General features: G+C 48.4%; 3 protein-coding genes across 4 annotated transcripts; 1 reads left to right on the forward strand and 2 right to left on the reverse strand.

Moving 5' to 3' along the window:
* Positions 1 to 11,250: 11,250 nt before the first annotated feature.
* CCDC8 (coiled-coil domain containing 8) lies at positions 11,251 to 14,265 on the forward strand. Its single transcript, XM_063111448.1, has one exon. The coding sequence runs from the start codon at positions 11,992 to 11,994 to the stop codon at positions 13,807 to 13,809; it is 1,818 nt and encodes a 605-aa protein (XP_062967518.1). The 5' UTR covers positions 11,251 to 11,991; the 3' UTR covers positions 13,810 to 14,265.
* An 18,217-nt stretch (positions 14,266 to 32,482) lies between these two features.
* On the reverse strand, positions 32,483 to 63,529 carry PPP5C (protein phosphatase 5 catalytic subunit). The gene is made up of 13 exons (XM_063110735.1): positions 63,326 to 63,529; positions 56,920 to 57,161; positions 46,938 to 47,085; positions 46,088 to 46,209; positions 38,838 to 38,903; positions 38,441 to 38,539; positions 37,508 to 37,613; positions 35,794 to 35,936; positions 35,589 to 35,676; positions 34,578 to 34,618; positions 34,276 to 34,454; positions 33,214 to 33,295; positions 32,483 to 33,043 (listed from the first exon to the last, which is right to left on the reverse strand). Exons 1-13 carry the CDS (start codon positions 63,444 to 63,446, stop codon positions 32,981 to 32,983), a joined length of 1,500 nt encoding a protein of 499 aa, XP_062966805.1. The 5' UTR covers positions 63,447 to 63,529; the 3' UTR covers positions 32,483 to 32,980.
* A 4,164-nt stretch (positions 63,530 to 67,693) lies between these two features.
* Positions 67,694 to 99,369, reverse strand: HIF3A (hypoxia inducible factor 3 subunit alpha). 2 transcript variants are annotated; one of them, XM_063112164.1, is made up of 15 exons: positions 99,344 to 99,369; positions 93,199 to 93,389; positions 91,927 to 92,072; positions 90,194 to 90,278; positions 89,751 to 89,863; positions 89,156 to 89,364; positions 87,630 to 87,736; positions 87,245 to 87,392; positions 81,012 to 81,121; positions 79,921 to 80,111; positions 78,230 to 78,334; positions 73,235 to 73,506; positions 72,154 to 72,271; positions 70,540 to 70,621; positions 67,694 to 68,009 (listed from the first exon to the last, which is right to left on the reverse strand). In XM_063112164.1, the coding sequence occupies exons 1-15, from the start codon at positions 99,367 to 99,369 to the stop codon at positions 67,912 to 67,914; spliced, it is 2,001 nt and encodes a 666-aa protein (XP_062968234.1). In that variant the 3' UTR covers positions 67,694 to 67,911. The 2 variants fall into 2 exon arrangements, with proteins under 2 accessions (XP_062968234.1, XP_062968235.1); XM_063112165.1 differs by lacking the exon at positions 99,344 to 99,369 and adding an exon at positions 93,601 to 93,620.
* Positions 99,370 to 143,139: the final 43,770 nt, after the last annotated feature.

A 143,139-nucleotide genomic window follows, 5' to 3' on the forward strand; every position in this document is an offset into this window, starting at 1 on the left:
ACTTATCTCAGTCAAGACATCACTGGCACTACAAATCCCAAGTGAAAATTCTCAAGTAAATTGCATGTGTTGGCTGATGGAAGGCTGCAACTGGCCTCTGTAAACCCCTGGTTTCAAAGGTGGGTTCAGCTAAAACTATTCACTAGTCTTCGTGGTTGGTGCTGTATTGTACAAATATGAACTGATAAAAATAAATAAATGTATGCTGATGAAACCATAGTCTGCTCTTTGATATGTTGGGGAGGGATCCATGTAAGATTCAATTTGGAAAAATGGTCTGGCTGCTAAAAAAAAAAAAAAGCTTTGAAAACCATTTCCATGGGTTTCCTGAAGTTTTCAGGGGCTGCATTATTTTTAAAAGGGGTGTTGACACAGAACACACAGCTTTCTTCTATCTGCGGGCCTCTCAGGATCTCAGGCAATTTTCCAGTGGCTGATGTGAAAGGTGAAACAATTGATCTGGAATAAAAACAGTAACAGCCGTCCTGTGTTCCAGACACTATGCAAAGCCCTTCATATCATTAGCTCATCATGTCCTTCCAACCCTATGAGGTACAAGTCCTGCCCCATCAGTCCCCTTATACATAACTTTCAGGTCAGATGTAGTTCAGAATTCAGACAGTTTGGAATTTTAGAAAAATGATTGAGTGGCTATACCTTATATTGTGGAATTCACTCCCCGCAGGGGGAGGGGAGGTTCTGAGCAGCCCCCATGAAGTGGATTGAATTATGTCCCCCCAGAACTCCCTGGAGCTTGAATTGTGTCCCCCAAGTTCTATGTATTAGAAACTTAGCCCCCACTGTGAATGTTAAGAGGATGGGAAATCCTAATATGGTAATTGAAAGGTGGAGCCTTGAAGAGGTGATTAGATTGTAGGACTGTTCAGTAGTTAATGGATTAAAAATGGTGGTCAGGGGCGTAGTTCTGAGGGCTTTAAAAGAGGAGGAGAGGCTGTCTTTCTCTCTCTGCTCTCTCTGCTTCCACCATCTTGCAATGTGAGACCCCTGGGTCACTGTTGCCACCACCAGACTGACCTCGGACTTCCCAGCCTCAGAAACTGTAAGCAATAAATGTTGTTTTTCTTTATAAATCACCCAGTTCCAGGTATTTTGTTATAAGCAACAAATACAGACTAATATACCCCATAATCATATTAATATTTCTGTAGTGAAATGTAGGCTATCAACACTAAGGGAAATAAATTTATACTAGAAATGTTCTCATATTCACCTAAGTCTTGCCTCCAGATGTTTTTTGTTGGTTAAGCTTTCAGTTTTCAGAGCGTTTTGGATTTCAGAAGAGCAGATAAGGGATTGCATTATAAACCTGTACCGTCATCATAATCATCATCTCAGAGAGGTTAAGTGACTTGTCTACACCTACACAGCAAAGCTCAGGAGAGATTGAAACCAGTTCTTTCTGACCATACTCTGTGCTCCTGACACAGATCTGGGTCTCTCTGGGGCTGGGGAAGCCCCAGCTGACACCAGAGTCACAGAGCATGGTTTTCTGGTAAGTGGCTGGCAGAAATTCTTCAGGATTCCCTGAGAAACAAGCCAGAGGTGGGCAACACTCTGAGGGTCTGTTTGAGACTGCAATGCCTGCTCTGGTTCTGAGTGGAGGCTTAGAGCAGAGGATAATAAGATATAATCCTCATGCTTATTGAATACTTCATATGTTCCAGGAACTATTCTAAACATTTTACACAATTAATTTAATCATGATGACACTCAACACCATGAGGTAGATACAGATAATCCCATTCTCCAGATTGGGAAACTGAGGCACAGAGCCACACAGTTTGTAAACAGATCCAGGATGTGAACCAGGCTTGAGTCTACATGCATAACCATTAAGCAACACTGCGCTTCTACTAATCATGGCTCACATTTATTGAGCATTTACCATTCCCAGGTCCTGTGCCAATACTTAATGTACATGGTCTCATTAACTGCTCACCACCTCTCCATGTGTTTAAGTCTCATGATGACTGCCATTTTGCAGAGGAGGAAACCAAGGCTCAGAGAGGTGAAGGGACTTGCCCAAGGTCACAGAGCCACAGAGTGACGGAGTGATGAACCCAGTCAGCCTGGCTCCAGAGCCCACATGCTCCCCCACAGGAGGGGCTGGCACAGCCCAAGGGGGAATGGTGTTGTGGTAAATCCAGGAAGACAGCCCCATGGGGCCTCCTCCCAGCAGTCCTTGGTGAAGGGCAGGGATGCTAAAGGTCGTCTCTGAACCTCTGAGTGACCAACACATAGTACGTGACTTCCATGGGGCCAGAGCTGGTGATTCTCCCTGTGTCCCCCAGATTCACTCTCTGCACTTCTCCATGCTGCTCTGTGCCCTGGGTGGCTGACATTTAGGGACTGCATTACCTAAGCATCTCTGTCCTTTGATTCCCAGCTGGTGTCAGTCATGGAGATAGCAGCAGGAGATCAGGGGGTGGGAGGAGAGAGAGGTCAGGGTACTTTTTTCCTGCTCCCTCCCCGCAAGGCTCCTTCTGTTTTCGGGCAATGGCCTGTCCCTTTGTAATGACAGCTCCTTCCAGAAGGCCCTTCGCCCACAGCTCTAGCTCTTCAGGGTCTGTCCATATCATGGCTCCCTCTCCTGGCCCCTCCTGCCTAGAGGTGCTCACAGCTCCCCACATTTCTGTCAACATGTCCCTTCATTCCGTTCTTTTGAAAATCCCAGCTGGCTGTGCCCTCTGGTGCCAGTGGGAGCCTGATGGATATGGGATGTATGTGCCTAGGTGGACACAGGCCACAACCGTCCCTGCTGCCTCAGCCTCCTCACAGGTCTCCCTGTCTCCTCTCTGGCCCCTCCACTAATCTGTTCTCTATGCAGCAGCCAAGGGGTGTGGATCTAGAACATAAACCACCCATGTGGTTGCTCCTTTGCTTACAACCTCCTTGGATTCAATTCTCCTTTGGAAGAAAGTCCAACATGTTAATGTAGCCCTCTGACCCCTGCCTGCCCCAATATTCCCGTCTCATAGCACTCCAGCCACCCGCAGACTCCTGCCTGCCTCAGGACCTTTGCCTGAGCCATTCCCTCTGCCTAGGACGCCCTTATATGATGCCTGCTGATTCTTATTCAGCCCCCAAGCCTTTCTGTCCGTGAAACCTTCCTGGGCCCCCCAAGCTAGGTTAGATGTCCCTATTTTATCCTCTCATAGCTCCCCTGTCTTTTTCTGGCTTGAGACATCGCTCAGTGGTGATTAATTTATTTGTATAAATCTTTGTTTAATGTCATTCTTCCCTACGAGACTGTGAGCTCCCAGAGGGCAGAGCTGGGTCTGTCTCACTGCTGTATCCTCAAGGACCAGCATGATGCTTGGCACATAGTAACTGCTCAAGAAATATGTGTGATTGCTTTAATATGTTTTATTATGATTTAGGTGTGGTAAGGCCAAGCAATCAGGAGATGACTGCCATTGAAAAGATGGTTTGTTATTCACAGATCCAAGAGTGGGAGGCATGCCAGCTGTGGGGGCACATGGGAAGCACTGAGGTGGGTCAGGGGCAGAGGGAGGGGGGAAAGTGTGGGCAAGAGCCTTTATTGTGGTTTTCATGGGAAGGAACAAGCAAGGCAGGGTAAGCAGGCTTAGGACTGGCCAGTTTGAGTAATGCCAGTAGGCTCTGGGGCATCGGGGTTTTCCCCAGTTGCCCAGAACCTACAGTGGGGTGATCGGGGCAGGTGGCTAGGCAGATGAGAGCCCTGATAAAGCAGGTGGTTGGTTTGCATTTGAAGAGTGTCCTCAAGGGCACGTTGTTTACTATCTCTAGGAATTTGCTAGCCCTGGGAGGAGCAGTCCCTCCCAGGGTCAGAAAGACCCCAGATGTCAAAGTATCAGAATACAGAAAATAAAATACATGGTAACACAGTGATAAATTTATAATGTGGATAAATATCTGGTAAATAGTGGGCTTGAGTATGGAATTCCTTTCAAGGGCTTGCTCACTAAGCAGCCTGCTAATCAAGGCAGCAGGTGCCTCTGTCTTGTATACCGAGGCTTGGAGGTGAAGAGCAGCGCAGGACACCTGGTCTGGATTCGAGTTCCGGCTCCTCCACTTGCCAGGGCGTGAGCCTGGACAAGCCACTTAACCTTCCTGTGCCTCAGGTATCTCATCTGTAAAATGGAGATAGTAGTAACTTATTTCGCCAGGTTTGGGGGAGAAGTAAATACGTTCAGATGTGTAAACGACGCTACAGTGGCTGAAAGGGAGGAAGCTGTTAAGTGCTGGCCCCTGGGATCCCGGGTCCAGTGACAATTGTGTTTTATACTGACAAAGAACACATTAGCCTGGTTTTCTATCTCAGATTCCTGAACTTGATAAACATGTGCCCAGCTCCCTCAGAAGATGGGTCTGTTCTCTGTGTATTGACAAAAGGCTGTTTTGAAGCCTTGGATGCCAAAAGGCAAGCTGGCGAATCCACCGAGGTAATGCCCTTCAGGAGATAGTACCCAACCTGTGCCCTGGCATCAACAGGGGACATGACAGAGAGAGCATCCAAGGCTTTGGAGTTGCAGAGACAGACCTGGGTTCAAGTCTTGGATCTGCCATCAGACAGCTGTGTGACTTCAGAGAGGTGACTTCACCTCTCTGAGCCTCAGTTTCTTCACCCATAAAAGTGGAGGAGCCGGGACTCGAACCCAGACCACGTGTCCCGTGCTGCTCTTCACCTCCAAGCCTCCGTATACAAGACAGAGGCACCTGCTTCCTTGATTAGCAGGCTGCTTAGTGAGCAAGCCCTTGAAAGGAATTCCATACTGAAGCCCACTATTCACTAGATATTTATCCACATTATAAATTTATCACTGTGTTACCATGTATTTTATTTTCTGTATTCTGATCCTTTGACTAATACTAATAATACTAATACTACACACACCACAGGGTTCTTTGCAGCAGAGAGTGGGTACCCCTTGCATTAAAAACATACGCTCTGGAATATTTATAGCAGCTCTATTCCTGAGAACCAAAAACTGGAAACAACCCAGTTCGCGACTGACAGGTGAATGGATAAACAAATGGTGGCATGCTCATGCACTGGAATATGGCACACCCACAAAAGGAATGGACCTCAGATATACACAGCAACATAGACGAACCTCAGAACCATCATGCTGAGTGAAAGACGCCAGACAGAAAAGGACACGTGCTTTATGATTCCTTTTATACAAAAGTCTAGAAAAAACTCTATGGGGACAGAAATCAGATCCGTGGTTGCTGGGGATTGGGGGAGCACAGGAGGGGATTATCACAAGGGGCACAAAGGAATATTCTGGCATGATGGAAGTGTTCTATATCTCAATTGTGGTGGTAATGACTCTAAAACTGTAGCACTGACATTAGAAAGGCCACATTGTATCAGATGTAAAGTATACTTCCATAAAGCTGACTTTTTAAAAAGGAAAACAAGGGTGGGGCAGCCTGGAACTAAACTGCCTGGGTAAATTAATTTCCATGCCTCAGTTTCCTCATCTGTGAAATGGGTTGATAATAATAGTACCTACTGCCAAGGGTGGTCATGAAGATGCAAAAGACAGTGTCTATAAAATGCTGAGAATAGCACCTGGCAGATCAGGTGCTCAATAAAGGGTAGGCATCTTCCTGAGAAAGTTAGGTATAAGATGTATAAATGCCAAGGCTTCATAGAACCTCGAACGAAGGGAAGTTTAACGATTGCCCTGGTGTCAGCACGGTGATCAGGGGCAGGCCAGGGGTGGGTGGGCATTTTAAAACATTTCCAAGGTTCCCATCATCCATAACTGATTCCCGGTACTCAGGACATTGTACAAGAATTCTTTCACTTCAGAAATAATTATTCTTGAGAGACAAGGTCACAGAATAAAATTTGGATGCTTTAATTTGAAATTTTCCTCATTGGAATCTGGAAAATTGGTGCCTACACAGAGGGCTCTATATCGATTTCCTTTGACTGCTATAACAAATTACTGCAAACGGATGGCTTAAAACAACAGAAATTTATTCTCTTATGGTCCTGGAGGCCAGAAGTCCAAAATCAAGGTGTAGGCAAAGCTGAGCTCCCTCCAGAGGGTCAAGGGGAGGACCCTGCCCTGCCTCTTCTGGCTTCTGGTGGCTCTCGGTGTTCCTTGGCTTGTGGCCACCTCACTCCAGTCTCTGCCTCTGTAGTCACATGGTCTCCTCTAATTCTGTATAGCTTCTCCTCTGTGGCATTTCCCCTTGCCTTCTTCTTATAAAGACACTCGTGATGGCAGTTAGGGCCCACCTGGATAATCCAGGGTAATCTCCACATCTCAAAATCTGTAATTTAATTACTCCTGCCGAGTCATTTTTTTCCAAATAGTAATGTTTTCAAATTCCAGGTATTACCCATATCTTTGGGTAGCCATTACTCAACCTATTACAGGGTCTCTGAGAGTCCCCCCCTTTTAAAGGGGTCCTCTATGTTGCTGAGATTGGAAACCCTAATTTCCATCTGGATCCCTTGCAGGCTCAATGATATTTACAGCTGGCCAAGTTCCTCTGGGCATGCTCAGTTCCTCCCCTACGGCTGCCCAGCCCGCCAATCATCAGCTCTGTCAGAATTCCTTAGGGGGATTTTTAAAAATGACACTATCCCACCCCCCACCCTAAGACATTCTGATCCAGTAGGTTGGACTCAGGGAACTGTGATTTCTAAAGCTCTTCTGAGTGACTCTAATGTGCAACCAGATTTGAGAACCACTACTTTAGAGAAATGTGTCGCCACCTGAATGAATGACTGAATGAATAACTGGATGAATGTTGTCCTCAAACATACTAACTGCTGGCTTTGCTTCCACACTCACCAAACAGCTTTCAGATTTTGGATAGATTAGAGGGTGTTTTAGTCCGTTTTGTGTTGCTATAACAGAATACCTGAGACTGGGTAATTTATAAAGAAAAGAGGTTTATTTGGCTTACGATTCTGGGACAGCTGCATCTGGCATGGGCCTCAGGCTGCTTCTACTCATGGCGGAAAGTGGCAGACAGCCAGAGGATACAAGCAGATCACATGGTGAGAGGAAGCAAGAGAGAGAGAGAGAAGGTGCCAGGGTCTTTTTAAGCAACGAGCTCTGGTGGGAACTAATCTAGCCAGAACTCACTCATTAATTCCCCCTCCCCCAGGGAGAGCATTCATCCATTCATGAGGGATCTGGCCCCATGACTCAATCAGTTTCCAACACTGCCACATTGGAGATCAAATTTCGACATGAGCTTTGGAGGGGACAACACATCCAAACTACATCAGAGGGTGAGGTGAGAGGGAGGCAACCAAATTAAGTGACCAAAGTGTTGACCATGTGCTGCTGCCAGGCGGTATTTGGTATTTGTTGGGGACTTACTCACTTAACCCATTGGTATCTGGTTCGGAAGTGTGAATAATTTATATCCTGTTCATTCCAGACGGGATCTGATTTCTGGGCATTTAAGACTGAGGACAAGTTTGGTGACTGTGCCGAGATTACAAATGTCACCTGGGAGTGAAATTTTGGGGGACTGCCCACTAACCTTGCTCCCCACTCTCAAACCACCAGAGGAAACATGGCAGAGGAGTTAAAACAGTGGAGGCTGGGATCTAACAAACCTGAGTGATTCAAAATTTGGTTCTGCCACTTCCTAGCTGTGTGACCTTCTTTGGCTTGTTTTTCTCATCTGGAAAATGTGACTACCACTTGCTTAGGAGGGATTGTAAATGAGAAAATGCACAGGGCCAGGGACAAAGAAAGTGCTCAATAAAAGTGAATTATTATTGTCACATGCTACACTTGCAGGTATACACAACAGTGGAAGCTGTCACGGAAAAAGAAAACTGAGAATGATCTGCTCAAACTGTTACAGAAAGACTTCAAGACATGCTATTAAGTGAAAAAAGCGTATTTTATAGTAGTAGATCTAGTGCAATCCCCTAATTCATTCATTCATTCAATGAATATTTTGAACACCTACCCAAACTGTTCTAGATGCTAAGTCTTCAGCAGTGAACAAACCAGACAAATACCTCTATCCTCATGGGGTTAGTATTCTAATAGGGTGAGACAATAAATAAAAATAATAATAATATCAGGAAGTGGTAAGTGCTGTGATGAAAATAATTCAGGAAGATGTGAAAAAATCCCTGTGGGGTAAATTTTAAAATTAACAAATATACCAATGTAAGCATTTTTTCCTGGAAAAGTACAGAGATATTTAACTGTGTTTACTTTGTGGGGAAGAGGCTGGAGGCTGGGGACTGGGGAGAGTGAGACTTGTTTTTCATTTTACACCTTTCTGTAACTTTGACATTGTCTTACTATATATGTTCGTCATTGGATGAAAGAATTTCGCCATGTTTTGGTTTTTTCCCCCTTCTGTTCTGATTTTTCTTTTCTTTTAAGCAAACATAAAAATGGAAGCTATAATGATCTTGTTTTTTGTTTTTTTGTTTTCCTGTAGCGACTGGAGAAGGGTCTTGTCTGCCAGAGATCTAGGCAATTTAAAACACAGCAAAATTGCTTAGGGGTTGGCAATTCTTGTAAGAATGTTTGAACATTCGGACTTTCGTTTCTAGGACAAACTCCCAAAAAACTCAAGAACGAAACAAAACAAAAACCTTTTACTCATTACAAAACCCAAACATTTCATCTGCAGGTCACCGCCTGAAAGGCATCATCACGACTTCTCAGATTCGTTATCCTTAAACCAGCATTCCCGAAACTGGGGTGTCCCTGGGATTTTTCGTGTTTCGGCCTCTACGAAGCAGCTATCGAGGGAAGCTGGCTCTGGGGATGCCTGAGTTAAGGCGTTAGGGGCCGAGAGCTCAGCAGCTGCCCCCGCCCGCGTCTCCCTGCGTCCTCGCCGCGGTCCCACCCACTTAGCGCAGAGCCGCGCGGCGGAGCGTGTCCGGTGGTTGCCATGGAGACCGCCCGCCGGCGCCCGCGAGAGACTGAGCAGGTGGGAGGGGGGGCGGCTGGAGGCCCGGGGCGAGCGCGGCGGCGGGGATGCAGCGTGCGAGGAGGAGGAAAACCCAGCCAGGCCTAACGACCCGGCTGTGCAAGAGCAAAAACAACCCAAATGATTGTGCAGAGGCCTCGCTGCGACCTTAATCGCCGTCCACTCCCATCCATCTTTCTTCTTTTCTTCTCTCCCTTCCTTTCCCTTCCTTCCTTTCCTTCCTTCTTTCTCTAAACGTCTGCTTGGTTCTTTCACGGGTTAAATAAAATCACACGTCATGAGCTGAATAAAATTACACGTGTTCATTTTTATGCCGATATTAGAGTAATTGTTTACCTGGGTTTTGTGAGTTAAAAAAAAATTATCTTTTCCAGCTGTATTTCATTGTAATTGGTTTCCTTTGTAATCCAACAGACGCAATTCTATGCGTTGAAAAACTTGTTCTGAAAAGGGTCCGTGGTTAAGGATTCCTGGGCTAGAAAGCCCTAGAGAGGGTAGTTGGGGGGAAGGAGGTCAGTGGAGCCAAAGGGCCTCTCTGAGAAGGTGACATTTGAGCAAAAGCCAGAGTAAGGTGGGGGGCAGAACATTCCAGGTGGAGGGCAAGTGCAAAGGCCCTGAGGTGGACGCAAGCTGGTGTGTTGGAGGAACAGCAAAGAAAAGGCCAATGTGGCTAGAGTGGACTGAGGAGGAGAGGACAGGAGACAGGGAAGGGGGCGGATTTTGTAGGGCTTTGTGGGCCACAGTGAGGACACTGATTTTACTGCGTGAGAAGGAGAATTTTCAAGAGTAGAGACAGATCTGCTTCAGTTTTTAAAAGATTTCTCCTGGCTGCTGAGTGAGGGATGGACTGCAGGCAGCAGGGAGCCCAGTGAGGAGGGGTTGTTCCTGCCCAGGCCCGAGATGACAGTGGCTCCGTATGCTGTGGCTCTTAGGAGATTAAACAGCCCAACACTTTAAGGGAGGAAGATGGGATTAGCTGCTTGGTGTTTACTCTAGTGTCTGAGTTATAGTTCAGATATCAGGCCCTCCACTTAGAGCTGTGCAACTTCAGACTGGCCTCAGTTTCCTTATCTGTAAACAGATGCTAGTGATGGCACCCACCCTGCCATGTCGCTCTGAGGATTCATAGCAGCAGGCTTAGTCAGCACATCTCATGATGCCTGGTTCCAAGGATACGCTCAGTGCAAGTTAACTGTTACTATTACCCATGCCACTGGTGTGCATATTGTTGCTGAGCTGGCTGCCTCAAAATTACCTGGGAGACTTTGCAAATTGACCCCCACACTCCAGGCATCCTGACCCAGTGTGTCTGTGGTAGGGCCTAAAGACCTCTGACTTTATTTAACTTACTTTAGTTAACATCTTTGACAATTAAAAATCCAAGCCATCCAAAAGGGTGTAGAGTGAAAAATGAATGCCTCTCCCACTTCTGGGGGTCCCCAGTAGCCCTCCCCAGAAACAGCCTCCACTGGCAGCACTTGTACACGTGACAAGTATATGTAGACATCTAGAATCTTTAGTCTACGCACACAAGTCAGACTGTTCCAGATTCAAATCCACGCTCAACCACTTCCTGGCTATGTGACAAGTGATTTTATTTCCTTAGGCCTCAGTTTCCTCAGCTACATAATGGGAATGATAGTTATATTAGCCATCTCATGTTAGAGTGAGGATTTCACTGGGTAATTCATAGAAAGCACTTAGAATAGAATGGTCCCTGGTACATAGGAAGTGCTCCATATAACTCGCCTATCCTTTTACCTCATCTTTTTTTTTTTTGGTAGCTGCATAGTATTTCGCTGTAAGAACAGAGCATAAAATGAAGTCAGTACCTACTGATGAACATTTAGGTTCATTCATTCACCCACGAATATGTATTGAGCTCGGATTGTGCACCAAGCACCACGCAAGAAACCGACAGTAAGACCCTGTTATCCATTTCTCTACCCACACGGTTGGGTATACGGACAGGAATTGCTGGGACCAGCGGTCTCGTGAATTTAAAACGGCAATATGTAGCGCCAATGGCTCTCAGAAGGTCTGATCCATTAGCACATCCACCTCCATGGCTTGGCTGAAACCTCCACGTTGAGGGTGGCAGGTTTCGGAACCGCTGCCTTTCGGGAAAGGTGCTGACGTGGGCCTCAGCCGTTGCGCTGGGGAGCAATGGCCCCAGCTAGGCCCGGGCGCGGCCACACCCCTGTGGGGAGGGGAGTGAGGCCGCCCCGAAGGGAGTGGACAGCCCCCTTGTCAGTCTTGCCGAGTCGGAGAGTGTAAGATGAGAAGGGGGAAGGTGGGCCCCGGCCCGGGGAGCGCGAGGAGGAGCTTCCGGCCCCTGCGCCCCACGGCCCCACGGCCCCACGGCCCTGAGCGCGCGGGCTGGGGAGCGCGAGGCGCGTCCAGGTCAGCCCGGAGCTCGGTGGCAGCCTGCCTGGGGGCGGGAGACCCTGCCGGGGGGTTGGGCTGAGGCCTCCGAACGCCTCGGCCATATTGAGTAGCCACGGCTGAGCTGTCTTTGTCCGCCAAGTCCTCTGCCAAGTTCCAGCCGCGTCCCTGGCGCCGGGGGCAGCCCGTGCGGCCCACTTTGGACTGGACTTTGAGCCTCATCCCGGTTCACGTAAGCATCCCGGGCGCTGATTGCCACAGGTCCTTCGGGGGGAGCCGGACTTGGCCAATACTGGACTTGCTGCGGGCGGAGAAATCGGGAGGAGCTGGCTCAGCCCCCGCTGGGGAGGCGAGACTCCTGGGGCAGCGTCGCCGCGACCTCCTGTTCCCCAGGAGTGCGGTCTGCGAGCCGTGTGTTCGGGCTCATCGTCCCCCACCCCAGAGATCACCCTGGAGATCTTAAAGACTCTCGAGAAAAGCCACGTGGGGGGCTGGTTCCCCTGGGGCTTCCTCCCGTCCCCCGACTGCCTGATCCTTTGGAGCGTCCCTGACGTCTGCAAAGATGTGGATTTGGACGTCCTCGTGGAAGCCTTGAAGCCCGTGGGGACCTTTAAGAAGATCGGCAAGGTGTTCCGCAAGGAGGAGGACTCCACGGTGGGGATGCTGCAGATTGGAGAGGACGTCGACTATTTGCTAATCCCGCGGGAGGTCCGACTGGCAGGGGGCGTCTGGAGGGTCATCTCCAAGCCCGCCACCAAGGAGGCGGAATTCCGGGAGCGGCTGACCCAGTTTCTGGAAGAAGAGGGCCGCACCCTGGAGGACGTGGCCCGCATCATCGAAAAGAGCACCCCGCACCCGCCCCAGCCTCCCCGAAAGCCCAAGGAGCCCCGACCGAGGAGGAGAGTCCAGCAGATGGTGACCCCTCCGCCCCGGTTAGTCGTCGGTACGTACGACAGCAGCAACGCTAGTGACAGCGAGCTCAGTGACTTCGACACCTCCAGAGTCAAGGGCAAGAAAGGCTCGGGGCGCGGCAAGAAAGTGCGCAAAATGCCTGTCAGTTACTTGGGCAGCAAATTCCTCGGAAGCGACCTGGAGAGCGAAGATGATGCGGAACTGGTCGAGGCCTTCCTCCGGCGAGGGGAGAAGAAGCCCAGCGCGCCGCCTGCGCGCCGCCGCGTCAACCTGCCGGTGCCCATGTTTGAGGACAGCGCGGGACCCCAGCTCTCCAAGGCGGACAGGTGGCGAGAGTATGTCAGCCAGGTGTCCTGGGGGAGGCTGAAGCGGAGAGTGAAGGGCTGGACACCAAGGTCTGGCCCCGGGGCGGGCGAGGCCCGGCAGGCCTCCACCGCAGTGGAGAGAGATGGGGCCTCCTCGGTGCCAGGCAGCACCAGCCGGAGGGAAGAAGGGAGAAACGCAGGAGACGAGCCCGTGCCCGAGACCTCCCTCAGACGGTGGAGGCCCAAGATCAACTGGGCCTCCTTCCGGCGACACAGGAAGGAGGAGGCAGCATCCACAGTTCAGGGGGCAGACATCCCCGCTGACCAGGGGGCAGAGGCTGCAGATAATCAGGGGGCAGAGGCTGCAGATAATCAGGGGGCAGAGGCTGCAGATAATCAGGGGGCAGAGGCCATAGCTGACCAGGGGGCAGAGGCTGCAGATAATCAGGGGGCAGAGGCTGCAGATAATCAGGGAGCAGAGGCCATAGCTGACCAGGGGGCAGAGGCTGCAGATAATCAGAGGGCAGAGGCCATAGCTGACCAGAGGGCAGAGGCCATAGCTGACCAGAGGGCAGAGGCTGCAGATAATCAGGGGGCAGAGGCCATAGCTGACCAGAGGGCAGAGGCTGCAGATAATCAGAAGGCAGAGGCCATAGCTGACCAGAGGGCAGAGGCTGCAGATAATCAGGGGGCAGACATCCCCGCTGACCAGGGGACAGAGGCTGCAGATAATCAGAAGGCAGAGGCCATAGCTGACCAGAGGGCAGAGGCTACAGATAATCAAAGGGCAGGGGCCCCAGAGGACCAGGGGTCAGAGGCTGCAGATAGTCAGAGGGCAGAAGCTATAGCTGACCAGAGAGAAGGAGCCCCAGCTGTCCAGGAGGCAGAGGCCATAGCTGACCAGGGAGCAGAAGCTGCAGAGAATCAGAGGGCAGAGGCCCCGGCTGAGCAAAGGGCAGAGGCTGCACATAGTCAGAGGGCAGTGATCCCCGCTATCCAGGAAGCTGAAGCTTCAGCTGCCCAGGGGGCCACAGGGGCAGCCGCAGGAACTAGGGCCCGGAAATCGGTCAAGACAGTGAGGTTCCAGACCCCTGGACGCTTTGCATGGTTCCGCAAGCGCCGAAGAGCCTTCTGGCACACTCCCCGGTTGCCCACCCTGCCCAAGAGAGTCCCCAGGGCAGGCGAGGGTAGGAGCCTCAGCGTGCTGAGGACTGAAGCCAGAGCAGAAGTGGAGCAGGGAGAGCAAGAAAACCAGCTGTGAGGTGAAGGCCAGAGGCCTTGGAGCGCCCTCTGTCTCCTGCTGTTCAGGCCGCCCCCCTCCCGCTCCACACGTGGAGGGAGGTGCTCTTTCTGCCTCCACACTTGAAAGTAGAGGCAGAGAGACGGACAGGTGGCACCTCCCACATCTCCATCTCACAACGCTCTCTCTCTTCTTGTCAAAGTGTTACCCCTCATGCATTGATTTTTTAAAATACTGACTCCTTATGGCAACCCAAAGAATGTAAGGAAAGAAATTGATACGGTGGTGTTGCATCACCCAGGGTTTTAACTTCCTCAAATGCAACTCTAGGTGCTCAGCTTGAAAACAGGAGAGAGGCAGGGTTGGGGAGAAACTCCTTTCTTTTCCTGCTCCCTTTCGCCTGCACACTTAACATTGCCTCCTTGAATGTAAAAAGAGGGCTCAACCAACATGCAAATAAACATGCTCACAAACTCATTTCTTGGCTTTGGACTCAGTTGGACTTGACAACTGATGAATGCTCCAGGGCCATTTGACCCTTGCTGTCCATTCCACTCCCATTCTTAAAGATGGGGACCCCTGTGTTTACGTTGTCACTTTGTATGTCATCTCCTAGACCCTGGGCTTTGCTGGTTTGGAGGGTGCAAAGCCCATGGTTTGCACACTTAACCCCGATCTTGGTTACGAGGTACAGAAAAATCATCTGGGAAACACATCCAGAATGCAGATTCCGGGGCCCTTGGTGCTTAAGATATGGATTTGTTAGAGCTGGCTATGCGGCCCTGGAATCTGTTTTGATCAAGCCCCACAACTATCTGAGGCAGCTTGGCCACTGGACACGTTGAAAAATCATTGCAATAGGAACAGCCAAAAAGGGGAGTTTGGTGTAGTGTGCCATGACCGGTTCTTATAATCGGGGTTCTCCCTGATTGGGTTGCTAAGGCCCTGTGGGAGCTGGGAGGAGGCTGGGGGAGCATCTCTCTGCTGCTCTCCCCCAGCCGCCAGCAGTGAAAAACAGTGGCCGACCACACCCTAGCCTTGCTGAAGGCAAGAGAAGAGGGGATTCCTGGAGGAGACAGGGCCAAAGGCCAGTTCTGTCTTCCTGGTTGGCTGCAGTACTGGCCTGAGTTCCTCAGTTTTTATTCTTGGAACTAAAGAATTCTGTTCCATTGGCCTTCTTTTTCTTCTTCCCTGCTGTTTTCTGAGTGGAGTGGTTACTAGTGGTGCTGCAGGCTGCATGGCCCGCCTGGTGGCCTTGCTTGAACCCTTTGCTCTTTGCAGGACACTCACCTGTTTAGTTCATGGCTGACAGGCTGACTAGATAGTCCCCAGTGGGGTTTGGAAGAAAGACAAGGCATGGGCCCCACATGGAGGGATGGGAAGGAATGGCCCGAGCTGGGTGGAGAAGTTTCTGGAAGGACGGGGGGCAGCAGTCTCATGACTACAGGGGCCTGGACTATTTGGGGAGCTGGAAGGTGAAAGGGAACAGGAGAGACAGTGAGCAACACCTGGAGAGACCCAGAGATGGGGAGAAAGGCAGGGACTGGGGAGGAGCAGATGCTCTGACATGCGTGCAGTAAACCCTACCTGAAGCCCGCAAGTGTGTCTCTCTGCTCTTCCTCCCTGCAGGGCCCAGAGCTTCTGAGGGTCCAGACGATAGGGGCATTGGGGTCCTTGGGAGGGAAAAGGGTATGGACTCCAAACAACAGAGGCAACATGGAGTTAATGTGGAACTGAGTGGACTTCACAGACATTAGCTGTACTTGATAATACTGGGTCACAACCCCCTCACTGCCACATGTGTGTGCAGACACACACATACAGACCCAGACATGCAGGCGTAGCACACACACCACGCATGCACACAGACACACGCAAGTACACTATGTCTAACATCCACATGGACACAGGCATGCCCCAGACATGGGCACAACTGGCAGACCCCCACTCACAAGCACACTATGTTTAACCTACATGCACACACACACAGACGCATGTAGTGCACACACACACACACACAGAGGCTTAAAGATCCATTGTGTTCCTATATATACACTGGAACTCCCCTTGCCCTGCACACACACGCACACACACGCACACACAGAGACTCATCCACACGTACTCTGCCATACTTACAAATTTCTACATTTATACTCATTCACAGGACATGCACACAGTCGCACACTTGCATACACTCACCAGCCTACGCACGCTCATGTGCATTCACCGAGAAGCTCAAAAGCCAGTCAACAATGCACAAATACTTTCAAACACATTTTTTCACACCCTCTGCCTTAGTCTTATTTTTATAGCCTCTCTGGGTAGCCCTGATGCTTTGGACAAATCTGTCCCCTACTGAGTCTCAGTTTGTCCCTCCCTCAAGTGGACTCAGCCTTCTCTGCCCTCCTGCCCCAGTATCCTCAGCGTGAGCATCCACTGAGGTCCCAGAGGTAGGAGAATCTCTTGGGTAACTCCAGACGGTGACAAGGTGCTTAATATTATTTTTAATTCAAGGGGGTTTCAAATGGTGCCTGCAGAACCCAGTCCCCAAAAGTAGCCTGTGGATGCCTCTGGGGCCGTGGTTTCAAATTGTGCCAGGATTTTCGGGGAGAAAGCCCCAGAAAACCAGAGTTTTGACTCCAGCTTTACATGAACCAGGCCAACAGCCCCATGCTGTCACCAAAGAGAAAAACAACAGAACACACATAATTACCAAAAGCAGACATGGAGGGGAGAGATGCCACCCCACAACAGGCAGGGACTGTCTGGGTCCCCCTCCCAGGCCCACAGCGGGTGACAGGAGAAGAGGAAATGGTTGGGGGCTGAGTGAAGAGAGGTTTGGAGTCCTGCAGCCCAGCTCCCCCCAGCATGGCCCCTTGCAAGCTGTGTGACCTTGGACTGGTTACTTAACCTCTCCTGCCTGCACTTACACATCTGAAAGGCGGATCCTCATACAGCTTTCCTCCCAGCGTTGCTGAGTGGACTGAAGAAGATGTGAAGTGCTCGTGCACATCAGTCCCAGCATGTCATCTGGTCTTAGTCCTGTTACGTATCAGTGGTGGCCAGTTCTTCACAACACCTCTCAGCCCTGCATGGAGTGACCTGCGGCCCGGCCCAGCCTGCACACTCGGGGCCTCTTGAACAGTGGTACAGGATTCACCTGGGGCGTCCATAGTTCCTAAAGCTTCCAGGGTGATTCCAGGGTGCAGGAGGGGCTGAGAACAGCAACCCTAGGGGCACTAGAGATAATCAGGCCTCACAGCAGGGGTTCCGAAACTCGCATATCAGAATCACACAGAAGACCTTTGAAAACAGCCTGCTGGGGGGCCCACCCCCAAAGTGGTTACGTAGTTCTGGGGGAGCCCAGAGAATATGCATTTCTAGCAAGTTCCCAGGAGATGTTGATGCAGCCGGTCTCAGGACCCCACCTGGAGAACAGCTGCCCTACAGGAAAGTCCACTTTCCGCAGCCTGGTGTTCAAAGATCAGGTGGAACTGTGGAGCTTTCAGGCCCTGGGCCCGCGCCCAGCATTCCCTGAGCGCTCCAGAGCGCCACTCCCCGCTCGATTGTAACCAGCGGTCCTGGAGCGCCACCAGGTGGTAAATTGGGGTGCTGCAGTTCTCGTGGGTGGACACCCCTTCCCCATACCTGCAAGTGGGAGCCGGGCATCCTACGTAAGGGGCGGGGCCTGCCCTGGGGAAGGCGGGGCCTCGGTGGGCACCAGGCCTTGGGGAAGTTGATGGGGTGAAGCGGCTGCTGGTTTTTGTCTCTAGAACTTTGATTTCTCCCTCTGGGCTGTTCTAGCACCTGGTCACATCCCAGGGAGTCGTGTGGCGCCCCTGTCGCCATCTGAGCCAGCTGAGGGGCCAAGGCAGGTTCAGCCCTAAGGTCCCGGCGTGGAGCAGGCTTCCCGAAAGTCCTCATGCCCCGACCCCCACCCTGCCCCAGCAACCTCTGCACACTCATTGCAAGGCTGCCTCACTTTCTGAACTCCAGTCCAAGTAGACAGCGACCCCCTGGAGGCAGGTGGCCTGCTTTTTGCGATATTATCTGCCCTATGCCCAGCACTGAGCCTGGCACGGGAGGGACCAGTGATTACACCTTAATAAGCCCCTCTTCATAAACACCCCTGGCGTGGGCCTTTTGCACTGGCTGTTCCCGCCTCCTGTCATGTGCTTCCCTCGGGCATCTTCCTGCCGCAGCCCCTCGTCTCCTTCGGGTCTTTGCTCGCGTGTCACCCGCTCATGAGCGCTTCCCAGACACCCCTACTGACGGTGAGTGCGAACCTCTCCTGCGCGGCCCTCCTCGGGGCCCTGCCCTGCCACACTTTTCTCCCAGCGGCCCTCACTATCTCATGCAGCATCCTGTCCCCATCTAGGGAGTTTATCACCTGCGTCCCCAACGCATGGACGCTCCAGCAGGGCCCTGTTGTCCGCGCCTAGAACAGGGCCCGGAACTCGGCCGACCCGCGACAAACCTCCTTGGTCACTGGCCTCTTCCCGGACGTGGCCTTCTTCCCCGCTAGGGGGCGGCCGAGCTCCACGCCACCTCCCGGCGTCCCCGGCCGCTCCGAGGATCCAAGCGCAGGAAGAAACGTGGTGTCACCTTCGCGGGTGCTGGTGCCCTCTGCGCAACAGGCGCTGCGCGGTGCCCTTCCCTGCGGGACCTCAGGGCCTTTCCGCGGCTGCTCCTTCCATCTCAAACGTTCCTCCCACACTCCCCTGGGCTCACTCCCTCCTGGGGCCTTATCGTTCTAGCACATTCCTCACCAGGCGCATCTGGAGTCTGGCTCGCCCAGCCTGCGTCGTTCACTCGGTCCATCAGTCATTCAACAAATGTCAGCTGCGCAGTTACCTTGTGCCGGGCACACTGCTGAGACTGGGGACACGGCGGGGATAGGACAGACCACACTTCCTCCCAGGGGAGCTGAACCTGAGGCGGCTCTGCCGCGTCTCCTCTCTACGCCCTCCCGCTCCCATATCCGGGCGGACGCCGCAGCCACCGCCCCAGAGTCCTTTGCCGGGGGCTGCTGGTACTGCTGGGGCCGATGAAGCATTGGTGGGAGCTGGAAAGCGAGAGGAAGGGGACGCCATCAGGAGGCTGCTCGGGCCCTGGTGGCATCAGCAGCGATGGCCACAGCAGTGAACCCTAGGCTCCTGTGTCCCTCCTTTCGGTTCCATCCGTGGGACGTCCGCAGCGCAGCGCCCCGGGCTCTGGGCAGCAGCATTTTCCACATGTCCCCTCCAGCCCTGCGGCGAGGAGGTGGGGGTGGGGCGGACAGGGTGCTTCATCGTCAGTCTTCAGGCAACTTGACCTTCCGCCTGGCACGTTCTGACTGCAACACACTTGTCACCCATTTCCTCTATTAACCCCCCTGTCAAATACGAGCGTACTTCAGAAAGTTCATGAAAAGATTGGTATTGTCTTTTGATTCTACATTTCCACGAATGTTTGAAGTGCCCTAGTACAGTCGGAGAACTGTTAAGAAACAAATGCCTGTGCCAGGGGGTAATCAGGGCTCTGAAAAGCACAGCGAGGATGTGCAGAAAGGGTCACGTGTTTCACAGGTGGTCAGGGAAGCACTCCATGCAAAATGATATTTGAAGAAAGATCTACATGAAGTGAAGGGTAGAGCCATGCAAATATCCTGGGAAGGCACTACGAGCAGCCGAAAGTTCCAGTGCGAAGGCCACGAGGCCTGGTGGCTGACGCCACGGAGACACGAAGAGGGTGGTGGGCAGAGAGAAGGCGGTGCAGAGTGTGTAGACCCGAACCGTCCGAGAACTTTCTGCGATGACAGAAATACCCTGTACCTGCTCTGTCCGATATGGTAACCACTGGCTACGTGTGGCTCTTGAGCACTTGTAATGCGGCCAGTACACATGAGGACACGGGTGTTTAATTTCATTTCAGTACGTTGACATTGAAATCGCCCCATGTGGGGAGTGGCTACTGAATTGAAAACTGCAGGTCCAGAGCATTATAGTCATTTTGCTTGTGACATTTAGTGACATCGGAAGCCATCATAGGGTTCGGGGAGGGGAACCGTTCTATGGCACTTGACTTCTTGGTCAAACCAAGCTATAAGGCTAGCTCAGATTCAAGCGGAGGGGACACAGACTCCATCTCCGAGGGAGAAGTACCAGGAGCTACGGGGGTAGCCGCTCTCCCTGCAGACACGAAGTTCGCCACGGTGCGCCCTCTGGCGGCGGCAAGAGAAGACACCGGGAGTCTGGGTTTGTCTCTCCTGAAGGGTCACAGCCATCTCTGCGCCGCAGCCCCTGCCTGAGCATCGCCCAGGGCTCAGATATGGAATGCACAGTTTGGTAACCCGGAAATGGCCGCAAAGAGGATTTAAGAGTGCCTGCAGGGTCCGGTCCCCAAATTCAGCTCGCTGATGCCTTTGGGATTGCGGTTTCAAACTTAACAGGCTTTTCAGAGCGGTCGCCCCAAAAGACTGAGGCCTTGACTCCAAATCTGCCTTTATTTGGGCTGACTCAGCCGTCCCTCACCGTCACCAAAGCGAAACACGACAGAACGAACACTTGGGGGGAGAGAATCTGCCTGGTCTATCCCAAGAGGGGGACAATTGGGATCCTTCAAGGTCCTCAGTCCCATACAATGACCCCTCTCCCCGAACCCTATGATGGCTTCCTATGTCACTAAAGAAGTCCCATGCTGGTGCTGGGTGGGGTAGGGGGAGAAGGGTTGACAAGAGACGCTGACACGGTGCGGTGGGGTGCGGGTACTTGGAGTGGGGCTACCTGGGCTCACTCCCACCCCCCATTCCACCCTGCCCGTTATGACCTTGGGCTGGTTCCTGACCTGTCGGTGCCTCCATTTACCTCCGTTTACGCACCTGAAAATGGGGATCATGTTCTCTTGGTGTTAAGAAGACGGAAGAGGCTGTGACATGCTCGTGCTTAGAGCAGGACGCGCAGCGAGCCGCCCACGGGCCTCGGCAAGTCTGATAAAGGTTATTAATCAGCAGCCGGTCCCTTCCTGCCCGCCTCGAGCCTGGCTGTGACTGCGGTGGGGAAGGTTGTAAAGGTCACCGCGAGCCCCAGCACGGCGCACGCTCCGCAGCCGGCGACGCGGGTCCCTCACGACCTCCCCGGGCTCATCCCAGCAGCTCTCCTGGCCCTCGCTCCCTCACGCCCCACTTTCCCCTGCCTGGGGCTTGGCGGGCTTGAGGTGGGGTGGCCGAGTCATAGACTCTGAAGTCACACGGATGAGATTTGAGTCAAGCCAGACCGCCGGTTCATATTTTAGCGCTGCGCGACCCTGGACAAGTCATGTACCCTCTCTGAGCCTCAGTTTCCTCACCTGGGAAATGGGATGAAAACTTGGCTCCATCTCGTTCCCCAGTGTCAGCCCCGGAAAAGCGGCCTGCGCCTCCCTCCAGGGAGAGTTACGTTAGGGCCGGAGTCCGTGTCAGCCTTCATGTGCTCCGTCCCAAAGACCAGTGTCAGTCTGAGGTCATCTCCCGCCCACCCTCTGGCTTTGTGCTTTCCTTTCTTCACGCTGGTTTTACTTCGGGGTTTGCTTTTATTTGCTTTGCATTTATTTATGTTTGGCCACACGAGAAGTTGGTGACCCTGTATTTGGGAGTCCCCAATATGTGGGGATTTGGGTGAGGGTGACATCCAAAATTTGGGAGCCTGCTGAGGACAAACTTCCCTGTGGCCGCTCCTCTCAGAGACGGGGGAGATTTGCTAGCTTCAAGGTGGGGCATGTGGCTCCTGTCAGCCAGTGTCACACTCACACTAACACGCCCTCACACACACACACACACACACCCCTGCACATGCGCCAGTATAGCCAGATGCACACAGACTCACGCGCCTTCTCACGCTCACACCCACCACACCTGCAGAAAACCTCTCGTACGTCTACACACCCCATCGCCTTCTGACCCTGACACATACACACGAACACCCCATCCTGGCCACACACAGACCCATTCTCCCTCCCCAGGTTGGGGCCAAATGGCCTTTTCTGGTCACCATTGGCAGACCGGGGCCTGTCCCAAGGGCAGGACTTGCTGTGGGCATCGGGGAGCCTGGACTCTCTGGGCTGGGGGGTGTGCAGATAGGAACTCTAGGTGGGGACCCCCAGAGGAGGCCTGGGCCAGGCCCTCAGTGAGGAGTGGGGACAGGGACAGGGTTTCAGGCTGGAGACCATCCCATCCTCCCTTAGACTGGGAGGGGGGGTGAGCCTTCCCTGTCCCTGGAGCCCTGGGCTTCACCCTGATACTTCCCCACCCATGGCCCCATCACTATCCCGGCGCCTCCTTACTCCCCATCTCAGCCCCAGCCTCCCCCCTGGTCTCGCCTCCCCAGTCTCGCCTCTTCACGTCCACCTTCCACATGGCAGCATAAATCTACCCCATCCCCTCCCCTGCTCAGAACCTACCATGGCGCCCCAGCGCCCTCAGGGTGAAGCCCAGCTCCTAACTGCCATGGCCCAGGATGTCCAGAAAGGTCTGGCCAGCCCTGCTCCCTGGTCTCACTCCACCGTAAAGCACCTGGTCTGGGTCAGGTGCCCCCCCCCCCAGGCCATCACTTCTGTCTCCCCCACTGGACCATGAACCTTGAGAAGGAGGTCCAGGACTGTCATGGTCATTGCTGGGTCTCCAGCACCACTCAGCATGGAGAAAGGGCTCAAGGAGGTTTGCTGAATGAATAGATGAATTAATTTAACTCCATTTATACTGTGGCTCCATATTCCTTTTCCCTGAGCTGTGGCTCTTATGCCCTCTAGAGGGCAGAACAAATCTCTAATTCAGGGCATCTGCCCTCCCTCCTGTCCGCCCCCGCCCGGGCTCAACAACAGTGGAGAAAGGAATAACAATAATAGTGTCAACAACTGCTAATTTTAGCCTTACTGCAGACCAGGCCTGCCAGGTGCTCCACACAACTCATCTCTCAGTCAACAGCTAGATGAGACCTAGCTAAGGTGGGTGAGAGAAATGAGGCTCGGAGAGGTTGTTTAATTTTCCCATGTCACACAGCATCTAAAGCTGCAGATAAACTTCCAGTCCCAGCCTCTGTGACTTTACAGCTGTTTGCTCTGCTTTTTGCTAAGGTCCCCAAAAGAGATGGTGGTGACTGGGTGCTGGGTCCCTCGAGGGTGGGGGAAGTAATTAGAAAGGGGGCCACTAGCCAGACAGCAACCCCCATCCCAGGGGCTGCACACGGTAGGGCAGATTCTTCATAGACTTAAGTGCTGACCTCTGTAATTCTCACAGCGGCCCAGCGATGCCGGTTCTGTTATTATCCCCATTACACAGATTAACTGAGGCTCAGGGAAGTTGAAGGACGTGTTAGTGTCACAGGGCATGGAGGTGGTAGAGCCATGATTTACCCTGCAGAAGGCCGTGGCCATGGCAGGACACAGAGGCCTCCAATGCCAGGATGAGGAAATGGAACTTCCTGAGAGGAGGAAGAAGTAACTAAAGGGTGAGAGAAGGACAGCCTGTTTTCCCATGAGGAGAGGGCAGTCTTCTGCCTTCAAGATCAGAGAAACTTGAGGTATTAGGAGTTCTTTTTATTTTTTAATTATTTTGTCAGCTGGCCGGTACAGGGATCCAAGAAGTTCTTATTTTTAAAAGACCCTGAAGGATGCAGACTGAAGAAAAGGGAAGTAACAGGCAAATTGTGCGGGTATTATAAAGAGCAATTTAGGTGCCTGCTGGCCATAAGAAATGTCCAGGTAATATTAAGTGAAGAAAAAAGCCATTGGTAGGAATATCTACGTAGAATGAATCCATTTTCATTAAAGAAATAAGTTTATAAAGCTAACATTTATTGCCTGCTAAGACATGCCAAGAATTACATGGGCTTTTGTCATTAATCCCATCACACTTACTATTCTCCCTTTAGATGTGAAGAAGCTGCACAAAGACCAACAGTCGGAGCTCTCATCCCTATGCCCAGGTGCAGGTGGCCCCAAACTTGCTCTGTGCACCGGCCTTTAATAGCTCATTTTCCTGCTGCACCCCAAAAGAAATATCTAACAGTTCCTTATCATCTAGTTGAGTCTAAAAAACCTAAGTATTTGTCCCACTAACTTAGTAGCCATTTGAAAAAAATACATACTCATAAATTGAAAGAAAAATTATTTTTATTTAATTCTTAAATAACCACAGTTCTTTACTAATGGGAACGTGCGTGCCTGTGGGCGCAGCACATCTTCTCAAACTCTGGGATCAGATTGAACACCTTCATTTACTGTTCGGCATTGATTTTCGGGTGGGATTTGCTTTTCATCCCTGCAACCAACGAAAACACAGCTTCACAAAGATACGATATCAAGAGCCCTGCCTCTCGGGCTAAGGCGGAAGCTGGGAACTACCTGAGTTTGTAGTTCACGCAGTGTCCGAAAGATGTCGCTGTGTTTCCCTCAAAAAAAAATTTTTTTTTTTTTTTGTGACTGCGCTCAGCCTTATACAGGATCCGAACCTGTGGCGGGAGCGCCGCTGCACTCCCAGCGCCGCACTCTCCCGAGTGCGCCACGGGGCAGGCCCCCTCCCTCAAATTTTTAATAAATCTCTGCCCGCAGTTTGGGAATCACAGTGCGGATAACCTCAAACATGTAAACGGATGACCGACAAAAGAGGTTTATGACTGAAAAGCGCAGACGGGTCGCGAAGAGCTGAGTCAATATACGGAGGAAACGAAAACTGATCCCTAATTCACATGGCATACAGAGTTGTACTCTAGAAAAACTCTACGGGAAAGAAAAACTATAAAGGTCAGAAAACCAGGACGTGGGGAAGTGTCCTGGTGAGCTTGGGGGTGTGGAGTAAGAAAGAAGTACATTGTAACCAAACTTCAGAAATACAAACCATTGGGCATAAAACGGGTGAATTTGATTGTATCATAATTTAAGTGTTTTTGTGGAATATGTCACCACTGACAAAGTAAAGAGAGGAGAATGGAAGAAGATAGCTGCAAATTTCTAAATGCTGGGGTTACCATCATGAGAAATTGATCCAGTTCACACGCAAATCAAGGAGAATAAGAAGGCAAGCACAATACAAAAACGGGCAACAATATGAATGGGCAATTTAGAAGAGGGGACACAACAAAAGCTCAGATGCACTGATTAGGTGCTCAAAATCGTCAAAATTAGAGAATGACAAAATTAAGTAACAAGGAGCCATCGCTTTATATCTGTGTGGCTGGAGAAATGCAAAAGCTGGATAATGCTATTAATATCCTCATTGTCCAGATAAGCAAGCTGAGAGTTGGTCTGGGGAACCGCAGTGGGGTCTTTGCCAAGCCCATACATCTGGGAAGGGCGGGACATGAAGTGGGCACAGATTCACTTAGACTTCAAACCCCAGACTTAGCTACTCCAGGCAGCCTTTGCAGCAATATTTCTGCCATCCACCCACCCATCCATCCATCCATCCAACAGAGCACCCGTGGTTGATGGATACAGTCGTGATCAAGATAAACCCAGTTCCAGCTGGTAATATTAATCACCCAAACAGCTGTTTAACCACAACTGTTTAATTACTGCCTATCAACCCTATGAACTGGTGTGTGACTGACTTCTAAAAAATGTGAGCCGGGCCCCACAGCACTGGCAAATGGGAAAAAATAAGTTACAGGGGAATGTGTCTGGTACAGTCATTCATACCCATCAACAATAATCAAACCATCTTAGTCAGTAAATTGAGTAAGTAAAGTCATCATAGAAAATGTTGTATGCATTTTCTCCCTCCTATTTAAAAGAAATATTTTTTTTCAACTTAACAAAAATATTTAGATATGGTGGGAGAGATCATTTTTAAAAACACTTTTAGGGGGCAGGAAAACAAAATAAAATTTTAAGTCCATTGTCCTAGGGGACTTGCATTTTCTGTAAATATTCGTGTTTCATTTAAAGTGGGAGGGAGTATAGGACACAGACCTGAGAGGAAAGAAGATCTCAGATGGAACAGGTAGGAAAAGCTTATTCTGAGAAAAGACCTGTAGTGATTAAACCAAGGTCAAGGACAGGGAAGTGTGGGTGGACAGGGGCAAGCTCAACCTTCCGATATTTATTCGGGAATGGGTGTTGCCATGAGAACACATGTGCCATAGTAAACTGCATATTCAGGGAGGTAAAAGAAGACAAGGATTTTAAAGGAAAAATGAGGAGGATGACATAATTGTTCTGAGATAATCGTGCTTGGCTACGAGGATCAGTAACAAGGGTGGCACCAGGCCAGTTCTGGACAGGCACTTACTAGGCAAATGTCTTCACGGTATTTTTTTCCGTGTGTGTAGGATTGTGTCGGCCTTTGTGCAAGATTATGGTTTTGCAGAGTCTTTTGTGATAGTTCTTGAATCAAGCTTCTGTGCATGAGAACCCTCACCTCATGGCCTTCTCTGGCTCCATTTGTCAGGGTTTTTAACATAAGTGATTCTGACAGCCGTCACTACCACACGAATAGCATCCTACACACCAAAGGCTGGCGTTACAAAGTACTACAGACTGGGTGGCTTAAACAGAAATTTATTTTCTCACAATTCTGGAGGCCAGAGTCCAAAATCAGTGTGTGAGTAGAGTTGGTGTCTTCTGAGGTCTCTCTCTCCTCGGCCTGTAGATGGCCATCTTCTCCCTTTGTCTTCATGTGGTCCCTCTGTGTCTGTGTCCTAATTTTCTCTACTTATAAGGTCACCAGTCAGATTGGATTAGGGCCCACCCAGGTGACCTCATTTTATCTTAAGTACCTCTTGAAAGACCAATTCTCCAGTCACATTCTGAAGTACTGGGAGGTAAGACTTCACGTAAGAATTTGTGGGATGGGGTAGGGGTGGGGGTGGTGGTAACAATTCAGCCCATAAGAGATGGAAAGTCTATGTTGAACTTCCAGAGGGACTGCCAGACTATTTCCCACAGTGACTATGGCCACAGGTAACTCTTTAATTTAAACTTGGCTATGACCAATATTCAGGGTTTGATCCCTGTTAAAAACGAAACAAAACTTGGCTGTGTTTTCTCTGCCCTCATCCTGTCTGCTGGAGGATTCTTGCTTATCAAGACTAAGCTACCCTCCAAATTGTTTTCAAATGTAGACATGGTAGGAACATTTAAAGCTTTCTCAGCTTGATTTACAGAGTCTTAAGTAAGTCTTAAGTCTTTTTTTTTTTTTTTTTCTTTTTTGGTACCTGGTCAGTATGGGCATCTGAAACCTTGACCTTGGTATTACAAGGAGGCACTTTAACCAACTGAACAAAGAGCCAGCCCTTAAATAAGTCTTAAGATGTGAGAATGGTGTCCCCTGGCACTGCTGGTCTGCCTGACTTCCTTCCACCTACGTCTGCATCCTACCCAAGGATATTCAAGTCCTGCAATTGGCCCTGCAGGACCTGTGGATATGAAAAGTAGGCACTCAGTTTATGCAGGTTTCACATCCTGAGAATTTTACATCCAGTGTTGGTTAAATCCGTGAATGTGAAACTCGGGTGTACAGAGGGCTGTGCAGTTCAAACCTGTGTTGTTCAAGAGTCAAATGTAAATGGAATCATATAATGTGACCTCATATCTAGCTTCTTTGCTTTAGGGTAATGTTTTCAACTTTCATGTTATAGCCTGTACCAAACTTCATTCCTTTTTCTGGCTGAATAGTATTCCATTGTATGGACAGAGCACACTTCTAAAATGCATTTATTTGTTGATGGACGTTCGGGTTGTTTCTGCCTTTTAGCTATGCGTAGTGCTGATATGAATATCTGTGTAGAAGTTTTTGTTTGAACACCTGTTCTTCTTCCTTTGGGGTCTACACCTACCAGTGGAATTGCTGTATGTTGGGAATAGACTGAGGAGTCATAGTTCTGTTTAATTTCTTGAGGAATTAACAGGCAGTTTCCCACAGTGGCTGCACCATTCTGCTTCCCCCCAGGAATGTATGAGGGCTCTAATTGCTCCATGGCCTCCAGTTTCTAAAGCACCGGCCGCAAAGCATGAGGCCCTAGGGCATTTGACACTGCCCCTTCACTCATCCCAAGATGGGTCCTTGCCCCACACCTCCTGGTACCCTTGGGCTTGAACTCTCCTGCCCACGTCCAGGTGTCCAAATTCCTCAACCTGGCTCCCCTCATCCTTTGGGCTATTGAGACAGGAGCCACAGGAGGGTTTTGAACAGAGGAGAGAACCACAGGCTCAGTTTTCTCATCTGTCAGGCACAGAGCTGGGAGGGGGGGTGGTGGGCATGTCCCTTTGGCTGCCAGCACCTGATATCCCCTCTCTGCCTGCCCCTGCTAGCCAGAGTATGGACCTGTGACCCAAGCATGGCCTATGACAGGTGGAGTGCGGGGGAAGAGAAGACAGCTTGAAAGGTACCAAGAGAAAGACAGAGAGAACTCTAGGTCCTGGCTGCCTGCTGGTCTCAGCTCCCTTCAGTTGGTCAGCTGCCTTGGTCCGCCTGGTTGGCAGGGTGAGGACTTGTGAGACTACCCTCCTGGCTATCTGGCTTTCCTTCATAGCCTTTGTGGATAAGGGGGGTCATGGAATTTGGATGTGTCGTCCCCTCCAAAGCTCATGTGGAAATTTGATCCCCAATGTGGCAGTGTTGGAAACTGATTGAATCATGGAGGCGGGTCCCTCATGAATGGATTAATGCTCTGCCTGGGGGAGGGGGCATTAATGAGTGAGTTTTCGCTCTATTAGTTCCCACAAGAGCTCGTTGCTTAAAAAAACCCTGGCACCTTCTCTCTCTCTCTTGCTTCCTCTCGCCATGTGATCTGCTTGTACCCGCCAGCTGCCTGCCACTTTCTGCCATGAGTAGAAACAGCCTGAGGCCTGTGCCAGATGCAGCTGTCCCAGAATCGTAAGCCAAATAAACCGCTTTCCTTTATAAATTACCCAGTCTCAGGTGTTTCTGTTAAAGCAACACAAAATGGACTAAAACAGGGGGCTCTTGGGGTCCCCTTGTTCACACCCATGACTCTAGGGACCTTCACATCTGCTGCTGCACAGATCACAAGACCCTCCAGCAGCCTCTGACACCATTACTCAGTGTCTACACCTGACCTCGGCATCTCTCCCACCTCCCCGTGTGCCTTCCATGTCCCCAGCTTGATGTTCTTGACCCAAATTCTAACAGAGGGTGTCCCCCGATTATTACAGCCCTGAGTATTAATTACCTGCTTTCATGGACATCTCTCAGCCAAACTCCCTTTTAGAAGTTAGGGTGCTTTCTTTTGTTGAACTAACTGCCTCTAACCTCAGACGCCTATGCATTATATTTATCCCTATTGATTCCTTAAAAGTTATCGACTTACTGAGACATTCCCCCAACAAATACTTTTCCTCCATCTCATGTCCTTTCTGTCTTCCCCCAACCCTCCTCCATTGTGCTAGTTCATTTATGGTTTTACTTCTTGTTGTGGGTGTACCTTCTGATTTCCTTTGTTCTTGACTTTTTTTGTTAAGACAATAAACTTTTTCAAGATATTGATCACTGTAACTTCCCACATCCCTTAGAGCATCTCCTTTCTCTTCTCATTTAAAAACTTCCTCCAATAGCAACTTGGAAAAAGGTAAAATTAGATCTGTTTCTCACACCATGTACCAGAATAAACTCCAAATAGACTGGAGATCTAGCTGTAAGGAAGGAAACCATACAAACACCAGAAGAAAACCTAAGGGAATTTCCTTGAAACCTGGTGTAGGGAAAGGCATTCTGACTCAGAAGCCAGCCGCAATGAAAGAAAAATTGATACATTTGACTTCATAAAAATAAATTTTTGCATGGCGAAACCACAATTAAAGTCTAAAGGTAAAAGACAGTCTGGGATATTTACTTTAAAATGGTTTAGATGGCAGACTTTATGGTATGTGCTTTTTACCACAAAAAAAGAAAGACTGGGAGGAAAGTGTGTGGAACATGTATCACAAGCACAAGGCCTTTTAGTAGGTTGCACATGTGTTGTTCCAGCTGGAGATCCAACCAGACACAAATCATGAAGAAACAACCCCAAATGAACATTCTTTAAACAAAGGGGATGGGGGAGGGATGGCATTCTTCACAAATGTCATGTCATAAAAGACAGAGAGGCTGAGGAAATGTCCCAGATGAAAGGAAACTAAAGAGACAAGACAACTAAATGCAAGAAAGGACATTATTGGGTCACCTGATACAACTGGACTGCAATCAGTTGACATAAATGCAAATATCATATCAAGGTTAGATTTACGAGTGGATACCTGTGATGTGGTGATGTGAGAGTGCCTTTAGTCTTAGGAAAACACACTGACGTAGTTAGGGGTTAAGGGCCATGACATCTGCCACCCAAGTCACTCTCAAACGGTTCAGGAAAAAAGTGTGTACGTACAGATGTACACACACACGTGCACACACAGTGCATACCAGCAATCAATTGGGACAAAATATTTCAAACTAGGTGAATTTAGGTAAAGAGTATACAGTTGTTCTTTGTACCTTTCTTGCAACTTTTTGTTTAAAAAGTTAAAGAAACATGAAACACAGGGTTTTATGAGGAATGCCAGCAGCATGCAATCTGAAATTGACTTGGCCTTCACAGATAAAGCCAAGCAGCTGGTAGATGAAATGCTGTGTGCCTCTTTTTACAGGAGAAATTGCATCTAGGTGTTCAATGTTAATTCCAGGCATTTGGGGAGCAAACAGTACATTTAATCATAAATTAGAATAAATAAATGACTTCCTCCGTAAGGGTGTCACAGTGGATCTCAGTGAGGTCTGGCGTGGCAAACTGCATCCTCCAAGGATGGAGGGTCCTGCCACTCCCAGCAACAGGAGGTGGATCTATGTCTCCACCCCTTGAATTGAAGTTGGCCTCAGTGACTTGCTGGACAGAACCTGGTGGAAGTGATGTGTTGTGATGTCCAAGACTATGTCATAGTCCAGTGGCTTCCCCTAGGGCAATTAGGATGCTCCCTGGTGAGACCAGCTACGATGTTGTGAGAAGCACAAGCAACACGGAGGGTATGCGTCAGGAGCCCCAAGGACAGCCCAGCTCAGAGGCAGCACCAACTGCCGATCATGAGAGTGAGCCATTGTGGATGTCCGACTGGGACAGGTTTCAAGTGACTCCAGCCCCAGATGCCACATGACCACAAATGCCTAAGACCTGATGTGAGAACTGCATAGCCAAGCCCAGTTGATCATGAGACTGAAGACAGCAGTACATTTTTTTAAACCTGGGAGTCTTAGGTAAAGGATTAATTTTGCCCAAACAAGTTTGGCTCCTGGGAGGTCACCTGTAAGCTCTTGGCATATCTTCCCTCATAAGAGCGTCTTTGTTTATTTGGGACCTTGGGCCACATCACACAGTCTATGCCAGTGATGTGACTTCCGGTGGGGGCCTTGGAGTCTCTCTGGAGACAACAGTCAGCCGTGTGGGCTAGGAAGATGTGATAAAAACCCTGGACGCCAAGGCTCGGGAGAGCTTCCCTACTGGGCAACATTCCAATCCGTGTTGTGCACATCACTGTTGGAAAAAATAAGTGCTACCCACACCACAGCACTGGGAGAAGACGCTGAAAGATTGCACCTGTTCTCTCCTGGACTCCATCCTGTGCCTTCCCTTTTCTGATTTCAGTCTCCATCCTTTCACTGTAATAAACCCAAACCATGAGGATAAAGATCTTTCCAAGTTCTGTAAGTCCTTCCAGCACACTGAACATAAGAGTGGTCTGGGGTACTTCCTGAACTGCAGTAGCGAAAGAGAACCACAATGCCTAGTCAGCCTGAGAATACTGCATCTTCTCATTGAGCTCAATTCCATCTGAGGCCTGATGCCCCCTGTAGGACCTCCATCATTGCTCCTGTCTGTCTTTCTCACAGGAAATGAATGGCATCAGCAAACTGGGACTCGTGCCTGTTTTTCTCAAGATACTCTAAACCCCCGTGTGCACCCCCCAGGAAGTAGACCACTTACTGCCATGCTGCCTGGCCTTAGAGAAGTGCCTCCCAGATATCCAAACAGACCAGGACTGCAATAGCTCCCGGGAGGCCACCAACAGGGTCCCACTGCTCACTGGACTCCACCCTCCAAGTATCAATTGCCCACAGGCAATCCCCTAGCTCCAGGTCTACCTGGAAAAAGGTGGATCTAGAACTCTGACTTGAAAAGAGAAATCTCTCCAAGGGAGCAAGGTCAGGTGGTACAGCCTGAATGGTATTCAACATTACCTTTGATAGAGAATAAATGGGGGAGTAGTAGAAAATTTCTCTGGTCTCCTTTGGTGACTGGAAAGATCGGCCTCATCGTGTGATGTCAGGAACCAATGTTGTGCCTACCGTGAAAGGAATCTGCCTGGTGGACCACAAGCCACAGAGGGTGGGGTCGGCACAGAGCAGCGCTGGCTGAATACATGCTTGAGGGTCAGGCAGAAGGAAGGATGAGGAGCTTCCTACAGCTTTTGCTCCAGCTGGCCTCACTGGCCCAATCTGGGCTTTGTCTCCCTGTGTGTGAGATGCACTGTGGATGGGACACTTTCCATCCCAGGCGGCAGGACTCTCCCTCAGGAGCCCACTATGTCAGGTACACACAGGGACAACTTGGGGGTCACCCTGAGTGTGGCCAGTCCAGCTCCAAGACATCCAGTAAGACAAGGCAAGAGGGACTGAGTGGTTCCCCGATCCCTTACATCTCCTGAGATGTTTGCCCCAACCCTGGCAGCTACAGCAGCTCCACCGCCCAAGACAAGCTGACATACAATAATGACTTTATTTTAACATATTTAATTACAGACATAAAATAGCTGGGGAAGGGGGTGGGCCCCAGCCTAGCCCCACCCTGGGGCTACCAGGAGGGGGATGCAGGCGAGGCCTCCCTGATGACCCTCTTTCCGGGGGTCTTCCTATGGCAGGGCCCTATTGCTTTAGCGGGGGAGGAGCCACGCATTGAGGGGAGCAGGGTGCCGCTTGGCCCCATCTTGCCCCGAGGCTGGCCTCCCTCCAGAATGCCCGGGCTGTGCCCCCAACCCCAGCTTCGCCAGCTCCTTCCTCTTTATCCAGGAAGCAGACCCTCTGGCCGGCCCCTGACTCTGCCCCCACCCCCTCTGCGAACCTAAAGGGGAATAAATACAAACTTTACAAAGTAAAAGGGGGTCCAACGTTGCCCTGGGGCGGGGCCTGCTCTGCCCCCAGCCTGGGCCTGGGGTCGGGTGGGGGTGGAGGGGCCCCAAGACACAGGCCGCCGTTGCCTCACATCATTCCCAGCTGCAGCAGCGTGTTGGCATATGCCATGGGCTTGACGTTGGGGTGAGGCTGCGGAGCCAGAGGCAGATAAGATGGACACAGAGTCAGACAAGAACCGGCTTCAGGGGGACCCTCTGAGCACCTGGATGTAGAATCCACCCCACCGCTTTGGCCAGGCCGCTCAGCCTCTCCCTCCCCAGGCCCAGCCAGGAAGGACAGGGGATTTGAGGGGGACTCACCACTGCTGTGAACTGGTGGAACTGGGGCCGCAGGTCGGAGCCCTGAAGGTGGATGTAGGCGGCTTTGTTCCCCATCTGATCGCTGCAGGGATAAGAGCAGAGTGGCTGTGTGATCAGGGGCTGGGTGGGGCTGGGGGTTAAGAGAACAAAGGGCCAGGCAGAAGGGAAAGAGGGACGGAGAGAGACAGAGCCATGACAGACATGGACAGAGATATGGAGAAAGCCGAGGGACATGGAGAGAACCAAGGACACAGATGGACAGAGACAGGGATGGGAAAAAGAGAGGAATCCAGACCAAAGAGGGGCCCAGAGAACACAGGCAGGAGGAGGGGCGATGAGGGAAACAGAGGGTGGAGGTAAGGGAGTAGTGGGAGCAGGGAGGGACAGACAGGCAAGCAGAGGCCACCATGCAAAAAGCGGTGGGGGGCGGGGGCACACAGCCATGTGCAGGGGAACTTTCACCAACACTAGACTCAAGACCTGATCACCTCACCAGGAGGTACAGGGCACTAAGGGGTGCATCAAATGGCACCATGGGGATACAGTTAGACTAGTCCAGGGTTCAGGCAACTTTACAGGCCATGTGGCCTGGTTTCTTCAACGAATAAATGGGGCAGGGGGTTGAGGAAGAAGTCAACTGAAAAAACACATTTAAGAGAGACGGGTGGGAGTGGAAATGGAACTCTGGCTGGATTTAGGTGATAGCAAGGAATTGCTACTCCTCTTTTAAAGGTGTGACAATAGTATTATGGTTATGTTAAGAAAAGGAAAAAAGTTCTTCGTTTTAGAAACATCCTGGGGTTTTGGTGGAAGAAGATTAATGCTTGGGGTTTGCTTTTAAATAGCCCACAGTGGGGCAAGCTGCTTAGCGCCTAGCTGGTGACAGAGTGACCTAGCTGGTGACTGTGGGAGCTGCGTGATGGGTACATGGGCGTTCATCACACTGTATTACTTACTCTTTCGTACCTCTGAAATTTTCCACCACAGAAAGTTAAAAACAAAAACAGAGCAAATCTTGTGGACTGGAGAGAGAAACCAGGGGTGGGGAAGGCAGGGACGCACCAGTAGTTGGGGGCGGAAAAGACGGTGACGCAGCGGCCACTGTGTGCCACCTCATAGCCCTCAGCCTTGACCTCGTGGCTGCGGATGATGTAGTCCAGGTGGTTCTCCTCCAGGAAGGCCTTGGTGACATCGGGCCCAAACTGGCAGCTCACTCCCCGTTTGCTGACTGAGCGTCCGTTCTGGGGGTGGGCAGGTAGAGATGGGGGTTCAGGGTGACTGTCAGTCCTCCCAACCCATTCAGCACCAGCCCCTACCTGCTGGCATTGGACCCCCATCTCCACACCCTTTTCCCATAGACTCACCTGAGGCTGCGGATCTGACCAGAGCAGGTCACACATGGGACCTGGTGGGGAGTGGAGGGAATGTCAGGGACTGTCCACCTCCCTGGGGACGGGCATTCACAGGCCACCACCTGGCTCCCACCACACATAACAACCTGAGTGGGGATCGGGCAGGGGACATCACTGTGGACAGGGCTGGGGACCTCACGGCATGTGAGCCGTGATTCTGAGCCAGCCCATCTCCCCACTGATCTCCCCTCCAGACCCCATTTGATCCATTATGGCCCTGAAGCCAGATGGAGCTTTGAACACCCCACTTCAGATCAGGTCCTTCTCCTGCTCAAAGCCCTCTGTGGCTCCCCAATGCCCTAGGAACAAAGACCAGGTTCCTCACTGAGGCCTGCAGGGCTCTGCAGGATCTGGCCCCGGTTAACCTCTAGCCCAACATCAGCCCTCACAGCACAACTCTGCCCACCCACGATTGTCTGCTGTTCCTCCCACCCACCACGTTCTCCCTGTGCAAGCCTGGAATGCACTTCCCAGGTTGTGTGCCCAGAAGGCCCCTCTTTCTCCTGTAGTGTCAGCTCAAATGTCACCTCCCTGACCACCCATCACCACCCCACCCTATCCATGTCCTCCTCCCCTAACACGTACACTGTGTGTGTGTGCATGTGTGAACATGCTGCAGGCTGTCCCCATCACTAGAATGGGTTGAACACCTCACTCACTGGGTCAGCAGTTGAACTGATGGGTAAATCTATGACGGGTGTGTGCTCAGTGCTCACCATGGCCCCAGCCCGCACTGTGGACGCTAATGCTCTCCTGCCAGCAAGGCCTCACAAGGGAGTACACTGGCCAAAGTTACAGGTGGGGAAACTGAGGCTCAGACTGGCCGCTCCTAGCCAAGGATGCAAAGCTCATCATGGCAGGATAGTAGTGGCAGTTCAAATCTGGCCCAGGTGATTTCTCTCTGCTGGAGACACTGAGGCCCCAGGAGGTAAGGAGCTGCCCACCTGGCCCTGCCCCACTCACCTGAATCAGGGGGTTGCCGGTTCCGTTCAATCTTCCGGATATCATCCAGGGTGACGCCGTCTTCACTAAACAAGCCTCCATGCATGATCTGGGGAGTTGGGGAGAGGATGGCCACCGTGAGGGTAGGAGCCAGCCATCCCCAGCCCCTGGCCCACTTCCACAGCACGTCTGCCCACGTGTGGTGAGGTCCATGCTCCATCCTCACCAGCACTTTGCCATTGATGCACTGGGCCAACGGGAGCCACTCAAACACCTCGCTGAAGAGCTCGTACATCTGGGCTGTGTACTTGGCCTTCACCTCGCCCTCGAATCCATAGATCTGGTTCATGTTGTCTGTCTCGTGGTTGCCTGGCCAACAATGGGACAGAAGAGAATCCTCAGCATCCATGTCCACCAGCATTCCCCTGCCCGGATGCCCGCAGGTACAGGCCCAGGGACGCAGGGAGGATTGTCCACTGGCGGCTGGCAGTCCCCAAGCCCACAATGTTCACGCATCAACTCACTGGCCCTTCACAGAAACCCAATGAAGTGTGGACAGTTTTCAGCCCATTTTCTGGAGGAGCAAACTGAGGCTGAGAAGCGTCCACAGGCTCACAGCCACAAGGGCTTCAAGGTCCAGACCTGTACTAACAGCTCCATTGCCAAGGAAGTGGCCAAGGCCTGGGCTCTGTCCTGACCCTGAGCCATGTGTGTGTCCCCTGCCTCTCTGGGCCTTGGCTTCCCACATGGTGCCTTCCAGGCTGGAGGTACCTGTGGGAGGATCTCAACAAAACATGAGCTCATTTGCAGAGCATCTGCTGTGGCCAGGCCCCACACTGTGCCCCCGCTTCGCTGGCACCACCTCACTCTTCCCTCCCTGGGCCTGGGGTAGTGGGGACAAGTAAGCAGCCTCCCACCTCGTCCCCAGTTCTCCCTCCCTGCTTCCTCCCATGCTAGAGCACCTCCCACCTTCTAACACAAAATTCACCTGTAGCACTTGCAAAATGCCTGCCCCTGTACTACTCCGGGGACCCCGTGGGGAGCAAGCACCCAGTGGTGCTCAGGAGACTTCAGTCGAACTGAAGGATAGAAGGAATCTGTACAACAGCCCTGGAAGGCTAATACTACCACAACTCCCACTGTGCAGACAAGACCGAGGTACACAGAAGTGGAGCCTGCAGCCTTCCGGTGACCTCTCTACCTCCTCTCCTCTCAAAGATGACCCAACCCTGTCCCATCATTTTTGGGGTTTTCATTAAAAAAAAATTTTTTTTTTACATTTCTCTTGGTGGGAAATAAGTAATATAATTCTCCTGCCCTCCCACCCCACAACTCAGGCCCCTTTCCTTTCCATGGAGGCGCCTCTGCCTCTTCTAGGGGGAGTGTGCATAGAGAAGCAAGTGTCAGGGCAGGGCCACTTTCTTTTTCTGGTTTGTAGGAATCTTCCCTTCCTCCTCTGGGAAGACGCTTAAAGCCCTAGTCTTTAGGCTGAGGTGAGGGTATAAAGGAAGGAAACTCCCTTCCTAAGAATGATCACATTTCATGTTAACAAAACCCTCATTCAGTTATTCAGCTTGACATTATTGCCTGATTAGGACCACCCAAGAGCTTGTTTCATGCCCTTGTGCAAATTAAAAAAAAGGTCCCCCTTCCTCAAGACCCTTGACTGCCATCTGCTGGAAAATGGTCATGATAACATACACACCTACACTGTCTGTGATGTGAATGCTGCCCCTCAGTGTGATGCTACTGTGCAGTGCACAGCCTGCTCAATCTTATAAGGCAGCCCTGTGTGTGATCTTGGTGAATCCACAAAATAAACATGGCTGCAACTATTATCCTTGCTTTATAAAGAAGGAAATAGAGGCTCATAGCAGGGAAAGTAAGTGCCCCGCCAACGGCCCCATAATCACCCCAGACCCTGCAGCCTCCTGACTCACCTCGAAGTAGGTGAAAGTGATCCGGGTACAGGAGCTTAAAGCCGAAAAGGGTGAGGATCACTTCTACGGAGAAGGAGCCACGGTCCACAAAGTCACCATTAAATATCTGCCCTGCTAAGGAAAACGCAGCAGGGGTGGGGGATGGGGGATGGACTGTTCCCTCCCCATTTCTCCACACCCCTGAGGTGCCTGTTGGCACTTCCCAAGGAGTGAGGACTCAGAGGGGCTCAGGGGGTCTGGGCATCTGTCCCTTTCCTCTCTGTGTGGCTCTGGCCAGCTGCTTGGTTTCTGAACCTCAGTAGGATGGTACCGAGGACCCAACCTCACCTGTTCCTCAGGGAAGCCATTGGTGGTAGGGGAGGGTATGGGTATGGGCAGTCAGCCTGCTTCAGCTTTGTACCCCAAACAGGCTCAAGCCACAGCGGAAGTGAGACTCAGGCCCTCCTACCCTGCAATACATGGGCCTAGTGACTGTTTATCAAGCAGATGTCACAATAACAGCGACAAATACATAGCATCGAGTGCCAGCGAAGCCCTGTTCTTAGCCTATCACATGCATTAACTCACCTACTCCTCTTGACCCTTTTGAGGTGGGCTCTATTATTATCCCATTTTACAAATGAGAAAACTGAGGCACCAAGAGCTGGGAAGTGGCAAAGCCAGGGTGGAAGCCAGGTATGGGCAGTGCCAGGTGCTATTTGTATGCAATCTGGATGCTGATGAAGAAACACTGGGGCCCAGAGAGATTGAGCCATCAGCCCAGGTAACATGGCACGGGGGGACTGGCCTTGGCCTGTCTTATCCTGGAACCTGGCTCAGACCTCTCACTTCCACAGTCATGCCTTTTCCTTGGCAGGGGTTCCTCTTCCTCCACACAAATCCAGAGGTGGGAGATGAGAGTGGGGAAAGGTTTGGCTCTGATGAAAAGGATACATAGGGGTTGGTCTCTGAGGGTAAACCGTTGAGCTCAAATATGTTGAGGAGGTCATAGAACTGGCCATGGGTGTCCCCGCACACTGTAATCTTCTCTGTCTGGAAGAAAAGAGGCCACCGGAGAGGGAGGGGCCCAGAGAGACACGTGGGGAGAGGGTAGAGGTGAGGTAGCAGAACCATGTGGAAGATGTCGGCAGGAGACACAGATTAAGAGAGTAGGACAGAGACCAGGAGGCCAGGAGAGAGGGACATCAGGAGGAAGACACAGGGGTAGGGGATGTCAGGGAGAAAGGGAAGGTGGGTTTGTGAGTTCCTGAGCTCCACGGCCCCTCCCCCAGCCAGGGAACCCCTGCCCCCACCCCCTCCAGCCCACCCACCGCTGCCCCACAGTGCGCACCTCCTTAAGTGTGGTCTCCACGAGTGTGCTAAGCTTGGAGAGGACCTCTTTGACCTGTACCAGAATCTGGAAAACAGGACAGACTGTGAGTGGGATCAGCTGGAGGGCCTGCCACCACCCTGGGCCCTGGGAACCTGGACCGCCCAGAAGACACTGCTGCGCTGAGGCAGAGTGGGCAGAGGAGGAAGGAGGAGGGAAGGCCCGGATGAGTGGGTGCTGGCCGGGGCTGGAGGTGGCCTGTGTGGTGTATAAACATCAGGATTATTTCACATAAAAACCTTGGTTCTTACTTTCTCTTATAATAATCAGCTTCATGAGGAAACATACAGATGAATCCAGATTGTAAACCAGCTTATAACACAAGTGGCCTGGACACATCTAATGTCACTGTCATCAAAGAGTGTCCTCAAAAAGGTGTGAGACTTTCTAGATGAGAAAAGGTAAAAAGGCAGATCATATATAATATTTGAGCCTTTAATGGATTCTGGATTTTTTTAAAAAAGCCAAAAAAGATGTTTTGGGGAAAACTGGGAGAAATTAAAATATACGTCTGGGAAATGCAGATTAAAGATGACCTTGACAGTGTCATGTATATTTGCCAGTGTTTCCAGATTTTATGGACGGCCTATGGACTGTTTGCTTTAGTCAACATTATCATATTAGTGGCAAGTTGCCAAGGTGAGACAACTGAATGGTAGTCACACAGGAAAATGTCCTTGATTTTAGGAGATACAGGTTATAATGGCTGCAACTTATTCTCAAATGTTTCAGGAAAAGAAAAGAAAAGAAGTATATATACGCACGCGCACGCACACGCGCGCGCGCGCGCACACACACGTAGACAAAGTAGACAAAACAAATGTATCAAAATGTTAACAGTTGGTGACTCTGGTGAAGGATACGTGGATGTTAATTGTACTATTCTTTCAAACTTTCTGTAGGTTTGGGTCGACAATTTCCAAAATAAAAAGTTGGGAAGAAAATAAAAGTGTTAAAAAAAAAAAAATGGCAGACTGGTCAGACTGTAGAAAGTTGCAAAAGACTGTCACTCTCACCCTAATGATGAGAACAAGTCAAATAACCAACAAAATCAAATTTAAAAAAAAAAATCATATGAAAGCCAAGAACTCACAGAAACTGAAATTAATCAAACTGCAGACAGCGACAAGCCCCTCCTTGGGGCAAAGAAGCCATGTTTACCCTCCTCCTGGCAGTGCGGTGCGAGGGCAAGATCTGCCAAAGCTGAGTGCAAGGAGAAGCCAGTGGAACAAACTGGCTGTGTGTGGGCTGGCATGACGGAGGAGACCCCAGGGAGCCCAGCCTCAGTCTGCCTCTCCCACACGGCCTTCACAGAAGGCTGGGCCCAAGGAAGCAGGGTGGAGAGAGACCTCCTGAGGCACAGAAGTGGGGGGGCGAGACTGCAGAGCAGAGAACTCCACAGCAACCTCAAAAATCAGGTGGCAGCGCTGAAAAATAGATCTCCCACAGTTCCAAAAGCTGGTGACTTTAAAATATCCCTCGAATTTTGCCAGGGCTAAGATTCTAAACCCTGCTGAAGGGAAAGTCCTCACTTCTACTCTCAAAACATTAAAGCCGGTGGAGGACTAATACAAAGAAAAACTACCCCTAAACTGCAGATTAGGTTGACACAGCCCCTCACTCTTGCAGCCTAACAGAAGACAGGGGAGCCATTTCCTGAAGAAAATATTTATTTACCTCAGTCTCTACTGTTCTTTTACATGAAATATCTAGCATACAATAAAAAATTGACAACAGGACCTGGCCAGTTAGCTCAGTTTGTTAGAGCACAGGGGTCAAGGGTACAGATCCCTTACTGGCCAGCCACCCAAAAAAAAAAAAAGAAAGGAACTGACAACAAAGGCAGACTCTAAGATGAACCAGATGATGGAATGACAAGAGACTTTAAAATAACTACAACAAATGTGTTAAAGGACCTTGTGGGAAAGGTGGACAACATGCATGAACATATGGGGCAGAGAGACAGAAACTATTAAAGAACCCAACTAAATGGAAATGCTACAAATAAAAAATACAGTATCAGAAATAAAGAATTCATTTGCTGGGCTTAACAGCAGTTAGAAAGAATCAGTGAACATGAAGACAACAGAAATTATCCAAACTGAGAAAAACAGAGGGGGGCCGGCCCGTGGCTCACTCGGGAGAGTGCGGTGCTGATAACACCAAGGCCACGGGTTCAGATCCCATATAGGGATGGCCGGTTAGCTCACTGGCTGAGCGTGGTGCTGACAACACCAAGTCAAGGGGTTAAGATCCCCTTACTGGTCATCTTTAAAAAAAAAGAAAAAGAAAAAGAAAAACAGAGAAAAAAAGTGGGAAAAAAACTCCAGTTAAGATTATGTGGAACAGTACCAAATTAACTAAAAAGCATGTAATTAGATTTCTAAAAAGAGAGGAGAGAAGAAATGGGAAGAAGAAATATGAGGTATTTCAAGAAGTTCATGGAAAGATTCGTATTACCTTTTAATTTCATTTTTCCACAAACTTTTTGAAGTACCCTTGTATATGAAGAAATAATGGCCATAGTCTTCCCAAAACAGATGAAAGATACTGACCCCCAGATTTGAAAAGCTCAGTGAATAAATACAGGATAAATACAAAAAAACACTTCAAGGCAAATGAAAGCCAAACTACTGAAAACCAAAGACAAAAACTTAAAACCAGTGAGGAAAAAGGACAGGCTGTATTAAAAGAACAAAGATATGAATGACACCTGAGTTCTCATCAGAAACAATGGAGGCCAGAAAACATTGGGAAAAGCATATTTAAAGCACTGAAAGAAAAAATATCAACCGAGAATTTTACATCCAGCAAAGATATCTCTAAAAAATGAAGGCAAAATAAAAAAATTTTCAGGCAGAGGGAAGCTGAGAGAATTAAGTCTCCAGCACATGTGCACTTCAAGAAATGCTAAAAGTGGTTAGGCAGAGGGGCATGACAGCAGATTAAGCTTACATTTGCAAAAAGAAACAAGGAGTAACAGAAAGGGTAAATATGTGGGTAAATATACCACATTAAAAAAAAAAGTTAGCTATATACGAATGAGAGTACTTCAAAAACTTCATGAAAAGATTCAAAATTTTCTTCTTCTTTTTTTTTTAAAGATGACCAGTAAGGGGATCTCAACCCTTGCCTTGGTGTTGTCAGCACCACGCTCAGCCAGTGAGCCAACCGGTCATCCCTCTATAGGATCCGAACCTGTGGCCTTGTTGTTATCAGCACCGCACTCTCCTGAGTGAACCATGGGCTGGCCCTCAAAACTATCTTTCAATTCTATTTTTCCATGAACTTTCTGAAGTACTCTCATGTATATAAGTGTGTCTAAGCATGCCTATGTATACATACATACATATGGTTCTTTAAAATATTGATTAAAGAAAAAATAAAGATGTATTTATCATGGAACTTATAGCACATGCTATACGACATAGCACAAAGGTCCAGAGAAAGTAAAAAGAATCACATGTTGTAAGATTTTTTACATTGTTTACTAAGTAGCATAATATTATTTGAAGATAGACTGGGATAAGGTAAAGTTGCATATTGTAATCTCTGGAACAGTCTTTCTCATTCAAGGTTCTGGGAAATCATTAAGCCCCACAGAAAATATTTTCAGAGGCTGCTTTCTCAGTTCTCCACAGGAGGGTACCAGATTCACAAGACAGAAGTTAATTAACAGCACACAATTAATGCCTAAGGGCATGAGGGCTCATATTCTCTAGAAAACCTTAGTTGAGAAGGGCTGATCTAGAGCATCCACTAAACAAACACTCCCTTCCTCCCCACACCCATTCTAAAAATCCAATTGAGGGCTGGCCCGTGGCTCACTCAGGAGAGCGTGGTGCTGACAACACCAAGTCAAGGGTTAAGATCCCCTTACCGGTCATTTAAAAAAAAAAAAAAAAAAAAAAATCCAATTCAACAGATAAAATAAAATGCAAAGATTCTAGATTAACACAAAAGAAAGTCAGAAAAGGAGGAATTTGGGGGAAAATAAATGGGACATTTAGAAAAGAGGTATCAATCGGGCTAACTGGCTGGCTCAATTGGTTAGAGCGCAGTATTATAACACCAAGGTCAAGGGTTCAGATTCCCAGACCAGCCAGCAACTCCCCTCCCCACCTGCCAAAAAAAAAAAAAAAAGAGAGAGATATAAAAACTAGATTTAAATTCAACCATATCATAGTTTCATTAAATATATATGAGGCTGGCCGATTAGATCACTTGATTAGAGCACAATGCTGGTAACACCAAGGTCAAGGGTTTGGATCCCCTTTCTGGCCAGTTGCCAATCAATCAATCAATCAATCAATCAATAAACTAAACACTCCAATTAAAAGGTAGACACTGTCAGACTGGATAGAAAAGCAAGACCCAATTATATGCTGTTTACAAAAAAACCCACTTTAAAGACACTGACAGGCTGAAAATAAAAGGGTAGAAAATTTATACCATGCGAATACTAAGTATAAAAAAAATTGGTCTACAGGTGTCCTGAGAGACAGGCGCGGGGGGTGGCCCATGAGCCTTAGCCCCACCCCTGCCACACATCCAGGCCAGCATCGAAACCAGCCCATGCCCGGGATCCTGCGCAGCCTGCAACCACCTACACCTGCAACCAGATCCTAGCATGTACGTATTAACCACATGTGTTTCTCTGTGCTGTGTGACTTCTCTGCTCATGTCCCTCATCAAATTTCTGCTTAGATTTTTCTAATTCATTTTTAAGAGTTATTTTTGTAATAAGTATGTTAATCTTTATATGTTTAAAAAAAAAAAAAGTAGAGTAGAACAATGGTTACCAGAGGCTGGGACGGGTGGGGGTGGGGGGATGTTTAGGGGTGAACTAATGGGGACAATACTACACTACCTACCCTAAGTGAATCACTGTGCAGCATATGCATGTATTGAAACACACTGGACCGCACAAAAATAAATATAAATAAAGCTGAATAAATAAATAGTGCTTGCAACTCTAAAAAAAAAAAAAAATTGGTCTAACTGTATTAATAAGAGAAGATGTGGACTTTAAGCCAAAAAGTACTGCCAGAGTAATTTTGGAATGATAAAAGGGCCCATTCATCAAGAAGCATAACAATCCTAAATGTGCACCTAATAAAAGTTTCAAAATACAGGATGTAAAAACTGACCAAACTATAGGGAAAAATAGACAAATTTATAAGTACAGTTAGAGGTTTTAACAGCCCTCTCTCTCAATAAATGATAGAATTAGAAAAAAAAAAAAAGACTATAAAAGATGTTAACAGCAGTCTCAACAATCTTGACCTAATTGACATTTATAGAGTCCTATGCCTATCAACTGTAACATACATATTATTTTCCAAAGCACACTGCATGTTTGCCAAGATAGACCTAAAAATAGCCCCATACTGAATCATACAGAGTATGTTCTCTGACCAAAAGAGTACTAAATTACAAATAGATAGCAATCATATATCTAGAAAATCCCCAAAGATTTGAAAGTTAAAAACATCCTTCTCAATAACCTATGGATAAAATAAGAAATCAGAAAAAAATTCTAACTGAATGAGACTGAAAACAAAACATCAAAATTCATGGGATGCTGCTAAAGCACTGCTTAGATGGAAATTTAGTTTTAAATGCTTTGAGTAGAAGAAAAGGTATAAAATCAACAACATAAACATCTACCTTCAGAAGCTGGAAGAAAGTAAATTAAGCCCCAAGCATGCAGAAGAAAGAAAAAAGTTAAAAATCAATGAAAATCAATGAAATAGAAAAAAGACAATACAGAAATTTAACATGAGCAATGAAAACATATTTACAAAAATACTTGTCCAAGAAAGTTCACAGAAAGTTCACAGCAGCTTTATTTATAAAAGCTAAAAAGTGGAGATGACCCAAATGTCTTTTGGCAGAAGACTGCCAAACAAACCACAGACTATTCATACAATGGAATACTTGAACTACCCACACACAGTGTATGTGTATGAATCTCACACACACTATGATAAGCAAAAGAAGACACAATGCTGAAGAGTATAACCCTGTACAACATTTACGTGAAGTTCAAGAACAGGAAGAATTAACTTATAGTGGTAAAAATCAGATCAGTGGCTGCCTCCTCTGGGCCAAAGAGAACTTTCTGGGTGATGGAAATGTTCTATAAGTTGTTTGGGCAGCAGCATTTAAAACCATTAAAACTCATCTAACCAGACACTTTTAAGATTTCTGCATTTTATTTTGTGCACATTATATGTCCATTAAAAACAACCGGAAATGTGGACACCCCTCTTCTCTCATTTTCATCCACGTGGTCATCTTAATAGCGAACCCATCCCGAGCACTAACTGGGTACCTGGCAGTGTTTTAAGCACTGTTGTGGACTAAACTCAATTAATCCTCACAACCACCCAAGGTGGGGGCAATAGGGTTATCCCCATTTACAGAGGAAGAAATCAAGGGTCAGAGAGGGGAAGCCGCCTGCCTATGGTCACACAGCTAGCAAGTGGGGAAGTAGGGATTTGAACCTAGGCCGTTTGGGTCTAGGGTGCATCAACTGGCAGCTTCACCCACTGCTTTCAGGTGGGGCAGGTGAATCCCTGCTAGCCCCAGTCCCCACCGCTCCCTAAATCTTCCCAATCACCTGCCACACTCCTTTCCGTCACCTGCCTGTCAACCCCACTCCCAGGAAGTCCTGCATCCTCACAACCACCCTAGGAGGTGGTGGACACCAGCAGTTCCCCAACTTCCCTGCAGTCCTGAGAGGTCAGAGCAGGGGTCCTGGGAAGATGGGGTACTGGAGCCCAAGTCTCACTCAACCAGCTCAACACCCTGTGGCTGGGTGCCCTCCTGGGGGCCTCAAGGGCAAGATCAGCCATCAAGTCCCAAACAACCTGCAGCAACCAACAACCACAAAGGCCCAAGAGCCGGGGATCAAAACTCTCAGCCAAGGGTGTTGCTGCTTCCTCACCTTTGACCTTGGGCCAGTCACCTAACCTCTCTGGCCCTGTGTCTCTGCACCTGTGTAAAGGTACGACCTGCTGCCTCCCCAAATCCCTGTGGCACTAGATGAGACCACGCAGCAACCCCTTGGTGCCCAGCACACAACTCCCCTAAGTTTCAGTCATCATGACCACCTTCTCTCACATTTTGCTCAGCGCCCACACCTGCCAGTGCGGTGACACTATCCTGTGTTCCCATACATGTACTGTACCTGACAGGTATGTTACCTGGTAGGCGCACTTTCGGTGCAGTTTCTTCTGGTCCTTGTACCACTGCATGAGCTCCTTCATGAAAGTGACTGTCACTTTGCCATCCTCAAGCTTGGGCCCGCTGTATTCATCCTCGATGGCTGGTGTGTGAATGGGGAACAAAAGTCACACAGCCACTGTAAGGGTGGCTGGGGGGGGGGTCCTGGCTCCAAGCATGAGGCAGACCCACTGGACACACAGGTCGACAGAGGGATGAAGCGAGCAAAGATTCCTCTCCCCAGCCAGGGCCTCTCAAGGCCACTTCTCTTCCTTCACCCCCTCTCCTCTCACCCCACTCGATCTTAGAGCACTTAGCACATTCACTCATTCCTTGACTTGGTCATCCCCTCTCCCCACTGGTGTATCAGCTCCTGTTTTGTTCACAGCTGTTTCCCAAGGTCTTAGAATAGTGCCTGGCACAGAGTAGGTGCTCAATAATTATATGTGAAATGAATGGCTGAATCTTCTCAGTACCTAGGGGTGAATCAGATATGGGAGGCCCATGAGGGGGCTGGTGCTATTGGGAGGGAAGCAGGGGTGGAAGGTTGAGAAGCCAGCAGGGTGCAAGGGCCTGGGTGGAGGATGAGGGTGAGTGAGGTGGCGGGAGTCATGGCTCACCTACTTTGCCCACTGGGGAATTAGAGCCCCAGCTTCGTATTGTGGAGTTCCCAGACATGTAGGCAGAGAACACCAGAAAGCAGCCCGGGGACAGGGACTGGAGAACACCCCCGAGCCCACTGCAGTCCCCAGTTTTACAGGAGGAATGGTGGGCTTGTGCAAGGATGTGGAGTGTTTTGGGCTAGGGGCGGGTCACTGAGGCCTGACTCACTCATGCTCTCGATGTCCAGTGAGTCCACGACAGAGCGCTTGTGCTCATCGCCTGCAATTGCCCGCTCAAAGGCTTTTTGCTTCACGATCTTGTTGCACTCCTGGTATTTCATTTTGGCATCCTTGTCATGGGGCTTCACCTTCACCACCTGCGGGGGGGGGGAGGAACAATCAGGGGTGGGGATGCCACGGCTGCCCTCAGTCAGACCCCCCAGGCCACCGAGCACTGTGGTACAACTCAGGACATGGTTAACCTCCAAACCTTGGTTTCTGCATCTCCAAACTGGTCGTAACAAGAGTTGCCCAAATAGAGCTGCCGTGAGCGGTAAACAGTTTAGCCCACGCAGGTGGTCTTCATAAATATTAGCTATGACCACTATTAGAATAAAACAGTTGCCGCATCTGAGGACCAAATGCTCAGCCTCAGGTTCCTCGCAGGACCAGTGCAGGCGTCTGCTAAGGCAGACACACTGTTATCGCTGCTGTGATTACCAAGGTGATAGGAGTCGAGAGGAAAAGTTGGGCTGGATCTACAGTCACAATGAATAGCCCAGACTCATCTGAAGGGCCAACAACTTGTCGGATGACCCAAACTCCCTGAGCCTCAGTTTCCTCATCTATAAAATGGGTTGACAAGGGATTCCAGCACCCTGGGCTGTAGGATGGCTAAGTAACAAGCACAGGGACTGGCAGGGAGCTGGGTTGGCAGGAAGCAGCCAGCACTGAGCGGCCTCCCGTCCCTTGCTTGACGTTGGGCTCCTGGGAGACCCAGGACACACCATTTCCCTCAGGTTCCTCCACTGCAGAGAGGTGAGACTACGGGCCACAGATCCGGGCCACCTGGGTTCACATCCCACCTGTGCCAATGATGCACTGAGTGACCTTGGGCAGGTGAGTTTGCCCCTATGTGGGTTGGTTTTCCCCTCTGTAAGATGGGTCTGAGAACAGGGTCTACCTCAGAGGGCCACTGAGAGAATTAAATGATAACATTTGTCAAATGTCTGCAGGAGTGCCAGGCAAGAACAAACTCCACATAAGGGTCAGTTGCTCTTGGTGGGTCTCTTTCAGGGCTGCTGTGCTAATTAAAGGAGATCATACACAACTAGTGCTAGGTATACCGCTTTGGGACACAGTAAGTTCCCAGTTAGAGAAACCTATCCCCATCCCTCTCTCCACTTCCTACCCTGCTTCCTGCACACGCTGATCCTCTGAGCTCAAAAGCAGACAGGGCTGGATTCAGAGACTGGCTCTGCCACTTACTTGCTGTGTGACTTTGGGCAAGTGACCTCACCTTTATCTGTAACTATTACTGTAACTGTGTAGATCCTGCCTGATATGCCCCCACAGCTCCCCTGACAAGGGATAGAGAGTGAGGTGCCAGGGCTGGCCCTCAAGGGGCAGGGGCGACCCCTAGTGGAAACCCTGGCGGGGTGAGTCAGAAGCCTGTGCAAAGACACCCGATAACCCTTGTGGGTTGGTGGCTAGGGCAGGGGGGTGAGGCTCCTTCACCCTGGGAATAGGGGTGTGGACCAAGCTGGGTGGGAAGAAGCCAAGGTGAGCCAGGAGATGGTCTCCTCCCTGTCTGGGCAGGCCCAGGCCAGGGCACCCTGCCAGGCAGCTCTACCTGGGGTACGGGTGTGGTGCAGGCAGGGGAGGGAGGCAGCACTAGACAGCCCCTGGAGGCCCTTCTAATGGGGAGAGGTTATTATGACTCCACATCCTGGATAAAGTCCAAACCACCACGTGGCCTCACCCATGAGGCCCCACCCACCTCTCCATTTTTTCTTTTTGCCCAGCACTACCCAGCCAGACCACTCACAAATCCCCAAATGTGCCAGCTCCCTCGTAGCTCCAGACCCCTGTACAGGCTGCCCCCTGCCCAGAATACCTCCGTTCCACCTCCCACTCTTTTCTAGCTCCTCCTTTTCCTCCAGGTCTCAGTTCCACTGTCCCCTCCCCCAGAAAGTCCCTTGTGACCCTCCCAGGCTGGGTGAGCCACCCCCTCTGGGCTCCCACAGGCTCCTGGGCTCCCTTGCCCCAGCCCTGAGCACTGCTGGGAACAGGTCTGTCCACCCCACTGGAAGGTGGCTCCACGAAGGCAGGGTTGAAAACTCAGCCATGACTGTGTCCTTAGCAGTGAATGAATGAATGCCTCCCTGAACAGAAGAATAAGACGAATGCTGACAATGCAGGAGAAAGAGAACAGGGAGCAGTAATAACAACAGTGGCAACAGCAACAGGAATAATCACACACGGCTAATTTTTTTAGCACTTACTATGACACCGTTGTGAGCAATTAACTTGCTCATTTTATCCTCCATGCAGCCATAGGTGGTAGCATTATCACAATCCCCGTTTGGCAGATGAGGAAACTGAGGTCCAGAAAGGTGAAGTCACCAACCCATGAAGCCAGGATTCCATTCTCTCCCAGATCAACTTGCACCCAACCCTAGGCTCCCAATTTCCACTACGCCTGCGCGGAAGTGCTCCTCTTCTGCCATCTCCCTTTCCTGCCCAGGCCAAATTAAACAGCTCCTGCTGCCTCCTGTCTCTAGAGCACCCTTGTACACCTCCAGGGAGGCAGCATTGGCTACTGGTCATGAGCTCACACTCTGGGGCCAGGCCTCCTGGGTCTGAATCCATGCTTTCCAAGGCAAGTGGCCCCACCTCTCCAGCCTCCCTCGGTTTCTATAAAGTTGGGGTGGTGTCAGCACCCCTATGGAGGGATGGTGTGAGAATTGAGCCCAACAACAAGCAAGTGCTCATTCCAAGGCAGCTGCTGCTGCTGCAATGACTCACAAAGTCTGACTGGGACAATGAAAGTGGCCCTACCAAACTCTTGCTCCTGGGAAAAGGCATTTGCTGCAGACTGGAGGAGCCTGGCAGGGCCTTAAGGAACTGAGGCTTGCTGGATCAAAACCTACACTAGACTTTTCTTTAAAAAGTGGTATCTATATTGTATCGGTGTCAGTATACTGATTGTGATATTTAACAATCAGATATAACATTGGGGGAAACTGGGATCTCTATTACCTCTTACAACTGCACGTGAATCTACAATGCTCTCAAAATAAAAAGTTTTTCTCAAAAAATGGTATCCTCAGCTGGGAGTGCTCATAGGCCATACCTCTGACACTTGAGCTGATGAACATAGGTTCATAATCTCTACATGTAGCCCTAGGGGCTGCATGTGTTTGGGAACTGGGGATTTTTCAGATTTTAGAAAGACAACTCAGTACACACATAACATGGTAAATAACACCCCCAGCAGGTCCAGGGCAGCACCTGATAATCACATGCACAGCCATTACTGCAGCAAAACCTCCAGTCACACCATGTGGGAGCAATCAAGACTGTCACCAGCTTTTTAGTAGTTCAGGCCAGGTTTTGCCACCAAATAAGTTGCCCAAACTTACTAAAACAACTATATTTTTCAGAACTGCTTGGGTTTTGGAACTGAGGGGTAAGGCAGTATAGACCAACAGCAAGATCCAGGTCCCACGACGAGTGGACCCACATAGGAAGGTGTGACAGGGCATTATGATTACCTACAATGTACAGCCAATGAGATGCGGTCCATTTGAGGCACACAGATTGGGGGGATGAGAGGGCAGATTTGTAGAGCAGGCAGCCCCACTGCCCAGCAGTAGCCTTAAGCGTAACACCAGGGTTTTCATCCCAGAGATCAAGAGCCTCTGGTGAATTAATTTAGCAAGTCATTCCTAGCATTCCTTGTATAATAAAACAGAAAAGAAGAGAGACAACTGGAGTGTACTGCCTGAGGTAGGGGCAAGTATTGTGCCAAGAAACTCGTACACACCCATGGTTAGGAGCCTGACTCTGGGAGTGAGCTTCCACTTCCTGGCTGTAGGACCTCAGGGGAGTGACCTACCCTCAGGGTTTTGGTTTCCTCATCTGTAAATCAGGGAGGGATAACAAGAGTCCCCACCACACAGAGTTTTTGGAAAGATTAAATGAGTTATTACGGCATGAAGGGTACAACTGGCCTGGCCTTCAGTGAGTGCTGTAGTATCAGCTATGACTATTCCTGTTACCTTTATATCTTTTTTTTTTTTTTTTTAAAGATGACCGGTAAGGTGATCTTAACCCTTGACTTGGTGTTATCAGCACCACACTCTCCCGAGTGAGCCACGGGCTGGCCTGCTGTTACCTTTATATATCCATACCATCACTGTGTACAGGCTTTCGAAACGAAATACATTTCTAACTGACTGTACTAGACTATGCTATAAGAAACCCAAGGCCAGACCATATCACAAACCAAGGCAAAAAACAGAAGATCCCAGGAAGGGGTGAGGAGGGCAGGAGTCCTACAGATCTGACCTGGGCTTGCATGACCACCTGAGTTTAGAGCACAGACAGGAAAGAACAATACAAGTAGTGTTTTCTGAAAAGAGGACTCAATGAGGGGGTGGGTCCATATGTATTAGTCAGGGTTCTCCAGAGAGGCAGAACTAATAGGACATATACATGTAGACAGACAGATATAGTCACGCAGTGTAATGATGTTTTGGTCAAAGACAAACCGCAAATATGACAGCAGTTTGATAAGATCATAATATCGTATTTTTATGTCTAGATATGTTTAGATACAAATACCACTGTGTTACAACTGCCTACAGTATTCATACAGTAATAGGCTGTACAAGTTTGCAGTGTAGGAGCAATAGGCTATACAATATAGCCTAGGTGTACCATCTAGGTACACCATCTAGGTTTGTAAGGTATACCATCTAGGTTTGTGTAAATACACTGTGATGTTCACACAATCAGACTGCCTAACAATGCATTTCTGAGAACATACCCCCATTGTTAAACAACACATGACTGTATATGAGGCGGGATTTGTTAGGAGAATTGGCTCACATGACACCATCTTACCAATAAGTCCAGAGTAGTTGCTACTTCACACACGCTAGATCTAATCAGCATTTCATCAATGTAATGAACCACTGTGATATCCCACGGAAGGGAAAGGTGATCAAAATCCCTACAACCTAAATTGTGACATTGGGCTGGAGAGCTAATGTAGGACTGTGAAGGTGTATTGTTGGTCTTGCCAGGTGAAAGCAAACTGCTTCTGGTGGATCTTAGTGACAGACATAGGGAAAAAAAGATTTTTGCCTGATCAATAGCTGCATACTAGGTACCAGAAAATGTGTTAATTTTGCTCAACCAATGAAACCACATCTGGAAAAGAAGCTGCAACTGGAGTCACTACTTGGTTAAACTTAAGATAATCCACTGTCATTCTCCAGGATCCATATGTCTTCTACACAAGCCAAACAAGAGACCTGAAGGGGATGTGGTGGGAATCACCACCCCTGTATCTTTCAAGTCCTTAATGATGGCACTAATCTCTGCAATCCTTCCAGGGATGTGGTATTGTTTCTGATTTACGATTTTCCTGGCTAGAGGCAGCTCTAATAGCCTTTCCCACCATAATAGCCCTCAATTCACAGGTTAGGGACCAAAGAGAAGACTCTGCCAGCTCTTAAGTATGTCTCTTCCAATTACACATTCTGGAACTGGGGAAATGACCATGGGATGGGTTCAGGGACCCACTGTGAGTTGGACCTGAGCTAAAACTCCACTGATCACCTGACCTCCACAAACCTGTACTCTGACTGGAGTAATGACCTGGGCCATTGTGACGTTTCAGGTCTCCTGTAATTCTCAATCTGAGGCTGAAGGCCTGAGAACCAGGGGGCAAGGGTAGGGGAGAGTGGGGAGCACTGGGATAAGTCCTGGAGTCCCAAACTCAGAGACAGCCTAGAGTCCTGATGTCCAAGAACAGGAGGGAAAGAGTGTGCCCTAGTCCCAGGAGAAAAAGAAGTCTTTCTCAGCATTGGATGATGCCTGCCTACATTGAGGGCAGCTCTTTCCCACTCACAGCCAATCTCCTCTGGAAACACCCTCACAGACACACCCAGAATTAATGCTTTACCAGTTCTATAGGTATTCCTTAATCCAGTCAAGCTGACATCTAAAATTAACCATCACACCATCTGAAAGGATTAATGGGGAGATGAAGGGTATATGTTGGGAGGAATTCAACATACTGAATTCCACTGGAAACGGAGATCAATGACCTAGGGTCTGTAGCTAGGCCCTAGAGGGAGAGCAGAATGGAGATACACCCAGCTCCCCCAGTCTCCTAAGAACATCCTGGGGTCTGCACACAGCCCTTTCTGTGGGGCAGAGGCTCTTTCCCCATCATAGTGTGGAATCCCCAGACACCTCCAGGAGACACCTAAGCATGGGGCAGGCCCTATTGTTCTACTGATCTCATTTAATCCTCACAACACACAATGAGGCAGGCCCTATTGTTATCCCCTGTAATACTGTAAAATAATATATAATATCTCTTTGTCCTGTTTTGTGGCATACAACTCCTAAAATCTCGGAATCTCCAAAGTAATACGTGTCTTTTTTTTTTTTTTTTTTTTTTTTTTTTTTAAAGATGACCGGTAAGGGGATCTTAACCCTTGACTTGGTGTTGTCAGCACCACACTCAGCCAGTGAGTGAACCGGCCATCCGTATGGGATCCGAACCCGGGGCCTTGGTGTTATCAGCACCTCACTCTCCCGGCCTGCCGGTAATACATGTCTTTTTGTATGCTAATGAGTCAACTGATGGCTGGCAGCCCCTAGGTTCGTAAATGGTCAGGAAAGACCAAGACAGGATTAGAGGGTTAGGACTTTCAGCCCCACCCCCCAATCTCCACAGAGTGAAGAGGGGCTGAAGGTTAAATTGATTACCAGTGGCCAATTATTTAGTCAATCATGCCTATGTAATGAAGCTTCTATAAAACCCCAAAAGACTGTATTCTGGGAGTTTCTAGATAGCTGAACACAAGGGCAGAGGGTAGCGTGCCCAAGACATGCTCCCTTCCCTATACCTCACCCTGTGCATCTCTTCATCTGTATCCTTTGCAATACCCTTTATAATAAACAAGTAAACATAAGTGTTCCCCTGAATTCTGTGATCCTATCTAGCAAACTAATAGAATCCAAGGAAGGGGTCATGGGGACCCTGATTTATAGCCAATTAGATAGAAGCACAGGTAAAACAATCTGGGGCTGGCGAGTGGCATTGGAAGAGAGGGAGGCAGTCTTGTGGGCCTGAGTCCTCAATCTGTGGGATCTGATACTATCTGCAGGTAGACAGCGTCAGAAATGAATTGAATTAGAGGACACCCAGCTGCTGTGTGATGCAGAACTGACTGGTTGCTGGTGAACAGAAATCTCTACACATTTGGTGACCAGAAGTCACGAGAGTCTTCTGTGTTGATTGTTGAGTGAGAGTATAGAAAAATCACTTTGGTTTTTATTCCCATATTCTCACCCCTTTTACAGATGAGGACATTGAGGCCTGAGAGCCAAAGCACTGGGAGCCACACAGCTTGTATCCAATCTGAGCTGGCCGTGAACCTGGGTGTTCTGAGCACAGAGCCTGTGCCTCCAACCCCTGCACTGGTGACCTTCAGACCTTCAGACCTTCAGACCATGACCCACAGTAAGAAACCTGTATTTTACATCACACCTGACACCTGTCTATATTCATGTAAGTGAAATACTTTTCACAAGACAGTACATACACACTTTCTCCAACAGTGAACTGTTTTTTCTTCTCTATTTGACGAAGACAAAAGTGCTGATCTCAAACCATACAACTGACTTTGCACCTGACTAACAGGTACAACCACAGACTCTGGGTTCAAGTCCCAGCTCTGCTGCTTCCCTGCTAGGTGATCTTGGAGGAGGGGCTTCCCCACTTTAGACCTCAGTTTCCATCCTGTAAAAAGGGTTGAATTCATGCCTGTAAAGACCTCAGAGCAGTGAGTTGGGCCCACAGCAAGCACGTAGAGAAGGAAACCGAGGCTGAGACCCAGAGGGCCTAACCAAGGGCCAGGAAGCTGAGAGGCAGCCTTGAGCTTGTCAGCTTCAACCAAGGTCATATACTGCCTCTCTTTCCACAACTGATCTCCTGGTCTAAGAGGACAAGGCCTGGGCATGCTCTCCATGAAACCCCAGCATTTGTCACAAGACAGCCTCTGGTGGTAACCTCTTGGGATGGGGAGCTGCCCCAGGGCACACACAGCCTGAAGAATCAAGTGAGAATATTGGGCTGAAGGCCTGCAGGCATGTGGATGGCCTGCTGATGGCAGGATCTCAGGATCATGAGGGGTCCCAGCACTGCCAGGAGAGCCCCCACAGGGAAATAGGCCAGGACAACTTAGGTGCTGGATGTGGTCCCACCTCAGGTTGGTTCTGGTAAGGGCTCTGATTCACCATTCCCTCCATGGCATCCACAAGGCCAGGGAGACAGACCAGATGTGCTACATCCATAAGATGCCTGGAACCCACCACCCACCTTGTGGACTGTGTGGCGTTAGGCAGCAGACAGGGCCAGAGTCATGAAAAGAAGCCCTGTTCCTTGCCCTGGGCTCCTCTGTCTTCTGCCTCCAGTCTGCTCCACCTGAAGCCTACCCCTTCTATCAGTGGTTACTCATTACTGAGGCCTCCAGCCCCAGTGACCTTTACTCACTCGCTTCATCAGAGCCCCACTCCTCTTGTCACCACTTTCCAGATGAGGACACCAAGGGACAACACCAGAGGGGCTTGGCCAGGGAATGTCTGGGAGCTCAAGCTTGTAACGACTCAGCTCTGCTGCTCTGTTACCCCAGCCCTCCTCCAGACCTCTGCCCCCTCTGTAACACAGGTGTCCCTGGTCCCGGGCTTGACACAAGCCTTCACCTGGTCCAAAATCCACTCCCCTCCCCAGGCCAGGGGCCAGCAGTCCAGGCCGTCTGACTTGACTCCCTCCAACTGCAGATTGTGGCTTCTCAGCCCAGTGGCTGCTCCTCCCTACCCAACAGAAGCTGCTCAGAGTGTGTAATGGACGCAGTGGAAGGAGGGAGGGAAGGCATGTCTACATATGGGGGGGTGGCAGAATAATAACCCATTTAACACATACTGAGCCCCAGGGTGCACCAAGCACTGTCCCAATGAACAGAACACACACCCCTTCTCTCAGAGAGCTCTCTGAGGGGGGAGAGACAAGGCCCTGAAGCCCAGGCTTCCAGCCACTTAGCAGCTGGGGGTTACTGGGCAGGTGACTTAACTGCTCTGGGCCTCAGTTTCCTCATCTGTACAATGGAGGCGATCACAGTTCTTACCTCTCAGGGCTGCTACAATGATTCAGCCAGCTGATCTCCACGAAGGACGCAGAACCCAGGGATGTGAAGATGACCACTCTGCAAGTCCTTACCACTACTGGTACGGTCATCAGAGCATGTCATCAGTGGGGGCAGTAGCAGAGGAGTGACTGGCTCTAGGTCCTCCCTCATCACCACACCACGCCACCTCCCCTTTGCAGTCTCTCCCCAGTGCATTGCCCTGTGTATCTCCTTCAGAGCTCAGCTCCACATGTGCAGTTACTGTGCTCACCTGTTCAGTGACATGGGGTTGCTTTTTTGTGCATCCCGAGTTATGAGCTCCATCAGAAGAGGGCTGTGTGGCTCTTGCTCAACTCCAATGGCAATAGCAACAACCATGATGATGGCTAATTATCAAAGAACACTGACTACATGCCAGGTGCTACTCTAAGCACTGGAAAAGCACAGCCTCATGTATTCCTTCCAGCAACCCTTAAGGGCAGGTCCTATGCTTTCCTCAGCTCACAGATATGCAGAGGAAGGTGCGAGAGGTGGGGACCTTGGCCAGGGTCATAAAGTGTGGGACAGCAGGGCATGCAGGTGAACTTGGGCTGTCTGCTCCAGGCCGAGGGGCATCACGGGCATTTGCTGCACAAGTGAGTGGTGGGTAAATACCACTTGTTCCTCACATCTACCCCTCTAGCCATGCTCCCTGAGCCCGCCCTGCCCAGTCCCAGGCGGGCCCTCAGCATCCACCTAGCTCAGGCAAGGGAGATAGCCCCTCCCCTTAGCCCGGCTCACCGTCTCATAGTCACGTAGGGCAGCCCGGAACTTGCCCAGTGCCATGTTGCTGGCAGCCCGGCGGTAATAGCCCTTGATGTACTTCTTGTCAATCTCGATGGCCCGCGTGGCATCACCCAGGGCATAGCCATAGCACTCGGTGCGCAGGTAGGCCAGGCTGCGGTTGCCATAGTAGATGGCATTGCTGGGGTTCAGCTCGATGGCCTGACTATAGAACTTGATTGCGTTCTCGTAGTCCTTCGCTGTGGAGATGGAGGAAGAGGAGGAAGAAGCGTGAGGTGGTGCTGCAAGAACAGGTGTACCTTGGCTGGATATTGGTCCAGCCTCCCCGTTTACAGATAGGGAAACTGAGACTCGCAGCTGTGCTCAGAAAGGTCTCCTCAGCCTGCTCCCTTTTCCATGTCCTAACCGTTCCACCCTAGCTCAGGCCTTGTCCCTTCAGACCACATTCTCCAGGACCAGATCTGATTCTACCCACTAGTCCACCCAATCACACACCCCTCAAGGCCCCAGCTGGGCACTACTTCTTTCAGGACCTCAGGAGAGTCTCCTTGAACCCTCCCCATGGTCCAGAGGGGATATGTGAGTGAGCACCAGAGTGGAGATTTGAACCAGGCAAATGAGAGTCTCCCCTGGCTGTCCAGCTCCCCAAAGCAGTAAACAAGCCAAATAGGGCATCAAGTGGGAGAACAGGAAGTGAGAAGGAGAAGGAATCCACTTAGGCCTCAAGAAGGGGACTTATCAGCAGAGACCCAAAGAGCGACACACCAGATGGGAGGAAGAGCATTCTTGAAGAGCATTCTTGACAAAAGGAACAGCAGGTGCAAAGGCCCTGAGGTGGGGGTGAGGCTTCTGTGCAAGGACCAGTGAGAGGTTGGTAGGGGTGGGGCTGAGGCTGGGGCTGAGTGAGTTGCAGGGAAGGTAGAAGACAAGGACAGAAAGGCTGGCGGGGTAGATTCCCATGCCCTGGTGGCCACAGTGGGGTCTGGACACTGATGTTCTAAGTGGAGAGACAGGATGTGACATTTGACCAAGGGGAAAAGAGTGGATTTTATTTGAAATGAGCTATGGCTGTGACCTATGGGATCCTTATGTTACCCTGGTGTAAGTGCTGCCTGGTGCTCACTTTACAGACAAGCCACTGAGGTTTTGTTCAATGTCAAAAGTGCAGTCTGCACATGCAGCCAGGCTTGACCCCTCCCACATCTCCATTTGACAGGAGATGAAGTCTCCAGCAGCTTCAGAGCCTTGCCCAAATTGGGGACCATGAGATGACAGGTGCCACACAGGGCTTTGGTACACAAGTCCCTTCACTGAAGCCCACAAGAAGCCTGGGGACAACTGTGTTAGCCTCATTCTCCAGATGAGGGGACTGAAGCTCACAGGGAAGGTCAATGCTCAAGGTCACATAGCAAGTGTCGGGCAGGGATTCTAAGCCAAGGCCAAGAGCAAAATGCTGCTACTCTCACCCACCCCATGCCAGGGTGATCTCTGGGTGGGAGCCTGGCATAGGGGCCAGCACAGATCCAGGAGTAGGTGGCCTGCTGGGCCCAATCCCTGGCTCTGCTCCTCACTAGTTGGGTGTCCCTGGGCAACTTACATACCCCCTCTGGACTTGAGTTTCAGAGGGTTCTTCTCCTACTACCTGGCCTGAAACAGGTGTCCCTGCCCTGAACCCCACTTTACTTTTCTCCAGAGCACAGACCTGATGAATAATGACTTGCTTTTGTTTTGTTTTTCGCTTGTTAACCATCTCCCCCATTTGAACTAAGCCCTGGGAGGGCACAGGCCCTGTATGCGGTCACATCAGCCCCCACCCTGCCTTCCCAGTGCACACAGTCCAGTGTGGAGACAGATTCGTCCCCAGACAGTGATGACCCAGAGTGTTTAGGGCTGCGCAGCCCAGAGGGGATGCTGGAGCTGGGACCTAGAGGATGAGAGTCAGGTGAAGAGAATGGAAGGAGAGGGTTCCAGGCTCCATGAAAGATAGGGAAGGAAGGAAAACAGGAAGGGAAGGAGAGAGGGAGAAAGGAAGGAAGGGAAAGAGGGAAGGATGGAGGGAGGGAGGAGGAGTAGGAGGGAGGGAGGGAGAGGGGGAGAAGAAAAAAGAGAGGGGGAGACTGCAAGAGGGAGAGGGAGAAAGAGACTGACACTAGAGAAGGGAGAAGGAACTGAGGATATGGCCAGGAACAATACAAGCAGCACCCTTTTTGCCAGATTGACTCCTGACAATCTTTCAAATGGCTCAGATGTCCCCTCCTTCAGGAAGTCCTCCTTTACCCCTACACTGGGTCAGGTGCCCCCCTCTGGACTGCCCCAGCCCCTGGGCTCCCCCATCCTAGGCCTGTCTACTCTGGGTTTTCACTGTTAGGTGATGAGTGTGTCCCCCCAGGACTGGGAGCCTCAGGAGGGCAGGGCCTAGGACTGCCCAGAAACCAACAAGGACAGAACCAGGCTGCCCAGCTCTGACTGACCCTCCCTTGAATGCTCGAGCCTTTGAGGACTCCTTCTGGTCTCCTGGCAAGGTTTCAGAGGCCGGCTGGCCAGTGTTCTCGACAGCTGAGGTGTTACTTACTTGAATGGCCCAGGCTGGGGAGCCTGGTTTCTGGAGCCTGACCTCAGGCCGATGGCCTCCCCTCTCTGCCCTTCAGTTTGCTCATCTGAAATTCCAGATTCACAATTGGCTCTGCCTCATTAGGTGGCTGTGAGAAAACTTATGTAGGAAAAGTGGCTGCGGCAGAGGAAGCAGCAGCACGTACTTGTAAAAGTGAATGACACTAATGAAGGGAAGGAGAGAAGGGAGTCACAGGAAATGGGAGGACCTGAGCTACCTGTGTCCATCCACACCCCAGACCTATTCTACATGCTTTACAGATACAAGTGCATTCCATCCTCCAGACAGTCCCCATTTAGAGATGAGGAAACTGATGCACAGAGAGGTTAAGTCATTTGCCTACAAACACAGAGCCAGTAAAAGGAAGAAACAGGATTTGAATCCAAGCACCCTAGGCTCTTAACCATGATGTTGTGCTTCCTCTCCACAATCTCTTAGACTTAGAGGCTTCCTTAAGGGTTAAGCACAACCCCCTCACCCATTTTACAGAAGGGGGGGCAATGAGGCCCAGAGAGGGGAAGAAGACTGAGCCAATTCCCTTGAACTGGGACCTGAGTTGGGGACCAGGCTCTGCCTCCTATGACCTCTGGAATGAGTCTGAGCTCACAGAGCAATGGTCGTGGTGGACAGAGGGTCCTCTGAGCCCTGGGGCTCCTCTTCTCTCCGTGGAGGCCAGGATGGTTTGGGTAAGAACTCTAAACATGGGAGCCAAGCACGTGGCAAGGAAGAGGATATCCGGGCTCTGCTGCTCACACACTCTGACCTTGGGCAAGTGGTTTCACTTCTCTGAGCCTCTCTGAGCTTCTCTGAGCCTGGCTTCCTCTATAAAACAAACAAGGCTGCTCCTACCTACCTCCCAGCACCCCAAGCAGGATGAAACCCAGTGGTATACCTGGCCACTGCAGGGGCTCAATTAAAGCAAGCTGTAATTATTCTTTTTATTGTTACTCTCACAGCCCGAGCCCGGGGCTCTATGCCTGCCACTTCCTGCCAGAAGTGAGGAACCTGAACCAGGAGAGGCTTTCTCTTCTGTGCAGCCTCCATCCTGGGCATCTCTGGCTGCCTGCCCAGTCCCAGGGCTCCTGAGAACTTGGATCCTGGGACTTGGGGAGCAACGGGCCCCTCCCAATGGCTACTGCTTCCCAGAATTCTCACCTAGCCTCAGCAGCCACCCCCAGACTTGTTGCTCCTTCCAAGCCCCATTTTAGGGGCGGCCCTGCCTTCCACCCCATCCCCCAGCTGGAGAAATGGCCTTATCCTGAACACTTCCCAACCCCTTGACCCCTAAAGCCCTGTAGTCACTTCGTTCTGTCATGTCAGACTTCAAAACATCTCTCAAATCCATTTGCTCTCTTCCAACCCCACAGCCCCGCCTGCCCTGGTCTGGCCTCTGTCCTCTCCTATCCAGGTTCCGCCCCAGCCTCCACCCTGGTCTCTCAGTCTTCAGGCCTGCTGCTCCAGAGAAGTTTTTCTAAACCCCAAACATGTCCCTGTCCTTTCCCAACTCAGAAGCACCCATGGCTCCCCAGGGTCCTGAGAGATCTGCTCCCTGCAACCTCACCATAAACTCCTCCTGCCACATGTACCTCAGCCACACTTGCCTCCTTTCCTCAGTGCCAGGCTCTGCTCACCTTTGGGCCTCTGCCACCCTGTTCTCTCTGCCTGGAGCACCCTCCCCCCCTTCAGGTGGCCACTCTCACTTCCTCTCGGAAATACTTCTTGAGTCAGTTTCCATCGTGGGTCGGCGGTGCCACCACCTCTCACCTGTCCACCATCCTAATCTCCTTCCTGATCTCCAGTCTTGCCCTGGTGTTCAGTCTCCACACGGCAGCCAGGAAATCTTTTGCAAACAGTAATCAGACTATGTTGTTCCTCTCTTAAAAACTTCCATGGCCTCTCCACCACCCTCAGAATGACATCCACTTCCCCAACCTGGCCTCATCTCTTACCAGTCCTACCTCCCTCTCATGGTTCCTGCTTAATTAAACTTCCCTACACTTTGAATATTTCTGCTCCCACTGGAGATCAACTCTCCACGAAGACTCTAGATACCCCCAACCCCACCTTCTCCAGGGCTTTGCTGCTGCAAGTCTCCCATCTCTCCTGTAGAATCCATTTTCCATCTCTATTAGACCATAGTGTACTGTTCCATCCTTTAGGAAAAAAGCAACCTCCCCTGGCCCCACAAATTCCCCTTTTACCACCCTCCCCCGTTTCTCCACTCCCCTTTAGAACCAATATACCCAAAACACTTGTCAATATTTGCTGTCTCCACTTCCTCACTTCCCATTCATTCTTCAGTGCCTCAGAGCTGGCTACCACCCTCATCATTCCCTAGCACTGCTATTGTCACCATCACTGACCATCAACACCTATGGAGCTAAATCCAACAGTCAATGCTTCATGCTCACCTTGGCCTCATGTGACCCAGGACAATGGCTCCTACTTCTAGAAGCACTCTCTTCTCTTAGCTTTCCTGACACCTTTCCTGGCTTTCCTTCCACCTCACTAACCATTCCTCCTTGGCCTACCCCTCTTCCACTCTAAATATTAGAGTTCCTCAGGATTCTATCCTCAGCCCCTTCTCTAGATCCTCTTCCTAAGATGACCTCAACCACTCCAGGGCATTCCCAACCACAGGGTGATCATGGCCCAATTCTTCACCAGTTCCAACTGGCCCATCTACTTACTCAGTGTGTCCTTGTGGATATCTGAGTAAAGTCCAAAGTAGTCTCTGCAATGACTTGAGACCCTGCATCATCTGGCCTCTGTCCCAGTCTCATCTTGTATCAGGCTTCCCACTAACTCGTTAAAGCTCCAGCCAAGCCAGCCTCCTTCCGTTACCCACCCCAGGGCCTTTACACATGCTGCTCCACCCACCTGGAACACTCCTCCCCAATTCTCTTTTCCCAAGTTTCAGCTTAAATGCCTCCTCCTCAGTAAGGTCTTCCCTGACCACCTTATCTAAAATAGCCTCCAATCCTTATTCTCTACTTCATCACCCTGTTGGTTTTGTTTCAAAGCACTCATCACGATTTAAGTATTTTATATTTGTATGTTTATTCATTGTCTGATTCTCCTACTAAATTCAAGCTGTCTAACGGTAGGGCCACATCTCTCTCATACACTGCTATCACACAATAGATGCTCAATAAATATTTGTTGAATTAATGAATGGGTGCCCCCAACCTCACCCCTTCCCAAGATCCTAAGTCACGGTACTGTTGGGTATACCCCACCTCTATTACTAAGGTCCCCGCACACGTCCCTTTTCCTTGGGTCACCCTAAATCTCCTACTTCCTTGCCCTCCCCCCCATCTAATAACCAATTCCCCACCCCTACCATTGCCTTCTCCATTGGGACCGTCCCCACCCTACCTTCCACTTGGTGGCACCTACCCCAGGTCTCCCCCACTTGGTAGCGCTATCACTCCCCCACCACATGTCACTACTTGGAAGCGCCCCCGTCAGGTCCTCACCACCAGGTAGCACCTCTCCGAGTCTCACATTTGGAAGCGCCCTCATTCTGGTCCCTTTCCACCCCACACTTAGTAGCCCCCTCCTCAGTCTCCACTTAGTAGCATCCACTCCCTACGCCACTTCTAGGTATTACCCCTCCTCTCAGAAGCCCCCTATGTCGCCCCTTGGTAGCGCCAAGGGCCTCCCCACGCCTGGTCACTTGGTAGTGCCTGCCCCGCGCCCAGGCTGCAGCTCCGCGTTGCCATGGTTCCGCGCGGGCCCGGCACCCCTCGGCCAGGGCCGCTGTCCACCCTTCCTATGAGGCGGGCGCACCTTTGAAGTAGTCGTTGGCCTGCGTCTTGAGCTCCTCTGCCCGCTTCAGAGAGCCATCAGCCGGGGGCTCGTCCCGGGGGGACTCAGCACATTCAGTCCGCTCGCCCTCAGCCATCGCCATGCCGCAAAGCGACCCCCACCCTGGCAACGGCGGCCAGCGGCACCCGGCCGAACCGTCGCGAAGGAGCGCCGAGTGTCCGCCGCCGCTGCCGCACAAGTGTCGTAAAGCGCGGGCCCCTAAAGACGCCCTTCGCGCGCCTGCGCAGGGCTCGCTCACCGTAGAGCGCGCTGAGGACAAGGTGACCAGAGGGTTGCCAGAAAGCACCCCTCGTGGAGTAAGCCGATAGGGAAGGAGAACAGAGGTGATCGGGGGGAAAGGCCCCACTTGGCCCCTGTCCCCAAAGTTACCACGTTTCGATGGCGCAAAAGTTTCTCGGGTCTTAAAGTGGGATTTTCCTGCCGTCCTGCTGGGTGGGGGGTGGGTTGCTCCTGCCTCTGGCGGGTGTGGCTACTCTGCAAGGCAGCACCATGCCCAATGCGGAGCCGGAGCTGGGCGTCCAGCCCTACTGCCAATTACCTGTGTCATCTTGAACAAATCTTCCCCGCTAGTGCCTCAGTTACTCCTCTCTAAAAATGGGCGGTTTCTCAAACAAACAAAATAAGTTCCAACCTTGAGGGTCAGTGTTTCTGAGTTATTAGCTGAAGGCACCATGGATCTCCAAGTCCTGATCAAGGCTTGGAATGTTTTTGCTCCATTTTATTTCTCCTCTCTGCATTCAGCTTCCCAGATCTCGGTGAATCTTCAAAATGACTCTCCTACTTGTCTGCACAGTGTGCCGGTGCCCACACTGTGGGTTAATAGATCTTTCTCTTTTTTCCTCTCTCTCTTTCCATTTATTTATTTATTTATTTATTTATTGTGGCAGTTGGCCAGTAGGGGGATCTGAACCCTTGACCTTAGTGTTATCAACACCATGCTCTAACCAACTGAGCTCACTGGACAGCCCCATCTGCCTTTCTTTCTTTTGGCAGTGGGGAAGCTGTTGTAATGGATTTGAACTCTGGATTCAAGTCCAGCTCAGCCCTTTCCTCGCTGCATGACCTTGGGCAAGTGATCTCTCTCTCTCAGCCTCAGTTTCATCCTCCGTAAAGGGATAGTGACCATGTTCATCATATAGGATTAGAGGACCGTTCAATAAGACCACATTAGTGTTTGGCAGAGTGTCTGACACAGAGTAAGTACTTTTTATATTCACTCCACTACAAATTTTCAGAGTGGGGTAGAGTGCCTAGTGCTATGATGGGGGAGGGGGGCTTCTAGGGGGTTGTGGAAGGATCTTGTCCAATTGGGGCAGGCAGGGAGGGCTTCCTGGAGGAGGGGGGTGTCTGAACCAAGATCTGAAGTATGAGTAGAAGATAACCAAGTGAGAGGAGAGAGGAAGGGAGAAAGGCATTTAAGGCAGAGGGAACAGCAAGTGCAAAGGCTTGAAAGGTGTATTCTTCCCTTGAAGAGATTCCTATGTGGAACACAGGAGGGGGTTGAAGGTGGTGCACAGAGACGTGACAGAACAGACACATCCACCCACACATGAATCTGTAGACACACAATCTCTCCCTTGCACACGTGCTCACTTAAGTACAGAGAATCCTGTCACATGGACATACATCAGTGCCCAGAATTATAGCGTCAAACATCCACTCATACACGCAGAATCACATGACCCAGACACACACAGGTACAAAAAATCACAATGCCTCCCACACTCAGGAACACAGAAACCCAAAGTAACCAGAAACACACAAGGCAGAATCATTTCACCCAGGAACTAACACATACATGTAGAAGGAATTACAAATCCCCACAACACAGGTTCACAGAATTTTGTCACAAAGACTCACCAGTATACACAGAATGACACCACCACCAGACAAACACATTATACAGGCACACATAGGAACACAGAGTCTCCCCCACACACACACAATCAAAAAGTAATGTGGACACCCAGTGTACCCACACCCGACGCAATCCCACAGATGAGTCAACACAGAGCTCTGGTGCCTACTAAGGCAAGGTCTTTATGGTGGTATAGAGATTAGTGGGTTTCAGAGCCAGCATGGCTGGTCCAGTACCTTCTCCCCTAGCCCAGCACAATTCCTTCCATTGAGAGCCCATATTGCCCCCCTGAGGGAGGGAGGGGTCAGACCCTTTCCCCCCCATAGCACCAATCTGGACAGGCCATCCCCTGACAAAATAGAGTGAGCAGTGCCTTCCAAAAAGGGGGTGAATGGGGCTGAGAGGGAAAGCCCTTTCCCTGTGGCAGACCAAGAGTAGCACCATTGTACAAAGGGAACTGGAGGGTAAGGGGGACACGTAGCTGGTGGCAGAGAGCTGAGGAGTTCTGGCCTGTCTCCCCACCCTGTCATATACAGATAGAGTTGTGCATGTACAGTGCAGCTGGGGCCCCAGGTCCCCCAGACACCTGGGATAAAGTCAAGGTAAGTGTATGCCTGGAGGGTTGGGGTAGGGACTGAAAGGAGTTCTAGGATAGAAAAATTTTAGGGATATGAGATTGAAGAGACTTGAACATGAAGTCCATGAGGGACCTAGAGAATAGGGATCTGGCATGGGAAGACTGAAGGTAAGAAGTGGGGCAAGTTCAGTGGGGTGGGAAGCCCAGAATAGAGTTACGAGGGTGGGATCTGGAATCAGGGAGTCAGGAGTTAAGATTCGAAACCAGAGGAATGTATAGGGTGAAGTCTAGATTCTAGAATCAGAAGCATTTGTAGGCAGAGTTCTAGAACCAGAGGAATTTAGATGTGAAATCAGAGGCAAATGGAAGCTGTGAAGCCTGGAATCAGAGAAATTGAGAGAGTAAGAACTAGAATCAGAAAAATCCCGAAGGCCAAGTTTTAGAACCAGAGGGATTTTAGAGTCCTAAGATCTAGAATGAGAAGGAATTGGGTTGTAAGGTCTAGAACCAGAGATATTTATAAGGCAAGGTCTATAGTCAGAAGATGTTTGAAGGGTGAGTTCTAGATTTGGAGACATAACATCTAGAGTGAGGGGGAGTAGGAAATTGTGAGGTCTAGAACCAAGGGAACTTATAGGGTGAGGTCTAGAATCAGAGGATATTTGCAGCTCAGTTCTAGAGCCAGAGAAACGGCAGATCATCAGATCTGGGATCAGAGGATCCTGGAGATTGCAAGGTCTGGAGATTGTATAGTCTAGAACCAGTGAGCGGCGGAGGGCGCGAGGTCTGCAACCTGAGAGAGCTGGAGTGTGGCTTCTGGTTTTGGAAGAACCGGTTATATAATCAAGAGATACAACTCATTTTACTTCTTGAGAGTAGAGAGTTGAAGAAAAATCAGCTGAGCATTATGAGGTCTGGAACGAAAATGATTTAGAAATTAGGAAGTCTGGATTTGGAACCAAAATGTATTACAGATCGGGAGGACCAGAATTAACAGGAAGCTTGCACTTGTGGGGTCTGGAACCAGAGGAAATCATTAGCCACAAGATCCAGAATCAGAGGGAGTTTAAGGGTATGAGATCTAGAACAAGAGGGGTTTATAGGGAGAGATCTAGAACCAGAGGAATCTGGTGGTCATGGCCCTACAGCCAGAGTGAGTGAGGGGTTGTGAGGCCCAGAACTAAACAGTTTTTAGAGATTGTGAGGTTTGAAAATAGGCAGAATTGGAGGTTGTGAGGTCCAGAACTAGAAGAGCTGAAGATTGTGAGATCTGGAATCAAAGGGGTTTGGAGGATATGAGGTCTAAACCAGACCACATTGGAGGTAGTGTGGTCTAGATCCAGTGAAGGTCAGAGGATTGGCCATCTGGAATGACAGAAGGTTGGAGATTGTATGGTCTGGAAGCAGAGGAAGTTGGAGGCTACCCCTGAAGTAGGAAGACCCGAATGAAGTCAGTGTTCAGGCAAGGCTGGGAGCAGCAAGAAGTCCAGAGTGGAAGCGGTAGGCAGTGGAAGGAGCTGGGTGACAGCTTGGGAGGCTGAAGCCTTAATCAGAAGTCACTGGGGGTGGGGTCTGGCCCGGGGCCTCCCCCCATTGACACCTAAGGAGGGGAGAAGATCAGACTCCCACATTCTTATGGACCCTGGGCAATTCATAGTGATTTAAAAACATATCATTAAAACAACAAAAATAAAAATGAAAGAGGGATAGAAAGAAGTGTGACTAGGGTTATCCATACTCCCCAGAGCCCAGAAACACAGATCTCACCCCCAACCCTCCCCACCCCTAATTCCCCAAAATAAAGCCGAGAGAGTAGAGAGGGATCATGAGGTAACCAAGTACTGAGAACCCCAAGGGAAGTCCTGAGAGGAGGAGGAGGGGGCCAGGGACCACCCCCCAGAGGTCGCTGAGCTGAGGCCACCCTAAAGAGCCCCCGGATTAGGGGGTTCAGAGTGGTAGGTGCTGAGGTAGGCCCAAGGCGGGCAGGAGGCACTCAGAGGAGAAAGGGAACCCCTCTCCCGGTGCCCCCATCCTGTGCGTCGGCTGCCGGCTTGGAGTGTGGATGAGGTCCTTTCTGGGGGGAGGAGAAGGAAGGTGGGAAGAGGGGCTGGCTCAGTTGGCCTGTGCCAAGCCTGTTGCTGGCTCAAAGTGGCTCCCAGGCTGGGTAGTGTCCTCATCCTGGTAGAGAGAGAGCAGCGAGGGGCCCAGGCCTGTGGGGGAAGGTGAAAGGTAAACCAGTGCAGAATTGTAGCCCCAACCCATTTTCCCTTCCCAATTTAAAAGCATGGGTGGTGAGGCAGGACTGCCTGGATTCCAACAGAAGTGAAATCTTGGGCAAGTTCTACCGAGGTTTTTTTTTTTTTTTTTTTTTTTTTTTTTGTCCTTTTCGTGACCGGCACTCAGCCAGTGAGTGCACCGGCCAGTCCTATATAGGATCCGAACCTGCGGCGGGAGCGTCGCAGCGCTCCCAGCGCCGCACTCTACCAAGTGCGCCACGGGCTCGGCCCTGGGCAAGTTCTGCTCTCTGAAACTCTCGGGGATGTTTAAAGCCATGGTTAAGAGTCCGAGTCCGGAGCCAGACGCTCTCCTAGTTTGAATCCAGGTATTGCTGTAGTATTTGTCTGCTGTGTGACCTGGGGCAGGTAACTTCACCTCTCTGTGCCTCAGTCCCCTCATCTCTAAAATGGGCTAATAACAGTACCTCCCTCCCAGGGCTGTTGTGAGGAATAAATGAGTGAATCCATGTAAAGTACATTGAACAATAACTAGTACTGGTGAGCGCTCAGTTAAGTGAGCTGTTGTTACTTGGGAAACAGGGGTACTCATACCTACCTCATTTATGAGAATTTACTCATTCAAAATATATTTGTCGAGTCCCTACTGTGTGCCTGGCACTGTGCTAGGTGCTTGGGACACAGCGATGAACAGGAAGGATGAAACTCCTTGCCTTCGTGGGGCTGACACTGCAGTGAGGGGCACTGATTAGATCACATACTCATACATAAAGGATTTAGCACAGAGCTTGACACAGAGTGAGTGCTTGAAGAATGTTAGCTCTCCATTTAAAATATGTGCCGAGGACCTCCTCTGTACCCAGTCACTGCCCAGCCATGCACACAAAGTACAGTACAGTAGTGACCAAGACAGCCCTGTCCCCTGCCCTCACAGGGCTCATACCCACGGGAAAAGACAGCCAATAATTAAATAACAATACAAATACCCATGTAATTGTGGACTGTGATGAGTGTTATAAGCCACTCATCACAGTCCACAATCACTTGTGGAAGGAGTAATATTTGATCTCAGATCTAAAGGGTGTGGTAATTACGCAAAGAATAGACTGAAAAGCATTCCAAGCAGAGGGATTATGATATGCAAAGGCCCTGAGGCAGCCTCCTCAAGCAAGACAACTTTAAAGTTATCACAATGCCCTACAGAGGCCCTGTGCAATATACCCCTCACCTTTTTCTCCCCTTCTCTTTGATTCAGCAACATTGGCCTTGCTTTCCACCAAATAAGACAGATATACTCCCACCTGGGGGCCTTTGCACTTGCTGTTCCCTCTGCCGGGAACATTTTTCCCCCAGATACCATCAGGGCTTACTCCTTCAGGTCTTTGCTAAACTATCACCTTCTTAATGAGGCCACCCTGATCATGCTGTTTAAAACAATCCCCCCACCCTGGAACTTTCTTCCGTTGTGTACCTTTCCACCCCTCCCCCCATACACATGTTCATCTTTTGCACTCTTTATTGTACTTGTTTCTTTGTTATGTTCTTTCTCCCTCACTAAAGCATCAGCTGCATAAGAGCAGGGATTTCTGTGTTTTGTTCACCGGTGTCTTCAGCACCTAGAACAGTGCCTGTCACTTATTGTATGTTCCATAAATATTTGTTGCATGTATGAAGGAAGGAATAAACTGAAAGACAGTGGCTGTGGCTGAAACAGAGGGTTTGAAGCAGAGTGTGGTCTGAGATGAGGCAGCGGCCAGACCCTGCAGGTACTTGAGTTCACAGTGAAAAGCTGGATCTTTCTCTGAAGGATATTAGGGAGCCATGGAAGGACAGGGTCAGATTTGTGCTTTAGAAAGATCCCTTTGGCTGATGCCTGGAGGTTTCAAGTGGAGCCATGGCTTTTGATAGTTGCACTGGAAGATGATAATAATACACAAACAAGCACAGCAGCTTGTCTTGAGCTCTGTGGAGAGGCTGGGGTTGGAACCAGCATCACCACCATGGCCACAAGGGCGGACATCTTTTGTGCACTTACTACATAGCAGGTCTTGTGCTAAGCTCTTCCGGTGCAGCATCTCCATGAGTCCTCAAAACATCTCCTTAAGGTAAGAATTATAACAATAGGCCCTAATGGACAGAGGGGGGAAACTGAAGTTTCAGGAGAAACGTTCCCAAAGCCACACAGCTGGGAATGCCCAAGACAAGACTCAACCCCAATTTGGTCAGGCTCGAAAGCATAGTCATACTTAGGTTCAGGAGACCTAGACTCGGGCCTGGGCTTGGCTTCCACCCCAAGGGGCAGCCTTAGCAAGCCTCTGCTTCCTTTAGGGTCTCTCCCCCCACTTCCCCCACAGTTCCCATGAGAGGAGGGAGGGGCGTCCTGTTTCCATCAAGGTTACCTTTGGGCACTGACAGTCCCCCACCACCTTCGGGATGGCTCTATCTCTCTCTTAATCTCCCAGGGGAAGGGGACCCAGGGCTTCTCTACACCGAGGTTACTGCTCACCCAGGGGCTCATTCAGGTCCAGGAGGTGGGTGCTGGGATCCTGCTGGCTCCCTAGGGTTGGTCCTCCTGTCAGAAGGAAACTCTGTAGGAGAAAGACAAAGCCATCATCATCATCATCATCATCATCATCATCCAAGGAGGCAGGATGGTGCAGTGGTTAAGGGCACTGTCCAGCAGCTACTTATCAGCTGTGTGATTTTGGGCAAGACACTGTCCCAGACATCCTCCATATGTTCCTCCAAAGCCTCATTCTCCATTCTTCCCCTTCTTCTGTGCCCGGGGAGGCTGACCTGTGTGCACAGACTGCATCACCGTGCAACCTTGCTGTGTGTGTTCCTAACGATATCTGCTAATGAGAGATACCAGCAGGTGGGAGGAGGAAGAGGTGGGGTGTTTATTCTTCTAGCTGCTTCCATGCTGGGTCATGATGGGTAGGCTGTGTTCTGCCATGGAAGGTTTTAGCTCTTATCAGGTGGACCCTACTCTCTCCGGATCTGGATCCAGTGACCACCTTTATCTTGTAACTTTAGGCTAGGGCTGATGCTGGCTCCCCATGTTGCTAGTTCCTGGATTCAGCACCTTGTTAATTTCCCTACACCCAGCCCACACCTTTGTCAACAGTCCTGTTATTTGATTCTCCTTAACACCCAATTTGAGTGTGCCCTTTCCTGCCCAGATTCTGACACTCTGCTTAACCTCTCCTGTGCAAATGTGTATAATAATAACAAATATATTTCAAGAGGGTTTATGGGGATTAAATAAATTGATCATGCAAGGCAGTGCAGCCAGTGTCTGGCACATGGTAGGCACTTAATAAATGTAAGCTATTGATATTATCAACCACATCCCTCATGTTCAAACGGTCCTTTTCAGAGTGAGGATCAAGGGCATGTCTGCGGGCACCAGGGAGCCATGAAAGGTCCTAGAGAGAGCCTTGTGGAAGTGACATGGTCTAGGCTGGCTTTTAGAAAGGTTGTTCTGGTTACTGTTGTGCAGAATGGACAGTAGGGGCAAGAGTAGAGGCAAGGAGACTGGAGGGAGGCAGCTTTGGATTTTTGTACAGCATTTATGGACAGCACACTGAGTGTCAGCTAAGGGCCTGATTTCATTTAATCCTTACGGCAGTCCTGTGGGATGTAACTATTCCCACTTTCCAGATGTGGAAACTGAGGATTAAAATGGTGAAATCACCTGCCCAAGTTTTCACAGTTACTAGGTGGCAGACCTGGGACTTGAACCCAAGTCAGTCTGATTCTAGTGTCTGTACTCTTAGCTCTACATTAGTAATTCAAGGCCAAGACCTGTTCTAGTTTTGGGAGGGGATCCCATGGAAGCAGAGAAGATTCCTACGGATTCCTACCACCACCTGCCATTTCTCCCCTTACCCTAATTTTTATTCTTAGAACTCATCCCCAACTCACACATATTTGCCAAGCCCTTTCATATCTATTAGTGGAACTAGAAACTCAATGTCCTAGGCTCAGCTGGAGCACTGACCTTCTGTATGACCGCCAGCCAGCCCCTGCCCCTCTCTGGTTTTCCCATCATTAAAATAGGAGGTTTAAGCCTGCTAAGTTTTTAGGGCCAGAGAATTCCACTAATCTTCAGACATACCAGGCTGAGGGGAAACAGCAGGAAGCTTTCAGGTTCTGGGCTGGTGGATCGTTTGGGGGGTCTCACTCCCAGCAGTTCTACCCCCTCAGCCTCGTCCTCTGAGCTCTGGGCCAGGGCCCTGGAGAAAAACAGGCAAGAATCTCAGAACACAGCAAACCTGAGCAGGCATGGGCACCAGTGTAAGTATGTGAAGAGCATACTTGATGAGCACTCCCCCAAGCACCTATTTACTCCTTTATTCATACACCCACCAATCCATCCATCCCATTCATCTGTCCAGTGATCCATCATCCACCCACTCCATCCATCTCTCCTTTCATTCATCCACCTGTCTATCTACCCACTTGCCACCCATCCATCTACACATCAATCCACCCAGCCATCCACCCCCCTACTCACTGTATTCATTAATTTCCTCCCTCCCTCATTTAGTACACATTTATTAGGCACCCACTGTATACCAAGCCCCCAACTGGGAGCCTTAGGAGATACCAACATGTATCCATAAAAGCTTCATAAGGATAATAAAGAGACCACTCTGGATACTAAATGGGCACATGCCTGCAACTTGGAGCGAAAAAACTTGAGTATTAGTGATCTAATGTCTTTGGAAGGATGACATAGACCCTCTGAAATTACATGCAAAATTGTGTGAGTGTGTGTGTACCTTTTCCTGGAAAAGAGCCCATAGCTTTCATCCGATTCTCAAAGGTGTTAGGAAACTTAGTTCTACATAGTTTCTCTGACACTGTGGCAAAGTCTTCTTAACTATGACAAAAATTGTCACTAGGATAGGCCAGATGTAAATATGTTCCAAAGGAGAGAGCCCTGATTGACTAGTGGGATTTGGAAAAACAATGAGAGCAGTGGAGGGCACTCCAAAAGGGGGGCACAGTCTAGGCAAAGGCACAGAGGTTGGAGCAAATCTGGCATGTGCGGGGCACACTGCAGGCTTAGCTGCAGTGGAGATCAGCTTAGGAGGAATGGTGAGGGAGGCGGCCAAAGTAGGAGGCAAGGGCAAGATGGAGGAGCAGGGACTTTCCCTATACCCCCTTTACATACCCCCTTCACTGTGGCTCACCTCTTCCGAGACCCAGCCACTGAGGAGGATGCTGAAGGGTCTCCTCTGGAAGGGCTGGAGCAGCTCAGCCTGGGGTCGCTTCCCCAGCGGGGCAGCAGGAAGGGTTCAGGGGGTGGGGGTGATAGGCCATGGAAGCTCCGGGCACGGGGCCGGGGGACAGCCCTTGGAGGTCTGTGGTAGACCCTGGGTAGCTGCTCGCTGGAGTTGAGCTGGAAGTCATCATCCATGGAGATGTAGGGGGCCAGCATCTCCAAATCCAGAGCATCGACATCCTGCGAGGGCAGGAGGGGGGGGTAAGAGCATGAACCTTGGTCTCGGGTGGGCCTGGGCTGGAGTCCCAGGTCCACCACTTCTGGGTTATATGCCTGAGGCCAAGAGTCTGAGCTTCAGTTTCCTCATCCATAAAATGTGCATAAGAAGTCTGTGGTAGTCACCAAGGTGGCCCCCAAGGATCCTCCCTTCCTGGTATTCATACCTCCTGGTATTTACGTCTCCTACCACAGTGACTAGGCTGACCTGGGTAACAGTAGGATATTGTGGAGATGACGCTATGTGACTTCCAACATTAGGTTATAAAAGACACTCTGTTTTTATTGCTCTCTCTCTCTCTCAGATCACTTGCTCTGGAGGAAGCCATGTCTGAGCAGCCCTATGGAGAGGAGCACATGGCAAGAAACTGAGCTGTCTTGCCAACAGCCTAGGAATGCTCTCGGAAGTGGACCCTCCAGTCCCAGCCAAGCCTTCAGATGACTATAACCTTATCAGAGACCCTGAACAAAAGCCACCCAGCTAAATGGTTCCTGGATCCCTGACCCACAGAAATGATTTGAGGTAATAAATGCTTGAGAGGGCTGGCCGGTTAGCTCAGTTGGTTAAGTGTGGTGCTGACAACACCAAGGTCCAGGGTTCAATCCCTGTACCAGCCAGCTGCCCCCCTCCAAATAAATAAATAATGGATGAATGAACGAATGCTTGATGTTTTAATCTGCTAAGTTTGAGGGTAATTGATTATCCAGAAATAGATACTAATGAGATTTGGGGACCAAAAATGGGGTGCTGCTGTAATAAAAATCTAATATATGGGTGTAGCTTTGGAATTGGGCACAGGGCAGGAGCTGGGAGGACTTTAAAGAACATATTAGAGAAAGCCTAAAATACCTTGACAAAACTATTAGTCAAAATCTGAACCTTGAGGAGGCTGCTAGTTAGGGCTTAAAGGGAAGTGAGGAACATGTCATTGCATACCAGAAGAAAGGGATTTTTGTTGTATAGTGGCTGAAAGTTTAGCAACACTATTGACTGCAGTTATGTGAAAAGTAGAAAATGTATCTAATTAACTAGGTGAGTCAGCTAAGGAGATTTCCAACCAGAGTGTTGAAGAGGCTACATGATTTCTTCTTGCTATTTATAGTAAAAGTCAAGAGGAGAGAGACAAGCTAAAGGAAGAAATGTTAAACATGAAAGAGCTAGAACTTTCAGGTTTTGAAAATTCTCAACCTCCCTATGTAGTGAAGAGATAGCTTTACCCAAAAAGAAGTCTGTCCTTTCTCTCAGCTCCTGGGAGGTCATCTCTAAACCTCTGGAATTTCCTAAGTGATAGCAGTGTCTTTGCTATTCATTGTGGGTCTCTTTCAGTTTATGTTAATGAGGTGACTCAAGGTGGGCCCCTAGATAGTTTATGCTAATGAGATAACTCAGGATGGGGGCTAGCCATGCCAGAAAGACCAATCATGTGATTTAAAGGTTGAGGCTTTGGGTCACATAAAATCAGCTCTGACCTTCAGTGAAGGGTGGGGGTGGCACTAGAGATTGAATTCAATTTTGTGGGCAATAACTCAATTAATCATGACTATATAATGAAACATCAATAAAAACTCTGGACACTGAAGCTTGGGTAAGCTTCCTGGGCTAACAACATTCCACGTGCATATTGCCACATGTCAATACTGGGAGGGTAACAAGTCCCTGAGGACAAGAAAGCTTTCCATTTGGGACTCTCCCAGTCCCAGATTTCACCCTATTCATCTTTTCCTTTGGCTGGTTCTGATTTGTGTTTTTTTGTTATAATAGAATACAGTTGCAAGCATAGTACTTTCCTGAGTACAGATGGCTCTCAACTTATAATGGCTTGACTTACCATTTTTCAACTTTATGGTGGTACAAAAGCTATATGCACTCAGTAGAAACTGTACTTCAGTAAGTATAGTATTCAATAAATTACATGAGATATTCAATACTTTATTATAAAACAGGCTTTGTGTAAAATGATTTTGTCCAACTGTAGGCTAATGTAAGTGCTCTGAGCATGTTTAAGGTTGGCTAGGCTAAGCTATGACATTTGGTAGGTTAGGCGTATTCAACACCTTTTTGACTTATGATATTTTCAACTTATGATGGGTTTATTGGAGCATTGTGTGTTGGGGAGCATCTGTACTATGAATACTTCTAGCAAATTATCAAATCTGTGAGCAAGTCTGTGGGAATCTCCGACTGGTCTAAAGTGAGTGGTGCCCTGGAGACCCCCAAACTTACAGATAATGTCAGAACTCTTGGGCAGACTTGGCAGTCTGGAAGACTGTACCTTTAACCTTGAGTTTGGTTGACTGTAAGAACTCCCCAGATAGCAAATGATGCTAAAATTAAGAAATTGTTTCTGAGCAAAGAAGGCAGTCTCAGGAACACATATGCTAAAGAAGAAGTTCAGGGTGTGACTATAAAACTCTTTGTTAAGACTTCAGAAAGACCAAAGATGGTGCCTCAGACTATCTTGCAGTCAGACAAAACATTCTTGCCTTGGGTTGAATGTCCCCCCAAAACTTAATTCTCACTGTAACTGCTTAGGGTAGGAAATCCTATTATGGTAATTGAAAGGTGGGGCCTTGAAGAAATGATTAGATTGTAGGACAATGCTGCAGAAAACAGATTAATAATGGTGGTCAGGGCTGTGGTTTTGAGGGCTTTAAAAGTGGAGCAGGAAGACTAGCCCGTGGCTCACTTGGGAGAGTGCGGCGCTGATAACACCAAGGCCACGGGTTCGGATCCCTATATAGGGATGGCCGGTTAGCTCACTTGGGAGAGCGTGGTGCTGACAACACCAAGTCAAGGGATAAGATCCCTTACTAGTCATCTTTAAAAAAAAAAAAAAGAAAAGTGGAGTAGGAAGAGTTTCTTGCTCTCTCTGCTCCATCATTTTTTGCAATGTGATATCCTGCCATCACTGTCGCCACCACCAAGAACTTCACTAGCTGTGTTCCCTAGACTTTGGACTTCCCAGCCTCAGAAATTTAAGCAATAAATCTCACTTTCTTCATAAAATACCCAGTTCTGTGTATTTTGTTATAAGCAACAGAAATGGACTAATACAGCACTCTAAGGAGTTTAAGGGTATGCCTAATAGATCTTCTCAAACAAAAGGGCTTCTATTAAACTTAAGGGCACTGTCACTCAGCCATCTCAGCAGAAGCTAAGGTAGAGAAGGGCTTATCTTGAAGTGACTTGTGGGTGTGGCTTTGTCTAATGGAGCAAACTCTAAATAGATTCACATGAGACCAACAAAGTTGTCTAAAGAGAATTATATGAACAGAAACATTGCCAGCTTGGCCTGAAATGGACAGAGATGGTACAAAATGAAAAGAGGACCTTGGACCACCAAAATTCTATAAGCAGGAAGCAGGTTGAGAAAACTACTCAGCTGAAAATACATGTTACCTTTTATGAAAAAGGAAGGATAGGGCTGGCCATTTAACTCATTTGGGAGAGCATGATGGTGGTAACACCAAGGTCATGGGTTCATATTACTGTACTGGCCAGGCACCAGGAAAAAAAAAAAAAAAAAAAAAAAGGAAAGAGAAAAGGAAGGATTACTCAGAGTGAGAAGCCAAGGGCCCAGAGGGCAGCACCAAGAGCCATGGTGAAAAACTGGGAAGTAGTAGGAGTCCTAATCGAGGAACTTCCAATATTTTCCCAGATATATTTCAAAACTGCTACAGACCAGTGACTGCTGTGTGCTCCCTCTTTCCCTGTTTGAATAGGAGCGTCTATGGCAATTACTCTATGCCTGTCCCATCACTGTATGTTGGGTATGTGGGTGGCACATGACCTGTCTCTATGGTTCACAGGCAAACAGATCAAGAGGAACTTGATACTTGAGAAGCTTTGTGTGCACCAGACCAGATTCAGATAATGATATTCTGGACATCAAGCTGATGCTGTAATAGGAAAAGATTCTGGGGGTCTTGGGAGAGGGTGAGTGTATTCTGCATGACTTTTGGTGTTCACACTCTTACATAGTTGCCTCCCACATCGTACTAGGGTAGGTCTATATGACCAATACAGTACAGCTTGCTCTCTCTCTCTGTCTCCCTGTCTTCCTTTCTCTTTCCATTGGGTTTCTTGCCTTGGAGGAAGCCAGGTGCTGTGTTGTAAGGACATCTAGGCAGCTTATGTAGAAGTTCATGTGATGAAGAACTGAGGCCTCCAGCCAAAGCCAGTGAGGGACTGAGGGCTACCAACAACCATGTGCATAAGCTTTGAAGCAAATCCTCTAGTCCCAGATGATGACAGCCCTGACAGCTTTACTTCAACCTCATGAGAGATGCTGAGCAAAAACCACCAGCTAAGCTGCTCCCAGATTCCTGATTCTCAGAAACCACATGACATAATAAATGTTATTGTTTCAAGGTGTTACGTTTTTAGGTAATTTGATATACAGCAATAGATAACTAGTAAGTCATGATACTGTCATATTATCTATCCATTTCATAAATTATCCATCCAAATATCATCCATCCATTTTTAATCCAGACAATGAGCCAATGGTCCATCTATCCAACTATCCATCCAAACATCCATCCAAACACCCACCATTGTCCACCTAATGAATACAATGGTCCATCTATCCACTTATCTCTTTAATCATCCCACCAGTCTTCTCTAAAGCCCAGATCTGTCAGTCCCCAGAGCAAAGAGGTGAAGACTATTTCTTCCAGCCCTTACCTGAGCTATATCTAGATCTGTCTCTACTGCCTCGAGGTCTTTCCTGGAAGCAGAGAGTCTGTGTGCATTCTCCATGCCCATAGGCAGTTCATCTGGGAGATCAGCCTGTGGGGAAATGGAGTAGAGGCTTAAGGAAATCTTGAGCCTGCGAAGTAGCAAACAGTAAGACAGTTTGGAGCCCAGGGGTAGAAATGGGGGCCAAATGTCAGAGCTGGGGCATCAAGGGTGTCAAATAGCAAATGCAAATGAGTCCTGTAGCTCAATGTTCAAAAGTCACAGTGCCTGGATTTTGACAAGGCAAACACTGAAGCTTAGAGAGACCAGAGCCTGAGGCCAACATATTCAGGCCCTCTGGGGTCAAAGATCTTGGAGTCAAATAGTCTGAAGGGAAAATAATGCAGAGTCCAGCTGTCCCAGTGGCAAAGGGTGAAATCAAAGGTCACAGTCTATATTTCTCAGGTGAAGATATTTTCTTGGGGTGAAGGGTGGGGATAAGGAGGGCTGACACCAGATAATATGTACCCACTGAGGTCAAAGGTGTGCTGTAAGTAAAAATGGTAGCTGCCAAGGTTTATTGAGCACCTACTAGGTGTTTGGCCACTACTAAGTGCTTCCCATGAATGATCTCATTTAACCCTCACAATAACCAATGACGTTAACTTGAGATTATCCTCACTTCGCAAGTGAAGAAACTAAGGCCTCAGGAACTCACTTGTCCTGGGCAACATAGCTAATAAGTGGCAGATTTAGGATCTGAATCCAGCTCTGTATAAATCAAGACACTACACATTCTTTTTTTTTTTTAAAGATGACCGGTAAGGGGATCTTAACCCTTGACTTGGTGTTGTCAGCACCACACTCTCCCAAGTGAGCCAACCGGCCATCCCTATATAGGGATCCTGCAGTGGATTGAATTATGTCCCCCCAAAACTCATTGAAGCTTGAATTGTGCTCCCCAAGCTTTATGTATTAGAAACTTAGCCCCCACTGTGACTGTTAACAGGGTGGGAAACCCTATTATGGTAAGTGAAAGATGGAGCCTTGAAGAGGTGATTGGATTGCAGGACTGTGCAGTAGTGAATGGATTAAAAATGGTGGTCAGGGCATGGTTCTGAGGGCTTTAAGAGAGTCTGTCTGTCTGTCTCTCTCTCTCTGCTCTCTCTACTTCCACCATCTTGCAATGTGAGACCCCTGGGTCACTGTCACCACCACCAGATGGACTTTGGAATTCCCAGCCTCAGAAAGTGTAAGCAATAAATTTCATTTTCTTTATAAATCACCCAGTCTCGGGTATTTTGTTATGAGCAACATAAACGGACTAATACAGAATCGAACCTGTGGCCTTGGTGTTAACAGCACCACACTCTCCCAAGTGAGCCACTGTCTGGCCCTAGGACACTACATATTCTGACTCTTTGATGTCAAAGTTCAGAGTGCCTGGATGCTTGGTCACCAGCCAGGGGGATGGGAGGGGAAGTGACCCATGTCAATTATAAATATGCCAGGTGGGAAGCCAGATTCAGGAATTCTAACAATTGAAGAATCTGGAATCTAGGTCTTAAAGGAACCCCAACTCATCCCAACCTTTCCACTACACAGATAGAGAAACCGAGGCCCAGAGAACAGCAAGGTTTAAGCCAAAGGCTAAGGCCTCCTGGGTCCTGAGGGCTCAGGCAGGTGGGACTGCTTACCGGAAGGGGACTTTGGGAGCACCGCGCAGCTGGCGGTGTGCTGGGGGTGGTGGCTGCCGGAGCCCCATCCAGGATGGGCGCTAGAAGGTGACGGAGGTCAGGGCTACAGAAACGGCGGGGGTCTGCAGCCAGGGTGGCCTCACTCAGGGCGGGGGGGTGCAGGAAGGCAAGAATCCGGGGCCCAGGGGCATCTGCAGGACACATGGAGAGGGGGAAGAAACAGGGCAGTCACCTAGGGCTGAGGGCCAAGGCCCTCTGCACCAACCCCAGGGAACAGAGTCCATGTCTTCAACAACCAGGCAGGATGGCCCCATCCTTAGTGCTGGAGAGAAGGAGCCTGGAGAACCCTTGCTGGGCCAGGTGTTAAACTTATTTGGTAGATGTGTGAGGCCCTGGAGGGTTCTAGGGAGGGGCATAGTGGCCCAGAACAGCATCTTCCTTTTAGCTCTGGGGGGTTTGCACTTTAGGGGAAAAGACTGACCTACAGCCCTCAAGGAGGTTCTAAAGTCCCCAGAGGTTAAGACATGGCTCAGAGAGGGCTGAAAATGAAAGGACAACAGCAACCCCATCCCACACCTAAGAGCACGGGCCGCCAGCAATAGCTTAGAGAAGATGAGGCCTTGAAGAACAAACAGGGAGAGAAGCTTGTCCAGGATGGGGTGGAGGAGGAAGAAAAGGGGGAGGAGGGGCCAGACTTGGGAGGGTCAAGGTTGCTGGAAACCAAAGAGGAGTGAAGAGAGAACAGGGAAGAAGCTGAAGGGTGGAAGCAATGGGGAGCCATAGAAAGTTCAGAGCAAAGGGCAACAAGAGACTGAAGCAAGCATCCCACAGACACAGGAGAAGAGGGAGGAGGGAAGAGAGAAGAGCATTCTAGGCAGAGGAAAGGGTATGTGCAAAGGCCCTGAGGCATGAAAGAGTCTGGCATGTACCAAGAGCTCTAAGAAAGCAGGTGAGGTTCGGAGAGTGAGTGAGAAACACAGGGAGGCAGGAGGCACTTTCCATAGGGCCTGGTGAGCCATGTTAAGGCACTTGGATTTTCTCCCAAGGGTCCTGAAGACAAGGCTCCTCCCGGCCCCAGCCCTCCCCCATACCAAGGTTGTCCCCAGGATTAGGAGAGTCCTTCTGAGAAGGCTGAATGGGTCTGCGAGAGTGTCGCTCCGTTTGCTCCAGGGACAGCACCACTCCGGTCTCTTCCACCCGGCTGGATACAAGGCAGAAAGGGGAGTAGGAGTCAGGGAGGGTCCTTGGTCCAGACCCAGCAGCCCCCTTAGGTGATGTCCTATTACAAGAGGCAATTGCGTCCAGGGGCGGGAAGATGTTTTGCAGGAAATAATTCTCCACATTTATTTCTTTCTTATAAGGATTTGATTTTTGTTGACTGTTTTTTATCACAACAGCATTTAAAAGAAAGCTCAGTTTGTTACTTCCCAAGCTCCCCCTGTAGAAAGAAGACAGAAAAAAGAGCTGGCATTTAGCACCGCCTGGGCAGAGAGAAGGGAGATTGAGGGGTGGGGGGCAGGGACACTAAGAGGCAGAGGGAGGAGAAGATCTAGGGACAGAGGGGCAGACTGCAGGGCAAAAAGAGGGGGAGACCAAGGGGCCGAGAGAGGGAGGAGTGAAAGCCTTAAGAACTAAATATTCTCTTGAAAGATATTTACTTATAATCCTATTCTTATAAATACATTGATGAGAAATATATTTTTAACATATTCTTCATTACATTACCAAATATGAAGAATTCATAGGGTTATATTTTTATGAATAAGATTTTACTTATGAAGTTTCTATTCATAGACATTTTTCATATTCGAGGGAACAGATTTATAAATACATCCTTCTTATGTCTCCTGCACCCCCCTCCCACAGTCTCTGGCTGTGAAGACAATCCAAATGTTCATCGGTCAAATTGGCTTTGGAGAGTTGGTCTGGAGCTGAGGACCGGGCCCTAATTTGCATCTCATTTGCATAACCCCCTACAGGACAGAATGCAGGTGAGCCTAGTTCTCCAATCAGTTCTTTGAGAGCTATGACCCCTCCCCAGCCTCACAAAACCCTTCCTGGGCTGGAAACATTCCAATTTAGGCTGGTCCAAAACCACCCCTATTCCCTTGAAAAACATAAGCACACACAATCACACATGTACACACACTCGGTACACAGAAGCACAAACAGGAACACTCATCTATGCCCAAGTGCATACAGGAACAGATATGCTCACATGCTCCACATATTTGGGTTCACATATATGCACATACGCCACATGGAGTTTATTCACTTGTTCATTTCACAAACATCTTCTAGTCAAGCAGTACTATGTAGTGGTTAAGAGCAAGGATTCTGCAGCCAACAGCCGGGGTTCAAATCCCAGCTCTGCCACTTACAAACTGTGTGACCCTTGAGCATGTGGCTGAACCTCTCTGGGACTCAATTTCCTCTTCTGTAAAGAGAGAATAATAACAGTATCTCCTGGGACTGGCCCGTGGCTCACTCGGGAGAGTGTGGTGCTAATAACACCAAGGCCACGGGTTCAGATCCCATATAGGGATGGCCAGATAGCTCACTGGATGAGTGTGGTGCTGACAACATCAAGTCAAGGGTTAAGATCCCCTTGCTGGTCATCTTTTAAGAAAAATAAATAAATAAATAAATAATAACAGTATCTCCTCCCCAGGTTATTATGAGGATTAGATGAGTAAAATACTCATGTAAAAATATATGCAAAAAATATACATGTAAAATGCATACAACTGTGTCAGGCACAAGTGTTTGTTATTATTTTTTATTGAACCATCTAGACACCACTGTGTTCAGTAGTGAACAAGACAGACAAAACTCCCTGCCCTCATGGGGATTAAATGCTAGTGGGAAAAAGACAGACCTTAAGTAAAATATATTATTTGTATGTTAAATGTATCTCTAGCCACAAAACATACTATATATCTTTCTATGAAATAAAGCATTTGAAATGTGGCTAGTCAGAACTGAGATGTACAAGTGTAAAATTTACACTAGATTTTAAAAATGGAGTGTAAAAAAAGAATCTAAAATATCTCAATTTTTTTATATTGATTATATGTTGACACGATAATTTTTGGATGTATTGTATTGAATTGTGTATCTATATGTATGCACAATAAAATGTATCATTAAAATTAATTTTGCCTAGTTCTTTTTACCTTTTTAATGTGGCTATTAGAAAATTCAAAATGACATATGTGGCTGGCATCACAGTTTTATAGGACAGTGTTGGGGTAGACAGCGATAAGTACTAGGGGAAAAATAAAGCAGAGAAGGGGGTTTGCAATTTTGAAAAGGGCAATAAATGAAGGCCTGGCTGAACACACAAGTAAACAGAATAATTACAAATGGCATTCAGTGCTCTACAGCAAAAGTACAGGATACCAGGAGAGAAAACAGGGCACCCTGACCTTGTGTGGGGGCTCAGGAAAAGGGTCTCTCAGGAAGTGATATCCAAGATCAGACTGAACGGATGAGTTGGCATAATTCAGAAGAAAGGGGATGAGGGGAGAGAGAAGAGCACTCTGGGCAGGGGAAACTGCATGTGCAAAGGCCCTGAGGTTCGGAGAGTGAGTGAGAAGGGGAAGGAGGCAGGAGTCCCACATGGCCTGGTGAGCCACACTAAGGTGCTTGGGCTTTCCTTCTGGGGAGCCACGGAAGGGCTCTGAGATATGAATTGATTTATATTTTGAAGCACGTCCTAGATCTGGGATAACCGCTAAGGCTTTTGTGCCACCTCCTGTAAAACAGCCTTCGAAGAAAAGCTATAATTCTAACTCTGTCTTATGTGATAATTTCCTGTCCTCACTGTAATGTTGTTATCAACACCCCTGCATTTCTAAATAGTAAAAAACCTCTAAGATGCATCATGAGGGTAAAAAGCCTATAATTTGGCTACTACACACCTATTAGAATGGCTAAAATTGTTGGAGTGAGCAGGACTGAAGCCATGTTGGGATCTAAAACCACATGGGCCGTAGGCAAATTTTAAAAAGCACAGTTTTTTTCTTGGCATGCATTTCTCTGAATTCCCTCTTTTCCCATGATTATTTGATATTTTGAAACTTGGTCATCTCTGGGGAAAGATGACATTATTTACATGAATATTAAGTTGTTTCCTGGCCAGCCTGAAGCTGTAGACTTGCATGTACTATCCAAGGGAAACCAAGGAAGACGTCAAGAAAGCTATGCTGATCCCACCCCTCCAGAAGGACCATGAGATAACAAGGACAGGAGCAGAAACCAGACAGAGTCTTGGCAAGACTGCACCTGGCCCCTTGCATGTGCCCCTCTCTCTTGCTTTTCATTTCCCACATTCCATTAGCTTATCCCCCTCTTTAAAACCCCCCCAGTAAATCTGAGTTTTTGATATAGCTTTAGTTTAGCCATTCTCCTTCAGGTTTAACAAAGAGATGGGTGAGCCTAACATCTCTCCTCAGCTCACTGGTATTCCTGAATAAAAGCTGACTTCCATTTTCACCATCATTTGACTTTTGATTGATTTGCTTTTGTCTGGGAGCAGGCAGCCAGACCTGTGAGTTTGGTATCAATTTGGGGGAGCCTCAGCTAGGAGGTGAGTGTGCCCTATAATAAAATTAAAGCAAAATAAAACAAAACAAAAAAACCCCAGACAATATGACGTGATGGCAAGGATATGGAGCAACCGAAACTCTCAGACATTGCTGATGGGGGTGCAAAATGGTACAGCCATTTTGGAAAACAGTTTGGCAGTTTCTTCTGAAGTTCAATATACACTTACCATATAATCCATCCATTCCACTCCCAAGTGTTTACCAAGAGAAATGAAAATGTGTGATCTCATAAAATTCTGTATGAGAATGTTTAGTAGTCATATTTGTAATTACCCAAAATAGCAGAAACAGCTCAAAGTCCTCCAACTGGGAATAGATAAACAAACTGTAGTCCATTCATACTACTCAGCATTGAAAAGGAACTACTGATACAAACCACAACATGAATAAATTTTAAATACATTATGCTAAGTAAAAGAAGCCAGACCCAAAAGGCTGCATACTGTATGATTCCCTGTATATGACATTCTGGAACAGGCAAACTCTAGAGTCAGAGGACAGATCAGTGGTTGCCAGGGACTAGGGTAGGGAAGGGGTTGACTATAAGATAATTTTGGGGGATGATAAAACTGTTCTATAGCTTGATTGTGGTAGTAGTTATACAGTTGCATGCATTTGTCAAAACTCATAGAACTGTACACCAAAAAGAGAAGCTACTGGGAGTTCCGGTCAAGATGACGAATAGACGGTCCCAAGAATCACTCTCTCACACAAATCAACCAATTTACAACTATAAAAATGTAACATCAGCCAAGCTGGGGCCGCTGGAGCTCAGGGGAAGAGGAGGAAAGACCTAAAGAGTGCATGAAGGCAGGAGAAGCCACAATGAGAGAAACAAAAAACTACTCTGACCATTTCGTGCTGCAGCTGCTTTAATGCTGGAACTGCTGAGCACACGGAGCAGGAGCTGGCAAAAGCCACAGCTGTGCCCTTCGGATGAAGTTGCTTGTGGAGGTGGCAGGGGAGAACAGGGCCTTGGTGGCCCCCAGGACAGCAAGACCACTAATAGGGTTCCCGTGGACCCACATAGGAGCGAGGAGCCACAACAACTGAAAAAATGGAGCCACTCAGAGGCTGGTGAGTCATCATGAGGGACTGGTGCACAGCCCATCCCATAGGAAGTGTTTGTAGCACAGGTGGTGGGGGAGATGGGCCCACTGGGGGAACACAGGGACACAGCAAGGACAGCTGACCTGCACCCCAATCAGCATAGGACCACTCAGAGGAGATTGGTCATGAATATAGAATGGCATGGGATGGAGTTTGATGAAAAGACTCAGGCCCAGATCAGAGTTACTACACAACCCAGATGCACTGTGTATCTGGAGAGCTGGAAGTACCTATAAAGTCAACCATTATAACTTGGTTGCACAAAAAGCATTCCCTAGGGAAGCAGCAGCAAAGCAGCAATTTTGCTAAAAAGAGAGCTCAAGTACTGGTCCCAACAGAAATTTCCCCCACTTTAGAAGTAAGCAAAGGACAAAAATATTTGTTCCAGCTCAGACATACCACCAGCACCTCAGGTCTGCCCAAGGGTGTGAGGCATGGAGCAGGGACCGGAGCCCCCTCCCACAACCAGGCACACTGTGTTGGGGCCTGCTTAGGGACCTGAGGTATGGATCCAGGGACCAGACCCCCCTCACACAACCTGGTACACCACGCCAGCACCTTGGGATCTGCCCGGGGACCCGATAGATGGAGCCGGGGACCGGACCCCACCCAAAACCAGGCACACTGCCAGTGCCAAGGAGCATGCCAAAAACATCACCTCCATGTGGGTGGCCCACCACAGGCACCACAATAACCATGGCTGCAGCAAAAGTGGCTAGATGTCATAACCACCACGCAGATGGTCTGCCAGCCACTGGAGTGCAGTGACACAAGGAGAGTCACCAGCAGAGATAAAGAAAAGAAGAGGATGTTTCTCTCCACAAAGCCCATTCCAGAGTGACAGAAGCAGCATCTGCTCTATGATAATATTGGGGGACCTGATAACAACTCTCAGCATTGGACAGATCATCTAGTCAACAAATCAACAGAGTAACCATTACTCTCTCAGAAGGAGAGAAGAAATCTAGGGTAACTAGAGTGGGGAAGGGGGACCGGCAGGGGGATGGGGTAAGATTGGACAAGGGGCATAAAAATAAGTAGGATTTGTAACATATACATGCTAATAATATTGATTTGATCAACATATCTCAACGCTGAGCCCCCAAAATACGTATAATCAATTTTTTTTTCTTTGTCTTTTTCGTGACCGGTACTCAGCCAGTGAGCACACTGGCCATTCCTATATAGGATCCGAACCCACGGTGGGAGAAGCGCCGCGCTCCCAGCGCCACACTCTCCCGAGTGCGCCACGGGGTCGGCCCTCGTATAATCAATTTTGATTCAATAAAAAGTTTTTAAAAAAGAGAAGTTACTGTATATAAATTATATCCCAATTTTTACAAAGCAAAAAAAGGCCCTATGATTCTGCTGCATTTCTTATTTTAACTTGAATATAGAGTCCTTTTTAATTTAAATGAATGGTACACACACCCACACACATGCCTGTGTACATGCAGATACACATGTGCGTATTCACACGTCCACAGATGTTCCACATACATGTACAGGCGCACACACTTATGCATGATCCCCATGCACGCTCGTGTCCATGCACACGCAGCCCAGACCCACACACGCAGCCACCCCACTCCCCTCTCACTTGCCTGATCAGGAAGTGGACGCAGACGATACTCTCCGACTGGGGGCCCCGGCCTCCTGATACCACCGTAGCCTGGGTCTGGGTCCACAGGTAGCCACCACTCCGGGCTAGGAAGCGATACTGCCCTGTTACTGCCTGGCCCTTGCTCAGCACTGAGGAGGGGGACAAGGAGGGGTCAAGGCCACAGAAGGGGCAACTGGGGAGAGAAGGTTCTGGGGGCTGGGAGTTGGATATGAGGGGGAAAAGAAGGTTCCTTGGGGCTCAGGGAGCAGGCGGCTGGTGTTGGGTGGGCAGGGTAAGCCTCCCTAGGGCATGGGAAACTGGGGGACTGCTGTCAGCTGGGGATCAGGCAGCAGATGGCTCCAGGCCTGGGGAACTGGGGCGCGTACGGGTGTGGATGCTCCTGCTGACTGCATCCGAGTCCAGTGCGTGGATGTACTCATAGGCGGAGCAGCCAATTAGGTCATCAGGGCTGTAGCCGGCAACCTCTGCGATCCTGGGGTGGGTGGAGCAGGGCCTGGTCAGGGTCCAGCTGGCTCAGATGGAGGGTGGGTGGAGGGAAGGGGCAAGGGACACAGGGACAAAGCCAGCAACATGTAGAGAAACAACAGAGAGAAAGAGTAAGAAATAGAAACAGAGGAGTATGCTGGGCCTCCAAAGATGTCCACATCCTAATTCTCAGAAACTGTCAATACGGGATCTCACAAAGGAACCTCACAGATGGGATGAAGTTAAGGATCTTGAGATGGGGAGATGATCCTGGATCATCTGGGTGGGCCCAATAGGATCATGGAGGTCCTTATAAGAAGGAGGCAGGAGGTTTAGTGTAAGAAAAGGAGTTGTAGTGATGAACATAGAGGCTGAAGTGATGTGCTCTGAAGGGGGTGGAAGGGGCCACGAGCCAAGCAATGCTGGCGGCCTCGAGGAGCTGAGGAAGGCAAGGAAACAGATTCTCCCCGGGGCCTCCAGAAAGAACACAGCCCTCGATTTTGGCCCTGTACCACTCATTCAGAACTTCTGACCTCCAGAATGGTGAGACAGTGAATTTGTGTTGTTTTGAGCCCCTGAGTTCGTAGTAATTTTACAGCAGCCATAGGAAACTAACATAAAGGGAGAGAGAGTGGAAAAGGAAAGAGCAAGGAAAAAAGAAGAAAAAAGAGAAAGTGAAAGACATAGGAGAGGCAGAAGAAAGAAAATGACAAAAAGAAAAAGAAGAAAGAATGAAAAGAAATAAAAAGTAATAATGATGATGATTAAAAATAGACACTCCTCTTAAGCTCTTCACCAGGCAACTCATCGAGTGCTTGGAACGACTGTACAATTAAGGTTCTATGTACAAGTTAAGTTTTATGATGCCACAGGACAGATGAGGAAACTGGCACAGAGAGGTAAAGTCATTTGGCCAAGGACACACAGCCCAGACTTAAACCCAAGTGGTCTGAATCCAGAGTCACCATTCCTAAGCACGACTCCAGGGCAAGGGAAAGATGGAAGATAGAGGCAGGAAGGGAAAGATGGACAGAGAGAAGAGAGGGAGAGAGAAAAAGAGAAAAGTAAGGTAGAGGGAGAATTAATAATGACAGTTTATTGAGTGCTTCCTGTGTGCTGTGCACTGCACTGACTGCTTTACACAAATTGCCTCATTTATGAAAAGCAACAGTTGGTCAGGGAGAGAGACACTAAGAGACAGACTAACAGAAAGAGACATAGCATGAGTCAAAGATCAAAAGACCCACAGAAAGTTCAGAGACACACGAAGAGAGAGAGAGAGAGAGAGCAGAGTCAGAGAGAGACGGAAACAGAAGAGAGAGAAAGAGAGGTCATGGGGGTGGGGAGGGTGGGAGGCGAGGCAGAGCGAGTGGATTTGGGCAGAAGGGAAGAGGAAGAGCTGGGTGCGCGGCGGGTCCCTGCCCACCTCTCATCGCAGTAAGTGAACTTCATATCCAGGCTGTGGCGGCTGAGAAAGGCCCCCCGACCCAGCGGGGGCTCCAGGCTGCCTGGGTGGGGGATGGCTTCACAGATGAGCACCAGGCATTGAAAAGGGGGTTCCAAGTTGGGGCTCCCAGCTGGGGAAGTCTTTGCGGGGGGCTTATAGGCCTTCATATGTCCAGAGCAGTGCAGCACCTGGGCCAGGGCGGGGAGGGGGGTGATGAGGCAGTGATGCATCTGGGCCTTGGCTACCCATGGGGCTAGGAGGAAGGTCTCTGTGGGCCCCACAGGGAGCTGAGAAGAAGAAATCCCTGAGGACTACAGAGACTCAGCTCAGAGAGCTCTGAAGACCCCCATGTTCCAACCCCTGGGGCCTGAGGACCCCCAGTCCCAGGCTCACAGAGATCCAGCCTAAAAAAGTTTACAAGGATCCCCAGACCCCAACTCCACAGACACCCAACCTCCTAGATGCCCTAACACCCATGAAGTCCAGCCTGAGAGAGACCCGCAGGATCCCCAGCCCAGGAGACCCCTGGACTCCAACCCCCTACAAGATCTTTAGGAGCTCCGGCCCTGCTCACCTTCCAGGTGGCCGCCTTGAGGTTGAGGGTGCGTCCGCGGCTGGTGAGGGTGCTCTTCATGCGCAAGGAGAAGCACCGTCCAGTGGGGGCCTCTGGTTTCTTCTTGGACAGGCCTGGGGAGGGCCACAGGTGGGAGGCAGGTCAGCAGGCAGTTTCAGGCAGGGCCCAGTTCCCTCCAGCACCCTGGTTGCTAAAGTCTCCCTAGCCTCATCCCCCAAATTGGGACCTGGAACCAGAGAGGGTCCCCTAAGGGTAGGATGTGCCCCTTTGGGACCCCTAGGCCAGGTCCTTGTCTCCTTGCATCCCCAGGGCAGGGCTGTGTCCCCCTTTTCACATTTCTCTCATTCCGGTGTTACAGAGGAGGAGGGAAAATGCTAAAGGAGGGGTAGATCCTCAATTTTCTCCTCTGTAAAGTGGGGACAGACGTCTCCAAGGAAACTCACTCTGTTGGGGGGTCAGGGCATCCTGAAGCTCCTCTTGGTCACAGGGATGAATGAAATCAAAGATACTGTGTCCGATGAGCTCCAGCTGCCAGGAAGGGGAGCGGAGTGGGTGTCTTGCAGGGAAAGTATGTTTACCAGGGCCTCTGGCCCATCTCCTACTTCCCATCCTCAACTCAATCCTGCCCCAACTCGACAGCCTGGACTCCTCACTCATTTGTTCATTCATTCACTGAACAGCCATTTATTCAACACCTACTATTTGCCAAGCCCTCTTCTAAACTGTATGGACACCTCAGAGATCACACAGACAAATCCCTGCCCTGCAAAGCTTACTGGCTAGTAGGGAGAGACAGAAAAAACCAAACAACACAAAAAAACAATATATAATAATAAAATAACAAGTAACATGAAGAAAGCTGAAGCAGGGTAAGGTGATGAGATGATGAGATGCAATTTAGACAGAGTGGTCTTGGACAGTTTTTGTGAGGTGGCATGTTAAAAAATTGCTGAACAAAGCAAGGGAGGTGGCCTTGTGGCTCCCTGGAATAAGAGTGTTCCAGAAAGACGGGCAAGTGCCTTGAGATGAGACCCCATTCAACTCACACCTGTTTACCAAGCTAAAGCCCCAACTCCTGATTTCAATCTAGGAAATGAGCCTGGTGTTGGGAGGAGGAGACACAGATGAAAGGCGACCCACATTGGCTCACAACATGAGCATTGCTGGCAATGCTGAATGGGGGAAAAGTGAGATCTCTCTCCTCTGACAGCACCTCTTGTAGCTGGAATGGAATCCTGGCTCCACCACTTCCTAGCTTTGGGACCTTGGGACATTCACTTCTCTGAGTCCAAGAGCTCACACTAATAAAGAAACTAGGAGTGGGGTAACAAGAAGAGAGGGAAAAGAAACAGATGCCATCTATGGAGCCCATTAATATGTAATAGAAAAAAGAATGGGAACTCTCTCATGGGGCTTGCTGTAGGGTTCATTAAAATTGATCTTTAAAATTAGTTCTGCTTCCTAAATGTCTCTTGTTTCTATCTTCCCCTCCCCATGGCCCTGCCCCTACTCCTTTTCTCCCATCTGAGATTGGCATCCACCCCTTGCTGATCTCCTAAGCTCTAGTCTCCAACTCTATCTCGATGTAGTACTAGAGGGATCTTTCTAAAATGTAAATCTGATTCTACCTCTTTGGCATAACTTGTTCCCTCCTTAAAATCCTTCCATGGCTCCCCAGTGCCCTGGAGATAAACCTTCTAATTTGGCCCTACATCATCTAGCCCCTCCCAACCTCTCTAGTCTTTTCTTCCATTACAGTCTGCACCCAGCCAGGATACACTTCTTTATTTCCCCAAAGCGCTCTGTTTTATCTCACCTCTGGGCCTTTGCATGCTCTGTTCGCCTTGCAATGTACATTCCCAGTCTTCACTGGTCCCATCCATTCCTCATAGACCTCTGACTGGCTAAAACTTTCAGGTTTCAGCTCAGATGTCCTTTCCTCCAGGAAGCCCTCGATTCCCTCCAAGGCTGGGTCAGGTGCACCCCCTCCCTCCCCCCAATTCCAGGCTCCCACAGCCCCCTAAGCTGTCCAATCCCAGCCCTAACTATTTTGAGTTTTCCTGTCTGGTGACATTCCTAGTTCCCCTCTGTACTAGAGTCCTATAAAGGCAGGGCTAAGACTGTCCCCCAGCATCACCAGCACAGGGCCAGGCACAGAGCAAGCAGCTCCTCTCACCTGACTGAGGCCCAGGTGTTTGCTGACATTCTCCGACAGGTAAGCCATGTCTCCCTCGGCGGTGAGCACCATGACGAAGCCCTCCAGGGCCTTCAGGTAGCAGGCATCCAGTGGTTCTCCCCCTGCTCCCACCTGGTTCCACTCCCCTGGTTCCCGGGGCAGGGGGGATGGGGGCATCTCTAGTCAGCCTTGGGCCCACCCTGGCTAGCCTCCCTCTGCCTTTCCTCACTCAGAGGAACTTACACGTACCCCCAGGTGAGTGACGGCACATCCTAATAGCTTGGAGTTCCAAGGAAGAGGGCAGGGCCACCAAGCATTGGAATTGGGAGCAGAGCCTCCCAGGGGAACAGAATTCTAAGGCATTCTAAGGCACTCAGGAATTCTAAGGCAGAAGGGTTCTCCCAAGAGAATACAATTCTAAAGGGGTGAAACTCCCAGGTGTCAAAATTCTAGCGGGCCAGGGTCTATGTGGAGTTAGAATTGTAGGGGGGAGCCAAGCCTCTCAGGGTTCAGAATTCTTGGAGTGTAGGGTCTTCCAGATGGGCAGAATTCTAAAGAAGCAGGGACGCCAAGGGCACAGAATTCTAAGGTGGAAAGGCCTCCCAGAGAAGTAAAATTCTATGGGGCAGGGAAGTCTTAACGGGCAGAACCTGCCACAGGATGACTCTATTTCCCCTACAATAAAATCTTTTCAGGGTCCTGGGATTCCAAAGTGTGTGTGTGTGTGTGTGTGTGTGTGTGTGTGTCCTGGGATTCCATGTGTGTGTGTGTGTGTAACAAAACTTCCTGCAGAGTGGAATTCCAACGGGAAATTCAATGGAATAGATACTAAGGGAACAAGCCATAGAACTAGGGTGGAGGGGAGGGGAACAGGCACTCTCAAGTAATTAAAAACTGGGTGGCGGAGCCGGGTACTTACTATAAGGGAATGGAGCATATCAGGGAGTCTCCTAGGGGACCAGATACTAAGAGTTTGAGGAGCCATAGGGAGTTAGCCGGCCTCACTTGGAGTTCTGAGAAGGCGGAGCTTCCCCAGAGTGACTTCCAAGGGGCGGGGCCTAACAGTGATAGACATGTAAAGGGGGCGGGACTTCCAAAAGAACTGGCCTCGCCAAGGAAATGGATTACGGGAAGGTGAGGATCTGCCGGGAAGACGCGACCCGGGGGCGGGAACCTGTCGGGATAAGGCTTCCCGGAGGCGGGGCCTCCCTGGGATGTGGCTAATCGGGGGCGGGGCCTTGACGCGTCGGGCGTGCCGGGGGCGGGGCTCACCTGCGGCGCAGAGGCGGTGCATGCGCAAGTAGCTGATGGTGAGGCGCATGATGGAGGCCTTGTCCAGGTGGGCGCTGACTCCACGAGCGAAGGGCAGCGTGTGCGCCAGCTGGTACAGCACCTCGGTCTCCTGGCTGCGCCGGCTGCGGGCCGCGTCCCGGGACTTTTCCTTGCGCAGCTCCGTGCTTGACCTGCGAGCATGGGCAGCGTTCACTGGTGGCGTCCCCGGAAGCGAAAGAAGTGGATGGGACGAGCACGTGGGGCCCTGTCACAAGGGGTCTGGGCTCACAGAGGGCAGGGCTCCGGCTGTGCAGCCCTCGCTCTGTGGTCTCAGAGAGTTCCCGGAGCTTTCTGGGCCTGGGAGGGTTTCACTCTGGAGCCCCTCCTAGCCCAGGATTTTACCTGTCCCTGAGCCAGTCCATGCTGCCCTCCCGGCGCCTTACTCTGAGGCGTGCCTAGGGCCGCTCTGTCCCCTCCCTGACTTATCTGCAGTTTATTTCCTCGGCTAGGGACTCCTGGGGGACAGGGAGACCTCCTGCTGGGAGGGGACTGGCCAAGCTGGCCCGGGGCCACAGGAAAGAGGGAGCATGAAGAAGATGCCTGCAGCCTTCCAGGCCCCCTGCCCTTTTCCCTTCTCAGCTGAGCTGAGTCCTCAGAATCTTGGAGCATAGATCTCAAAGACTAACGACCCACCAACAGGGGCCCTAAGAGGGGCGGGGTCCCACCAGGGTGACACAGCAAAGCAAGCCCCTGTTCTGTCCAGCAAACAGCTAACCACTCACCCCTGCACTTTAATCCACTTCAAATGCCTGCATTTTGCCTGTGGGGTTGGAGGTGGAAGAATGAGTATTGTTTTGTCAGGAATATCTGCCACTTAACCAGTTTTTACCATTATGTCAGTCTCTGTGCCATGCATGAAACTTACATTGACCCATTTAACTGTCAGACAACCCTAGAAGGAAGGTAATAACAGTATGCCCTTTGAACAGATGAGGAAACTGAGGCACAGAGAGGTGCAGTGCTCGCCCATAAGTAGTGAAACAAGGGTTTGAACACTGGTCTGCCTCAACTCTTAAATTTTCTGTCTCTATGGCCCTGAGTTTATGTCCAGGTTTTAGCACCTCCCTCTGTTCCTGCCACTGTCTTCAAATCCAAAGTCTCTATACTTTTTTTTTTTTTAAAGATGACCGGTGAGGGGATCTCAGCCCTTGGCTTGGTGTTGTCAGCACCACGCTCAACCAGTGAGCCTACCGGCCATCCCTATATAGCCCTATATAGGATCTGAACCTGCGGCCTTGGTGTTATGAGCACCACACTCTCCCGAGGGAGCCACGGGCCAGCCCCTATACTTCATTTTTGAATAAAAAATTATAGGGTGTATTATATCTAGTATAGTATGATAGTCCCCCCCCCCCCACCTTATGCACGGTTTTGCTTTCTGAGGTTTCAGTTACCCACGGTCAACCGCAGCCCAAAAATATTAAATAGAAAATTCCAGAAATAATTCTTAAGTTTTAAATTGTGCGTCATTCTGAATAGCGTGATGAAATTTTGCACCATCTAGCTCCATCCCTCTAGGGGCGTGAATCATCTCTTTGTCCAGCATGTCTACCTGCCCATTAGTCACTTAGTAGCTGTCTTGGTTTTTAGATCAACTGGCAAGGTATCGCAGTGCTTGTGTTCAAGTAACCTTATTTTACTTAACAATGGCCCCAAAGCCACAAGAATACTGATGCCGGCATACTGCTATAATTGTTCTATTTTATTAGTTATTGTTGTTAATCTCTTACTGTGCCTACTTTATAAATTAAACTTTATCATAGGTATGTATGTACAGGAAAAAATATAGTATATATAGTGTCTAGTACTATTCATCGTTTCAGGCATCCACTAGGGGTCTTGGAATACATCCCCCAAGGATAAGGGGGACTACTCTATATAGTATATATGGTCTTATCTATGTTTATAATATTGATAAAACCATAATAAGCAGCTGTCATTTGCTAAGCATTTATGTGTCTAGCATCGTGCTACGTATTCTGCCTGTGTGTAGTCATTCTATTCTCAGGGGAGTCCTAGGAAGGAGGCATTTTTATTTTTATTTTATTTATTTATTTATCTTTGCAGCTGGCCAGTACAGAGATCCAAACCCTTGATCTTAGTGTTATAACCCCACACTCTAATCAAGTGAGCTAATGGGCCAGTCCGGAGAGGGAGGCATTTTAAACCTCCATTTTACAAAGAGGAAACTGAGGCTCTGAAAGGTGAAGTCTTTTGCCCAAGAAGTCACAAAGCCAGTAACTGGCAGGGTTGAGATTTGAAATCGGGAGGTGAGGTTCCAGAGCCTTCAGTTTTTTCTCTAATCCCCTCTTTGTGACCCAGCCAGAGAAGTAGATCCTCTAGGAAGGGAGGCTGTCTCTTCCTAAATTCAGGGGGGGAGAGGCCACTTTTGAGATGCCATCAAGCCCACCCCCAGGCACAAGACCTGCAGCACCACCCCCCAGGCAAGAGGAGAAGAGAAGAAGAGATTTTCCTGTCTGGCTACAGAGGGGAAAAAAAAAAGCCCTCAGTGCAATAGGGTGGGAGGCACAGAAAGGGGCAGGCTGGGTGGAGGATTGGAGGGGGTAAGATATCATCCATCCTTTCCCTCCTGGCTGGAGGGGGCAAGGGCCTCAGCCCTGCCTACCGGAGAGGACATTCCGTCCTGTTCTGTTCCAGCCCTGTTTGTCTTCCTGCCTATAGAGTGGGGGTGGGCGGGCCTCACTGAGCTGGGGGCCCCTGGACAGAGGGAACAGGGAGTGGGAACAGGAGTGGGGGTGGGGCCAGCGCTCCCCCTCCCAGGCAGCTGGGCTCTATAATCCTCTCTCTGTGGCAGAGCTTCTTCTTCCACAGAAGGAGCCAGCTGGTGGCTGCAGAGGGACCCTCCTCTCAGCTCCCAGCCTCTTCTCCGGATGTTCTGATGGGAAGTGTGGGCCCCCACTGGGTTTTGGCCTTTCTGGTTATACAGAGTAGGGGCTAGTTCCCCCGGTCCAGGGTTCCAATCCCAACTGCATTACTTATTAGCTGTGTGACTTTGGACAAGTTGCACAGCCACCCTGAGCATAGTAACAGCACCTATCTCAAAGGGTTATTTTGAAGATTCAATGAGTTAGGCTTGGGGCTTAGAAAACAGGGCCTGACATTTGGTAGTTGCTATATAAAGGTTAAACTGATTATTCTCCTTTATCCACATCAGGGAGGGAAGGCTCAGCAGCCTCTTGGGCAATGGAGAAACCCGTGGGCTTTGGTGGTAACCCCCTGGTGTGGCATGTGTGTGCAATTACAGACATGGCTTTTACACAGGCACCTTGGGAAGAGAACTAAGTAGCGATACTAATAATGATAGCTCTGGTGTATTGAGCACTTGTGGAGCTAGAGACCCCATTAAATATAACAATCCTGTAGAGCAGGAAAAGTGATCTCCCTTTTGCAGAGGCAGAAACTGAGGCTTGGAGTGATGGCATCCCCAGCCCAACTAACCCAGGTAGGTGGTGACCCCAGCACCCTTCATCAGCGCTCAGCTATGCTTAACCACTTCTCAGTCAATCTGACCACATACCTACTATTTCCTTCCCCATTTTCCAGATGAGAAAGCCAGCCCAGGGAGGTGACGAAATTTGCCTGAGTCCACACAGTCTTTCATAGCAGAGCCAGATTCAAGCCAAATCTGTCTACTTCCACCCAGAACTCTGACTAGATCTCAGTATATTGCACACCTGTTAGGTGACCCTTGTCCCCCAGATCTGATCTGGGGTGGGGTAGGGGAGGTATGACCCCCATTTTCCAGGATATTAAACTGAGGCACAGAGAGGCAACACAAGGCCACACAGCCAAGAAGTGGGTGAGCTGGGATTTGAACCCTGACTTTGGGGCATATGCTCTTAAATGCCATGCCTTGGTGGGTGTGCCCCACCACCCAAAGGGCCCCTGCCCTGCCCCTCTTTTGCTTAGTGGCTTCAGTCCCTTCCCCCTGTCCCACTGCTGCTGCCTCTGGATCGCCCCAGCTGGCCCCATGCCCAGCCCTGGTCCAGCCCCTTGGCACTCTGCCTAGCTTGGGACGTGCAGCTGGAAGCTTGCCACCCGTCCTCTGTGTTCCAGCTGAGAACAGGGGCGGGGCCAGGGCCTGGAGGCCCCAGGGTGAGGCCTGGGAATGGGGGCTGGGGCCTGGCACCCTCCCAACCAGGAGAGAGAGAAGTCAACCTCTTCTCTGCCTTGAAGAACTTGCCACCCTCCAGGAAAGGCATGATGAAAGTAGGGAGAACCTGCCCCATGTTCGGGGCTGCTTCTGGGCTTCTCTCTTCTGACACTCAGCTGGGTATTGGGGGTCTTGCAAAAGATGTAGAGAATTAGGGACCAGGGGCTTAGGTTATATCTGGGCAGGGACCCCTCTTGGCACTGCCTAAAGGTGGCCTAAGAGGCCAGAGGCAGGGTTTGGTTTTGACAAGAGACTTGGGATGGGGGTCGGGGGGATTTCTGACCCTGACTCTGCTCATCCTAAAGACATGATAATCAGGTAGGGTGCTGGTCTGCAAAGTCCTATCTTCTCTGGAAACCCTCAACCTCGGGTGGGCACTCAGGGCAGTGTGCCCATTAGGGACTTCCCAAGAATGTCCCTGTCCAAGGAGGATGGCAGCAAGCCTGAGCTGGAAGAAGGGAAGGGGCAAGGGGGTCTGGGGGGCCCACTCACCATAACCCAGTACCCCTTTGGATGAAGTGTCATCCTGGGGGCACGGGGGGGGGGAACAGAGCATGGCCAGGATCCAGGTGTGAGTTATGAGTGGGTGGCATGCAGTGGCAGATGACACCACAGGAAAGGGCTGGCCTTGGGTGGGGAGGGGAGAGTACCCCAGCTCAGCCAAGGGGCCCCCACCCAGCCAGGAGGGGGTGCTGAGAAAGGCGGAGTCCGGGCTGGCCTAGAAGGGGTGGAAGGAGTTCCCTCACCAGACCAGAGCCAGAGCCTGGAATAGAATGGGAAGAGGGGTGGTGTGAACCTGGGGGGAGGGGTGTAAAAAACATGGGGGTGTGGACGGATCCAATAAGACCTGTGTGCAAAGCCAGGGAGGAGGGAAGGGTGTGAGGCTTGCTGGATGCCTCAGATTGAACACGAAAAACTAAGGACCTGGGACATTTTCCAGGGTCCCATGAGAACATGGCCAAATAGGACCCCTTGGCTGTGGTCCCAGAGCACAGGTTCCCCTCTACCCCAGTAGATCTGCACCTGCTAGAACCTGAACACAGAAACCCACCTCCTGCCCAGGATGACCCCAGCTGAACACTGTGGCAGGCGGCACTACCATCACGGTTCCCAGGGTCTCACACTGAATCATGCACAGAATCTCCCATGGGGTCTCCCTCAAATAAGGCTTGGGTGGGACCCCCCTGTTCCTCAGTAACAGGGACTGGGTGGGGATGGAGGAGTGAGATAAAAGGCCAAACTTTGGAAAGTGGGTCAAGCTTGTTTCCATGTTATTTAAGGGGGTGACCTTAGCTTCTAAAAAGATACAAAGAGGCCCCTGGGAAGGGGCCCAGGCAGCTTCTGAAAGGGGACCTCCTCTGTCCATTTCTAGGAAAACCCAAGGTTTGGGAGAGGGTGTCAGGAAGGGTCCAATCAAAGAGGATCTCTCTTCTCTTGAACTCAGGAGTTGAATCCCATTCCAAGGGACTCCCTATATCTTGAAAGGCTTAATTTGGGGGTACCCCATATCTCCTAGAATCCCAGGGATCTGATGAACAACCTCACTCTGGGGGTTCAGATGCCAGAGGGATCAATATATGGAGGGAGAATACCAGGGGACCGGTCAAATGCAACCACCCCCAGTTCCGTAGGGACCCCGAGTTTCACCCGCAACCAGAAGGGGAAGCGCACCCGGGGTAGCAGGAAATCGGAGATCACGACCCCGAAGCCACTCCTGGCGAGAGGGGCGGGGCAGCCTGGGACGTGGGGATCTGTAATCCTGTAGCCTGGAGGGTGCGGCGGGGACGTGCGGAGGGGACCTCGCACCCTAGGGCGTCCTTGGCTCGTATACGTGTACCCCGCCACCCAGCCCAGGGGTCTCCAGAAGGAGAGCCCCCCAGTTCCCATAATTCCTGTCCCGAACCCCAGTACCTTGCGCGCTGCAGCCCCAGCGCCATGGCTCGCCCGTCGCCGCTCCCGAGCCCTTGGAGGTCCCCTGTCGCCTCCCCTGAACCTACTAGCCCCTTCCCCAGCTCCTCCCACCCCCGCGTCGTTGGCTGCACCGCGCCCGGCTCGCGGCTGTGGTTGGGGGACGGGTCTGTCACTCTCGAGAAGGAGGCAGAACCAGAGGCGAAGACTTGGCAAGCCGAGAGGAGCTGGGTATACGGTGTAACACGCACCCCAGCCGCGCCCCTCGCGCGGACTTCCCCAGCGGTGTCGCCCGCGCGGTCAGTGGGCCGCGCCTTCCCCGTCCCAGCCTCTGAACGCCAAGTCTCTTCGGAACTCACCCAGTGCACTCCGTTCCCTACACCCCAGTCTTCACCCTCTAATCCCACCTGTCTCACCCCTCCATTGCCTACCCCCAGTGGGGCCCCTCCGACCGCCAACCCCACCCCGTCGAGTCCCCCAACCCCTGCTTTCTCAGTTCCCGAGCCCTGCCTCCTCTATCCCCTCTTCTTTATCCACTGAGTTCCCCACTTCCCCTCTTCACCCCCCAACACCCAACCCCACCCCACTTCCACAATATTTAGCCCTCTGGATCCCATAGTTCTCTCTCAGTCCCCAGCAGCTCCCTTCTGACTCCGTCCAGGGACCCCCACCTTGCCCCCATTCCTCCAGTCTGGCGCCCTCTGTACCCCAGGCCTCCCTCCCCCAGCCCCTCTTCTTCACCCTGACCCCTTGGCCTCTCTAACTCCCTGTTCAGGTTCCCATTGATGAATAATTAAGCTTATGTCAAGTAAATATGTTTTAACTCAATCATGCTCACTTTGAAAAAGAACAGAGAATGGGCTGGCCAGTTAGCTCAGTTGGCCAGAGCATGGTGCTGACAACACCAAGGTCTAGGATTCAATCCCTGTACCGGCCAGCTGCCAAGAAAAAGAGAAAGAGAAATGGTATCTTCCCACCAGTCAAGCAAGAAGGGAGAGGTGCAAAGTCACCAAGGAGTGGTGAAAGCATTGCAATTGGATAAGGAAGGATTACACTTGGACGGGGGCGGGGGCACATGCTAACTAACAGACACCGTGGAGGATGAATATTCTGGATGCAGGGAAGAGGATACTATATCAAAAGTCTATAGCAGAAGTGGCCTTGCTAGTCCTTGAACTTAGCAGGCAAGTCCCACCTCAGGGCCTTTGCAGTCGCTGTTCTCTCCTCCCTCAGAAATCCACATCGCTCCCCACCCCACCACTTGGTTTTCTTTTGGGGAACCACTTCTCTCCTTCTCAGTCTACGTAATTTGAATAGGGCTGCCTGTACCCCTGCACTCCACAACTCTGGAGATGAACATAGGATCCAGATCTAGCCAGGGAAAGAGACTATTAGTTTAGTCTCTTAAACAGTGATTGGTTCAGGCCAGGCATGAGACCTAACCTAGCCCAGTGAGAACCAACCCTAAGACATTTGCTACAGCTGTCAGGAAAGAGATTTTCTTTTTCTGCTGGAATTGCCAAGCTGGAATGATGGGACTCACACTGCCATGGAGTGAGAAAAAGCTTTATGAGACGAAGGTCAATACAGAGGAAAGCAGAAATGAAAGACAGTGAAAGGCAGTCTTGCCAGCAGCACTCGGGTGCCTGGGTCCAACAATACCTGAACTCCAATTGAATACCCAGACTTTCACATAAACCACTGTGGTTGTTTTGGTTCTAGCTACTGTTGCTAAATATTGGCTTATTCATTTACTTTACGCTTAGATTAGTTTGAGTGGATTTCAGCTGCTTACACCTAAAAGAATCTTGATAAACAGAGAAATGACCTCTCAATCCTCAGTGTGGAGGCATTGTGGGTGTGAGAAAATGAGAGGCCTGAATTAGAAAGGGCTGCAGGGGAAGCAGTGTTCTTAAGACTGGTCACGGTTTAGGTAAGAACATGAAGCAGAAGAAATGTTCAAGGAAGAAACTGAGGAGGGGACATGGTTGTTAACCAGGTGATGAGAGTTCCAGAGGGCATGTTGGAAGAGTTTGGCGAAGGAGAGTGGAGAGTTGATTCAGTGGAAAGGAAGTACTCATTGATACTGGGATGAGGCAGTCAGAGCAGGTCGCCAATCTGAGGATTTGCAGTGTCCGGGGAAAACTGGCATCTGACCTAGATCAGCACTAAGCTTCACTTGGAGGTTCTCGGCAGCTAGGGCAATGAGGGAAATGTGTTTGTGAAATGGTTTTCAATTTTTGCTAAAAGGAAGTGTTCTTGTTTGCCTGGAGAGACAAGTTTTGTTCCTAGAACTGAAGTTTAGGGGGAATGTAAGGGCTTTTAATTTTAAAATGTAGAGTGGTCTGAGCTGCCAGGGACTGTGGGAGCTCTGCTGAGGCACCTCACCTGCTTGTGGGGTTGGCAAGAAGGTTTCCTGAGGAGACATCTGAATGGTGACTTGAAGGATGAATTAGAGTGAGGCAGGTAAAGAGAGGGCTAGGGAAAAGTATTGTAGGCACAGGGAAGAGAATACAACAGCTTGGAGGCAAAAGAAGACATGGCACATTGAGGGAACTGACAAGTAGACTGTGGTTCAGCCTGGAGTGTAAAGAGAGCAGGTGGGAGGTGATGGGGGAACAGTGGATGGGGTGACATAAAACCAAGACTGAAAGTCGTTAAAGAAGCTCGGGCACTCTCCAGGGAGCACTGGGCAGCCATGGAAGAGTTTTGAGCAGGACAGGAACACAGTACATGCCTTATAAAGATTCCTCTGGATGCCATGTAGAGAGTGAATGAGACGGGGTCAGACCATAGGCCAAAGAACAAGAAGGAGGCTGGGGCGCAGACCTGGATGTAAAGTGGAGATGCCGGGGCCAGGGCAGGGGCCAGAGGGCTGGAGGAAAGAGGATGGATTGAAGAGATATTGAGGCTTATCAAGGTAGAAAGGATAAACAAACTGTAGTATGCCCATACGATAAATATTACTCAGGAAGAAAAAGGAATGAACTGTTGGCACACATACAACATGAATGGATCTCAAAAACATTATGATGAACAAAAGAAGCCAGACACAAAATAGATTATGTGATTTTATTTAAATGAAGTTCCAGAACAAGCAAGTATGGTAAGAAAAAAATCAGGGGAGAGTGGTTCTTTATCTTGATAGGGGTTTGGGTCACAAAGATATATGCATTTGTCAAAACTCAGTGAATGGCACTCTTTCCTTTTTTTTTTTTTTTAAAAGATGACTGGTAAGGGGATCTTAACCCTTGACTTGGTGTTGTCAGCACCACGCTCACCCAGTGAGCTAACTGGCCATCCATGCATGGGATCCGAACCCGTGGCCTTGGTGTTATCAGCACCGCACTCTCCCGAGTGAGCCACCGGCCGGCCCCGAATGGCACTCTTAAGACTTGTGCATCTCACTGTACGTAAATCTTCCCTCAAAATAGAAAATAAAGAGTGGTAAACAAATGTCGATGGACATACTGAAGGACTTAGGGGACAGTGTACTAATGTCTGTAACTTTCATTTAAGTGCATCAAAAAATAAGCTGGAGTGACGGATGGATGGATAGAGGGATGGATAAATGAATTTAAATATGATAAAGCAAATAAAGCAAAATGTTAATGGTAGAATCTAGGTGACTGGTATAAGGATATCTGTTGTAAAATCTTCAACTTTTCTCTATATTTGGAAATGCTCATAATAAAATTTTGGAAGAAACAAGAAATGTTTAGGAGGCAAGAGGGACATGGTTTGGAGAGTGATTGATTATTTGGCTGTGGGGATAAGAAAGAGGTTTTTTTTTTTTTTTAAAAAAGTATGCTCTGAGGGCCGGCCCGTGGCTCACTCGGGAGAGTGCGGTGCTGATAACACCAAGGCCACGGGTTCGGATCCCATATACGGATGGCCGGTTCGCTCACTGGCTGAGCGTGGTGCTGACAACACCAAGTCAAGGGTTAATTACCAGTCATCTTTTAAAAAAAAAAAAAAAAAGTATGCTCTGAGGCCGAGCCCGTGGCACACTCGGGAGAGTGCGGCGCTGGGAGCGCAGCGACGCTCCCGCCGCGGGTTCGGATCCTATATAGGAATGGCCGGTGCACTCACTGGCTGAGTGCCGGTCACGAAAAACACACACACACACACACACAAAATAAATAAATAAATAAATAAGTATGCTCTGGGGGCCGGCCCGTGGCTCACTCGGGAGAGTGCGGTGCTGATAACACGAAGGCCACGGGTTCAGATCCCATATAGGGATGGCCGGTTAGCTCACTGGGTGAGTGTGGTGCTGACAACACCAAGTTGAGGGTTAAGATCCCCTTAAAAGGTTTAAAAAAAAAAAAAAGTATGCTCTGCCTTGGGCAAATGGAAGTCTTCATGTTTTCAAGGTATGTTGGGGTCTTTTCCTGTCTTTCTCCTCTTTCCTCTCCCCTGGACCTATTTATCCAACAATAAGCCCACCCATTAACCCATTCATTCATTTGATTTATCCAACAAATATTCACAGAATGGCAAACATATGCCCAGCACTGTTGTGGGCACTGGGAATACAGTAGTGAACAAGACAGATGTAGATCCCTCACTTGGCCTCCTGAAACTTACACTCTAGTTGGGCAGACAAATCATATACAAGAAACGTAAGTGAAATGTATAGTACATTAGATTGCGGTATCTGGTCAAGATGGCAGAATAGACGGTCCCTAGCATCACTCTCTCCCACAAATCAACCAATTTACAACTATTAAAAAGCAACGAGAGCCAAGCTGGGGCCTCTAGAGGTCAGGGGCAGAGAAGGAGAGACCTACAGAGTACATGAAGGCAGGAGAAGCCATGATGAGAGAAAGAACTGCTCTCACCATTTCAAGCCCCAGCTGCTTCAAGGCCGGAGCTGGTGAGTGCATGGAGCAGGAGCTGGCAAAAGCCACAGCTGTGCCCTTCAGATGAAGTTGCTTGCAGGTGGCAGGGGAGAAGAGGGCCTTGGTGGCTCCCAGGCCAACAAGACTACTAATAGGGTTCACATGGACCCACATGGGAGTGAGGGGCCAGAACAACTGAAAAAAGGGAGCCAGTCAGAGGCCAGTGAGTCATCGCAAGAGACAAGCCCATCCCAAGGGAAGTGTTTGGAGTGAGGGCGGTAGGGGAGACGGGCCCACCAGGAGAACAAAGCGGCACAGCAAAGACAGCTGACCTGCACCCCAATCAGCGCAGGACCACTCAGTGGAGACTGGTCAGGAATATAGAACTGCAGGGGGTGCAGTTTGCTGAAAAGACTCAGGCTCAGACGAGTTTCTACACAACCCGGGTGTACCAGATCTCACCAGAGCCAGAAGTACCTATAAAGTCAACCATTAAAACCCGAGCTGCACAAAAAGCCTTCCCCAGGGAATCAGCAGCAAAACAACTTAGTTCAACCACAGGGTTCAAGTACTGGTCCCCTTAGGAAGTTCCCCCATTTTAGAAGTAAGCAAAAGACAAATTAGTTCCAGTTCAGAGTTTAAGTGGTAGGAACAGTAAATAATCCAACAGAACTGGAAAAAACAAAATACGCACAGACCAGAGACAAAGTTTCATATTAACTTAAAGGTCTCACATCACCAAAGAAGACCTATAAAACCTAGAAGGACCAGAAGTCCCCTGAGCTACTAAGACAGGGAGGGGAGAGGGCTGGGGCCTCAGCCATGCCCCCAATACCTGCAACCAGTCCCAAGGGTGGGGGGCCAAGGGCTTCAGTGATGCCCCACTGACAACCACACACCCACAACCAGCCAGCAACAACCACCTAGCTGCCACAGGAAGCGCCCCAGGCTCTCCCCAGCTGGGGCAATAGGGGGGCCCAAGGGCTTCGGCCACACCCCTCTGACATCTGCACCCAGCTCAGCAATGACTGAGCCACTGCTGGAAGCCCCCTGGTCTCCCATGCAAGAATGAAGGGGGGTGCCACAGGCTTCAACTCCATCCCTCCTCCTTCCTCCTTCTCCCACCCTATTTTCTGCCTCTTTCCCTCCCCCCACCCCAGCTGCTCCACAACATCATAGAATATTTTTTAAAAAAAATTAATAAATAAACTTAAAAAGAAAAAAAATAAAAAAATTTTAAAAAGACTGTGGTAAGTCCTATGGAGAAATGTAACCCAATGGGGGTGGATAGTGATTTGCAGGGAGTGGGAAGGGGGGCTGTAATTTTATTTTATTTTATTTATTTATTATTTTTTTTCTTTTTTCGTGACCGGCACTCAGCCAGTGAGTGCACCGGCCATTCCTATGTAGGATCCGAACCCGCGGCCGCTGGGAGCGTTGCCGCGCTCCCAGCGCAGCACCCTCCCGAGTGCACCACAGGCTTGGCCCAGGGGGGCTGTAATTTTAAATGGTGTGGACATGAAGGGCTGAATGAAAAAGTGACATTTGAGCAAAGACCTGAAGGTGAGGTGGGGAGCCATGTAGATTTCTGGGGGAAGAGCGTTGTAAGCTGAGAGAACAGCAAGTCCAAAGGCCCTGAGCTGGGACTCGCCTAGTATGTTCAAGGATCTGCAAGGAGGCCAGTGTGGCTAGAGCAGAGGGATGCATGGGGAGAGCAGGAGATGAGGTCAGCAAGGCGATGCTGAGGGGGACGGGGGTGTGAGTAAACCCTGTAGAAAGGGTCTTCTAGGTTATGTGTGAATGAAAAGTCAAGTCCCCCTCCTCCTCAGCTTGGGAAGAACTGAAGTTCTCTAGTAAACAAAACAAACCACCCCAATAAGAAGATTTGCTTTGCTCATGAATCTGCAATCTGGGCAGGGCTTAGCAGGAACAGCTCATCTTTGCTACTCTTAGCCTCCACTGGGGCAGCTTCAGGGCTGTGGGATGGAATGATCTGAAGCTTCTGCCCAGCTTCAAGGAGAGGGAAATAGACTATGCCTCTTGATGGGGGTCAGGGGAGAGGGGCGGGGAAAGCTTCCACAAGGAAGAGCACATGAGACCTGAAGTATTACTATGGCCATTTTGGGGAAATATCCTCTGCCACACTCTTCATAGGAGAATATCTTGGAGTTCTGCCTGTGAGCTGCATCAAGGAGCTGGAGTTATAGGCTCTATCGTAGAGTGCTGGGGAAGAAATGCTTGTCTTATCGACAGGGAAAGAGGGTTCAGCAACAAAAACCCAGAGCTGTGCACACACCCAATCCTAATAAGTCAGTGTCTCTGGCCACTGCCTCCTGAACATCTGTCAGACATGCTCACCTCTGTATGATTCACCCTCTGTAACGGATTGAATTGTGTCCCCGCAAAACTCCCTGAAGCTTGAATTGTGTCCCCAGTTTTATGTCTTAGAAACTTGGCCCCCACTGTGACTGTCAAGAGGGTGGGAGATCCTATTATGGTAATTGAAAGGTGGAGCCTTAAAGAGGTGATTGGATTGCAGGACTGTGCATGAATTAAAAATGGTGGCCAGGGGTGTGGCCCCGAGGGCTTTAAAAGAAGAGGAGAGTCTGTCTTTCTCTCTTGCTCTCTCTGCTTCCACCATCTTGCAACATGAGATCCCTGGGTCACTGTCGTCACCTCTAGACGGACTTTGGACTTCCCAGCCTCAGAAACTGTAAGCAATAAATGTCGTTTTCTTTATAAATCACCGAGTTTCAGGTATTTTGTTACAAGAGACATAAACGGACTAACACACCCTCCCTACTGCCCAAAGCTGGGAGACATTGCTCCTAACCACTTCACAGCTACCTCTTGGGATCCGATTTTATCTTCACTCTCCCTTTGCCCAACGCTGACTCTAGTAAGGTGGGTTTAGAAAGACCAGCTGCTATCTCTGGAACACTGCCAGGGGCAGAAAGTCCCTCCAACTCAAGCCAAGGCCAACCTGGAATCAGCTGATGGATATCAACAGCTCAAGCCTTAAGCGTTATGCACAGATTCTGTGCCGAGTGCTGTACCCTTTGCATTCCTGCTCTTATTGGAATGTCACAACAGCCCATTAAGTGGGCTCCATTGTTTTCTTATAGTATCGTGGTTAGGATCCAGAGCTCTGGAGCCAGCCTGCCTGAGTTCAAATACTGGCTTTACCCTTTACCAGATGTGACCTTGGGCAAGTTACTTAACCGCTCTGAGACTCAGAGAGTCATTTCTGAAAAATGCAGTTGATAAAAAAAATATGCCCTGTGGTAGATTGGATTATTGTTTTCAAATCTTCACTCCCTCCTTGTTATAGAATTAGACGCGTTATGATAGTATAGGACCTGTTGAGTGTGTCAAATACATTCCGCGGCCTACTGACATTGGGCTTGGTCATGTGACTTTCTTTGGCCAATAGGACAAGAGTCAACCAAGCTGAAATCTCTCCCGTTGGAAGGAAACAACACCTATGAAGTATTTTTGCCAAAATAGTTAAACCTGACTGTGATTAAGCTTCCAGATATAACTACTGGTTTACAGGAAAGACAGTGGACAGAAGAATATGTTAAGCAACACCATGAGAATGCAATCAACCAAGTACAGATTGCAGTAAACTCTAAAGCAGTGCTGCCCAGTAGAACTTTCTATGATAATGGAAATGTTCTGTAACTGAACTGTCCAATGCGGTAGGCACTGGCCACATGTGGCTATTGAGCACTTGAGATGTGGTGAGTGTGACTGAGGAACTGAATTTTTTATTCTTATTTTTTTGGTGACGCTTTTTTTTTCTATTGAGGTGAAATTCACGCAACATAGAGTGAACCATTTTAAAGTGTACAATTTGGTGACATTTAGTTCATTCACAATGTTGTGAAGCCATCACTTCTATATAGTTCCAAGGCACTTTCATCACCTCCAAAAGAAACCCACACCTATTAAGCAGTCACCCCCCATCTCCATGCCCAATACCTGACAACCACCAATTTGCTTTCTGTCTCTATGGAGTGAGACATTCTAGATATTTTATATAAATGAAATCTTACAATATGTGGCCTTTTGTGTCTAGCTTCTTTCACTTAACATAATGTTTTTAAGGTTCATCCATGTTGTAGCATGTATCAGGACTTAACTCCTTTTTATGGCTGAATAATATTCCATTGTATAGAGCGACCTCATTTTTTTATCTGATCATCAGCTGATGAACATCTGGGTTGTATCGTTCAGATATTGTGAACAATGTGGCTATGAACTTTCTTGTACAAGTATTTGTTTGAGGACCTGTTTTCAATTCTTTTGGGTATATGATTAGAGGCGGAATTGCTGGGTCAGATGGCAATTCTACGTTTAACTTTTTGAGGAACCACCAAACTGTTTTCCCCAGCAGCTGTACATTCCTCGCAGCAATGTATGAGGGTTCTAATTTCTCATGTCCTCATCGCAGACTATAGGACTATACATCTGTATTAGTCCGTTTCTGTTGCTTATAACAAAATACCTGGAACTGGGTAATTTGTAAGAAAATGAAATTTATTGCTTACAGTGTCTGAGGCTGAGAAGTCCAAAGTCCAGGGAACATGTCTAGTAGGGGTTTTCTTGGTGGTGGCTTTACAGAGATGCAGGGGTCTCACATGGCAGGATATGGTGGAGCAGAGAAAGAGTCTTACATGCTCTCCTTTTAAAGCCCTCAGAACCACACCCCTGACCACCATTATTAATCCATTCACTAGGCACAGTCCTACAGTCTAATCACCTCTTCAATCACCATAATAGGATTTCCCATCCTCTTAACAGTCACAGTGGGGATTAAGTTTTGGGGGGACATTCAACTCAATACATGTCCACAAATTCAAAACTATTTTCATGGTAATACTCAGATGTTGTTTGATTTGCTGTTCTTCCCAGTGTACAGTGAAGTTTTCCAGAGGTTATGTGATATGTGATGATGTCATCACTCTAATATTAGCATGTAAAGAATTTATTATTTTTCTTTTTCTTTTCTTTTTTCTTTTCTTTTTTTTTTTTTTTTTTGCGTGGCTGTCAGGTGCGGGGATATAAACCCACAACCTTGTGTTATAAGGCTGCACTCCAACCAACTGAGCTAACCTGACCAGGCCTCTCTTACTGATATTTTTAAAGGAGTAAATAAATCTTCAAAAATTTTCTCACTTTAAATTTCAGTAAGGTGCATATTGACAGATATCCATGCAGTGGTGTGCTGGTGCCAGCTCCTACTGGCTGGGGACAGCCAGTTGTTACTTTCTCAGGATCATGTGAGCCAGTTGTTCAACCTTTGATGGCTTGAAATGAGCCGTGGTGAGAGTATTTACATCACAGGAATCGGCAAGTGCTATGTGAGGGCTTTTTCTTCCTCTCCTGCGAGCCGTTTTATCAGCACAGTGTTGTGTACAACCCACGTATAAACAAAAGCTCTTTGGAGGTCCTCAATTTTTCAGAGTATAAAGGAGTTCCGAGACTAAATTATTTGAAAACCACTGGTCGATGTCAGCTAAAAAGCTGCCAATTCAACCTAATCAGTATTAAAAAAAAAAAAAAAAAAAAATCAGTCAAGCCTTAACTAAGCCCGGTGCGCCCTCTGGTGGTAGAAATTAGGATGACTCTGACGATACACACAAACACACACCTAAAAAGATGCGTGCGCGTGCGTGCACGTGTGTGCATTTGCTTGTGAATAAGTAGCAGCATACATATAAAGGTCACGTTGGTTACATAGTTTTAGTGGCTTGATTTTACGTATTAATATTTCCAATTCATTGAAAGATTATGTGCCAGGAACTGTTATAAACATTTCACCTCATAAAATTTAATCTTCGCATCTATCCTTTGAGGTAAATATCTCACTTTTGTTTCCTGAACCATTTGATAGTAAGCGGCCAACATAATGCCCCATAATCTCACCGTCGAATATTTTTATGTGTAATTCTTACAAACAAGGACACTCTCCTAACATAGCCAAATCCAAGATCAGGAAATGGACAGGATACATTACCAGTATCTAATCCTCAGATCCCATTCAGGGTTCACCAGTTGTCCCCAAATCATTCTTTATAAAGCAAGGCCCCATTCAGAGCCACACATGACATTTAGTTGTCTAAATATACTTTGGCTTTCAGGGTCTTCATGTTCTTAAAGATTACCAGCCAATTATTTTGCAGAACATTCCTTAATTGGGTTTGTCTGATGTGTTCTCATGATTAGCTTCAGGATATGCATCTCAGGGGGGAACTTCACAGAAGTGATTGTGTGTTTTTCTCATCGCATCGTTTCAGATGATACACGATTATGTTTTGTCTTTACTCATGATATTGACTTTAATAACTTAAGATGGTGCCTACCAGGTTTCTCCTGTCAAGTGACTCTTTTTCTCTTTGTATTAATAAGTGTTTGGTGGGGAGATACTTTGACACTTGTAAACATTCCTTTTCTCTTCAAAGTTTATAGTGTCTGCCAATGTTTCTTTTGGCTGAACTAATTATTACTATGAAAGTTGCCAAAAGAAAATTTTCTCATTGTCTCTCCTACATTTATTGACATTCTACTGTAAAGAAAATATTCCTCTTTCATTAATTTTTTCATTCATTTATTTATATCATTATGAACTCCTGGATTTTTATTTCATTCATTGGGTTATAATCCATTAATGTCATTATTTTGATTCTCAAATTATCCAAGATTTTGTGAGTGGGAGCCCCTTCAAGCTGGCTCTAATATCCTTTTTTAAAAAATAGCCTTTTTGGGGGGCCAGCCCGTGGCTCACTCGGGAGAGCATGGTGCTGACAACATCAAGTCAAGGGTTAAGATCCCCTTACCAGTTATCTCAAAAAAAAAAAAAAAAAAAAAACTTTTTTTTTCTTTGAGCAGATTTATGTTCACAGAAAAATCGAGCAGAAACTACAGAGTTCCCATCTAGCTGCTCCCCCTACACATGCACAGCCTCCCCCACAGTGGTGCATTTGTTATATAAAGCTTCATTGATCCATCATTGTCACCTAAAGATTACAGTTTACATTAGGGTTCACTCTTGGAGGTGTATATTTTGCACATTTACAAATGTATAATGATATGCATCTACTATTACAGTATTATACAGAATAGTTTCACTGCCCTAAAAATCCTCTGTGCCCTACCTATTCACCCCTCCCTTTCCCCGACCCCTGGCAGTCACTGACCCTTTCACTATTTTCATAGTTTTGCCTTTTCCAGAATGTCATATGATTGGAATCACAGAGTATGTAGCCTTTTCAGACTGGCTTCTTTCACTTAGTAATATGCGTTTAAGTTTTCTCTGCATCATTCCATGGCTTGATAGCTCATTTCTTTTTAGTGATGAATAATATTCCATTGTCCAGATGTACCATAGTTTATTTATCCATTCATCTACTGAAGGACATCTAGGTTTCTTCAATGTTTTGGCAATTACGAATAAGGCTGCTATAAACATTTGTGTGCAGGTATTTGTGTAGACGTAAGTTTTCAGTCATTTGGATTAAATATCAAGGAGTGTAATTGCTGGATTGTATGATAAGAGTATGTTTAAGAGTATGTTTGTAAGAAACTGCCAAACTCTCTTCCAAAGTGGCTGTGCTGTTTTGCATTCCCACCTGTTATAAATGAGCGTGCCTGTTGCTCCACATCCTTGTCAGCATTTGGTGTTGTCGGTGTTTTGGATTTTGGCCATTCTAATAGGTGAGTAGTGGTATCTCATCATTTTAATTTGAATTTCCCTAATGACATATGATATGAAACATCTTTTCATATGCTTATTTTCCATCCGCGTATCTTCTTTGGTGAGGTGTCTGTTCAGGTCTTTGCCCCTTTTAAAAAGTTGGGTTGTTTGTTTTCTTGTTGGTGAGTTTTAAGAGTTATTTGTGTATTTTGCATAACAGTCCTTTATCAGATGTGTCTTTTGCAAATACTTTCTCTTAGTCTGTGGCTTGTCTTCTCATTCTCTTAATCCTGTGTCCTTCTGACATGTGCCCATCCTTCTTCATTCACTTCCTCACTTTCTGGCACAAGATTTTTCAGTCTCATTCTATACTTTCCCTGTCTCAGCCCCAAGACTAGTCACTTCTCCAGGAAGCCCTGGTTCCTTTTCATAGGGAATGCTACTTGAAATCAAGGTCTGGGCAGTAGGTGTGCTCATTACTACTGAGGTCTGTCTGTCCCAGGCCCTTTCAGTGGACAGACATAGAGAAAATGTACAATACAGCCACATATTCACTTTTATATTTATTTATGTATCTATCTCTATATATTGAAAACCATGAGTTCACACCACCACCTCCAAATTCAACTCAACGCCACTGGGCTCATTTGGGCTTTGTCCATTTTTGTATTTTTAACTCTCTTCTCCAACAGTGAGATGCATTGTTGCCATTACCCTCAATATAATTACTTATTGGGTCAGCTCAGGTCCTGCAAAAAGCAGATGCTGAGAGGGAGTTAAGATTTGTCTCAATTGTTCCCACAAGATTTTGATTTATGGAGGTGACTGAGTGACAACACAGAGAAGTTAATGCGATCAAAAGAAGAAGAATTTGTTAGTTATGCTTCCCAAGAGAAGGGGACATGCCATGTAGAGCCATATGGGTCACCAGGTTTGGTCAGGAGACAGAAGAAGTGAGGAGAAAGCCTAGGCCACAGCCTTTATCGGGGTTTCCATGGTAAAGACAAGACAGGGCCAGGGAAACAGTTTAGGGTTGGGCAGTTTGAGTAACTCAGTGGGCTCTGGACTATAGGGGTGATCTCTAGTTGTCTGGTACCTGGCCTTGAGTGATTTAGAGCAGCTTGGTGTGTGAGAATTAGATAAAGGAGGAGGCTGGGGGTATGGGATTTGGGACTGGTTGGAGGGTTTGTAATATGACTTTTGCACACCTGTGAAAGCTGGATTGCAGTGGGATGTAAATGCCTTTGGCCATTAGTTTAACCCTGTGATGAATGGATGCTAAATAGGCCAATACAGAATCTAAGCAAACGCAGTTAGAACAGAGAACAAGTTGTTTAGTGGAGGGCAAAACTCACGAATGATAAAGGGAGAGTGTAGCAGAAGAGCCCTGGTGACCTTGCACTTGTCTGTGATGGAGATGAGGCTTAACCACGGCTGCTCTGAGTCTCAGCCTAACTCCTTATGATCCTTCCGGAACACGAGAGTATGGGACGCTGAGGAGAAGCTGCTACAAGGCCATTTCTCACTCATCTCCCTATCTTCCAGGGATGCCGCCGCGAGACATGTCTCAGCATTTCCTGGATCCTGGTGATGTATGAAGTTTCTGCCTCCCCTGCCCCCATGAGGGTGCAGCTGCAGGCTATGCAACTGCTTAGCTACAGCACAAAAGCATCTCCTCAGCCACAGGGTACCAACCACTCATGGTTCATTATTATGTCCCAGCCCCCTTTGTTTCAGTGTCATCCTGTGGGACAAGGCATGTGGGGAACTGGTACCTTTGCTACTTTGCTTTTGCTGTCTGTGTCCGTAATAAACTGTTTGAATCCAAAAGGGCTTGCTGTTTCTTTACTTGCCAAATCTGTCAGTCTTGCTCAACAGAGAGCAGCAGCATTGGGCAGGCGAACACTCAGATCTGACATAGAACCTTGGCAAGTGCAACGTAGAGCTTTGCAACAAAGATGTTCCACTCGAGGAGTGCTGCACTGGGAAGAAATATCCAGGCCCTGGTTCCCTGCTGTGCTCAGTTGTTGGCTGGGAAGAGCATGGTCTGGACCTCAAACTGTGGCAGATCCTGAAGGTGTTGCAGCTGCAGACAGAGTAGTGCTAACCACACTTTTTGTAGCTGAACGGCAAGCAGGTTCTTTCTTACAGGGACATCTGAGCAGCACATCTTCATGGCTGCTCCACCCCAGAATGAAACCAATTTCCATTTGCTGTTAATGCCCTTCACAGGGATAAGCTCCTCACGCTGCCGTGCAGCACTTGGCAAGCCACTTTCTCTCGGAGCCATCATCTTAAGGCAATTGTGAGGTTTAATTAAATCATATATGGAAATGAGCACTTGAAGAATATTTATTCAATAAAAGAAGGTGTTCATGTCATTGCTGCTGCTCTATAGATGTTTTCTTCTTGTGGTCTTCATAATCGTTAGCCTTCAGGGCCAACCCCGTGGCTCACTCGGGAGAGTGTGGCGCTGGGAGTGCAGCGGCGCTCCTGGCGCGGGTTCGGATCCTATATAGGGATGGCCGGTGCGCTCACTGGCTGAGTGTGGTGCGGGTGACACCAAGCCAAGGGTTGCAATCCCCTTACCGGTCACAAAAAAAGACAAAACAAACAAAGAAAAAAAAAGAAAAAAGAACCCCATAATCGTTAGCCTTCAGCTTCCCATCTCCTGTCAGAAACTCTGAGCACAAAAGCCACTGCTGTATTTCCAAGTGCCAGAACTATGCATGACGGTGCACAGTTTCTTCCATGGAGGCCTCATTCCCCCTGAGCACCCCCGTTCTCACCTGCAATGCTGTTTGATTCTGAGAAGAGAAAGACAAAGCTGCAGACAGCAGCTATGGCAGCAGAGAGAGCTGAGGATGGGCCGGGACAGCGAGGACAGACAGCGTGTGGGGTGTGTGTGGCATGCGTGTGTGTTACGCATGACTTCACTCTGGCTAAAACTCAGGGACTCAGCTTTGGGACTGACTCTGAGGGGGATCTGAGTTCTACAAAGGGGTGCTGTTATGATCTGACTCGTTTGTGTTCCCCCAAAATTCGTGTATTGAATTCCTAACCCCTGACGTGGTGGTATAAGGAGGTGGGGCCTTTGGGACATCGTTAGGTCGTGAAAGAGAAGCCTTCGTGAATGGGATTAGTGCTCTTTTAAGAAGAATCATGAACATTCTTCCTCCCTCCCTCTCTCTCTCCCTGTCGGCCTCTTCCTCTCGCCATCATCTCTGCCATGTGAGAGTGTAGCGAGAAGATGGCCCTCTGCAAACCAGGAAGTGGGCCCTCACCAGACACCAGATCTGCTAGCACCTTGACCTTGGGCTTCCTAGGCTCCAGAACTGTGAGAAATAAGCGTTGCTTGTCTAAGCCACCCAGTCTGTGGCTGTCGGTTACAGCAGCCCGAGCTAAGACAGGTGGGCTTCTGGGGACTGGGGCCTGACAAATCTGGGGCTCTGCAAGGGGAGAGAATAAAGGGAAGTTTCCAGAAAGAGTTGAGTCTGAGTCCTGGGAAAGGGGTGAAAATGCTGGTTAGAAGACAAGGGCAGCTGGGACGAGCAAAGCTCTGGGCAGAGGAAAGTGGGAATAGAGGTGTTTTTTTGTTGTTGTTGTTTTTTTTAAAAGATGACCGGTAAGGGGATCTTTACCCTTGACTTGGTGTTGTGAGCACCACGCTCAGCCAGTGAGCGAACCGGCCATCCGTATATGGGATCCGAACCCGGGGCCTTGGTGTTATCAGCACTGCACTCTCCCGAGTGAGCCACGGGCCGGCCCGGAATAGAGGTGTTTTGAAGAAGGTTTGGAAGCTGGGTCTGTAACAGGGCTTGGGTATGACTTAGGGTTGGACCCTCTTTTCCCCACATGTTTCTTCTGTGTGTCATGGCTGAAAACAGGCTTCAGAGGAGGGATCTCGAAGGTCCCTTTTATTGTGTCATAAAACTTGCACTGAGAAGTTCATGGCTTGTCCAGGATCAGATCATAATACCTGGTCCCTTCCAGCCTCCTGCTCTAGAAACCAGAGGTGCATCCCGATGGCCCACGTGACCACAGCAAGAGAAGATGATGGTCGGACTCAGGGATGTGGGGGAAGGAGGGAAAGAGTCTGCGTGTCCCAGGAAGATAATTTATATTTTCTGGCTTTATCCTGGGGGCTGTATGGAAGGAAACAGAGGGGCCAGGTTGGTATGGGGAGGGGACTCAGAGCCCTCAGGAGCAGAGTTTCCAGAAGATGTGAAGGGCAGCCTTAGTCCCTGTGGCTTCTCACGGTCCTCACCTCCAAGCTCCAAGGCTGAAGGAGGAGCTCTTTATACCAGCCCATTCCCTGTCTGGAGGCTGGGAAGCTTCCTGCTCTGAGCTCTGCTCACAGGAAGGGCGCCATCACAGATGATCAGAAAAATTGTTCATGCTTTAAACATATAGGATTTTATTTGGGGGTTGTGGGACAGTTCTCTGGGTGCCTTGGATGGACCCAGTTCTCCCGCCTTTCTCCTTTGTAGTTCTCAAGAATAGCTGTAGAATGTGCTGGGAATGCGATATTCTGAGATAAAGAGGAACTGGGCTGGAACTGTCTGGGCTCTTTTCTAGTCCCTCTCTAGAAACAGGATGTCCTGCAATGCTTTAGCTCAGCATTTCATGGGTATAAAACCCAGGGAAGGCTGCTTTTCAGGGTCCTAGCTATGATGCAAGTGGGGTACACTAAGACAAGATCCCATCTGCCCTGGAAAGCTTTCCTGAGCCTCAGGGGGACCGGCTCTCTATGAATCCTAGGCTTCTGTCATCCCGTGCTGCCTGTCTGTAAGTAATAAACCTCATGTAGCTTGTGTGTGTCAGCATTCTGTCTCACTGGACTCACGCAAGCGGGCAGTGCACAGTGGCTTTGCAGGGGTGAGGAAAATATTTTGGAGCTAGATAGAGATGGTAGTTGCACAAAATTGTGAATGTACTAAATGCCACTGGATTGTTCAGAGTGGTTAATTTTATGTTATGTGGATTCCACCTCAATAAAAAATGATGTTCAAGCCCTGCCTTTCATGCCCCCAAACTCCTTCTCTAGCCTGCAGGGGAGGATGTTAAACCCAGCACCGCCCCCTTTCCACATTGTGGGTTCCAGAGAGTTCCTCCTGTCGTTTCAGGCAGATCCTCTTGAACACCTCTTGTGTTCACTCCTCCCAAGAACGCAGCCTGTCAGTCTTGAGAGGTACATTCACACTTGCCTTTTCACTCTCCCCAGGGTGGCTCTGAGAAACCCCCCAATACTCTGTCTGAGTCGGCAGAAGGGCAATAGCCATAGAACCTTCGGGGTCCCAGGAAGGCCGGTGTCTCCACTCTCAGAAGGTCTAGTTCCCTACCTAGAGGGTTTTGCTGCCTCATCCACCCCTGGGCTCACAGCCCCTGCCATGAGGACACCTGGCAGGGAGGTGCTTAAAGCTGCCTCTGATGCTGAGGAGACAGATCTCTTCTGAATAACAGCACAGTCGTATGATTGTGTCTGCCAAGTGACAAATGTCTATATGTGGGGGTAATTTTGGCCTAAGACTTGTTTTTTGGGACAAAAACCCAGCTAGAGAGGTTGCAGGTTGGGGAAAAGCCACTGCAATAGTCAGGGAGTGGCAGGAGGCTGGGTTGAGATTGAAAGAGAAAGGGGGAAAATGGGGTTGGGTTTGGAGGTAGATGTGAAGAGGCCAGGTGGGGTCTGAGAGGTGGGTTCTGGGCAGGAAGGGCTGCACTCATCACTGAGGCGTGCACATTTGGGCAGCTGGAGGAAGGAGGGCCCCTGGAGGGCTAATAGGGGGTCCTATTGCCTGATGACCTGGGTGGGATCCTGAAGACAAAGGAGCAGATTGCAGGTGGGGCTGTGCTCTGTACGTATCTAGATGTATTGAGGGACAGGGAACTTCTTGTGAAGCCTGCTGTTCTTGAGGACTGAGAAACCCCACAGTGAAATCCCAGGCTGGGGATCAGGCTCAGGTCTGGTGAGATGTGGACTGTGCCAGGTGCCCTGTTGGCACACTCAGGCTTTTGAGCTGGGAGGAGGTGAGAGGTAGGTTTCTAGATGAGGAGGGGCCCTAGGACCAGCTGGGGATGGGTGGTGGGGTGTCACAATGAACCTTTGTAAGTGTGGCCCAGAAGTCCCAGGACCCCCCAGCTCAATCCTGGTGAGGGAAGGGACTGGGTTAGAAATGAAGATTCTTGGCCTGGCAGAGGTGGGGCTGCACTGAAAGGCACTTGCTTGTGGGTTTGGGTGGGAGTTGTGAGGCTGGAGGCAATTCTGGACTGAACTGCGGTGGGGTCCTAGGCAGGGTCCCTGAGACTTGGGGCTGGGGAAGTAGGGAATGTATGTGTGGAGAAACAAGGTGGGAACTATAGATTAGGGGGCCTAAGAGGGTATTTTTGCAGAAATGTGGTCTGGTGCTGTTCTAGTCTGGGCCTGTGGATGCTGGGGTGGTGGAGGAGCGGTTGGTGGGCGCAGCTTTAAGGAAGAGCTGTGGTCTGAGCATTGATTTTGGTGTCAGAGCAGAGGGCGGGAAACTGAGGCAAAGCCACCTCTAGAGGAAAGTCAGGGTCTCTCCAGGATGCAGATTCTGTGCCCTAGAGAAGCGGGATAAGGCAGGAACCACCTCCTTGCTTATGGGGGAGACTGTTGGCTTCTTGTGGGGGAGATTGTTGACTGAGTATTGCCCAGCGTGAGTCTGGGTAGACCATGTGCGGGCCTTCGTGTAAGCTGGGAATACCCCAGTAGGAGGAGAGAATGGGATTCTGCAGATTCTGTGCTCAGGAGGGAGGGCCTATGCTTGGAACACATACATAGGTTGTTTTTGTGGCCTGTGGATGTCTGGGTTAGGGAAGGCCTTGGTTTCGGGTTCCAAATGCCCTCTGCACACATGCACGGATATTTGGGTTGAAGCAAAGGGATTCTGGGAATTGAATTCAGGATCCAATGTGTTCCTGGGTTAGTAGAAGAACCGTTCTGTGGAGGAACTGTTTTGCTGCAGATTCGAGGCACAGGTGGCACTGGGTTTAGACTTTTTTTTAGGGATGGTTGAAATCTAAGCACGAGGTTCAGAGGTCCAAGGTGATGGAGGAGTCAAATTGGTTCTGCAGATCCTGTGCCTAGAAGTGGAGTAGTGGGGCGTGAACGCCTCGGAGTGCAGTTACCCTGGGGAGCATTCCCAGGGCGGTCCGGTCCCGGGGCGGGGCTGTGTTAGTTGCCCCGCACAAGTGCAAGCATTGACAGGCTGCTGGGAACACGGATTTGTGTAAGGAACTGGTCACGTTCTGTGATAGTTCGTAAAGCTAATCGCACTTAGAGAGGATAACTTTTTCTAAGGGACTATGTTTCTTGATGTGTGTGCATAAAATATTGGGAAAGAACACATGTATCCCGAAGTGTTCTCTTTAAATTGCTATATCACACATGATTTTTCTTTCATTATGCTTTTTATATTTTGCTAGAGTGCGTTATTTGAGTTATATTTTAAAAATTTAAGCACTTTGCTAAGTCAAATACTATTTCAGAATATATAATCACTTAAAATGTGAAATCAAATAGTGTTTTGTAGTTTACAGAGCATTGTAGGTAGCATTTAGACATTGAATATATCAGTGCATATACTGAAAATATCTCTGTACGTAAAATTTCATGTGAAGGACATTCTTAGAAATGTTTGCTCCAAAGAGTCTCATGATATTTTGTAACCATCTGTAATGTTTCATTTTAACTTTTAGTCTATTTTTTCCTTTTATTCTTTTCATGTTTATATAAGATCATTTACCATTATTTTATTTCATAACTATAATAAGAAAAAATAGCTAAAACTTAGACAACCCAGAAAGAAATAAAATAAGAAGCAAAGCCCCCCTTTTCCCACTCCATATCACTTGTCCTGCTCCACTCAGGAAACCACTATCTATAGGTTCTAGTGTGACTTTCCAGAAATTTCCATCCACAGGAGCCCACGTACATGTACATCATGGGTGGCAGCATAGTGCTGGGGGAGCAGGAACTCTGGGACAGGATTGTCCAGATTGGTTCCTCAATCAGCCACAAACAATGTAGTCTTGTGGTTATTCCCTCTGTGCCTCAGTTTCCTTATCTGTAATAGGAATGATAATGGCAGTATATATAGCAAAGCTGTTATGACATAGAAATAAATACTTTTCAATATCTTGCATTTTGTCATATTATTTGGAGATCTTTCCATATTGGGGGTATAGATTCACCTTATTCTTCTCAATGGCTAAGTTTTATTGCAGTGTATGACTACACCAAGGTTTGTTTAGCTAATCAGTCTATTTAATGGACAACATATTATTTTATGTTTTTAACATTAGAACGACTACTGCAAATAGACATTATTCTTATTTCTTTGTCTACTTAGGTGAGTATAGTTATAAATATCTGAACATGATAAAAACCATATATTTCTATTTGCAGATGATGTCACCTTATATATAGAAAACCCTAAGGAATCCAATAAAAAACTATTAGAAGTGATAAGTGAGTTCAGCAAGGTTACAGGATAAGAGGTCAATGTAGAAAAATCAGTTATATTTATCTACACTTGCAATTCAAAAATGAAGTTAAGAAAACATTCCATTTACAATAGCATCAAAAAGAAAAAAGAATTAGGAATAAACTTAACAGAAGAAATGCAAGACTTTTACTCTGAAAACTACAAAACATTGTTGAGGGAATTAAAGAAGATCTAAATAAATGAGGAACATCCCACATTCATAGATCAGAAGACTTGATATTATTAAGATAATGACTTTCCCTACATCGATCTACAGATTCAACGATCCCTATCAGAATCCCAGCTGACTTCTTATAGAAATTAACTAGCTGATTCTAAAATTTGCAAGGGACCCAGAATAGCCAAAACAATCATGAAAAAGAAGAAAGTAGAACTCACACTTCCTGATTTCAAAACTTACTACAAAGCAACAGCAAGGAAGACAGTGTGGTACTGGCACCAGGACAGACATATAGATCAAGGAATAGACTTGAGAATACAGAAATAAACATATGTCTATGGTCAACTATGGCACCAAGACAATTCTATGGAGACAGAACAGTCTTTTTTAACAAATAGCCCTGGGACAACTGGATAATAACAAGCAAAAGAATGAAGTTGACTTGTATCTCAAACCATAAACAAAATAACTCAAAATGGATCAAAGACCTAAATGTAAGAGCTAAAACTATAAAACTCTTAGAGAAGAAAACAGGCGGAAATCTTCATGACCTCAGATTTATCAAAAGATTCTTAGATATATACGAAAACTTGATGAGCAACAAAAGAAAAAATAGATAATTTGGATTTCCTCAGAATTAACACTTTTGTGCTTCAAAGGATACAGATCTAGAAAGTGAAAATGATCCACAGAATGGGAGAAAATATCTGCAGATCATTTATCTGATAAAGGTCTTGTATCTGGAATATGTAAAGAACTCTTAACAATTTAATAGTAAGACAAATAACCCAATTAAAAAATGGGCAAAGGATCTAACTAGACATTCCTCCAGGAGAGACAAACAGCAGCCAATAAGTAATAAAAAGATGCCCAGCATCATGAGTTCAGGGAAACGCAAATCAAAACCACAATGAAATGCCACTTCATACCCACTAGGATGGCTAGAACTAAAAAGTAAGAACAGCAAATGCGGTGAGAATGTGGAGAAATTAGAACCCTCATACATTGCTGGTGGGAATGTCAAATGGGCATCTGCTTTGGAAAACAGTCTGGCGTGTACAAACAATTAAACATAGAGCTATCTATAATCAAAAAGCATAGGGATTGGAAAGGAAAAAATAAAACTGTCCCCATTTGCAGTGAAAATGATCCTCTACAATCCTAAGAAATGTACCACCTTCTCCAAAACTAAACAACAGCAATACTTCCTAGAACAAACAAGCAAATTCAGCAAGGTTGAAATGAACAAGATAAACATAGTTAAAAATCTGTTGTATTTATATATACTAGCAATGAACACCAAAATTTTAAAAATACAATACCAAATACAATCACTTAAAAAATGAAATACTTACGTGTAAATCTAACAAAACATGTACAGGACTTGTTTCCTGAAAGCTACAAAACTGATGAAATATATCAAAGAAGATCTAAACAAATGGAGAGATGGAGCATTGTTTATGGATTCAAAGACTCAGCATTGTAAACATATCAATTTCCCCATAATTGATATAACTTAGTCCCCCCTTTCTGCAGTTTCAGCTACCCACAGTTAGCCACAGTCTGAAAATATTAAATGGAAAATTTCAGAAATAAACAATTCATAAGTTCTGAGTAGTGTGATGAAATCAACGTTCCACTCTGTCTGGCCCAGGATGCCGTATCCATGCTGTAGATGCTGCCTGCTGGTCACTTAGCAGCTGTCTTGGTTACGAGATCAACTTTCTCCACATCGCAGTGCTTGTGTTCAAGTAACCCTTATTTTATTCCATAATGGCTTCACCCACCCTCAAAGCACAAGAGGAGTGATGCTGGCATTTCAGATATGCCAACAAGAAGCCATAAAGTGCCTCTTTTAAGTGAAAAGCTGAAAGTTGTCGACTTAAGGAAAGAAAAAAAAATCATATGTTGAGATTGCTAAGATCTACAGTAAAAATGAGTCTTCTATCCATGAAGTTATGAAGAGGGAAAACGAAATACACAGTATATATAGGGTTGATATCCATGGTTTGGGGCATCCATTGTGGATCTTAAAATGTATCCCCCATGGATAACGGGAGACTACTGTATAGGTTTAACAAAATTCCTCTTGTAGATATAGGGAAGATTCTTCAAAATTTTATATGGAAAGGCAAGGAAACTAGAAAAGCTAAAACAATTTTTTAAAAAAGAATACAGTGGGAGGAGTCAGTCTATCCAGTTTCAAGACTTACATAGGTGCAGTAATCAAGACTGTGTGGTGTTAGGGTCGGCCCGTGGCTCGCTCTGGAGAGTGCGGTGCTGGTAACACCAAGGCCACGGGTTCGGATCCCTATATAGGGATGGCCGGTTAGCTCACTTGGGAGAGCGTGGTGCTGACAACACCAAGTCAAGGGTTAAGATCCCCTTACCGGTCATTTTAAAAAAAAAAAAGACTGTGTGGTGTTATGGGTGGAAGATTCAATTGAATAAAATAGAGAACTCAGAAATAGACCCACACAATTATATCCAACTGATTTTTTGACAAAGGTACAAAAGCAATTGAATGGAAGAAAGATAGCCCTTTCAATCAATGGTGCTGAGCAATTGGACTTCCATAGGCAAAATTTTTAAAACGTCAACCTTCTTCCTCTCTTATACCTTATATAAAAACTAACTCAAAATAGGACACAGGCTTAAATGTAAAACATGAAACTACGAAAGTTTTAGAAAAAAATACGAGAAAATCTTCAGATCCAGGGCTAGGCAGAATTTTTTAATTTGACACGTGAAGCTCAGTACATACAAGGAAAAACTGATAAATTGGACTTCATCAAAATTAAAAACTTTTTCTCTAAGAAAGACCCTGTTACGAGGGTGAAAGACAAGTTACAGTCTGGAAGAAAATATTTGCAAAGCACATCTCTGCAAAGGACTATTATCTAGAAAATGTAAAGATCTCTCAAAACTCAAAAGTGAAAAAAAGACCCAATTAGAAGATGAGCAAAAGATGAAGAGACATTTCACCTAAGAGGATATACGGATGACAAGTAAGCCAATGGAAAGATGTTCAACATCATTAGCCACGAGGGAAATGCAAATTAAGCCACAATGAGTGTAACGCAAATTAAATCAAAGTGGCTAAAATTAAAAAACAGCAACAACACCAAAGGCTGACAAGGATGCAAAGAAACTGGGTCATTTACATGTTGCTCTGGAAAACAGTTTGGCAGTTCCTTAAAGAAACTAACATTCAACTCCCGTACAACCCAACTGTGGAATTCCTAGACGTGTATCCCAGAGGTATGAAAACGTATATGCAAACAAAAGCCTACATATGAATGTTTATAGCAGTTTATAGCAGCGTACTTTGTAATAGCCAAAAACAACCCACATTTTTGGAGTGAGCAGGACTGAAGCCATGTTGGGACCTAAAACCGCCTTGGCTGTAGGAAACTTTAAAAAGACACGGTTTTTCTCCTCTCTTTCTTCGCATCCCTGGGCTTTCTTATCTTGCTTGCTCAGTAGAAAAACAAGGCTGTTGAAAGCTGATCAGTGTCTTGCAAGACTAACAGTTCTTTGAGGCTTGCAGAGGTCTGAGAACAGATGTCTGGACACTGACCATGGGTGCCAGCAAGGAATCAAATTCCTGCAGGACCCTAAGATCACATCAAGGATGAGAACAGAACACAGAAGGAGCCTTGGGGAGAATTTGCACCTGGCCTCTTACAGACCCCCTCCTGGTTTTCACTCCCCACGTCCTCCCCCTTAAAACCCCCTCAGTAAATCTGAGGCTTTGAGATGGGTCAGCCTAATATCTCCTTCAGGTTGCTGGCATTCCTGGGTAAAGCTGCCTTCCGTTTAGTCATCTGTATATCCTCATGTGACTTTTGGGTCTTTTGTTTCTGTTTGGTGGCAGGCAGTCAGACTTGGGTTTGGTAACAAGATGACCAACTGGTGAGCTGTTAAACAAACTGTGATACACTCGTATCATGGAATACTACTCAGTAATAATAAAGAATAAGTTATTGATACACGTAGCAACCTGGAGGAATCCCCAGAGAATTCTCCTGAGTGAAAAAGTCCAGTCCCCAAAGGTTACATACTGTATGGTTCCATTTAACATTCTTGAAATGACAAATTATAGAAATGGGAAAAAGATTTCCCTCCGTTGCTTCCCAGGGATTAGGTAGGAGATGGGAGTGGAGGAAGGTGGGTGTGGCTGTAAGAAGAAACTGAGGGATCCTTGTGGTGATGGAGATGTTCCATATCAGTGTCAGTGTCCTGGGTGTGTTATTGTACTACAGCTTTGCAAAATGTTACCAGTGGGGGAAATTGGGTAAAGAGTACAAAGGATCTCTGTTATTTTTTTTTTTACAACAGCATATAAATCTACAATATCTCAAAATGAAAAGGTTAATTTTCAAAATAATCAAAACAGGAGAGTGGGCTGAAGGAATGAGTCTTTGCTGTAGCCAGGAGTGGCCCTTCACTTGGCTAATCATCTGAAAACTCCAGGTTACATTTGGTCCCACACTGAAATGTAGTCACCTAAAACTTCCATTCAAACCCTTCCTTAATCCTGACATGCACAGGTGGCCTGTTCATTATCTGCCTCTCTCCGGGTGGTTTATTTGGGACAGATAAAAATACCATCAGTAAATGCACTGTTTACAGGGAATATTAAGATGTTGGCTGAATCGCTTTGCATCAAGGATCAGGGAGGGAAATGTGAACTTTAATAGTGAATATGCCCCTTTCTACCACATGGGGGAGCAAGAACAATGTGAATTACTCAGGAGAGGGAACAGGAAGTGAGAGTCAAACCCTAATATTCAGGCCAGGCTGAGGGTGTAGCTGTAGGGGAACTGGGAAAGTTCAACTTAAATCCAGATAATTACCTCAATGAACAGGCTTCTGGTAGATTTTCTTCTTCCAATGTGGTTTGCTTAAGCCTGTGACTTCTAACAGCCGTTAACATTGTCCAAGTTTGGATGACCCAATCCTGGGGAACCTTTGGAAAGGTGTTTCCTTTCTGGGGTGGAGAACACTGCCATCTGCCTCCCTCACACCCACCTGGGTCAAGTTATTCTATTTTTGTTCCCTGCCCTCTGACATGCCACCTATAGACTATATGTGGGAACTGCCCATGGGGCCATCCCCTGGTGATCACTCCCCGTTATTGCACAGACAGCTCACAGTAGGTTTAGTTGGCTGGTTGACCTTGTGAACCCTGGCTTCCAATTTAATGCTGCTCCCATAAAGATATCTGGCTTTAAACTAAATGATCTGAATTATCATAACTGGGGTACCAAAAAGTTCTAGAAAGTTCTATGAGGAGTCATGTGTTCTCTGAGGAACTCAACTAAAGAAATAGTGTTCCTGTCAGTGCCTCTAAAGGACACTGCGATTTTGATGCTGAAGTCCTTCTTCACAGAAGTACCCCATTAACTAAGTCTTCTTAACTTATTTAAGACGTGTATCATGTTATGGTTGAAACTCCAGAAAGCTGGGAATATTCTGCTTGGGCCCACTGGATTAAGCTATTGTAGAGTTTTAATTTTCCTAAATAATAAGCCAACACGAGGTAGAACAGCCCCAGAATTGAGAATTAAGTCTTCAAGAACATGGCAACTTGATTGCACAAGGCAGTGACAGCTTAGAATCAAGAGTGGAGAATCTCCAGCTCAGTGTGGTAAAACTACTTACTCCTTGTGGAGTCTAAGTTTCTACACAGTCAGAAGGGAGATAGACCACCGACCAGTTCTTTGATCCAGCTTCTAGAACAGCCAAGTGAAGAAATATTCTCTGCCTACAAGAATGTTGTCTGCTCTGATTCTATAAGAAAATTCTAGGAACAGGTGCAATGAGAAACTTTGCAGGAGCCACGTCAGGGCTTTGTGATCCTTCTCTCCTCCCCTCAGCCTCCTAGGACGGGAGGCACCAAATGCTCTATTTCATGCAGAGGGTTTCACCAGGGCCAGAATGTGGCCTGACCACCCCGTCTTTGGTCACCAAAGGCCCTTTGCTGGAAGAGGGGTCAGACCCTGAAATCCTGACCACGTGGTTGCAGCAAATGCGTGACACAGCCTCCGTGTCAGCCAGAAAAGAGGGGCCTCCAGCCTGGGGAACCCCCGCCCCCTCCTTCTGCATACCTGACATTTTTCCTGCACACCTGAAATTCCACCACATTTCTGCCTGTCCCTTGGGAGGGGCTCCCTGAGGCCGGATGGAAATAACACCCGATGCTGCCAGGAGAGAGATTCATTCTATTTATTCCCAGGGCAAAGGGGAATCCTGTGGGGAAGCCGCTGCCAGTAGGAGATGTCATCGTGCCCCTGGGTTTCACATTGCAGGAGCCCAGCTCTGCCAGCCCCACCCAGGAGCTGTGGGAATGCCTGACCTGGGTCTCGTTCAGGAGCGTCTGTGACCAGGGCCTGCCTGCCCTACCCACAGGGCCTGGGCCAGGGGTATCTGGAGACCCCTGGACCGGAACTCAGGAAACCTGAGTTCTCGTCCAGCCTTGTCACTGATCAGCATTGGGACCTCAGCCAGTGTCTTGCTTGGATCCAGGGAGTGGGATGCAGGAATTAAACAAATGGACATTTAACGTGAGGATCTTACACATACTGTCTAGAAATCCAGAACCTTCTTTAACCACTGATAGAGGCAGAGTTCCAACCCAAGCATCAGCTTCGACCAAGACAGCCGAGGTCCTGCCTCACAGAGCTGGGGTCCCATGCAGAAGACAGACCTGTCCCCAGACAGTGACTCCCCAGAGTGACCAGAATAGGATGGGGACTCAGAGGGAGAGGGTTTCACGATTGGATAGCATTGTGTGCAAAGACCTTTTTAACACTGTGAGAAGGGGCAGGGACAGGATTTGAACCCAGGGCTGTCTGACCCCAAAGCCTCATCACTGTCAAGTCGGGGGCTCTCAGTATCCACAGAGCCCTGGACTGTCCTCTCTTCCCTCCCACTGTTTCAGCCTCCAAGAACCCCTGCCCTGTCATGATCTCCTTCCATTTTCCTGCTCCTGGGTCTGACTCATCTGCTCTGAGGGGCCAGAATCCAGGACAAGGAGGGCAAGCTGGGTCCCTCCCTCCTCAGGGACTCCTATCCCAACCGTGCCCAGGACACTTGCTTTCTCCCTTACCGTAGGTGATGTCCAGGCCTCTACCTCATCAACCAGACCTGGATCCATCCCACCTGAAGCCATCCAGAAAATGCCTGGAAGCAAGGCTGTGAGAAATGAACTCCATCATCGGAAGACATGACAGGGCAGCTAAATCAGCAGCATGTAGCCAAGAAGGAAACCAGCCCATGCCTGGAGCCTTCTCCATTCCTGTTTGGCTGTGAGTCATGGGGGGAAAAAATTACATCGTTCCGTGGTTTACAGTAGTCATGAAGGAAAGTTTCAGTGAATAACTTGTGATAAGATTCTGTGCAGTGCATACTAACCCATTTTCTAATCTATTTTTTAATTAAAAAACAATATTGTTTATGACCAACTCAAGCAGTTATACCAACAACTAAAATGTTGTCATTCACAGTCTGGAAAACACTGCTCTATCCTGCAGAGGGGAAGCCAGAAGAGCAGGGGGAGAAATGAGCTGGGAGGAGAGTGTGATGAGGCTTTTCCCCTTGCCCACTATGGGGAAAGAGGACAGTTAGGACTCTGATAATTGTACGATTATCTGCCTCCAGTCTCCACTCTCCTGTCCGCCCTGCTCATGGCAGACAGATACAGGGATGTTCCACAAACACAGATCTAACCACTTCCGCCCCCTGCTTAGAACCAAGCTGTCTTAGTTTTGTGTTGCTATGACAGAATACCACAGACTGGGTAATTTATAAGAAAAGAAACGTATTTCTCAGTGTTCTGGAGGCTGGGAAGTCCTATATCAAGGTGCCAGCTTCTGCCAAGGGCCTCCTGGCAGAAAGCAGAAGGGCAAGAGACAGTCAGACAGCAAGAGAGCAAAAGGGGGCCAAACTCTCTTTTACAACAAGCCCACTCTCTCAGTAACGACGTTAATCCATTCATGAGGGTAGAAGCCTCATGAATTAATCACCTCTTTTTCAGTCCCACCTCCCAACACTGTTATATTGGGGATTAAGTTTCCAACACATGAACTTTGGGGGACACAGTCAAACCACAGCATGGGCCGTAATGCCTAGTGTTCTCAGGATAAAGTACAGAGTCCTTCTTGGGGTTCACAAGGTGACCCTGCCCTGCAGTCCCCTGCAGCCTCCTCTCCCTGCTTTGCCCTCTTCTGTGGGCTCATCCTAGCTAAAACCGTCACAGTTCTCACTCATCCTTCAATTATTAGCTCAGACATCCCCTCCTCCAGGAAGCCCTCCCTGACCTCCCAGGCCAGCTCAGGCAACCACCGTGGGCTCCCAAACTTCTAGGCTTCCCCCACCCAGCCTTGACCTCTCTGAGCCATCAAGGTCTGGGGACAGTCTGTGTCCCCCGATGATGGCAAAGGGCCTGCCATTAGGTAACTTCTGTGTCCTCAGCAGCACCTAGCACAGGGCTGGTCACACAGGTCGTCCTTGGTGCATACTTATTACCAGGCCCTTAATGTGTTGTCTCTTGTTAGTCCAAAAGACAACAACCGGGCCTGGTTATCTCCATTTTACACGGAAGGAAACTGAGGCTCAGAGAGGCACAGTCCCTTGCCTTTTGTTCACCTGACAATTATTTGAGACTCAGGCTTGTCTGGATCTAGAGTTGGGTCTCAAGCAGCCCCAGAAAGCAGCTCAGAGCTTGGGAGCTGGGCTTCTGCTGTCTGCTCTGCTGGGCTGTCACCTACGGTGAGTGCATCTGTTCTCTCCTGACTCTCAAAAGATCTGACATAAAATCCAATATGATACACATACTATCTGATACTTCTCCTGCCCAAGGGCCCAGCATGTCCCTGCAGGCCACTCGGAAGGGCGGGAGAGCCAGTGACATCACCAGCTCATCTCTGCATAAAAGGACCTGCTGAGATCTGCTATCACCCATCGACTCCACGGCAGCCCACCCACGGCCATGGCTCCCCGATGCTGCATTTTGGGTAAGGAGGACAGAACCCTATTCCCACCTGAGCCCATCTCCAATCTCAGCCACCACCTGGACCCCATCCCTCCCCCAACCTAAACCTCATCCCAATCCCCATGCCTCCTCCCTACACATGACTCCATCATAGCAACTCCCGATCCACATTCCCAAGGTCAGCCCTATCCATGTCTCTGTTTTAGTCCCCAAACTCATGCCCAATGACATACACAGCCTGGTTTCTACTTCCAGCCCTTCTTCTAACTGTTATTGCTGGTCATATCCACAGCACACCACCAGTCTTAGCTCAACCCTCTTCGGAGCCTGACCCCACCTGAGCCACCAGCTCTAAATTCCTCCAAGCCAGGAAACACCCACATTCCCCTGAACCCTAAACCTGTTTCTTCCATGAGTTCTGCCCTCATCCCCTTGCTTTACACAGGACCCTTGACCATAGGGTGACTGGATCCCACCTGGGGTCTGCTCCTACTCCTTCCCTGGGCCTCACTCAGGACAGAGACACCCTCAGACCCTCCCTGACCCAGACTGGGCTCCCAGGATGACCAGTGGCTGCCCAGCCAGCCCCAACTCACCCCTCTCCTCTCCCACAGCTGTCTCTGCAGCTGTCTGCGTCCTCACGCTCCTCTGCTCACACGGAGCTCCAGGTGAGCCCAGGAGGGATGGGGACACTCGGGGGAGGGTGCAGCTCCCAGAGGGCCCCAGGCTGGGACCCGCCTGCCCCTGCTGCCTGGACCACACCAGCTCTGTCTCCTCCAGTGTCCCCCACGGGAGCTCACCTGTTGCTGTGTCAGCCACACACAAGATGCGGAGACAAGTTCTACGACCCTCTGCAGCACTGTTGCTATGACGATGCTGTTGTGCCCTTGGGCAGGACCCAAAAGTGTGGAAACTGCACCTTCAGAGTCTGCTTCGAACAGTGCTGCCTCTGGAGACTCGACCCTCGGGAGTCCTTCATAGTGAAGGTGAAAGGCCAGAGTTGTTCCTCAGCGTGGTCCTCGGGTGACAGGGTTTGTTGCAGGTGAGGTCCTGTCCCATCCTCAGGGTTAGGGGATCAGGGGACTGCAGAACGTCTGGATGCCTGCTCTGTCCGTGATGGAGCCCCCCACCCCTGCCCTGTCCTCTGCATCTCCCTGTCCCTGTCCCCCGCCTCTACTCAATCCACCTTTCCCCTTCCCTCCCCCTTTTTCTCCTTCTGTTTTTATTTCTCTCGCAATATCACTCTCTCAACATCTTCTCCCTCTTCTCACGTCTCTCTTGTTTTGCTTTTGGACCACTTTTGGTCTTTCCCTCCATCTCTGGCTCACTGTCTCTCTCTATCTCACTCTTTCTCTCTGTCTCTCTCTTCAGTGTCATCTGATGAGACACCAGGTAACTGGATGACTCCTGGATTCTGCTTCCTGATGAGCCTGGAGAGAGGGCCTGGGGTCACCTGAGATCTGGGACTTGGAGTGAGTGCTGGGGGACAGGAGAGACTTAGACTCAGTCTCCGTCATTTTTCTGTCTCCTCCTCAACACTCAGCCTGCACCTGCCCTGAGCAGGCTCCTGCTCCTCTTTCTATGAGGGGCATGAGAAGCTTTTTGTGGAGGAGAAGTCCTCAGGGACATGGACTCCTCATGATTACCCCTGTGGCCAATATCCAGCAGGCACAATCCCCAGGCTGGCCCTGAGGACCCTTCTCTGAGACATTTTCATTACCTCAGGCCCTTTTCTCTCCCAGGAGCAAAGCACACGGCACTTTCTAAATGTCGTACAGTTTATGTACTATTAGCATGAGAGCCTGGGTGGATGCGAAGGGTCATAAATGGTTCTTTTTGGCATCCGGAGGCTGCAAGGTATATCCACTTGTTCCTGTGCACACATTTCAACAAGAACACCCAGGGTTTCCTGGGATCACTGAATAAAAATCCCGTGTCATTCACAATGCTCCGCTTTCTTGCATCGACTTCGCTATCGTGCGGGACCGAGAAGAGGACACGACCCACAGGAAGGGAGGGTGCTCCAGCTGTGTCCTCGGGTGCAGGGAGGTCGGGGCACATGGCGGGGCGGGGCTGCTCTGAGTGTGGACCAGAGAGGAGTCACCTGCTCTGGGACACAGGAGTCGCTAGTGCTGGGTCCACATGATGACCACTAAGACCATTAACAAAGAAGTTGAGTGAGTAAGAAGGGAAATAATATGGACCTATCTCAGCTCCCAGCCCTCCAGAGCCAGGGCTGAGGACATTCGTCACTCCCTTTTCTAGTCTCCCCCCCCCCACTGTCCTAGGGTCACAGGGCCTGAGCACCATGCCCCTCCCCAGCCCCCAACACTCAATCCCCAAAATACCCAGAACCTGTCCATACTGCCCCAGTCCCTCACAAGCCCATGGCTGCTCTGATCACTTGTTCCTACCAGTCAGTACAGTAGTGTTGCGGGTGTAGGGCTGGGACTCTACACAGGAAGACATTTTTTTTCTCAAAAGCAGGTTTGCACTTGTGGAAATCAAAAAATATTAGGCTCAGGGGATTCTGGAAATCATGGATCTGGATTTGGTAAAACAGAGTGGAGAAAAAAATTCAGGGGGACAGTCCATAACTCTGACTGTCCCTTCAGAAGGTGGTACCCATCCAGGCACCCCCTGAGTCAACTTTGGTGCACATCAGAGGCCTGAGAACATTGAGGTGCTGGAGCTTCCAACTCAAACCCCATTCCAGCTCAGGTTCCTTACTGTGTGTCACACCCGTGACACCAGCATTCTCCAAACAGGTTGAACAAGAAGTGGGGGGAGGGTTGGGAGGTTTTTTTGGGACGTGTTCAGGGAGACCCACTCTAAGTGACTCAGGAGCAACTCCCTTTCCTTTCCAATTTCATGTAAAATTGGTTTAAAAATAAAACTCAAAAACCCAATACGATATTCATTTCTACCAAAGTTTAAAAAGTGCCCTCTATAAAGATGTCACAAATTCCTGAGACCCAGAAGGGCTTGGGTAGGGCCTGGGAGTGGCAAGGAGCGTGGAAGGAGGTTTTATCTGGACTGAGAAAGTATATTTGGGCCCCATTTCAAGTCAGGTCTCACCACAACTTCCCTCCCAGGAGGAGAGGAGATTCGGGCCTTGGTCTGTACTGAGGCAAGGAGAAGGTCAGAAGTGGGGATAGGGATGAGGGATGGGGATGTGGGACAGGGACAGGGCAAAGAGGACAAATTTTACCAGTGTGGATGGATGTATTTTGAGGGAAAGGCTCAGAACTGTATGCTAAGGGCTGGGCTAAAGTCTTCACTCAAACATTGAACCAGATGTTCAATCTAGAATTTACAAGGGCTATGCAGGTGCGTGGGGGAGTGAGGTGGCCCAAGGGGACTATGGATACTGCAGGGCTCACGCTCAACTGTTGCTGATCCTGCCCTTAAGTGTCTCCAGCTTCCACTTCTTTCTTCTATCTTTTATGTCACTTTCCCTATTTCCTGTCTTTTTCCTTTAGCTGTGTTGTTTGGGTTCAGATCCAATGCCATTAACCTCGCCATCACCTTCCCACTTCAATGAATAAAGTTTCCGAGTTTCCTCTGGGTGAGATTCTGGGAAGGAAGACACAAGTGGGACCAAGGGTGGGCATTCAGTTCTCCTGTCCCTTGCCTCTTCTAGCCCCTCCCCAAGTTCCAGAATGCCGGAGACCAGCTCCGCAGGATTCGTTGGACCTGAATAGGTGGTGTGGTGTCAGCGAAGAAAGAAAGAGACGGACCACAGATGTCTAGTGCAAGTGTGGACGACAACCACATGATCTTGCTTTATTTTACTTAACTTTTTACATGATAATTTATCTTTTAATCAAAACATTTATTATTTTGTTTCTATTGAAAAAGAAAGGTCAAAACGTTCCAAGGCACTCATGTTGTGACAAGAACACCCACTCATGCATCAATAGTTCACCCCAAAGCCTGTGGCTCGTGGCCAGGAAACCACGCAACAGCAGCAGGCTTGGCATTAGACAGTGTCAGACTTTTGGTCTGAATCACAATTCTTGACCTTTTAAACTTACACAAACTTATATTCTAAATTCTTATAAAATCTTACTTATACTTATATTTAACCATTTAATGTCTTATGTTCATATTTATTATTTTAAGTTATGACCAAATATACAAGATGATTTTATATAATAAAACTTGATTATAACATTCTATTATATTTTATACTACTATTAAAAACAATTATACTATAAACTAATCTAAACAAAATCTATTAATATCAAAAACCTTCTTTTATATTTTTATTATTTTAGCTATTCATCTTTATAGTAAAACTTTCTAATTTTTTTACCAATTGACTCTGGGAACAGTACAAGGAACAAAGTGAAAAGTTAAATGACCCTACTCAAACTAACAAAAACACACTATATCATTCTTATTATTACTAGGGAAACAACGTGTTCTTGGTAAATCAAGTGAAACTGTGGGAGTGGGAGAAACAAAGAAATCTGTAACTGGCTGATGACCAATTAGTTATAAACATTACTGCACCCAGACCCGCCGTCTCCCTGGGGGAATGTAGATAGAAACCTAACATAATAGCTTCATTCCACAGGTACAAGAGCATGACCACAGCCACAATGGGTCCATGCACACATCACTAACAAGGAAGATTAATGACAAAATTAAATGGAGCCAACCCAAACATGCATCAAAAACACCTTTAGTACTGACAATGCCTTTTAAATAAACCAGTTAATTTTGATGTATTTTAACATGTCCTTTGAGAAACTCAAGGGAATTTCCCAAAGTCATACTAAGCCAAAAGGTTAGGCTGTTTAATCCTGGGAAGCCTCATCAAACAACCAAAGGTGAACAAACAAGAACTTCCATGGAGCCGTGCCACACACACGGGACCCGCTTGTAGCCTGCAGAACAAGGGGTATCACTCAGGCTCCCATGCTGTTCCCTATAGCAGGATGGCTCATGGCACCTCAAGAGCAAGGATCAGTCCTTTCAGAGACCCTCAGGGCCCTATCCCTGATCCCACCCTCTGCTCCTAGAATCCAGGATCAGCGTGTCTGGGAGAAATAAACACGTACCCATGAGCCTTTCGGTGAATCCATCTTCTTCTCAATCGCTGTGTTCTAAACAAAACCACTTTACCCCTTGTCTTAGTCCATTTTCTGTAGCTTATAACAGAATACCTGAAACTGGGTAATATATAAAGGAAAGAAATTTATTTCTTACAATGGAGGCTAAGTCCAAGGTTCAGGGGCTTATCTGATGAGGGTCTTTTTCCTCGTGGGGACTCTGCAGAGGCTCAAGGTGGCACAGAACATCACATGACGAGGGTGGCAAGAGCATGCTAACATGCTCACTAGCTCTCCTTATAAAGCACCAGTGCCCTCCTGTGATAACCCATTTATTCATCAACCCATTCGCCCATTCATGAGGGCAGCATGAATCCATTGCCTACCAAATGCCCTACCTTTCAAATATCATGGTCAGACTGCCTACCCTCTTAACATGGTTATGATGGGGATCAAGGTCCAGTATAAATTTTAGGAGGACATTCAAACCATAGCACCTCTCCTTTCCCCCTCTGCCCTGCCCCTTCATTTCCAGAGCTCACCTCTTCCTCCAACATCAAGAACTCCTTCTTCTTCCCTTCACATGACTATGTAAGTAGAGGCCTTGTCATTACAAAAGGGAAAGAGTGGCTTGATTTGAATATCTGAAGATATGAATTGAGGCCCCTTCACCTGGTCCTGTGACCCGAGATTAGTCTCAGAGGAACCCACTTCCCAGAATCAGGAGGGGTGTGAAGTGAGGAGAAAAGAGGAGAAAGGATCAAGTATTTTCCTCTGTCCTTAAGAACCATAAAGTCATAGACCACCAGCATCTCAGATTTCCAGGAACAGAAGTCCTTGGATAACTTGGCCCCTTAGAGGTGGGGAGGTCTCAGACGGCAGACAGAGGTACATAGTTCAGATAGAGGTACATGCAGTTATCACACCTACCTGGGAAACTACTCAGCTCTGACCCATCCTACACCCTGTGTATCAGGTCACAGGCTCTAAGGCCATGTAGTGGATTGAATTATGTCCCCCCCAAACTCCCTGAAGCTTGAATTGTGTCCCCCAAGTTTTATGTATTAGAAACTTAGCCCCCACTGTGACTTTTAGAGGGTGGGAAACACTATTATGGCAATTGAAAGGCAGAGCCTTGAAGAGGTGATTGGATCGTAGGACTGTGCAGTAGTGAATGGATTAAAAATGATGGTCAGGGGCGTGGTTCTGAGGGCTTTAAAAGAAGAGTCTGTCTTTCACTCTCTCTCTGCTCTCTCTGCTTCCACCATCTTGCAATGTGAGATCTCTGGGTCACTGTCACCACTACCAAAAGGACTTCGGATTTCCCAGCCTTAGAGACTGTAAGCAATAAATTTCGTTTTCTTTATAAATCACCCAGTTTCAGGTATTTTGTTATAAGCAACAGAAACAGACTAACACATGCTGCTGCTCAGAGAGAGCCACCCTATGCCCAAGAACACACAGCAGATTGGAATCACAGCTCCCAAGTCAAGCCTGTTGGTTCCACGGCAAGAGACCTGAAGGGAGATTAAAGATAATAAAAATTTGAGGGTTCTTCCAAATCTCCAGCATACAATTACTGTAAGAAAGTGTGCTGCAAAACGTTTGTGGCTTATCACACACATTAATTAATTTATTTATTCACACAGAAATGAATTGCTCCTTTGGAATGAAAAAAACCTTTTCTTGCCACATCGTAATATGGAGTCATCATTATAAAAGAAAGTGAGTCCATCCTCATTACAAGGATAATTAAATGTTCAGACATACGGATTATGTTTTGTTATTTGGCCAACATGTGAAGGCAAACCTGGAATTGGTCTGGGTCAGGCAAGACGGTGGTGAGTCCCCATCTCTCCTGCCACACTGAGGCCGTTGTCTCAGGTCCCTGATGTGGGTTCTAGAAACTCACTAAAGCAACTTCATTCGGAGTGAAAATGGGCTCAAATTTTAAAATTGGGATTTTTTTTTTTTTTAAACATGACATGGAAAGAAGTGAAACCTACCCTTTGTCTGGAACCTTTGTGTTTTCCTAATCTGAACTTACATACCACTGAACCCTCAACCTTTTCCCCAAATATTCAGAATTAGGTATTTCTGGAGACACATTTCAGTGATCCCCACAGGAACTGTGGACATCTGAGTGATAAGCAGAGACTGGAGCGGTAAGAATGCAAGATCTGTTCCATCTGCTCTCTGCCTCACGGATCTTCCAACTAGGATGTGGATGTGGTTGGAGATGAGGGTGAGAGTGGGGATCCTTAAGCTGAAATAGAACTACGTCATTCATCAGGATTCACTACTGAGCTGACAAGAGCAGTTCAGAGTCTCTGTCAGTCACAAAGTTACATCATGGGAGGAGCCAGTTGTCATCCCACTTTCCTCAGATGCAGATAAGGTTGAGAAGATTGCAACTCTCAGGGCACCCTATTCCCCCTTCTGACTGCAAAAATGGAGGGTAGTGGTGTGTACGTGCATGTGTGTGACAGTGTGTGCCCTCTAAGCAAATGTCAGAATAGACAAACGAAACAGGCAGATTGACTTCCCCAAGTTCTGTCCTCGCCTCTGGTTCTGCTGCCAGGTCACTGGATGCTGTAAGCATCCGGTGAAGTCAGTGAAGACAAACCTCTCTGAACGCTACTGTAGCCTGCATCTGCGGGGATCTGAGCAGAGACAGGACTGGGTGGGTATAAGTAGCAGTGGGCGGGGCCTGAGCGAGGAAGGGGCGGGGCTTCATAGCCCCTTCCCATATGTCTCACCCAGCTCTGCCAGACTCCGCCCAGCAGAAAGAGGCTCTGCATACTTCACATTATGCTAAAAATGTCAAACAATTGAAAGCAAAAGTTTAGACTTTTTGTTTGGAAAGTTAAATTAGAAATAATGATTTATTTTTCATCTCAAAATTTAAAATGGAATTATTGACTCAATTTTTACCTGGTGGTTGCCAAAGAATATTTTTCTGATTCTATTGCTTTTCCTACTTGTAGTAGTTAATTTTTCACTCTGTAGCAGAGCCTGCCCTTTCTCTCCTCCCTTTTCATTATCATAATTGGTGCAAGGTTATTTTTCATTGAGTGTGTTGCAGTACCATAAATTTGTACACAAGGATCCTTTTCCTGCTGGCTTTTTTGTCTTCTTGAAAGGTACTATCACTTTTTGAGAACTTCTTTACTCTCTGTATCAACAAGATATTCTGGACTCACCTGGTACTTTTGTTTTCCCAGACCAGGGATCAGCCACTTCTCCAAGGAGCCTGGTTCCTTCATTCAGGGAAAGTTCTTTAGAAACCAGTAGAAATCTCAGGACTTGCACGTCCAGTTCCTATGCAGTGCCCCAAAGTTTTTTCTTTCCTCAACCATTCTTATTTTTTACTTCATTTTCCCACAGAGAAAACCATGGTACTTTTGCAAAAAGTCAAAGTACATTGTCATTTGCTCGGTCCTATCCACAAATTGTCAATTGTGGGTCCCTCATTTTCTCTAACCTTTCCTTCATTTTCTCAATATGCCCAAATAAGATTTTTTCTTAAAAGACTCAGGGCTTAAATGGAAATTTAATAACTGAAAAATACTACATTCTTAAAGGTTATATTCTTTATTATGTATTTTAATTTTTTATGAAAGCTATCAAATTTGTAATATAATGTACAAATTTTAGGATTAATTCTATTGTTCTACTACTCACTATAATTTTATTATTGATTGACATTTACTATAGAAAAAAATGTTTCATCTTAAAGTTACTGCTTTTGTATTAACTACCCATTTATATCCTTAGTTTTTATTTATTTGAAACTTCTTGTTTTTATACAGTTGGCAACATTCACAATAATCACTAAATAGGACCGCATTTTACTTCTTTATAATAAATATCCATTTATGTTTCCAGTGCTGTTAAACTTCAACCAAAAGATCCCACAAGAATATATTCACTCAGCTGTCATCTAGGATTTTGACTCTCTTTGATGGTGAATATTCAGGATCAACTAGTAAATCAGAAACATAGGCCTGATTCAAATCTCTGGTCAGTGACATAGTCATGCAGGTAAGATGTGACAATGACAGCAGATTTGCATACTGGCAGGTCAGCCCAAGTGTGGGGAAGCTAAAAATGACCTTAAAAACTGCAGTTGGTTCTTCGGATTTACAAAGGCCTCTGTGGGCCTCTGCAGGCTTTGTTTATGAGTAAACCCATGACACAGAAATTTCTTAAAATAGTTCTTATACTTATATGGCAGATGAACACAAGTATAGCTCTTTCTGTTTTCTATTTTACTTCAGTTATTTTAAACAATGATAGGTGTTAGGTTTGGCGAGACGGAGAAAAGGGAAAGAGAGACAGACTCAAGCCAGGCGCTAGTTCAGCCAAGAAGCTTTATTCCAGCAGTGTGGAGCGGAGACCAAGTTAGATCAGCTGCCCCGAACAAAGGAAAGCAGGAGGTTTAGATGCCCTTGAGGGCTCTGGCAGAGTAATGGGCAATTTCAAAGTCGGTGGTATGCAAGGTGACATAGCCTTTGAGGTCCACTAACAGCTGATCCATTAGGGCATAGGCTTCTGATGAGTGTCGCCACTACATCAGTACAAAGCATCCCAGCCCACAGCCTGCTACCACAGCCCACAAGATGTTCCTTTGATGATAATGGTCATGTTTACCCCTTCCCAGCAGAGGAATTTCACTGACGAGTTCCCAGAGCAGAAAAGGGAACGGGGAGGGGGAGGAAGGTGGAAAGTTGCTTAACATGGCTGTGCTGATGTTAAGCCAGCCATGACGCCTACTAATAGGTCTCACTTAACCTTGTTCATTGAATCCCACCCCACTAATATTTCAGGCCCCACGTGTTAACCCCCTTCAGGTGCTTCTCTAGCCCAAGACAGCTGTGGAAAGGACTTGGACTTTCCCAGTATGGGCTTCATAGGCCCAGCTCGGGGGTTGGTCTAAATACGGATGGTGAATACATGAAGGACCCTGGGCTTCAGCTTCCTCCCCTGTCCAGTGTGGTGATTTGCTCCGATCACTCAGAGCTTCTGTGAGGATCAAGTGAGAGGATTCATGTGAGGAGATGGGTGACGTGGGTGCAGGTTCCCCTCAGCAACTGTCCCTCGGATACCGGAGGAGAGGATCTGGGGAGTCCCAATGTCTGGCCTCAAACTACCCAGTCCACTACCAGGTTCTTGACTCCACCATAGTAAAGAATTCATAGAAAGAGCAGAGTCATGATAGAAAGTGAAAACAGGTTTAACATAACGAATAGGAGGAACAGACTTGACAGAGAAAGTGAGGCCTAGCTCCAGAGACTGAGCAGGGCCCACACCACGTTTCATACAAAGGTAAGAAATACGCATTCACAGACTTAGTGTAGGCTGGCTCTAGAGGGCACAGAAGCCTGCCGAAGGCAAGTTTGATACAAAAAGAAAACAACACACACCTCAGGCGAAGTGCAGTTTGGCTCTAGAGAAAGTGAGCAGCAGCCCCTCCTTCTACCAGGATTCAGCTTTTATAGTTCACTATCTGTACATATTCATACTATCTAATGAATATTCAGTTAAGGCAGTGGTTCTCAGTTATGTAACCTAGTGTTGTACATGATCAGTTGGTCTCTTGCAGAGCCTGCTCATTGGTCAAATTCCACACTCCAGGAGAAACTCCTGCTTACTGAGCATGCTCAGCCACTGACATTACATAAGTCTGCCAGCTCTATTCTCAGTCGTACATGCTGGTACTGAACACAGGTCCTACAGGCCATGGCAGCTCAGGACTCAGAGGCAGAGCTGGAGACCCAGGGGAGTGGCTTGAGGTGCAACCCAGACCTAGGGCTCTTACCTCCTTTCCCAATTTTCATACTACTTAGAGCAAGGGCTGTCTGGTTAGCTCATATGGGAGAATGTGATGGCGGTAACACCAAGGTCAAGGGTTTGGATCCCCCACTGGCCAGCTGCCCCAAACAACAACAACAACAACAAAGTGAATAAATAAAAATAAATAAATAAAAACAGAACCAGTGATTCTGTGCTGGCGGGATTCTTGTCTGTGGGTTTGTACTGGGTCCCTGAGTGCAACACGCGGGGGGCGCGGGGAGCCAGAGGTCTGCTCGGGCCGTGGGTCCCAAGTGCCAGTGTGGAGCATTCACCAGGTAGGTACCCTCTGGAACTTTCTGATTCGTGTCCCAGATGAGGTTGTACTCGGATTCAGTACTGCACTTGGGAAAGGTGGTAATGTGAGCGCCTGATTCGGAAGTTAGAGACGCGGCAGGCTGAGGGTGGCGCTGCAGAGCTCAGGCGGGAGGGACTCGCGGGGACAGTGCGCTGCAAGCACAGCTCTCCGAGCGGAGACTCGAGCAGTTCCATCTTCCACGCCCGGCCCCGGGGACCCTCGGGGGCATTTCCTGGACCCCGTGAGAGTCCTCCCCAAACCCGGGTCTGTCTTTCAGCTTCCGTCTTGAGCATCGGCCAGCCCGACCCCGTGTCGGCGGCTCCCTCCGCAGGTATCATTGTCTCAGTGAGTTCAGAAGCGTGGAAAGATGCTTTTGGAGACAACGGACTCGTGGAAACGTCGTCGACGATGAGCACTGGAGGAAGGGACACACGGGTTGTGGTGGGGACCTGGTGGGTGGGCGCGACTGCGACCCTCGGAGCACAGATTTGCTGATGCTAAAGGAGTGTGGTGCTGTTAGTGGGTAAAACGGGTTATAAGCAGCATTTAAGGGTGGCCAGAGTTAGCTTTATTGTGTGTGTGCATTTTTTTTTTTTTAGAAAGTTTATAATTTGTGCGGGTGTAGCAAATATTTTGGGACTATAGATGTCAAAAAGTTCAACTGCCTTTTTTTTTTACAGCTGGCCAGTACAGGAATCGAACCCTGGACCTTGGTGTTATCAACACCACTCTCTAACCAACTGAGCTAACCGACCAGCCCCTTCAAATGCTTTAAGTTGTGTAAACATAGATAATTTTTTCACATTTACTTATCTGCATATTTGTACTTTTGTACATTAAATAGTTTTTAAGTTAAAACATTTCAAAAACGTTTAAATATTTGCCAACAAAATACTAGTTGAAAACATTTAACATCAGATATGTTATCTCACATAGTGATTTCAGGCTCTGTGACCACCATAATTTCATATGTGTTCGTCCCCCCTCACTACCCCTGCTGTCATTTGGTTACTCTCTTTTTTCATGAAACGTGGGATTTTTATGTATTTTGGTCAAAAACGTGGTTTTTTGGGGGGTCTTATTTAATGTTTTACTTGTAATCTTTGAATTTTTCATTCTTACATTCTTTTCATCTTGGCATAGCTGACGTTTTGCATTGTTTTATATAGGCGAGAAGTGTTCTTTGTAAATTTAAGTAGCACATAAATAAATAAAATGAGAAGCAGAGCTCCTTTTCCATTCTTAGCACTTGTCTTCCTCTTCCAAGCAAATACACTATCTCTACTTTTTGTCATGACCTTCCAGAAAGTTCTGTGCCTAGAAGGGCATGTTTGCCTGGTCATAACAGGAGGCAGTAGGTGCAGGGGGAGCAGGCACCCAGTAGCTGGAGTGCCCAGATCAGAGCCTGATCTTGCTACTAACTGTGGCCTTGGGTGAGTGATAAAACCCCTCTGTTTTCTCATTTGTAAAATGGTGATGAAAAACAGATAAAATGAATCAATAATGGTATATTATGAAGGATGCCTGAAATATTTGAAAGGTTGTGTAAGTGCATTTTGGGAAATACTTTCTTCTTTGTTATAACTTACGTACATAAATACTTCATTCTTTCATTTTAAAAATATAATTATTTGAAATATTTTTGAACGAGGACTCACCAAATTATATTATGACTCATGCATGGTCAGCACCGCATTCTCTGTACTAAATCTTTTATGTATATTGCTTTCAGTGGTTTCTTTTTGCTGCTGTTTTTGTTGCTGCTACAGAGTATTTTAAGCAGGAAGCAATCTGGCCTGACCATCCAGGTTTTGGTACCTGAGGGAGCAGCCTGCCAGCTTGAAGTGTGCAGGTGGAGCAAAGAGCACTATGCCCTGCCCACTTAGACTTTGGAGGATGGGCCCTCTGGCACTGGGGAGGCCCAGCCCTTCCCCCTCAGTGACACCTGCATACCTCACATTCTTCCTGAAACCCTGAAATTCCACCCAATTCCTGCCTGTCATCTGAGAGGGACTCCCTGAGGCCAGATGGAAATAACACCCTGATGCAACCAGGAGAAAGATGCAGCCTCTTCTGCTCTAGGCGCAAAGGGGAAGCCCATGACAGTAGGAAGTACCAATGTTCTCTTGTGTTTCACATTCCAGAAGCTCAGATCTCCCAGCACCACCTAGGAGATGTGGGAAAGTCCTACCTGGAGCTGATCCAGAAGCACCTGAGATCCGGCCTGCTCACCCATTCTGGGGGGCTGGGCCCAGGACTTATGGAGATTGCTGGGCTAGGAGTTGGGGTGTCCGTGACATGCAGTGGGTCCTCCTGCCAGTGTCTTCCTTACACAGAGGGAACCAAGGTGAGAAGATAC

This window comes from Cynocephalus volans, chromosome 10 (genome assembly GCF_027409185.1).
Source record: "Cynocephalus volans isolate mCynVol1 chromosome 10, mCynVol1.pri, whole genome shotgun sequence".
Lineage (NCBI taxonomy): Eukaryota > Metazoa > Chordata > Mammalia > Dermoptera > Cynocephalidae > Cynocephalus > Cynocephalus volans.

Excerpts from the sequence above, each read along its gene's own strand:
- HIF3A (XM_063112164.1), bottom strand. The coding sequence starts at position 99,369 with ATGGCGCTGGGGCTGCAGCGCGCAAG. Across the intron at positions 87,737-89,155 it reads TTCACTTACTGCGATGAGAG|GATCGCAGAGGTTGCCGGCT; the intron begins GTGGGCAGGGAC and ends CACCCACCCCAG. Across the intron at positions 72,272-73,234 it reads GTGGCTGGGTCTCGGAAGAG|GGCCCTGGCCCAGAGCTCAG; the intron begins GTGAGCCACAGT and ends GTTTTTCTCCAG.
- PPP5C (XM_063110735.1), bottom strand. The coding sequence starts at position 63,446 with ATGGCGATGGCTGAGGGCGAGCGGACTGAATGTGCTGAGTCCCCCCGG. Across the intron at positions 38,540-38,837 it reads TGGAGACCACACTTAAGGAG|ACAGAGAAGATTACAGTGTG; the intron begins GTGCGCACTGTG and ends CTTTTCTTCCAG. Across the intron at positions 34,619-35,588 it reads CCGGCAACCCCCTGATTCAG|GTCCCATGTGTGACCTGCTC; the intron begins GTGAGTGGGGCA and ends ACTCCCCACCAG.
- CCDC8 (XM_063111448.1), top strand. The coding sequence starts at position 11,992 with ATGCTGCAGATTGGAGAGGACGTCGACTATTTGCTAATCCCGCGGGAG.